The sequence below is a fragment of the Bos mutus genome, chromosome 24 (genome assembly GCF_027580195.1).
Source record: "Bos mutus isolate GX-2022 chromosome 24, NWIPB_WYAK_1.1, whole genome shotgun sequence".
NCBI classification, from domain to species: Eukaryota; Metazoa; Chordata; class Mammalia; order Artiodactyla; family Bovidae; genus Bos; species Bos mutus.
In genome coordinates this window covers 50,568,208-50,700,695 of record NC_091640.1, presented here as the reverse complement: position 1 = coordinate 50,700,695, position 132,488 = coordinate 50,568,208, and the positions used below count along the sequence as shown (strand labels likewise).

Below are 132,488 nucleotides of genomic sequence, written 5' to 3'. Positions count from 1 at the left end.
ATGTAATTTGTTTTGTCCTAGAAAGAAAATTTTTAAAAATGGGAGAGAGGTCTCATCTATTTCACTACTGTGTGATGCCTTTTTTTTTTTTTTCCTGGACCACATTTCAATGCCCAGTTGCTTTCCCTTTCTGACCCTCTAATTTTTACTGCTTTTTCACAATTTTCAGCTTCCCAAAAAGCTATTTGAATCAGTCCACTGAGTTTTAATTCTGAATCCAGTTTCTCTGACTTAACCCTGTGAGTGTTAACCACTAAAAGTGTCCTAATTGAGAAGAGGGTTCCATTTTCAGGGATGTGTTCAAGAGATTTCATCTGCTGCCAAATCCGAGACTTGGGGGACCCATTTGCTTCCCCGACTCCACTCGTCTGAGTGGGCTAGCCTCAGCTTCACCCTTTACATCAGGGGCTTTCAACCTCAGCACTGTTGATATTTGGGGCTGGGTAACTGGGACCAGGGGGTGGGGGTGGGGGTGCTGTCCTGTGTGTTGTTGAGTAGCAGCCCTGCCCCCCGCCAGTCAGATGTCAGTTGTACACACACACACACACACACACACACACACAGAGTTGTGACAATCCAAAATGCAGTCACACATTGCCAGTGGTACTCTGGGGTGCAAAATTGCCCCTGATTGAGAACCACTGCTTTTTGTTGTTGTTGTTGATAATTTCGTTCTATTGGAGTACAGTTGATTTACAACACTGAGTTAGTTTCAGGAGTACAGCAAAGTGAGAACCACTACTTTAGGAAAATATTTGAGTTTATTAAACATTCAACCAAGCCCTCATCTAGCCAGTCAACTTGAGCATGACATTCTATGGGCAAGTGACGAAAAAAACATTTTTAAATGGCTAAAATACCCACTGAGTTCCATAGGGTAAGCGTGCTACCAAATGTCCCAGGCCAGAATACTAGAGTGGGTAGCCATGCCCTCCTCCAGGGGACCTTCCCAACCCAGGGATTGAACCCAGATCTCCTGCACTGCAGGCGGATTCATTACTGTCTGAGCCACCAGGGAAGCCCCATTTTGTATACAGTCACATTTAATCCTTATACTCTGTCGGGGAAGAAACACCCTCCCCCTTACAGAGAAGACCACCTCAGATGGATGTACTTGCCAAGATCACACGGCGAGGGCCAGAACCGGCATTTGGCCCAGGTTGGTGGGACTCTGACGCCCGCGGTCTTCACCCCTCTCTGTTCTGCACCCTTGCTGACATTCTAATTGAGACGCCACAGTTGGCCAGCCTTCCTGAGCCTCAGGCCCCCTTCTTACAGGGCTGTCTCCCCCTTTCCCAGTCCTCTGGAGGCCTCTCTGCAGCCAGGCCCCAGACGACTATTCCCTAAGGGCTGGCTTGAGAGCTAACCAGGTCGGCCCTGGACCGCCCTCACCACCGAGCACACGCTGACCATCAACCTGGCAGCTTTGTCAGAAAACTGCCTCAGAAATCTGATGAAAGACACTATATTCTTTGTGGAACGAACAATGAAGAGCTAAGCTGCCTACCTAAGAATCCATGTTCTGGGTGCCAAGAATTTTTTTTGAAAACTTAGGACCTGCACCTCTCTGGAAAATCTCATTTTTCTGTGGTTTTTCCATCTATCCCTGGTCCCGTGAAGGAAGCATCACCTCCAGGCCTCAGTGGGGGACGTAGGGGGGGACTTTGGGAGATGCTGTCTTACCTTTCTTTACCAGGGTTTTGAGAGGTATCCTTAGATCACTCGCTCCCCATTATCGAAAGATGGAAAAAGCCACCCAGGCGTGAGCCCTGGGTCCTCTTCGGCAGACCTGTACCCAGCGTCTTGGGCATGCTGTGCAGCTTCGAGGCCATCTGGAGCTGACCCCGCAGGACATCCTCACCCTCAAGGGTGTGATGTTCACACCGCTTTGATCCGGCAAAGCTTCCCAGTAGACTTGTCAGTGTATCACTGAGATCTTGAAGAAATCACTAGCTCGTCTGCAAAGAGACCAGAAACTACCACTGAGGGAGTACCTTCCAGACCTTTCCATCGAAGAACAAACACCCTTGAGCTGGCATTGCTAATTCTATCTGAACCTTAAAGCCACCTGAGAGCCCTTTTAGACACACCTCCCCCTTAAGGTCCCGATTCAGTGGCTATGGGGTGGGCCAGGTGAGGCTGCATGGAGGCGACGGAGTCGGGTTTTCCCCAGGGGTGGGGGTGTTCCACATACTCTCCCATGCCAGCCTTGTTAAACCGCAAGTCCGAAACCTCCCTGAAGCTTTGTTCACAGATCAAGCTTTACTCTTGATCTGTGAACAATCTGCATTTTACAAACATCTTTATTTGATAACTGAGGCTCAGTTGCTCAGTTATGTCCGACTCTTTGCGACCCCATGGACTGTAGCCCCACCAGGCTCCTCTGACCACGGGATTTTCCACGCAAGAATACAGGAGTGGGTTGCCATTTCCTTCTCCAGATATTTGATATTAAAATATCTTAAATTACTAAACTTCATGCATACACTTCCAAGAGTAAAATCGATGAGCCTGGAAGCTGTTTTATCGCGTATCACATACCTTCCTCTGAGGCAGATGGGATCCAGGTCTTTACGATCCCTTCACGCTCTTACCATGTGAGAAGTTGCATCATGAGATAAGTGAATGACTGTTGGCCCCCTTCCTTGGGCCTCTGGGAACCCCTTTCCTCATTTGAACCAGTGCCTGGACTTCCCCAGGGCCAGGTTCTTGATTCTTGAGGGCTTCTGAGGCTGCACAGGTAAAAGAGGAACAAGAAGTTCTGCTTGGGTGACAAAAAACATATTTTGACCAAGAAAGATGACACAGATGGGGAAAACCCTGACCGTACAGCAAGGGACACTGAGCCCCAAACCAGGGAGAGAGGCTTCCTGCTCCATAGTCCACACACGCGAGCTTCTAGCACCTCATTCAATGCCTCACTTTCCATTCATTCCAGAACGAGTTCCTTATATATTATCTCTGACCCTTCTGCCGGTCCCAGAGGCAGGGTGGAGACCCGGTTCTGCAGAGAAGGAAATGAGACTCAGCGAAGCTTCCAGAACTGGAGAGCTGGAGGCTCCGAGGCCAGAAGCAAAGCTTGGGGAAGCCAAGACCAGGCTGTACATTTGGTTGGAACAACCTCGCATGATGCCAACCCAGAGCCTCCCTCTCCTCCGGACATTTGCAGTGTCCAAACACTCTCTGGATTCACAGCTTATATTAATTATGGTAAAACAGAGCCCCTGGGTGGGAAATGTTTTCTTCATTAAAAAAAAATACCTGTCTGTTCTTCAGTGTTCATAGCAATAGACTCTCCTGGACATCCGGACATCCAGACATCGTCACTCCGTGTCACTGAGCCCTGCAGGGACGGGGCGTGTCACACAGGACAGGACGGTCTGTCACCTGCTGGGTTGGGCTGGCTCCCTGGGCAGGTTCAAGCACTAGAGGAGACCCAGGTTTGATCCCTGGGTGGGGAAGAGCCCCTGGAGAAGGAAATGGAGGCTCAGGGCAGACTCCATTCTACACCACAGCCTTCCCACCAGCCCCACGAGAGACCCTGTGCTTTTTGACATCCTGGAGGGCCCGGTGGGGACCCCCCTGTCCTGCCTAGATGCAGTACTGTTCAGAGCTGGGAGGCAGGCTGGGCAGGGTCCTCTGCCCCCAAAATGAAGTGGTGCAGGGGGCTGGGCACGTGGAGCTGTCAGCGCACAGGGAGCTTGGCCAGCCCAAGCCCTGTGTGAGTGCAGAGCGGGACTCACACACCATTTCACAAAAGGGGGAGGCCATGAGGAGAGGAAAAATGTATCCATTCTGAGACCCCCCAGGCAGAGACGTCAGAGAAAAAGCCGACCTTCAGCGCCACAGTCCAGTTACTTGATGGAAAGAAAGTGCAACTGTTACATGCACCCCAGTGTTCATCACAGCACTGTTTACAATAGCCAGGACATGGAAGCAACCTAGATGTCCATCATGATGGACATCTAGGTTGATGAATGGATGAATGGATATGAAAGACGAATGGATAAGAAAGCTGTGGTACATATACACAATGGAATATTACTCAGCCATTAAAAAAAATGCATTTGAATCAGTTCTAATGAGGTGGATGAAACTGGAGCCTATTATACAGAGTAAAGTAAGTCAGAAAGAAAAACACCAATACAGTATATTAACACATATGTATGGAATTTAGAAAGATGGTAACGATGACCTATATGTGAGACAGCAAAAGAGACACAGATGTAAAGAACAGACTTTTGGACTCTGTGGGAGAAGGCAAGAGTGGGATGATTTGCAAGAATAGCATTGAAACATGTATATTACCATATGTGAAATAGATCACCAGTCCAAGTTCGATGCATGAAACCAAGCACTCAAAGCCGGTGCACTGGGACAACCCTGAGGGATGGGAAGGGAGGGAGGTGGGAGGGGGGTTCAGGATGGAGACACATGTACACCCGTGGCTGATTCATGTCAATGGGCAAAAACCACTACAATATTGTAAAGTAATTAGCCTCCAATTAAACTAATAAATTAGACTTCCCTGGTGGCTCAGATGGTAAAGCATCTGCCTACAATGCAGGAGACCTGGGTTCAATCCCCGGGTCGGGAAGATCTCCTGGAGAAGGAAATGGCAACCCACTCCAGTATTCTTGCCTGGAAAATCCCATGGACAGAGGAGCCTGGTATACTGCAGTCCATGGGGTCGCAAGGAGTCAGACATGACTGAGCAACTTCACCTTCACCTTCAAACTAATAAATTAATTTTTTAAAAAAAGAAAGTGCAAGTGTTAGTCACTTCAGTCCTGTCCGACTCTTTGCAACACTATGGCCCGTAGCCCGCCAGGCTCCTCTGTCCATGGGATTCTCTGGGCAAGAATACTGGAGTGGGTTGCCATTTCCTTCTCCAGGGGATCTTCCCCACCCAGGGATCGAACCTGGGTCTCCTCTATTGCAGGCAGATTCTTTACCATCTGAGCCACCAGGGATCTTGATGGAGGGTCAGATAAAGAGAGCAGCTCAGTTCAATCAGGTTGACCCGGGCTGGGGGGTTCTGGTTAGGGGAGGGGATGACAGGTCCCACCTGCAGCCATGCTCTCAGGGCCCATTGGACAAGGCCAGGCAGATGGACAGGGCTGTGCAGGTGGCAACTGAGAACTCTGGGCAGGATGAGTCCTCAGGAAGAATGCCTCCACCCCCTCCCCGTGCCCACGGCCCTCCCACTAATGTGTGTCAGCTGGGCCTGGCCTTTGGCCTGGGTGAAAGTCACAGAAAACAAACCGTGTCCTACTAGCTGGGTCTTCTCCTCCCGCTCAGGTCTCCCCTAGAATTCAGGAAACAGGACTTCAGTGCATTCTTCTGATGCTGATTGAATTCCTTCCTTCCGGGCAGCTTGGTGCCCTCTTGGCACAACGGGAAAAGGAGTAGGAAGGCTTCAAAATAGCACACAACTCGCCAACGGGCCCTGCCAACATGGGCTAACTATTCCAAACCAAAAAATCCAGGTGATACAATTTGTTGCAACTGTCTCTGGCACAGACTCAGGTGAGGCCTGCATTTTTAAGAGCGCACATGTTCACCGGGTAGAATGGAAAGAAACCAGTGCAAATGCTGCTACAGGCTCTGGGGTCATCGCAGCGTGTGGTTTCAAGTCAGACTGCAACCCCCTTTGGTGTCCAAGGAAAATGTGGCTGTCACCCACTCCTGGCCTCAGGTCCCCTCAGGTGACGTGTGGTCATCGGGTACCATTGGAATCAGCTGTTTCTGGGAACTGGAAACTATGACAGCCATAAAAGGAAGCCTCTTCCTGGGGCTGTTCTTCAAGGCGTGTTGGGCAGCTTCTAGAGATGGCTGTCACAGGCCAGTCTCCTGGTTGCAAACAGTGTACTGGAGACACATGTTCCTCATGAATAATCTCTCCTGAGACTTTTGAGAGGGCCAGTGTCATGAATACAGAACACTTATTTACAAAGAACAGTTTTTAATCACTTTATTAGTTACTCTGTCTGTTATAACAAGAGAATAGTGAGCCATCCTGGACTAGGTTGCCGGACCGTCCACTAGATTCACTCCATAGCAAGTGAGTAACTCAGATCTGTGCCCCTGCAAAATGGCAAATACACCAGTTGAGGACCAGTTGAGGACCTTCCAGGAATGGCTACAAGGCCAGCTGTACAAATGCCAAGGATCTACAACAGTCTTGTCATCAAACCAAGGGTCTCAATCTGGGATGAGAATAGTGTGGCTACATCTGCACACAATCTGCCTGCAATGCAGGAGGCGCGGGTGCAATCCCTGGGTCAGGAAGATGCCCCTGGAGGAGGAAACGGCAACCCGTTCAGTATTTTTGTCTGGGAAATATCATGGATGGAGGAGCTTGGTGGGCTATAACTCAAAGGGCTGCAAAAGAATCGGACCTGACTTAGCAACTTAACAACACCTGCACACACCTTCGCTCCCCTTGCCTTGGAGGGAAGCAATGTACCTTCTCAGGATGCACCGGAATTGGCCAATCTTCGTATTTGAGTGACGCCCTCGAAACATTTCACAGCTATTACCTTCCTGCGTGAGGTGGAGAGGGCAGATCTTGGATGGATGAGAAAAGCACCAGAACGTGAAAAGCCTTTTTGCTCAAAATCACATAATTAGGAGTTAGCTGGAGCTGGAATTAGAAGTTCCAGTCTGCTGTCTGACACCCTGCTGCCTCTGCCTTTGTGTTGTGTGGAAGTGTTAGTCTCCCAGTCGTGTCTGACTCTCTGCACCTGGCTCTAATCCCCTGACACACCCTCCCCTGGAAAGTTCAGCCACAGGAAGCCACCTGTCAGAGAGATGCCTAAATTCCATCATTAGCGCTTCATTTCTTTTGCTTAAGGCATGAGTGTGAATTAAAGTGCAAATGCTCCCGGAAGGAAGGGGTCTCAGGTATCATCAAACACTTTCTGTGAAAGGGCCAGAGTATAAATATTTTAGGTTTTGCAAGCCACACAGTCTTGGTCACAACTTTTCCACTCTGCCACAGCAGCACAGAAAGTGGCTGCAGACTACAGAACAAATGAACAAATTACTATTTATGGACACTGATGTTTGAATTTCATAGGATTATCACATGTCAGAGGACGTTATTCTTCTTTTGAGAAGCATTTTACACTGTTTAAAAATGTGAAAACCATTCTTAGCTCACAAGCATGCAAAAAATAGAGCCAGACCTTTGGTCTAAGGTGTCCCCCAGTCAGGGCTGTGCTTTGTGGGTCAAGGTTCTGCAGAAAGGATTGAGGGCTAGGGGGGCGGGTAGTGAGCAGGAGACCCCCGAGTGCCTCAGGCAGGGAAGGGGGAGGTGTGGACAGGCCGCCGCCGTCTGCAGTCCTGGTGCAGCCCCTGGGCCCATCTAGAAGGAGGCGGCTGCCCACCAGGCTGGCTGAGCAAGCCCTGCATCTTGATCACCGCTGAAGCTGCGGGCAGCTGACGAGAGTGGTGGTTTTGATGCTGGGGTTGGCTGGCCACCGAGGGGGAGCTGGCTGTTCCTGTCTCTGGCGCACAGCTGCACAGATACTTGGGTTTTTTTCCCTCTCCCCACATCCACCTGTAGGATCCGTGCCCCACCACGAGGAGGCTGAAAGGTCAGATTGCTTCATGGTACTGTTACATTTGAGGGCTTTTGTTACTGATTAAAAAATAATAATAATACAGAAGTCCATCGGAGATCACTGCTGTGGGCTGACACTCTGTCCTGCCACCTGGTAGACATTAACTATGAGATGCCATCGTCCTGCAAGCGCTTCCTCTTACAATCCCATCTGGTTCTCCTAAGTGGAACGAACAACGAGATGTAATTACCACCATTTTACAGATGGAAACGCTGAGGCCCAGAGCTCTAAACTGACGTTCCCCAGGCAGAGCAGGGGCGCATGGTTTGCATCCAGGTCTGAGTCCAAAGCCCTGACCCAGTTTCCAGGATGACTTGAGGAGGGATTCGTGCAGACCGGCAGCCTCACCCTGACCCAGAGCAAGGAGGTGCCATTCCAGCCTCCTTGAGTACAGCCTCCAGCCTCGGCCTGCCTCTCACTTGGGCCCCTCTGTGGTTCTTCTGTGGCCTGGGCGCTTCCATCCACCTAGAGGGCCCGCTGCCTGCCTCGACCCCACCCCACCCCACCCAGCACCACAGTCTCCAGGGAGGCCCACGAGAGCCCCAAGACCTGTCTGCCATAGATCCCTTTCACTGCATTTTCTTCTTATATGTTTACTATTTTATTGCCTGACATGCAACCAGCGCTCAATATTGATTTGTGCATGGAGGAGTGAATGAGTTAATACCTCTTACCTTCAGATACCCCAGGAACACCAGGATAAGATTCTCCATGATTAGCTCTCAGTGGAATGATCCACAGGAATTTTCTTTAATTTACTTATTTTGGATCAGCACATAATAAGTATTCAAGGGAGCGGTAGAAAGACCCGGCACTTCACACACATTCGCTTCATCCCCATGGCCATCCGCACTATGCACCCTCATCACCCCACTTCACAGATCAAGGAACTGAGGCTCAGCGTGGGGCCCGAGGGTCTAGACCCTGGTCTCACTGTCTGTCTCCACACTGGTGATTCTGGGCACCAAGCGTGTAGGTTAAGGAGGTTCCATAATCCACCCTGAAGTTCAGGCCCCAAGAGGAAGAGGGCTGGGGAAGGGAGGATCCCGGGGTCCCCATGACCCCATTCCTCTCAGCCCCCCTACCCCCTCACCCAAGCAGGGCAGCACCTGCACAGGTGTGCCAGGGCTGGGCAGGAGCCCAGGGCAGCCTGTTCCCTTCCTTACAGCCTGGGTACCTGAGGCTGGGATGTTAACACTTCTCACTGGCAGCCCATGTAGATGGGTGCAGAAAAGTGACAGCACAGTGAGCTTCCCTCACAAGCAAATGGCATGACTGGGGTCCAGTGTCAAAGACCCTGACTCCTGACTGCCCAGCCTGTGCTAGAAATCCTGCCCTGGGTGTGTGACTGCTTCCGACTTCCAAGCATAGAGAAATGGTGTGGGGGAAAAAAATGTGGGGGAGAAAAAAGAAAAGAAAGCTGGATGTGAGTATGAGCGGGAGGGGGCAGGTGCTGGGCAGAGGGCTGGGAGGGCTCCACCTTGGGCCGGCCATGGCCGCGGGTGCAGGACCAGCCTCCTGTCCCTGACCCTAGTGCTAACTAAGGGTGTGCAGGGGACACGGAGCAGCGAGTGGCCCGCCCCCCGGCCCCCGGCCCCAGCCCCCAGGCCCCCTTCTCCCCGCTCCCCCACACTGTCGGGCGCTCCCTCCTCCCGTCCCCCACTCCCTGCCGCCTCCGCCCTGGCCCCTGCCCCGGCCCCCTCCTCATGGGTCAGCTCAGCCCCTCGGGACTCACCAGCCCCCTCCTCACAGGTCAGCTTGGCTCATCGAGACCCGCCGGCCCCTCCTCACGGGTCACCTCAGCCCCTCGGGACTCACCAGCCCCCTCCTCACAGGTCAGCTTGGCTCATCGAGACCCGCCGGCCCCTCCTCACGGGTCACCTCAGCCCCTCGGGACTCACCAGCCCCCTCCTCACAGGTCAGCTCGGCCCATCGAGCCTTCAGCCAGCGAGACCCACCGTTCTGAGAAGGCAGCCGCAGAAGGAGGTAGGTAGGATGTTTGGGTCCTGTGAAGATCTGAGGTCAAAAGCTAGTGCGAGGCCTCACGGAACCCATCACGTCTCTCTGACAGCAAAGCCCCCAGGCCGGGTCCTCAGGATGAGGCCAGTAGGTGGGCTACAGGGCCCTGCTCCCCCAGGGCCCCAGGCAGCCAGGCGGTCCTCCCCCACTGTTCTTGCCCAGGTCCTCCCCTCCTAGGGTGTGCTCAGTTGCTCAGTTGTGTCCAACTCTCTGCGACCCCATGGACTGTAGCCCGCCAGGCTCCTCTGTCCATGGGGATTCTCCAGGCAAGAATACTGGAGTGGGTTGCCATTTCCTTTCTCCAGGAGAACTCCCTGACCCAGGGATTGAACCCGCATCTCCTGCATTGGCAGAATTATTTACCGTGGCACCCCCTGGAAAGCCCTTTCTAGAGGCAGCTCCAAAACCTCAGGCGAGGGGATTCTCCTCTGAGGGGGACGTCTGGGCAGTCGGGGGTGTGGCGGGGGAACGGGGGTGTCACTGGTCTTCGGTGGGCCTTCAGAATGTGTCCCGTCAGGTGGTGGTCATTTCTACAGAACAGAGGGCCCCAGGCCAGGGGCATCATGTGGGAACCTGTAAATTCTCACATCCCACCCCAGACCTCCCCAACCAGACCTTCTGGGGTCTGTGTCTTTTCAAGCCACCCTGTGACTCTGAGGCTCGTGAAGTCTGAGGTCAGCTGTCCTCAAACTCCTGTGTGACCCACTCTTCCCTGGGGGCAAAAAGCTGTTTACAAGTTCTGATTGCCTTATTTTATCAATGATGGTGAGGTACTGTTCTATCATATTATGTACAAAGTTAAGCATCCAAAAAAGACTATGAAGGATGAGTGTGCTCAGTTGAAATTACAGCTGAAATTAACAGAATCTCGTGATGCAATATACACTGCAGGCAACATTCTCCATGAACCGTTACGGATGTAAAGTCTTTTAGTCTTCTGGATAATTTCAGTTTTGTCCAGCTGTTGGTCAGATCTGCTTAAAGCACGTGGCTGACCATGAACTCCTCCAGGGCTTGGGGATGGGTCAGCTCAACTCTGCCCCCCGGAGCTGTTCCCTGTGATTTCCATGTTAGTGTCAGCTCCAGTCCAAGGTTCCTTTCAACAATGTTTAAAAGGGCTTAGCCACTCAGTCGTGTCTGACTCTTTGCGACCCCATGGACTATAGCTCCTCTGTCCATGGGGATTCTCCAGGCCAGAATACTGGAGTGGGTCGCCATGCCCTCCTCCAGGGGATCTTCCCAACCCAGGGATCGAACCCGGGTCTCTGGCATTGCAGGCAGATTCTTTACCATCTAAGCCACCAGGGAAGCCCCAGAATACTGGAGTGGGTAGCCTATCCCTTCTCCAGGGGAACTTTCCGACCCAGGAATCAAACTGGGGTCTCCTGCATTACAGGCGGGTTCTTCATCAGCTGAGCTGCCCGGAAAGAGGCCACATGTTATTTTCATGAGAGTTTGTTTACTCCAAAAGAAATAACAGGATCTCTCAGTTCCCCTTGGTGGACACATGTAAGTTACAATGTGCTGAGTTACCCCCTTCCCACACAGGGCCCCCTCCTCCCTCCTCCAGGACCTCCTCCCTGCCCCCAATGACAACCCAGGAGGCCACAGTTCATCAGCACTCAGCCTTCCTACTGTTGCCAAACTTTCTCTTTCGCTTTTGACGTAAACCATCAGTCCAAATAAGAGGGACCGTTCTTTTCTTTCCTCCACCCCATAAATCATTTTCCACGCCCTCTGGAGTGCATGTACCCCACTTTGGAGACCCCAGACTGAATATACCAGTCTCCACTTCCCCCCAAAGACTGTGGATGCCCCTAACGAGGCATCGTCTGTCAAGAGAGCCTGCCAGGAGCTGCCCAGGCCCCCAAGGGCAGGTCGGTCGGGTGGTCTCAGGGCCACACACCCCCTTCCCTCCAGCACCCTGTTACCCTCCCGGAGCCGGGAGTCTCCCCGGGACCAGCCTGGCTAGACCGGTTGCTGGCCAGCCTGGTTGGGCACCGCTTTCCCCAGAGGGACTACCGCCCAAAGCAGGGGAGACACAAAGGAGGGGCCGCTGCCCCCGCCCACCACGGCCCCGCTGTGGCATTTCTGAAATCTCATTTCCTGTCACAACTCGGAGGCAGGTGTTTCTGTTTTTAAATCCTTCTCCAGTTGCTATTCTGGTCTGTGTGAGTCGCTCGTTTTTGGTTTTGTTTTTTTTCAGGGACCGAAGTGCTACTTTTTCCCCCTGGGGGAGGCACAGTGAGCAGCCAGCCCCCCACCTTCAACCACCCACCCCCCGGCAGGGTCAGTTGTGTGGAGAAAGCCTCTCCCAGGGACCTGAGGACCCTCCAGGGAGTGCTGGGGGCCCAGCGGAGCGGAGCGGGAGCCAGTCCGACCGGGGTGGTTAAGAGCCATTTGCGTTTTGGTTGAATTTCAGATGTGCAAGCCGTCTGGCTCCAGCCAGGGAAGGCAAAACAAAAACAAGCCGGGCCTGCACCTTAGGGGGAAGCTGGGTCCCACAGGACTCGAGAGTAGCTGGGGACAGTGGCAAGAGAGCTTCTCACATGACATCCAGATCCTCAAATCCAGGAGTTTTCAAACTGGGGTCTGCAAACGACCCGAGAAGCACCCGCCCCATTCAGGGGTTTCCATGACCCCCACTATGAGAATTTTGACTTTCATCTGGATGAAAATCTTAAAAATTAATGTCAACATGTTCCATGTCACATGAAAGATGATTTCATGGCTAAATATTTCTGGAGACTTCAGGACCAATTACTATTTCTAAAAAGAACAGAGAGGCTTTTCCTCATGAACATCATGGCATCCTACCCAAGGGAAAGGTGTGTGGTGAAGACTTCACCTTCCAATGCAGGGGGTAACAGGTTCGATCCCTGGTCGGGAAGCTAAGATCCCAAGGCCCAAAAACCAACACTTAAAACAGAAGTAATACTGTTACAAATTCAATAAAGACTTCAAAAAAAAAAGTGAGCTAAGAGGAATTTCAGCGGCAGCCTCATAGGGACTTTCTGTATTTCATTTGCATGCTGGCTTGGGTTTGAGAGTCATGTAAGAGCTCTTAAGCATACAGAGTTTAAATAATTCTGTGTCCACACTTATTTAAGTAATATTATAAGCAAAATCATTTAAATCAGCCCTGGGGGAGCGTAAGACTTTTGGTTTCATTTGTTTGAAAGAAGTTTGTACCTGACTCAGAATTTAAAATCACCACTTTGGCGTTCGAATCAGATATCCAGAATTACCTAAAGCAAGGGTTTATGCTGGGAGAATTCCGGAACAGTCTCTTAGGGTTTAGGACCGACCAAGAAAATGAGCCTGCAGGAGGTATGTGATCACCTGTGCGTTTCCTGGGTTTAAGCAGGAGCTGTTTATTGCCATCATCGTTACTCAAGCCTGAAATCTTAGTTTCTAGCGCTTTGTGGTTAATGAGTAAAGAGTGAATTTTGTGTGTATGTTGTTGCCAAATGAAGCATGTGCAATGCGATTTGAACACTCACAAATCTCTGGAGAGCAGTTGCAGGCAGGTGAGGTCACCACCCAGGGGTGAAGCCAGCGCCTTGCCTCCGCCCTGGGAACTGAAACCTCAAGGGCTCCCTCCGCCTTCTCCACTGCTGGGTCGAGGGTTACCAGGTCAGGTCTGGTTGTCAGGGCCAGGAGAGCCAGGGCCACAGCTTGGTTCGGTTCATTCTCAGACTTCCCAAGGGTCCCGGGGTTCACAAGAGCAAAACGAGAAATGCAGCTGTGCAGGGGGTGCTCACGAAGGAGCCCACGAGGCAGCGTGTCACCCCCACTGCGGTGTGGCAACCCCAAGGGCGTCCAACCAGCGGCCCTGCTGGTGCTCCCCACACAGCCAGGATCTCAGATCCCAGGTCCCCTGGGGTCGGAAACTCCAGCGATCGGGGCTCTTGGCCCCTGAGACAAGAACTTGATAGAATCTCCTCACTGGGAAGCGGGTGGTTGGTAAAGGAAGATGAAATAAGTAGAGGGAAGGAAGCCCAGGACCGCAGGACCAGGTAGGGGTGGGGTGTTTCCCAGGAGGACAGAGGTTCTCAGCATCACCTTCCCATCAACCAAGAGAGGCTGTGACCCCAAGAATATTTGTTGGCTAAGGCCGCCATATCAAAGACCCACAGCCTGGGGGCTTGTTAGGAATTTGTTCCCAGTCCTGGGGGCTGGAAGTCCAAGATCGAGGCGTGGGCAGGTTTGGGTCTGAGGCCCCTCCCCTTGGCTTGCAGGTGGCTGTCAGCTTGCCTTTCCTCTGTGCATCTGCATCTCTGCTGTCTCTCCACCTTCTCATACGGACCCCAGTCCTACTGGATGAGGGACCACCCATCTGACCCCGTTCACTTAATTACACCTTATCTCCAAATATAATCGCATTCTCGGGTATTGGAGTTCAGACTTCAACATACAAACTTTGGGGGGACACCATTCAGTTCGTGGGCTTCCCAGATGGTGCTAGTAGTAAAGAACCCTCCTGACAAGGCAGGAGATGTAAGAGACACAGCTTCGATCCCTGGGTTGGGAAGATGCCCTGGAGGAGGGCATGGCAACCCGCTCCAGTATTCTTGCCTGGGAAATCCCACGGACAGTGGAGCCTGGCGGGCTTCAGTCCATAGGGTCGCAAAGCTTTGGACACGATTCAAGTGACTTAGCATGGACAGATTCAGTTCACACCACCAGGAAATGGCTTTGTGTGAGGTGTGGAGTCAGACCCGAGCTGTGCCCTTGCCAGCAAGAGTCCTGCAGAGCGCCCAGCTTCATTCAGTCCCGAGAAGATGATGCCAGAGCTCCAGGAATGGCCAGTCCCTCACCTTGCCTCAGCCCCGGCAAGGACGGCCTGACTCTCACCCTCGGCCCAGGTCTTTTAACATGCGCTGAGCGCTCGCTGTTTCCATCTTTGTGAAAGTGGAACAAAGAGTCTATTTTCGTAGTGACCTGTAGAGGCCAGGGAGGCCCCCGTGGCACCGGGCCCTGGGCTCTGAGCCCAAATCTGCTCAGGAGCGCGCCGGCCACCTCGGGTGCCCTTTTGGATTGTGTTTATTCAGGGAGATAAGCATTACGTGCAGCTCCCAGGACCAGCAGACACACACCCCCGCCCCGGAACAGCGTCCCCTGCTGGGCCTGTGAGTCACCTTTCCCAGACACCACAGGTGTCTAAAGCTGCTCTGCAGCCAGTGTGCTGTGTGCTTAGTCAATCAGTCATGTCCGACTCTTGTGACCCCCATGGACTTTAGCCCCGCCAGCCTCCTCTGACCATGGGATTCGCCCAGGCAAGAATCCTGGGGTGGACTGCCATGCCCTCCTCTCTATAGGCAACAGATGCCCTCATACTTGCCCAGTGGGTCTTCCTTGAGTACAGTATACTTAACAGCACCACCTCCATGGCCGTGAAGGACAAAACATGTAAATCAGACCAGTTGTTTCATCAAGGACAACTAGAAAAGCAGGATTAGATATAAAAATCAATGAAGGCATCAGAGAGCTAACATGAGAGTGAAAAATTACTGGGCCAAGAGCTCACGGAGACCAGAAACTCCCTGGGTGAGAGGCGTCCAGAGCCTGGGTGCATCTGCTGATCCACAGAGAGCAGATGAGAGACTGAACAAAGCTTTTCAAAACGTATAGGCTGTTGGGTGGGCCACCCTGGTGGCTCAGACAGTAAAGAAACTGCCTGTAGTGCAGGAGACCCAGGCTCAATCCCTGTGCCGGGGGATCCCCTGGAGGAGGGCATGGCAACCCACTCCAGGATTCTTGCCTGGAGAATCCCATGGACAGAGGAATGTGGTGGGCTACAGTCCATGGGGTCACACAGAGTGGGACAGGACTGGAGCGACTTGAACAGCACAGAACAAACTGAAGAGCAGGGATCCATAAAAATAGTGAGTCTCAGAAACGGAATAACTGGAATTAAGGTTTTTCTAAGGTGTTTATATTGTCTAAAAAAGGTAAAAGTACTAATTTCTTTTAGAATTTGATAACGCAAAAAAGGTATTGTAATCTCTAAGTTTGACCACTAAAAACCATGTATTATTTTAAAGAACTATACCAAACTAAGAAACGAACAAAAAAATAATAATTTATAAAAAACTAAAGAAGGCAAGAAAGTCAAAGGAAACAGAGACTAACTGGGACAAAGCAAGAGCAAATAATAACATTTAAGCCCAAGTGAATTAGTAATTATATTAAATGGAAATGGACTAAATGCTCCAATTAAAAGGTAGTCTGACTTGATAAAAACAAAACCCAGTTAAAAGCTGCTAATAAGAAGCACACCTAAAATAAAAAATACAGAAAGGTTAAAAGTTAAAGTACTATAAAAGATAGAGCAATCAAAAAACCTAAAGAAAGTCAGAGTACCCATATTAATATCGGAAAAAACAGATTTAAAATCAAGTGACCCAGTGTTTCATAATAATAAAAATGCTGACTCACCAGAAAGATCTATCAGTAACAAATCTAAATTTGTATGTATATGATAAAATAGCCTCACAATGTAGAAAGAAAATTTGACAAGTTAAAAAAAAAAAAAAAGGCAAATCCAAAATTGTAACTACAGTTAGGAGATGGTAACATATTTCTCCCAAAAATTTTGGAGAAGTCTGAAAGGAATTAAAAGGATAACCACTTAAGTGACCCCAAAAAACCAATACCAAGACATATTCTAGTAAAATATTGGACTTTAAAAGTAGAAAGGAGAAAATAAAAGGAGTATAATATGTATTAACTATTTGTCGTTGTTGTTCAGTTGCTAAGTTGTGTCCAACTGTTTGCTACCCCATAGATGGTAACACACCAGGCTCCTCTGTCCTCCACTGTCTCCCAGAGTTTGCTCAAATTCATGTCTATTGAGTCAGGCCAATGATGCTATCTTGTCATATGGGATGGAAAAGAAGCTACAAAGACTCAGGAGCTTAGTAGAATTCCAAATGGCCAAATATAGGACAATGTGAGCATTCAGGATAATTAATGGATGAAACACATCAACTAGATTTTATTCTCTGAATAGCACTAATCTGATTTATACCTAAATGGTCTAGTGGTTTTCCCTACTTTCTTCCATTTAAGTCTGAATTTGGTAATCAGGAGTTCATGATCTGAGCCACAGTCAGCTCCCGGTCTTGTTTTTGTTGACTGTATAGAGCTTCTCCATCTTTGGCTGCAAAGAATGTAATCAATCTGATTTCGGTGTTGACCATCTGGTGATGTCCATGTGTAGAGTCTTCTCTTGTGTTGTTGGAAGAGGGTGTTTGCTATGACCAGTGCATTCTCTTGGCAAAACTCTATTAGTCTGTGCCCCGCTTCATTCCGTATTCCAAGGCCAAATTTGCCTGTTACTCCAGGTGTTTCTTGATTTCCTACTTTTGCATTCCAGTCCCCTATAATGAAAAGGACATCTTTGTTGGGTGTTCGTTCTAAAAGGTCTTGTAGGTCTTCATAGAACCATTCAACTTCAGCTTCTTCAGCGTTACTGGTTGGGGCATAGACTTGGATTACTGTGATATTGAATGGTTTGCCTTGGAAACGAACAGAGATCATTCTGTTGTTTTTGAGATTGCATCCAAGTACTGCATTTCGGACTCTTTTGTTAGAAATGCAAAAAAGCAAAATGGCTGTCTGGGGAGGCCTTACAAATAGCTGTGAAAAGAAGAGAAGCGAAAAGCAAAGGAGAAAAGGAAAGATATAAGCATCTGAATGCAGAGTTCCAAAGAATAGCAAGAAGAAATAAGAAAGCCTTCCTCAGTGATCAATGCAAAGAAATAGAGGAAAACAACAGAATGGGAAAGACTAGAGATCTCTTCAAGAAAATTAGAGATACCAAGGGAACATTTCATGCAAAGATGGGCTCGATAAAGGACAGAAATGGTATGGACCTAACAGAAGCAGAAGATATTAAGAAGAGGTGGCAAGAATACACAGAAGAATTATACAAAAAAAGATCTTCACGACCCAGATAATCATGATGGTGTGATCACTGACTTAGAGCCAGACATCCTGGAATGTGAAGTCAAGTGGGCCTTAGGAAGCATCACTATGAACAAAGCTAGTAGAGGTGATGGAATTCCAGTTGAAAGATGATGCTGTGAAAGTGCTGCACTCAATATGCCAGCAAATTTGGAAAACTCAGCAGTGGCCACAGGACTGGAAAAGGTCAGTTTTCATTCCAATCCCAAGAAAAGGCAATGCCAAAGAATGCTCAAACTACCACACAATTGCACTCATCTCACATGCTAGTAAAGTAATGCTCAAAATTCTCCAAGCCAGGCTTCAGCAATATGTGAACCGTGAACTTCCAGAAGTTCAAGCTGGTTTTAGAAAAGGCAGAGGAACCAGAGACCAAATTGCCAACATCTGCTGGATCATGGAAAAAGTAAGAGAGTTCCAGAAAAACATCTATTTCTGCTTTATTGACTATGCCAAAGCCTTTGTGTGGATCACAATAAACTGTGGAAAATTCTGAAAGAGATGGGAATACCAGACCACCTGACCTGCCTCTTGAGAAATCTGTATGCAGGTCAGGAAGCAACAGTTAGAACTGGACATGGAACAACAGACTGGTTCCAAATCAAGAAAGGAGTACGTCAAGGCTGTATATTGTCACCCTGCTTATTTAACTTCTATGCAGAGTACATCATGAGAAACACTGGACTGGAAGAAGCACAAGCTGGAATCAAGATTGCCAGGAGAAATATCAATAACCTCAGATATGCAGATGACACCACCCTTATGGCAGTAAGTGAAGAAGAACTAAAAGCCTCTTGATGAAAGTGAAAGTGGAGAGTGAAAAAGTTGGCTTAAAGTTCAGCATTCAGAAAACGAAGATCATGGCATCCGGTCCCATCATTTCATGGGAAATTGATGGAGAAACAGTGGAAACAGTGTCAGACTTTATTTTGGGGGGCTCCAAAATCACTGCAGATGGTGACTGCAGCCATGAGATTAAAAGACGCTTACTCCTTGGAAGGAAAGTTATGACCAACCTAGATAGCATATTCAAAAGCAGAGACATTACTTTGCCAACAAAGGTCCGTCTAGTCAAGGGTCTGGTTTTTCCTGTGGTCATGTATGGATGTGAGAGTTGGACTGTGAAGAAGGCTGAGTGCCGAAGAATTGATGCTTTTGAACTGTGGTGTTGGAGAAGACTCCTGAGAGTCCCTTGGACTGCAAGGAGATCCAACCAGTCCATTCTGAAGGAGATCAGCCCTGGGATTTCTTTGGAGGGAATGATGCTGAAGCTGAAACTCCAGTACTTTGGCCACCTCATGCGAAGAGTTGACTCATTGGAAAAGACTCTGATGCTGGGAGGGATTGGGGGCAGGAGGAGAAGGGGCCGACAGAGGATGAGATGGCTGGATGGCATCTCTGACTTGATGGACGTGAGTCTGGGTGAACTCTGGGAGTTGGTGATGGACAGAGAGGCCTGGCGTGCTGCGATTCATGGGGTTGCAAAGAGTCAGACACAACTGAGTGACTGAACTGAACTGAGCACTAATTTATATACACAAATGAGCAACCCCAATATGTGGGGAGCTCTTAATGAGCAAGTCCACATGAGGCACCAGTGAGAAGGAGTTTTTGGAAACGGAAACCTTAGCCTAGACCCCTCCCTAACTGTTAGGGGAGGAGTGGGTGCAAGGGAGTAGCAGGAATTAGGAGATTTAAGGAAAAGGTCCTGCCCAGGGACAAGATATACTTTCTGGTTTGGGGGGCTCTGCCTGCTCGCCATGTTCTATTAGTTTGTTTGTTTTATAATATGTTGAGCTGATTCAAAGGGCTCTGAGTTCAGCTGGGGATTATGTTTGTGAATAACGATCTAACAATTCCTCACTGACAGGTGAATCTTAAACAGACACTACTGGCAGTAGAATTAGAGAGGATGGGTGACTGGAGTGGAAAGACTCTGGACTCAGACAATTCAGGTTCACATCCTGCTCTGTGGGACCTCGGAGAAGTGCATTCCTCTCTTCTGCATCATCAGCAGGTTGGCAAAGCAAGACTTGGAGGTTTGCATTGAAGGTCCAGGTGAACAGGAAAGCAGGCCCCTGAGAGAGGACTGCCAAGTTTCCAAGAAGCTGGCAGCGGGCAGGGGAAGGCCAGAGGCCATGGGGACCCAGCAGAGGAGGAGAAGAAAGGCCAAAGAACCAAAAGCTCCAAGAAACAAGAAAGCAGCAGATAGGGCTTCCTGCCTCTCGAAAGGGGGCGTCTCTTTGCCCCGGGCTCCCACTGGGAGCCAAGATAATCTTGTGGCTGGCAAGTCACAAGCCCTCCCCACTCCACCCAACTCCCCACTCCACCTACTTCCCCACTTTGATCTTCCTCAGCCTCTAAAGAAGGAGGCCGCAATGAATTCTGTGTTCCTGTGATGGATCTAAGTATTCCAAGAAAATTCCAATTTAATTAGCTCTAAATTATCATCCAGCTGGGCATTGTCTGCCTTTATTGAAATCTGGACCTGGAAGCCTGCTCATCCAGATGGATGCTTGCACAGTCCGATGAATCCAGCTCTCACGCTGGCTTCATTCTCCAAAGTGAGTGACAATAAAGAGTTTTGTGTACTCATCGGCAAGAAGGCCTGGGAGGAGAGGGAAGGTGTATGCTTGACCAGAAACCCTGAAGACACACAGGGCGGTTGTACACAATCCCTTCAGTCTGGCATCTCCTTTCCCATTCCTTTTTCTTCTTTTTTAAACTGGAAAGTCTGATTTTGAATTTGTGGTTTGAGTCCTGGCTATGCTGCCAGGCAGGAACTCTGGCCACCACAGGCTTCTGCTTCCTAATCTCTCTAGAGGGTCTGAAAGGCTGTATCATGGAGGAGAGAGGCAAGACAGTGTTAGAAAGCATTTTGTAAACTCAAAAAGTGTTAGACATTCTTAGTTCACATATCAGACTTTACGTTATTGGCCTCCAAAATCACTGAACGGTGACTGAAGCCATGAAATTAAAAGCCAAGTGCCCCTTGGAAGAAAAGCTATGACAAACCTAGACAGCATCACTTTGCCAACAAAGGTCCCCATAGTCGAAGCTACGGTTTTTCCAGTAGTTACGTACGGCTGTGAGAGTTGGTCCATAAAGAAAGCTGATTGCTAAAGAATTGATGCTTTTGAACTGTAGTATGCTGGAGAAGATGCTTGAGAATTTCTTGAACAGCAAGTAGATCAAACCAGTTAATCCGAAAGGAAATCAACCTTGAATATTTACTGGAAGGACTGAGGCTGAAGTTGAAGCTCCAGTACTTTGGCCACCTGATGCGAAGAGCGATTCACTGGAAAAGACCCTCATGCTGGGAAAATTGAAGGTGAAAGGAGAAGGGGACGACAGAGGATGAGATGGCTGGATGGCATCACCGACTCAGTGGACATGAGTTTGAGCAAACTCCGGGAGATAGTCAACGACAGGGAAGCCTGGCATGCTGCAGTCCATGGGGTCACAAAGAGTCAGACAGGACTCAGTGACTGAACAACAACAAAGCTCATGTCTCTGATGGACTCTGCAGGGCCACCGAAGGAAAGGTTTGCTAAGCCAACGAAGGGTGTGGCCTCATGGGCCGGGAGGAGAGACGGGTTACACAGAAAAACATCCTCTCCCACTTTGAAAGATATGACCTCATCACAAGTCATTCTTACTTAGGGCTTCCCTGGAGGTCCAGTGGTTAAAAAATCCACCTGCCAAAAATCCCACATGCTACGGGGCAACTAAGCCCACACGCAACAATTGCTGAGCTGGAGCTCCCTGGGGTCCAGGCTCCACAGCAAAAGAAGCCACTGCTACACTCCTACTATAGAGAAGGGCACATGCAGCAACGAAGAGCTGGCACAGCCAGAAATACAGAACCAATTTTAAAAAGCAATTAATTAATCCTTAATCAATTCTTCTCCCAGGTCACCCAAGAATCCCTGATTGGCAGGGGTCACACGTCACCGGACATGTATTGGAATGTCCTGTAAGAAACGCCCTGCGACTAAACTCTTCCACAACCTCAGCTGGGAGCCTCACCCCAGAGTCTTCCCACGCATCCGGCACTTTTTGGTTTGTCTGTGTAATGAGCCTGGTTTCCTGACGCTCCCTGGAAGGCGGGCTTCCACAGTGGTTGCTGGGCTGTGTGGTCACAACTCACTCCCTTTTTGTCCTGGGACAAGTCACTCACCAGAAACCTCTGGGCGCTCCTATTTGTCATCTATGCAGCGTGCGTGCATGCAAAGTCACTTCAGTCGTGTCTGACTCTTTCTGACCCCAGGGACTGTAGCCAGCCCGGCTCCTCTATCCATGCGATTCTCCAGGCAAGGATCCTGGAGTGGGTTGCCATGCCCTCCTCCAGGGGATCTTCCCGACCCGGGGATCAAACCCGAGGTTTTCACATCTCCTGCATTGGCAGGTGGGTTCTTTACCACTAGTGCTGCCTGGGAAGCAGGGAAATGATAATCCCCTCCTCACAGTGTTCCTCTGCAGATGAAATAATTCACACAAAGCATTGGACAAGGCCTAACACTCAGGATGTCTTCATAAAGTATTAGCTATAACATTCAGGAACAAAAGTCAAACGCTAAGTAAATGGCTTCCTTCTCAGAGAGGCGGAGAAGTCCACAGAGGCCCAGGCTTTGGGTTTCAGGGACAGGGGCTCCAAACGGAGGGACCTTTGTGTACCAGGCTGCTCACTTTACACGCATTTAGACATTTTCTCAAGTGTTCCAGAGCACTTCAGCTGACCTCTAGCCACCACCTCCCTGCTCCAGGCGTGATTCGGTGTTTGAGCTTATTTATGGGAGAGCGTTGAGTTCATTTCAAAATGTCAAATGCTCCCTGGTGACTAATGGTCCCTGCTGTGCTCAATATCTTCACAGGGGTTGTCCTTCCGTGACCCAAGGGCCTCTGCACTTCAGGAACATCCATCTGAGTGTCTGCCACAGGAACTACTGTGTCACAAAACCATCCAAAATATTGGGGAGCCCAGGCCAGCTGGGGTGAGCACTCGGGGAGTCAGCCAGAAGGCACAACCTCAGGAGTGGGGATGGTTGGAGGGCGAGGACCTATAAATTCCACCAGCCCACTGGACAAGTGGATCTCATGAGATGTGCCCAGAAAACAATTTTATTATTTTACAATTCTGGCTCATGTTTTTCACCCATTGAAACCTGCTCTGATCCGACTCCATTAAGTGAGTCTCCAGTAGATTCTGTGCCTATCCTGTTCATTCCCAATTTCAAAAAGTCCTCTGATCACCTCTAAAAATTTATATTATGGAGGGACTCCCCTGGTGGCCCAGTGATTGAGAATCTGCCTTGCAAGGCAGGGGACTCGGGTTCGATCACGGCTCAGGGAACTAAGATCCCACATGCTTCAGGGCAATGACGCCCAAGTGTGGCAAGTCCAGAGTCTGTGAGTCACAATGAAAGGATCCCTCATTAGCGCAACTAAGACCCGATACAACCAAATAAATAAATACTTTTTAAAAAATTGTATTTTGGAAATTTTCACACACCTCCCAAACTAAGGAAAATGGTCTTACGAATCCCCATAAACCCAATCACCCTGCTTCAACAATTATCAACAGTCCTACTTGCTTTATCAATCCCCATTTCCCTACCCCTCCCCTCCCACTGCCAACACACACACTTTGTCTTTGCTGAAATATTTAAAGCAAATCCTCTGATTACTTTCAGAAACAAAAGTAGCCTTAATTCAGGAAAGAGTACCCCGTGCAGTGGAACAATCAAGGACTTCAAAACTCCATTTCAATTTCAAGCTCACTCTCCTATCCAGTCAATCCTAAGGGAATATCAGTCCTGAATATTCATTGGAAAGACTGACGCTGAAGCTGAAACTCCAATACTTTGGCCACCTGATGCGAAGAACTGACTCCTTGGAAAAGACCCTGATGCTGGGAAAGATTGAAGGCAGGAGGAGAAGGGGATGACAGAGGATAAGATGGTTGGATGGCATCACCGACTTGATGGACATGAGTTTGAGCAAGCTCTGGGAGTTGGTGATGGACAGGGAGGCCTGGTGTGCTACAGTCCGTGGGGTCGCAAAGAGTCAGACACAACTGAGCGATTGAATTGAACTGAACTGAACTCCCATCCAGGGTTGCTGCTGGCTGGGAGACTGGTTTTGGGAAGTAGGTGTGGTGGGGGTCTCCTCTGTTCCCCATCTCAAGTTTCTTCTCCTCCCACTCGGAGCTGCCTCTGGCTCCTTCAGGGTTCACATTGGTGGGGTAAGGGCTGGGGGAGAGGTTCCCAGTGGCTCTCAAGGCTAGAGGCAGTGGAAGGCTAAACACCCTGAAGTGGACACTCTCCTCTGCAGGGCTTGCCTTCCCAGAACTAGTCCCAGAGCTGATGGACAGATGGTGGAAACAGACCCCTGCCTGGGTTGCAAAGAACTGCATGCTGGGTAGACTGAACATAGTGTGTCTGCCCGGCACTGTGGAGACTGTTTTTTATTGGGAAGGAAAAATCTTGTCAGAGGAGGGGAGGGTATGCACTGTCTTCCCCCTCCCTTAGGTGACCTGGCATCTCACTTGGGAATGGGGATGAATACTTGGCATGTCTTGCCTCAAAGCCTCGCTGTCCAGTATGGCAGCCACTGGTCACGTGTGGCTACCGGGCACATGAGATGTGCCCTAAGCATGAAACACGTACTGGCTCTCCACGACTCAGTATGAAAAAGAATGCAAAATATCTCATTAACAATGTAAAATGACAAAAAATATCTTATTTTCTATATTAATTACATGTTGAACTGATAATATTTTTATATTGCATTAAGTAAAATGTATTATTAAAATTGATTTCAACTCTTTCTTTTCATTTTTTAATGTGGTTATTCAGTTCAGTTCACTCAGTCATGTCTGACTCTTTGTGACCCCATGGGCTACAGCCCGCCAGGCTTCCCTATCCATTACCAACTCCAGGAGTTTACTCAAATTCAAGTCCATTGAGTCAGTGATGCTATTAGAAAATGTTAAATTATATCCATGGTTCACCTTATATTTCTGTTAGACGTAGCAGCCTCAAGGACTCAGCTAAAACCGTGAGTGAGATTTGTTGCATTTTAATTTTGTTACTAAAACTCCTACTCCTCCCCCGCCGCACCAAAAAAATTGGTCCTAAAGCGCACAGAGAGGTTTGATCTGGATAAGTCTCTAGGTGAGGGTCTGTCCTTCATTCTGCAGATGGTGAGACTGGGGCCTAGAGGGAGAGACAGGCCTAGCTTGAGGTCACCAAGTGTCACTGCAGAGCACATCCGCCATTTCAAGCGGCTCCTGTGAAACCGTGGGAAAGACAGGCACCAGCCTTCCAGAAAATCCTTTAAACATGTGTGCCTCAAAGGGCTTTCCCCAATGACTCAGCAGGGAAGAGTCTGCCTCCCATGCAGGGGACACAGGAGACTCGGGCTCGATCCCTGGGTTGGGAAGATCCCCTGGAGGAGAGCATGGCAGCCCACTCCAGAATCCTTGCCTGAAAAATCCCATGGACAGAGGAGCCCAGCGGGCTATAGTCTACAGGGTCGCAAAGAGTTGGACACAGCTGAAGTCACTTAGCACACACGCCTCAGAATGGAGTGTTTCATAAGTCAGACTGAGAAGCACAAACCCTGGGTGATAGTATTTATATGTGGAATCTAAAAATACAACAATTTGGGAATATAACAAATATAACCAAAAAAAAGAGGCAGACTCACAGATACGGAGAATTAATGGTTACCTGCAGGGAGACGGAAGTGGGGAGGGGCAATGCAGTGGTCGGGGATTGAGCAGTACAAACTGTCAGGTGTAACATAAGCCACAGGGAATATTGCCAATACTTTATAATAACTATAAATGGAGCATAGCCTTTAAAAAGTACGAATCACTGTGAAGACCTCACTGTATTGTACACCTGTAGCTTATATAATACTGTACAGCAGCTAGACTTCAACAAAAGTAAATAAATTTTTTTAATAGTAATAAATAAATAAAATGCAATATTTCAGTGTCTCATAGCTCAGAGTGGGGAGCACTAGGCCGCGGACCTTTGCCCACTGCTGGGGGGAGAAGGCTGGGTTCCTGCCCATAGACACGCAGAGCCTGAAGAGGTCTGGGTCTGAGGTCGATGAACTGGCGGCCTGAGGCCTAAATCTGGCCCTCTGACCTGTTTTGATTGGCCTGCAATTTTTGACAATTTTTTAAATCATTTGCCAACGTTCCAACTTTAGGAAACATTAACAGAAATGTGGGTTCCAACGTCACCTAAAAACTTAGATCTGGCGACAGTGGGCTCGTGGTCCTGCTTAGCAGCCGCCTGCCAGCCCCGTAGCCGCGGCCCCTTCGGTTGTGGGGTCATACGCTCCGTTCCCCATGGTCTTCGTGCCCCCCGGAGGCCCAGCTGTAATCACTGTGACCTCTACTTTCCTGAGGGCAGAGGTAAGAGGCAAGTGGGGCTCCCCAGTAAAGGACTGGCCTGCCAATCCAGGAGACCTAAGAACTGCGGGTTCGATCCCTGGGTTGGGAAGATTCCCTGGAGAAGGGAGTGGCAATCCATGCCAGTATTCTTGCCTGGAGAATCCCATGAACAGAGGAGCCTGATGGGCTCCCGTCCATGGAGTCACACGGAGCCTCACACAACTGAAATGACTTAGCACACCCGCACACAAGACGAAAGTGCTGTGCTGTGCTTAGTCACTCAGTCACGTCCGACTCTTTGTGACCCCATGGACTATAGACCTCCAGGCTCCTCTGTCCATGGGATTCTCCAGACAAGAATACTGGAGTGGGTTGCCATGCCTTCCTCCAGGAAATCTCCCCCAACCCAGAGATCAAACCCAGGTCTCCTACTCTGCAGGTGGATTCTTTACCATCTGAGCCACAGAGGAAGAAATAAAAGCCAGGTCAAGACGGCGTCATGTTTCAGAGGGGAAAATATCTTTTTTTACGGGCTGTTGCCCCATTTGCATCACCTCCCTCCTCAGCGGGAACACATGAGTTTGCCGTCTGATCTGATCTACTTCTGCTGCGCCCCAGGACAAAAGGGAAGGCGGCTGTTTCACCCACTTTCCAGGAGGAAACAGAGGAACCATCCACTGGATACGAGGAGCTGGCTGCAGAGCCCAGCCCCTGAGGGGCTTCTTTCCAGCTCGCCAGCATTCCGAGGCCAAGTTATCCGGGTCTACAGCCCCGGGCCGCAGGTGCCTCCTGTCCTGAGAACATATAATGTACCTCTAGGGGCAAATTCTGTATAGTCAGCCTCCCCAGGGCTCCTCCCCAGAGCCAGATCCCGGCACAGGAAAGAGAAAGACACAGTGGAGCTGAGGTCGGGAAACAACAGAGAGGCTGTCCCTGCTGGCATTTCTGCTGCTTTTGGGCAGCAGTATTCTTGCCCGGAGAATCCCCATAGACAGAGGAGCCTGGAGGGCTACAATCCGAGGGGTCGCAAAGAGTCGGACACGATTGAGCGACTAACACCATTCCTGGTATCAGGCCGCCTCCCTCCATTCCTGATGGCATCCTGCCGTAGGCATCGTGGAGCCCACACCTGTCCCAGGGTGTGGGACCAGCCACGCCCAGACTCCCCCAGCGTTCAGAACCTAGATCCAGACAAGGCTTGCGCTGGGGGGGTTGGCACCCTGACCGGAACGGGGCGGCCAGGGGTGCCTCTCAGCTTCCCCACCAAAGGGCTTGGAAGCCCTTACCTGTCCCAGGAGACCGATGGATGGGGATCATTTCCTTACCATGGGCACAGGCAGGAGGGGGCAGGCTGCCTTGGTAGGAGAGGAGAAGCGGGGGAGAAGGGGGTACTAGCTGTAATTAAGGCCGCTTTTGTGGTTCAAAATTTGGGGGGATGGGGGCAAGACAGTAATGACAAGACCACAGCAGAGAGATGCCCCGGCAGCTGGCAGAAACCCATTCACGTCTGTCCCCAAACCTCACAAACCAACATGGCCACAGTACCTGCCCAGCTCTGTGGACTGGGGCCCAAACCTCCAGGTAAATGGGAGAGAATGGGAGTCCTTCGTTTCCCTAGGAAAGGAGGGGGAGAAAGATGGGGAGTGGAGGGAGGTGGCCTGGACTCTGCCAACCAAGGCGGCCCCTAAGGGCCTGATCCAAGTCTGCTTGCTGTGTTAGCAGTCACAGCAGTGACACTTGTATGCTTGTTTGGGTTTTCCCCTTTGTTCGTTTGTTTGTTTTGAAAAAAAGGTAACATGCAGGGATTCAGAAAGATTGCTAAGTGGAAAAAAAAAAAAAAACAGAAACAATTGATTTAGCTCCATTTCTACAGCAGACGGTAGAAAAATAAGACTCTTCCTCAGGCTTGCTTGGACTGACCCCAGGAAAACATGCAAGGAGACACTAGAAGCAGACAAAAGTGGCTACTGGGGGGGAGGTGCAAGGAATATATCTCAAATCGTATGTTTAGAAAATAAAATGAAATTTAAAATGAATACCACCACAAACAACTTCAGAGTTTAAAAAGCAGATGAAGGACGCGTGCCCTTAATTCACTGCCATCAAAGCACAGATGCATGCGTTCATTTGTGCCTGTCTCCTTCCTGCTGTTATCCACATGCTTTTACGTTTTACATAAAAGACACAACCACAAGATCCAGAAATTTGTCTCCTAATTATCTCATTGTCCATCATCAGTGTTTTCCAGGTTGCTGGGTAGGATTCATTTGGGTTGGACACGGAAAATTCCATCACCTTAGGACTTCCCTGGCAGTTCAGAGGTTAAGACTCAGGCTTCCACTGGAAGGGGCTTGGGTTTGATCCCTGGTTGGGGAACTAAGAGCCCACACACCTAGTGGTGTGGCAAAAAAAAATATTTTTATTAAAAAAAAAGAAAATTCCATCACCATTCTTGCTTCTAAAGACCCACAGTGTCTATTTCTCTATTTCTAAAGTTCACCAGGTTGATTAGCTGAAGTTCATCACCCGGCACAATTATGGCTGCAAGTAATGGAGCTAGTGGTGAAGAACCCGTCTTCCAATGCAGGAGACATAAAAGACGTAGGTTCGATCCTTGAGTCAGGAGGGTCCCTTGGAGGAGGGCATGTCAACCCTCTCCAATATTCTTGCCTGGAGAATCCCATGGACAGAGGGGTCTGGCAGGCTATAGTCCACATGGTAGCAAAGAGTCAGAAACAACTAAAGCGACAGCATATAATGTTGATGGGAGAGCAAAACAGACACTTTCTTCTCCCAGGACACAGGCAGGAAAACACAGCCAGGACCCATGCCTCCCCCTCAAGGCAACGATGACTGTTCATTGACTTAACACCGGAGGCCCCACAAAGACTGCTTTTGTCCTCTCAAAGCAAAGAGCTCTTTAAGATCTGCTTACTCTTTATTTTGAAATAATTACAGACTCACAGGAAGCTGGAAAAATAAGACAGAGAGGTCCCAGGTACACTTCACCCAGTTCCCCCCCAATGGTGATGTCTTACATAACTACGTGCTAAGTCGCTTCAGTCCTTTCTGACTCTTTGCTACCCAATGGACCATAGCCCACCAGGCTTCACTGTCCATGGGATTCTCCAGGCAAGAATACTGGAGTGGGTTGCCATTTCCTTCTCCAGTGGATCTTCCCAACCCAGGCATTGAACCTGCATCTCTTATGTCTCCTGCATTGGCAGGCGGGTTCTTTACTATGAGCGCCACCTGGGAAGCCCTATACATATCCATACATAGCTATCAGTCAGTTCACTTCAGTTCAGTCGCTCAGTCGTGTCTGACTCTTTTCGACCCCATGGACTGCAGCACGCCAGGCTTCCCTGTCCATCACCAACTCCCAGAGCTTGCTTAAACTCATGTCCATCGAGTCAGTGATGCCATCCAACCATCTCATCCTCTGTCATCCCCTTCTCCTCCTGCCTTCAAACTTTCCCAGCATCAGGGTCTTTTCCAAGGAGTCAGTTCTTCATATCAGGTGGCCAAAGTATTGGAGTTTCAGCTTCCACATCAGTCTTTCCAATGAATATTCAGGACTGATTTCCTTTAGGATGGACTGGTTGGATCTCCTTGCAGTCCAAAGGACTCTCAACAGTCTTCTCCAACACCACAGTTCAAAAGCATCAATTCTTCGGTGCTCAGCTTTCTTTATAGTCCAACTCTCATGTCCATACATGTCTGCAGGAAAAGTCATAGCTTTGACTAGGTGGACATTTGTCAGCAAAGGTAATGTCTCTGCTTTTTAATATGTTGTCTAGGTTGGTTATAGCTTTTCTTCCAATGAACAAACATCTTTAAATTTCATGGCTGCAGTCACCATGTGCAGTGATTTCGGAGCCCAAGAAAATAAAGTCTGTGCTATAGCTATAGTAGACCAAAGCATAGCTACAGAAGATCAAATACATCAACGCCAGGAAACTGACATTGAGACAACTATTCCGTTCACCATGTGGACTGGTTCCCATAACCACCACCCCATCAAGATAACGACTCCAGCATCACTGAGGTTTCCCTCGTGGTACCACTCCCACCCACCTTCATCCTAACCCCAGGCAACCAGCAATCTCTTCTCTATCTCCCTAATTTTCTCATCCAAGAATGTTGTATAAATTGAACAGTCTGTATTTGAGACTGGCTTTTGGGGACTATTCCAAATAAACTGTTGTGAATATTCATGTACAGGTTTGTGTGTGGGCATACACCTTCATTTCTCTAGGATAAATGTCCCTTTGCTGGGTCATAGGCTAAGTGCTTGCTTACATGCGTGCTCAGTCATGTCCAACTCTTTGTGACCCCATGGAGCCTGCCAGGCTCTTCTGTCCATGGGATTCTCCAGGCAAGAATTCTAGAATGGGTTGCCATTTACTTCTCCAGGGGATCTTCCCAAACCAGGGTTTGAACCCACGGTTCTTACATCTCCTGCATTGGCAGGCAGATTCTTTACCATTGAACCAACCTGGGAAGCTTAAGTGCTTAGTGTTTTGAGAAATTGCCAAACCATTTTCAGAGCTTCTGTACTATTTTGTATTCCCATCAAGAAAGAATGAGAAACCCAGGTTTTCCATGTCCTTCCCATGCTGTGGGTCTAAGCGCATCACAAGAGTGGGCCAATCAGAAACCCTCCCAGATGCCAGTCAATGATGTTGAGAGAGGCAAGTCCTTTGTGGGGCGGCTAGCTGTCAGCTGTACTCATTAGTTTTTTTTCCTTAACTTTTCATATTTCTGATGCTTTGACATCCGGGGCCTTGCTGACCCTGACATGACTGCCTCTCCCAGGGCTAGCCAGTTCCAAGAGATGGTAAACCGGTGTGCCTTTCATATGCAAATTAACCAGAGCCCACCCCACCCCCACCTCCTTCACTGGCTCTCACACTCCGGGCGGGCCTTGTGGTCCCTCTTTTAATCATCCCAAGGAGAGGCATCAGACACCAGGGGCAGCCCCTCTGAAGTTATTCAAACTAGCCAGTGCTTGCTTAGCCCGCTCACCCCAGTTACCCATTCGTTCCCACAGACACCAGAATACAGGCTCTTGTTCTCACGTTCGTTTTCCGGCTACAAACAGGGTAGACACTGCACAGGTGTCTTCCTGACCCACCGTGATTCTTCCCAGGTGGTCCTATATGGCGCAGGAAGCTCCTCTCGGGAGCTGTGAGAAACAGCGTATCTTTTCAACGGTGATTGTGGCGGGATCTGTTGCCTCCCCATATCCAATAATAAATCCTACATAAATCCTATTAAATCCTAAATAAAAATCCTTTATTTTTCTTATTGGCGTATATCTGCTCTACAATGTTGTGTTAGCTTCTGCTGTACACTGAAGTGAATCAGCTCTGTGTATACATACACCCTTCCTCCCACGCATACCGCCCTCTCCAGCCCTCTAGGTCACCGCAGAGCATCGAGCTGAGCTTCCTGGGCTTTATGGCAGGTTCCCACTAGCTAGCTATTTTATACACAGGAGTGTATATGTTCAGTCCTAATATCCCAATCCGTCCCACCCTCCCCCACGTCCATGGGTCTGTTGTCTAAAGCTGCATCTCTGTTCCTGCAAATACCTTCATCTGTTCCATTCTTCTAGATTCCACATATATGTGTTAATAGACATGAATGGACCCAGAGTCTGTCATACAGAGTGAAGTAAGTCAGAAAGAAAAAAACAAAGCCTACCTTTTAAACGCAAGGACAATGTGAGCTTAGAGTTGCAGGTGGTCCCCCATACATCCCACATGGAGAGCCCCCCTGAGGAGGAAACCCCCCTGAGGAGGAAGCCCCCCTACAGAAACACAAAGGAGAGACAGCGGCCGATGGGATCTCTTCACACCTGGATCCCCCTGTGCCTGAAAGGTACCTCAGACTCCTTGGTACAGGAGCAATCATTTCTTTTTCTTTTTTTCCTTAACCTATTTTGAGTTGGATTGTCCATCCCAAGTCTTCCCAGCTGGCTCTAGTGGTAAAGAACCTGCCTGCCAATGCAGGAGATATAAGAGACTCTTGATTTGAAAACTGGATCAGGAAGACCCCCTAGAGGGGGAAATGGCAACCCACTCCAGTATTCTTGCCTGGAGAATCCCATGGACAGGGTGTCCATCATAAGCAACGTGACTGATTCACAGCAGGCCACGGTGACCCTGCCCAGGTGCTGCGTTTCAGCAAGACCCAGTCCCCCAGAGTGCTGTGGAGGCGAACCTAGCGGTTCAGCAAAGAAGGAGCTGGTGGTGGGCGTGAGGCTGGAGCATCCACACAGGGGCCGTGGGGAGAGCAGCTCTCTGGGCTCAGATTGCTCACCTGTAGAAGAGATGGTTAGGCTCGGAGTCTCTGTGGCCACTCTGTTCATGTTCCCTAATTCTCTAAGTTTTCATTCCAAAGGAAAGATAACACTAGATAGTGCTCACAGAGCCCTCAGCACAAGTCAGGCACTGCTCGGCGATTCACACACATGAACTCATTTCATCCTTGTAACAGCTCTCCAAGGGGTATGACCATCCCCAGATGAAGAAACTGAGGCACAGATGCTTGAAGGCCAAGCTTATAAGTGCAAGAGCTGGGATGAGACCTGGGTTTCCCTGATGGCTCAAGAGGTAAAGAATCTGCCCTCAATGCAAGAGACTCAGGAGACTCGGGTTCGATACCTGGAAGATGTCCTGGAGGAGGAATTGGCAACCCACTCCAGTATTCTTGCCTGGGAAATCCCATGGACAGAGGAGCTTAAAAAAAAGTAAAATAGTGGCAAAATATACATAAAATTTAGGGACTTCCCTGGTTGTCCAGGGCTTCCAGGTGGCACTAGTGGTAAAGAACCCACTTGCCAATGCTGGAGACCTAAGAGATGCAGGTTCTATCCCCGTATGGGGAAAATCCCCTGGAGGCAGGCACAGCAACCCACTCTAGTATTCTTGACTGTAGCTTGGCGGGGGCTACAGTCCATAGGGTCACAGAGTCAGACAGGACTGAAGTGACTTAGCACGCACGCACTGGTGGTCCAGTGGTTAAAAGACTTCACCTTAAAAAAATGGTCCACATCAAAATACATATTAAAAAAAAAAAAAGCTGGGATGAGATCCAAGCAGTCTGGCTGCAGAGCTCTTGCTGATGACCACTGCCGAGCGCCTTGACCCCCTCCTCTGATGCTTCGATTCACAGGAAATTCTCCTGTGTCTGACTTGATCTCTCAGTCTCTTTCTTCAGTTCTTCCTAGTCTTTTCCTCCCCAGTCTTAACTGTCTGACTTTTTTTAGATTTCCATCAACTATATGAGCTGTCATTACTTTAAAATCTTCTTTTCCCTCTAAATTGCCTCCCACGCGGCCCCCTGTGTAAATCCCATACAGCTGAGGGCCTTTGTTCTGGAACCAGGTCAGGCGGAGGCCTGCGGCAATGGGGTATCACAGAGTGTTTCCAAGACCAAAAGCCCTGCAGGGGAGGGGGCTGTTAGGGGGCAGAATCCGAAATCCTGCGGGAGACACCATCCCTGAAGACTCGGACACTTGGATTGCCCCCATCTCCTGTTTGCAAAATCCCACCATGGGTGTTCATTTCATCTTCTCAACGTTCCGTTAGACAGTTTTCATTGCCCCCCATCACCACTGCCACTATTTATAGATGAGGAAACTTGCTCTGATATTCTAGCTGATAAACAGTAAGATTTACAATCACATCTGACTTCAAAGCTCACGCTCTTTCGACTAGGTTACAAATAGACATTTTCAAATACCACCCAGTGCTGGACACTGCACGGCTGATGACTAGCTTCGAGGGTGGGAACTGGCCCCAAACAAGGCAGCTTCTTTGGGCACAAGCTGAAGTCAACATGTGGTGGGTGAGAACCATACCAGGTGGTCTGAATAGAGATTCCCCAACCATTAGGGCAGCAGCATGAGACGGGACCCCTGTGCCCCGGAGCTGGCAATCATACTAGGGGGCCTGCTCTTCTGTAACAACAGCCTTGAATGTCCCTTCATCCTACCACGGGGATACGTCAGTCTCGAGGGCAAGTGCTTGTTGTTTAGTCGTCCGGTTGTGTCCAACTCTTTGTGACCCCATGGACTGCAGCATGCCAGCCCTCCCTGTCCCTCACCATCTCCCGAAGTTTGCCCAAGTTCATGTCCATTGCATTTGTGATGCTGTCCGGTCATCTCACCCTCTGATGCCCTCTTCTCCTTCTGCCCTCAATCTTTCCCGGTAAGTGGACCCAACAGCTCTTTGACAGGGGTGTGAGGACTCCTGAAACAATGCTCCCACGGCCACACCCAAGGCAGGAGCTGGGGAGCGTTTGAGCTCTCACTACAGAGGCAGCTCTGAAACAGGTCAGCACCCCTCTCTGGCTGTCCCAGGGGTCCCCCCAGCCGCACCCTAGAAGGTATCCAATGAGCTCATCCCTCCTGGGGCATTAGATGCCCTCTCTGGGGAAGCAGGGCTCTGGGCCTGCGAGGCAGTTTCTGGGAGGCAAGCCTTGTCTCAGCACCGGGAAGAATTTTCTAGGTTCAAAGGGGGGCAAAATTGGGACCCAGCCTTGTGCCACCTCCAGGGCTGGAGCTTCTGACAGCATTAGCAGCTCTGGGACGGCTGTGGAGCTTCAAGCCGCTGCTTACCACCCCTTCCAGGTCCACCTCTGCAGGGACATGGCCTCTGCCACATGGTTCACACGCCACAAATAAGGGGCCCAGTCCTCCGTTCAGCCCCGAGCTGGTTGTCTGTAGCTGCTCCCTCTCAATGGGCCATCAGTCAGCACGGTGACTCAGTGACCGTCCCCTCCAGCTTCACGTCAGCCTGCCCTTTGTCCACACCGGGAGGCTCTCACACTCGGGGCAAAACTGGTTACTTCCATCAACATCCCCTCAAGGGCCGACCTCCAAGGAACCTTGTCAAGGTGGTGGCCTTGCCCGCCTTTTTCACCAGGTGGTTGCCTTAAGAGAAAAATTCAGGGGCGGCTCATTTCCAAGCCGTTTCTCCTCTGGGTCCTTCAGCAATTTTTCTAGCCCCGTTGTCCCCCAGCAGCGCATTCAGAAAACACATTCTCCTGGTCTCACCCCTACACTTTGCCACTTACCATGGATTGGCTGCTATTTCAGTAAAAATAATTGATGACTAACCTGGTGGACCACTTTGTTTCATAAGTGTTGAAGTTTCAGGAAACTGAGACCCAGAGAGATTGAAGATTCAGGGCCTCACTTTCCCCATCTGTAAACCAGTGATGATACTCCCTTGGAAAATGCTTGTCAGGATGAAATGAGTAACTGCAGGTAAGGAGCTCAGAACTTTGCCTGGCATGTAGTAAGTGCTGACTCAGTGTCATTAGCTATTATTATTATTACTGTTGCTGTTATGTTCATGCCTCTGGGGCCTGGCCCTAGAATTTCCTCTTTGGCTCCCTGGGCTGGGGGCAGGGTGGCGGGGGGGCGGGGGGGCGGTGCGGGTGGTGGTGGTTGTGGCGGTCCCTAACCTTTCAGTAACGGGAACGTTTTGGGGGGTGGCGAGTACCAACTTTCCTTCCGATGTCCAAGAGTCCAGCAAGCCATCAGCATGGGGGATGGTGGGGGGTGGGCTCCATTCGGGAAGGGACCGGGGAAGGGAAGGGGCTCAGCCCTCCAAGGTGGCCCGTGCCCTGCGCGCTCAGACCGCAGCTTCCCAGCGAACCAGGGCCTGGTCCAAGCAAGCCCAGCAAGACCAAGGCTCCGGCGGAGGAAAACGAGAGCCATCCCACGCTGGCTCCCACGCTGGCTCCCGGAGTCCCTGCGCCATCGAATTAAAGATTCCTAATACCCGAAACCTAGGGGCGGGCGCGCCGGGGTTCGTCCGGTTCCCGGCTCCGTCGTCGGGCTCGGGTATCGGGCGAGCGGCTCGGGACTGGGACGGGCGCGTCCTCCCCGCGTTCCGCCCAGGAGGAGCCGGGAGGAGCCGGGGCGCTGCGCGGGGCGATGGCGGCCCCTGGCGGTGTCCGAGGGAGGCGGCCTCCCGGCCTCGGGCCCCGGTCCCCGGGTCCCCGCGGCTCCGGCCCGCCTCGGCCCCGCCTTCCCCGAGAATGCGCGCCCCTCCCGGGCCCGGTCCGGACGGCCCGCGGGCCAGGACTCACCGCACCGGGACGCCAGTCCTCCCCCGGGACGCCTGTCCCCGGCCACCTGCCGGCCTCCTGGTGCGCGCGGCTTCTGGTGGCCGTTCTGGGCACGCGGCGCGGGACTGATGGAGAGCCTCCCAGGGGGACCAAAGTGTCCTCGGCCCCACGTCGTCGCCTGGCTTCTGCGGACCCGAAATTCTGCCTCCCCAGACTGTGAACCCCACTGAGGCCGGAGCAGGGTCACTCCCGGGGCACCCCTCGAAATGGCAGGGCATGCGCGGGGGAGGACGGGAGCCCCCCAGGGCCGAATGACGACCCCCAACAGCCCACCTCCCGCGGCACGTTGATAGAGCCGCGCATTTCAATGGTGAGGGGCAGCCCCCAGACACAGGTTTTGCGTCAAGGCTCTGATGATGGTGATGGTCATGGCTAAGCTCCAGCAACCCCTTCCTGGCAGCGGGCGCTCTGTTAAGTACTTCACATGAGTTTTCTCAATGTATCCTCACATCAAACCTAAGACCCTCACTATGCTTGTCAGTGTTTTACCGATAAAGAGACTGACGCTTAAGTTAGAGAAGTTGCCAAAGGTGCGATGGTGAGTAACCGCGGGCCTGATGACGCCAAAGACCCTCGAAGCACCACCTCCCGGCCTGCGGGTGTCCGCCAGCCACGAGTGCACCGAGTACCGGGTACCGCTGCCGGAGTGTTCTCACCCTCGGCGGGAGATTGGCACGTCCTCCACTCCTGTCTGAGTGCTCCTCTTTGAGGGTCCTCCTCGTACCAAGGAAAGGCGCCTCCAGGACCCCAGGCGGCGATCAGCAGCCCGCCCGCCCCCAGCCCTAACCCTGAACTGGGAGATGCGCAGATGTGCTCTCGTTCAGAGTTTGCCTCTCAGCCTTTGTCCTCCAGACTGAGTCTCCGGTTCTCAGAGGGCCCCCCTAGGGACACCGCTACCTGTCCTGGACTGGCCTGAGGTGACTCCTCCCTGGAGAATCCACTCGTCCTGCGCTGCCCCATCTCACCCATCCGAGAGCCCTGAGGCCCCCCAGCACGGGTCCGTGAGTGGATACTTGTTACCTGTTTCAAGAACCTAGAAATGAATGTTGCCTTGATTTCCTGGACCTGCTCTAATGAAGTGCCACAAACCAAGTGGCTTAAAACAGCAGAAACTTCTCTCGCGGCTCTGGGGGCTGGAAGTTTAAAATCCAGGTGTGGGCACAGCCATGCTCCCACCTCCCAAGGAAGAGGGTCCTTCCCCACCTCTTCCAGCTTCTGGTGGTGGAGGGGCAGTCGGGGTGACCCTTGGCTGGTCTCTGCAGATCACCACCCCCTACCTCACCTTAAATGCCCTATTTCCAAATTAGGTCACGTCTACAGGTAAGGGGATTAGAACTTCAGCATATCTTTATGGAAGACACAGTTCAGTTCAGTTCCGTTCAGTTGCTCAGTCGTGTCCGACTCTTTGCGACCCCATGAATCACAGCACGCCAGGCCTCCCTGTCCATCACCAACTCCCGGAGTTCACCCAGACTCACGTCCATCGAGTCAGTGATGCCATCCAGCCATCTCATCCTCTGTCGGCCCCTTCTCCTCCTGCCCCCCCCTTCTCCTCCTGCCCCCAATCCCTCCCAGCATCAGAGTCTTTTCCAATGAGTCAACTCTTCGCGTGAGGTGGCCAGAGTACTGGAGTTTCAGCTTTAGCATCATTCCTTCCAAAGAAATCCCAGGGCTGATCTCCTTCAGAATGGACTGGTTGGATCTCCTTGCAGTCCAAGGGACTCTCAAGAGTCTTCTCCAACACCACAGTTCAAAAGCATCAATTCTTCGGTGCTCAGCTTTCTTCACAGTCCAACTCTCACATCCGTACATGACCACTGGAAAAACCATAGCCTTGACTAGACGAACCTTTGTTGGCAAAGTAATGTCTCTGGTTTTGAATATGCTGCAACCCCAAACAACTGTGAAGGGCAATTTTCTTGTGGTCTGATTTTCCAGGAAAACTAGAGCTCTTGGGGTTTGGCTTGCCACAGCCAGTAAGAGGCCACCAGTGTCCGTGAGCGGGTGCTGCCTTGCACACTGCCGAGAGGCACTTGTTTCACGCGTGATTCCTTTCCCTTTTGTATTAGTCCGTCTGCGATGCTTTTGTGGTCAAGTGTGACTGTGGTGGGGCTTCCCTGGTGGCTCAGACGGTAAAGAACCCGCCTGCAATGTGGGAGACCTCGGTTCGATCCCTGGGTTGGGAAGATCCCCTGCAGGAGGGCATGGCAACCCACTCCAGTATTCTTGCCTGGAGAATCCCAGGGACAGAGGAGCCTGGCGGGCCACAGTCCATGGGGTCACAAAAGAGTCAGACACGACTGAGCGACTAAACACACGGCACAGTGACTGTGTTTACTCCAGGCTTAAATGCCTGTTTCACCTTCACGTTAGGTGTTACAATGGAATACTAATTTAGAATATAGCCTCTCCCTCCCCAGCCGTGGCAAGAAGCATTCTGATGTCCAAATAGGTCAGGCTGACCTCAGGCACTCACTGAAGTCCAGAGGCCTCTGCTGGTCCTTAAGGCTCTGTGCAGTCCAGCCCCAGCTCCCCTTTGATGGAGCTCCCTGCACATGGCTGCTCGCCCTTCCCAGAAATGCCTCTCGGGCCTCCACATCCATGGCTTTGCTGTCCTTCCCAGAATCCCCTTCCCATATCCAGCTTTTATGTTGACATTCCCCCGGTCTCTCTTTTATTTAATATTTATTCTTATTTATTTATTTGGCTGCACCAGGTCTTAATTGCAGCATGCAGAATCTTTTTTCAGTTGTGGCAGGTGGGAGCTAGTTCCCTGACCAGGGATTGAACCAGGGCACCCTGCATTGGAAAACAAAGTCTTAGCCAGTGGACCATCAGGGAAGTCCCCTTCCCCCTGGCCTTAAAGGCCAAGTTCAAAGGCGACCTCCTCCAGGAAGCTTTCTTGACCTTCCAGCTCCTCCTCAGTTGGCCTTCAGTTAAGGCACTGCTTTGAAGCAAATTTATGTCTTTCCTTCACTCCCCCTACTTCTACTAAGCAGTCATGGAGAGGCGTCTAGAGATCATTTCATACAAGGAGTAAACTGAAGTTGTTGTTTTCCTTGGAAAAGAGTAGACTTCCCTGGATCATGTGCCCCAAGTTTCTTTCAGCTGCTAAGATTCTATCAGACCATGAGATCCTTGTAGAACCTATACCTGGACTTCTTCAGAGGTCCTTTACACACACACACACACACACACACACACACACACACACCTGTGTCCAGCACAGACCAGTGCTCAAATATAACCTCCTACCCAATATAAAAGGTCTCTCTTTTGTGTCCCCCTTTTTTGGGCTTCCCTTGTGGCTCAGCTGGTAAAGAACCTGCCTGCAATGTGGGAGACATGGGTTTGATCCCTGGGTTGGGAGGATCCCCTGGAGGGGGGAAAGGCTACCCACTCCAGTATTCCGGCCTGGAGAATTCCATGGACTGTATAGTCCATGGGGTTGCAAAGAGCTGGACGTGATTGAGCGACTTTCACTTTAAGTGGTGTGGTAAGCAGAGTTCTAAGATGGCCCCCAAGATTTCCTGCACCCCAGGAAATGCCTGCACTGAATATCCACAGGGCTGTGACATGCCACTTCCACTCCTGTGATGAGGCTGTGTTCTATGGCACAGTTGACCTTAAAATAGGGAAGTTATCTGGGTGGAGGCAGCCCTCATCACATGAGTCCTTTAAACACAGAGTCTTCCTCAGCTGGTCACACAACAAGAAGTCCGAGAGCTCTCAAAGTGTGAGAGTGATTTGACTTGAGACCAGAGGGGCCCCATGGCAGTGAGCTGAGAGCAGCCTCTGGGGGCCGAGAGCCGTCCACACCAACCGCTAGCAAGACGGGGGGAGCCTCAGTCCTACAGCCACGAGGGAGTTAGTTCTTTGGAAGCTGGGAAGCCGCTCGTTCCCGCGTGGAGCCTGCAGATGTGGATGCAGCTGGTGAGGCCCTGGTCTCAGCCTCAGAGACCCCAAGCAGAGGGCCAGCTAAAATGTGCTGGACCCGTGGGAACTGGGAGCCAATGAAAGTGTCCTCTGTTCTGGTGAGGTCATCTGTCGCACGGCAGTGGAAAACTGATCCGACCCCTGGGCCCCTCCCAGGGCAGAGCTTCTCGACTCCGCTGCAGGTAGGGAGCGCTAGTGGCTGGAGGCACTTTCTCCTCACAACAACAACAAAAAAAAATGCAATCAGGAGAAATTTTGCCCTATGAGGTATTTAAAGTATATTTTAAAGCCAGAAGAATCAAAATTGCCTGGCGCTGGGCTCGGGGATAGGGGTAGATTAATCCAATCGTGCAATACAATGGACCCAGAACTAAATATGAAATCTTTTGTTCTTGATAAAAGAGGCATATCAAGAACTAAATTAGTGAATAAATAATGTTTAATTAATGCTGTTGGACCACTGATGTATCCACTGAACTAAATTAGCAAATAAATAATATTTAATTAATGGTGTTGGATCACTGATGTATCCACTGAACTAAATTAGCGAATAAATAATATTTAATTAATGGTGTTGGATCACTGATGTATCCACTGAACCAAGTTAGTGAATAAATAATGTTTAATTAATGGTGTTGGACCACTAAGGTATCCATTTGGAAAAATTAAGTTAGATCCTTCAACCACAGATGACATAATTTAAAACTGGATTAAATGACTAAAATAAAGAATTTAACAACCATACAACCTGTAAAATACTACAGTGTTACAAAACTGTAGAAGAATATTTTTATAATCTTTGAGTAAGGAAGGCTTTCCTATGCAAAACATAAAACACAGAAGCTGTAAAGGAAATATCTGAAAAATTTAACTACATCAATTCAAACCCTCATGTAGACTCTGGGACCAATAATGCAACTAAAAGCAAGAATCAGGCTGAAAGAAATTGTTTCTACATACATAACAAAGTAGGGCTTCCCAGCTGGCTCTGTGGTAAAGAATCTGCCTGCCAATGCAGGAGATGCAGGAGACAGAGGTTTGATCCCTGCGTTGGGAAGATTTCTTGGAAGAGGAAATGGCGACCCACTGCAGTACTCTTGCCTGGACAGTCACACGGACAGAGGAGCTTGGTGGGCTACTGTCCATGAGGTCGCAAAGAATTGGACACAACTGAGTGACTGACCACGCATGCAACAAAGGATAAATATCTAGGTCCAGAATATATAAAAGCTTACACTGATAAATTTAAAAAATTGCAATTCACCAAGGAAGTAAATAAGTCATAAACATATGAAAAGCTTCTAAACTTACTAGTTATCAGGAAAAGCCAAACTTAAATAACAGTGAGACATCACTCTTGACTCAGTGAGACTGGCACGATTTCTAAGTTGATAATATCCAAAGTGGGCAAGGGTGAGGGAATACAGATACGCTAATGCTCATTTGTTGGGACTACAAAATGATAAGGCCGTCTAGGGGACAATTTACAAATTTAAATGGGCAAATTCTTTAATCCAACAATTCTACTCCAAATGTCTATCCTAGAGAAATATTTTAAAAGGCATTTTTATTTATTGTAGTATTTTCATAATATCCAGAAAAGTCAAATATCCAATAATAGAACAGTGGCTGGATAAATTGTGGGACATCCACATGGTGGAATCCTGCAGTTATTATGTTAAAATAAGGCAGGTCTATGCAGACTAACATAAAAAGATGTGTATATATCAGTAGATGAAAGCAGGGACTTTCAGAATACCGACATATATTTTCTATTGTTTCTGAGGCCCACATTTTATCACGTTTCAACATCTCTGAAAATGAGAAGTCGCCTCATGATCCACGGCATGTGCAGTGTTACTGACCCAGCGCCTATGCGCCTGAGTACACGTGAGCTCTCAGAGTTTCAGTCACATCATTAAAGGGCCGTTGGGGGAAGAAACAAAAATCGTGTCTGTTGTCTGAAAACTTTGTTAAACATCTCATAAGATTAAGAGAATGACAGCTTCAAAAACTGCAGAATGGGTGTCAACAACTTAGAAGAAACTCCCTGAGACAGTAGTGAGGTGGTCTTTTAAGAAATGCTGCATTTCTTAAAGAAATCAAGAAGACTCTTGATGGTGTAAAGAGGACACAGTATATGTATTGATAGTCATGGGCCATTCAGGTCAGAAGAGATTCCAAAGAGTCAGATTCTGAACATACAGAAATTTTAGCAGACACCTGAACCGACTTATTTATATTTAAAATATGTATTTCAGGTAAAATATGTATTTCAGGTATTAACATGAAATACAATACCAAAAAAAAAACACCTTTGTGTAAATAAGTCTAAGATTCTTCCAATAAATGTAAAAGAAAAATTATAAAATGACAAGAAAGCATGTGGTAAAATTTTTGTTTAGATTTACAAAAGGTTTGTGAAGTTAGTTCAAAGAGCTCCCATGTACTCCACCCCAGTTTGCTTTATTATTCAGTCACTCAGTCGTGTCTGACTCTTTGCAACCCCATGGACTGCAGCACACCAGGGCTCCCTGTCCATCACCAACTCCCAGAGCTTGCTCAAATTCACGTCCATCGCGTCGGTGATGCCATCCAACCATCCCACCCTCCGTCGTCCCCCTCTCCTTTATTATTAGCATCTTATATTAGAATGGTACATTTGTTGCAATTAATGATACTGATGTTATTATTAACTAAAGCCCATACTTGATTCAGATTTCCTTTTTTAAAGGTATTTATTTCGGCTGTGCTGGGTCTTCGCTGCTCACGTGGGCTTGCTAAGCAGGGGCTGCTCTGTGGTTGCCGTGCACAGGCTTCTTGCTGCAGTGGCTTTTCTTGTTGCGGGGCATGGACTCCAGGGCACGCTGGCTTCAGTAGTTGTGGCCCACGGGCTCAGTTGCTCCAAGGCATGTGGGATCTTCCGGGACCAGGGATTGAACCAGAGTCCCCTGCATCGCAAGGCAGACTGCCAACCACTGGGCTACCAGGGAAAGTGAAATTGCTCAGTCGTGTCCAACTCTTTGTGACCCCATGGGCTATACAGTCCCTGGAATCCTCCAGACCAGAATACTGGAGTGGGTAGCCCTTCCCTTCTCCAGGGGATCTTCCCAACCCAGGGATTAAACCCAGGTCTCCCGCATTGCAAGCGGATTCTTCACCAGCTGAGCCATCAGGGAAGTCCTATTCAAATCTCCTTGGTTTTTATCCAATGTCCCTTTTCTGTCCCAGGAGCACACCCAGGCTCCCACCCAGGATCCCACATTCTATTTACTTGTGATGTATCCTTAGGCTCCTCTTGGCTGTGACTTTTTACAGACTTTTCTTGGTTTTGGTGACCTTCGCAGTTTTGCAGAGTACTGGTATTTTGTAGAATGTCCCTCAACTGAGATTTTTGATGTTTTTCTCTTAACAAGACTAGGAAGATCAAAGGTGTAAAGTCCCATTTTCATCACGTTACATCAAGGGCACATGATTTTATCAATATTTATGTGAACTTTGATCATATGGCTGAGGTAAATTTTGTCGAGTTTCTCTATTGTAAAAGTCAATTAATTTTTTACAAAGATGTCAAAATAATTTAATGGGTGAAACAGAAAGACTTTTCAATAAATGGTGCTTGGACAGTTGGATATTCTTATAAGAAAAAACTTTGACCCTTACCTCACAGCACACATAAAAATCAATTTGAAATGGATCCTATACCTTAATGTAAAAACTGCAACTATGACACTTCTGTAAGAAAACACAGGAGAAAATCTTCATGACAAGGTAGGCAAAGAATTCTTAGGACACAAAGAGCATAAATAATAAATGAAAAACTTGATACATTTGACTTAATCAGAATTTTAAAATGCTCTTTGAAAGATACTAGTAAGGACATGGTGGGCTTCCCTGGTGACTCAGTGGTAAAGGATCCACCTGCCAATGCAGGAGACACCAGCTCAGTCCCTGATCCCAGAAGATCCCACATGCCATGGATCAACAAACCCCGTGTGCCACAACTGTTGAGCCTGTGCTCTAGATCCTGAGCCAAAACTACTGAAGCCCATGTGCCCTACAACCCATGCTCTGCAACAAGAAAACCATCACGAGAAGCCCGAACATGGCAACTAGAGAGTAAGCCCTGCTTGCCGCAACTAGAGAAAAAGCCCGATACAGCAACAAAGACAAACAGCCAAAAATAAATAAATAGATCACATCATTTAAAAAAATACATTCCCTTTGGGAAAAAAGAACACGAAAAGGCAAGTCACAGGTTGAGAGAAAATCGTCACCATATGTATATCTGATCTAGATCTTTCTATAGAATGTATTTTAAAATATTATAGTTCAGTCTGAAGGCAAACAATCTGAAGATTTAAACAGACTCATCAAAAAAAAAAAAATATATATATATATAAATGGCCAATAAGCACATGAAAAGATGTTCAACATCATTAGTCATCAAGCAAATGCAAACTAAAACCACAATGAGATACCACCCCATACTCACTAGCATGGGTAAAATGAAAAAGACTCACAATACCAAATGTTGATGAGGATGTGAAGCAACTGGAATTTTCATACTTTTCTGGTAGGAAAGTAAAATGATGCAATCACTTTCAAAAAGAGTTTGGTACTTTCTAAAACTATGTATATGGTTGTTGTGGTGGTTCAGTTGCTAAGTCGTGTCCAACTCTTTGCATCTCCATGGACTGCAGCACGCCAGGCTTCCCTGTTCTCCACCATCTCCCGGAGTTTGCTCAGATTCATTTCCACTGAGTCGGTGATGCCATGCAACCATCTCATCCTCTGCTGCCCTCTCCTCCTTTTGCCTTCGATCTTTCCCAGCATCAGTGTTTTTTCCAATGAGTTGGCTCTTCCCATCAGGGTTTTCTGGTGTTTTTTTTGGTTTGTTTGTTTTTCTTTTTATAGTACAAAAAGGCAACAAAAAATTATGTATATACAAGCAATCAATTTCACTCTGAGGTGTTCACTTGAGAGAAATAAAAGCAGATATCCATTCAAAAACTTGTACATCAATGGTCGTAGCAGCTGATGCGTAATAGTGAAAAACTAAGACAATCTTGATACTATGCCAAAATATTAGGCTTCTAACATTCTTAAATACCTCCCGGTGGGCTGGTTTAATTAAGTCAAAAACCATGAATAGTGACAAATGCCATGCTCCCTCTATTACTTTAGGACTCATTCCTGGGCAAGGGTTTAGTTGAGTCCTGCCCTGATCACAAGTTGGGAACAACCTACTGACTACATATGACAGGTACCATTCTAGGCACAAAGCAGTGCGAGGTAGGGTCCCTGTCTTAGCCTCTAAACGCTCTATCTAGTCTTGGGGAACTCCCACCTGCCAGGCAGAGCCCACCTCCCACTATCGAGTCAGAACCTGACAAATACTTGCTCTCCCAGCTTCTCCTGCAGCCAAGACATGGACACAGTGATCTAGGCTCTCCAACCATGTGATCTCGATGCAGACTTGGTGGGCCACCCACAGTAGACGTGGGAAAGGTGCAGGATCCATGCCGGCGAGGAGGGCTGTGGCAGGGGCAGATTGCTCCAGGATCCAGGGCCAGCGACGTTAGAGGCCAGCGTGTGCAGTACAGGCAAAGCTTGCTGCCCTTTCAGGACCCAGCGACCAGATCTGCCATGTGACACGGGCAGTGCCTGGCTCCGTGGGCTCCAAGCTCGCATCTCCTGCTCTAGTGCTAAGTCACTTCTGTCGTGTCCGACTCCTTGCGACCCCATGGACTGTAGCCCGCCAGGTTCCTCTGCCCATGGGACTTCCCTGGCAATAATACTAAAGAGGGTTGCCATTCCCTGCTCCAGGGGATCTTCCCAACCCAGGCATCCAGGTCTCCCGCATTGCAGCAGATTCTTTATGGATCTGAGCCACCAGGGAAGCCTTCTCTAGCTAGGATTCTACTTACTAAGCCACATCTTTTTAATACATTCATTTTCTACTCAGCCAGAGTTGGTTTATTTGCTTGCTAGATAAACCAGGTCCTTAAGAATTTCACGCTCTAGACAAGACGTTTACACAGTCTTCCTGAAACAAGAGGGAACAAAGACAGTGAAACAAAGACAGTATTACACAAGTGTTAAACTGAGTAGAATAAGCTAGAAGCTCAGAGCCAGGGCGATTGCTCAGGGATTGGGAAGGGCATGGATGACGGCATAGAAGAGCCACCATAATGTGGGAAGTGAGGGGTGCCCTGCCCCAGGGCCTCAGGGCTGTGAGACCTGCGGGTTCCGGAATGCTCTGTTCCCCAGGATTGTTTCCAGTCTGGAGGGATGGATCAGAGCACCCCTTTCTCTTAGAGCCAGACCCCTGGGCAGCACAGTGATGAGCTGGGGTTGACTTCAAGAGCGTTTCTCTGGGCTCACTCCCGAGTAGTCCTAGGGTGTCCTGGAGAACCCGCTGACGACATCATCTGGGGAGAACAGCCCAATGGGAGCAAGTCCTAGCTCCTAGAGATCAGCCTCCACTGTAAGCGGCACAGAGCAGACGGGGACGTGGCTGGTTTCCAGTCCTCCCATCGGCACATCGGATTGAGCATCTAAAACAAGAGATTTCGTGTGCGGAACCCAGCATAAGCTGTGAGGACCTGGAGAGACTGCCGGCTCGCAGGACAACAGTCTCCTCTAGCAGATGGGAGGGCTGAAGGGCCCCTCCCAGCCTACGTGGGCTCCCCTGAGCTGTATCCTACGGGAACCCCAGAGGGGACAGTGGTGCTCACAGGTGTCCTGGCCCCTCTCACCCTGTGTTTCTGTGACCCATGCTGTCTCGGGTGGCAGCTGTGTGCCACAGCCGTTCTGCGGGGTTGTCTCAATGAAGAAAGGTTTCCCCCAAGGTCCCAGCAGCTCTGGGCGTTCAAACCCACGTGAGACGTGTAAAAGGTTGTTCCTGCCACAAGTGTGCTGGTTCTGAAGGGGGGGAGTGAGTTTGTGGGTGTTCATTTTCTCATAATCCATACATCCTGTGTATTATGGTCATTTATTTTCATTGGGTTTAATTTGGTTAAAAGTTTTACAGGCAAACACTATAGCAAATAGAGCTTCCCACGCAGCCCTGGTGGTAAAGGATCCACCTGCTAATGCAGGAGATGTGGCTTCAATCCCCGGGAGAAGGAAGTGGCAACCCACTCCAGTATTCTTGCCTGCCAAGTCCCATGGACAGAGGAGCGTGGGACAGTCCATCAGGTTGCAAAGAGTCGGACATGACTGAAGCAACTTAGCACACACGCACTAGAGCAAATGGGATGTCTGCAAAGTTCTAAGGTATCTTGGGACACACACGAGTCGCAGGCACTGGACAGTGTGCTCTTGACTCCTGGAGAGATTCCCCAACAGTAACATCTTGCTAAATGATACGGCAATTCCACACCAAGTTGTCCACATTAATACAGCTGACCGTTGAGCAACACAGGTTGACCTGTGCTGGTCCACTTATATGCAGTTGATTGAAACCACAGATGTGGAACCCAGGGGAACAATAATGTGATACACAAATCTTCTACTGCTCAAGGGTCGTAACCCCTCACCCCCGGGTTGTTCAAGGTCCACTGTACAGTCAGCGTACGCATTTCCATCACTACAAGGATCCCTCTGTTACCTTCGACTTTCTACTCCTTAACCTCCCACCTTGGCCTCTGGAAACCACTCCTCTGCTCTCCATTTCTGTAATTTTGTCATTTCAGGAATGTTCTACAATTGGAATAATTTGTAATTTGGGGGAATTGTCTTTTTTCACTCAGCAGCATGCTCTGGAGTTTCCCCCAGATGTGCATGTATCAACTGTTTGCTCCCTTTTATGGCTGAGTTGGGGCTTCCCAGGTGGCGCTAGCGGTAAAGAACCCGCCTGCCACTGCAGGAGACATAAGAGATATGGGTTCCATCCCTGGGGCAGAAAGACCCCCTGGAGGAGGACACAGCAATACACTCCAGAATTCACGCCTAGAAAATCCCATGGACAGAGGAGCCTAGCAGGCTGCAGTCCATAGGGTCACACAGAGTTGGACACAACTGAAGCGACTTAGCACGCACGCACAGTATTCCATGATGTAGCTACATCCGTTTGCTTAACCTGTTCGTCTGTTGAAGGACATCTGGGTTGTTTCCAGTTTTCATCTATTACAAATAAAGCTGCTATAAACGTTCAGGTACAACAGGTTTTGTGTGTGAACATAAGTTTTCAGTTCTCTGAGATAAATCCCCAGGAGTGCAGTTGGTGAGCTGTGATCAGTTCATATTTTTTGTTTGTTTAAGAAACTGCCCAAGTGTTTTTCAGAGCCAGCCGTAACATTTTACATCCCCACCAGCAATGTATGCGTGGCCGTTCTCTGCATTCCCTTAGCATGTGATGTCACTGTTTTTATTTTACCATTACAGGTATATAATGAGATCTCATTGTGGTTTTAATTTAGATCTAGTGATATTGAATATGTTTTCATGTATTAATACTTAAATGCCACCTTTAATGGCATTCTTTAGTGAAATGTCTCTTCATGTCTTATGCCCATTTTCTAATGGGATTATTTGTGGGTTTTTTTTTTTTTACTCTTTTGAGACTTCTTTATTCTAGATATTGTCATTTCATTCTCTTAACAGGGTCTTTCAAAGAGCAAATATTTTTAATTTTGACAGAATCAAATGTATCAAATTTTCCACTTATGGATCTTGATTTTGGTGCCAAGTCTAAGAACTTCTTTTAGGGGAAAAAAAAACTTTAGGATTTAAGAACTTCTTGCTTGATCTTAAATCCTAAATTTTCTTTCCTAAAAGTTTTATAACTTAAGGTTCCACATGTAAGTCTATGATTCATCTTAATTTATGTGTAAAGGGTAAAACTTAGGTCAAAGTTTCTTTCTTTGTGTGTATCAAACTTCTCCATCACCACGTGGTAAAAAACTATCATTTCTCCATTGAATGGCTTTTGCACCTTCATCAAAAGTCAGTTGCGCATATTTCTGTGGGTCTATCTCGGGGTTCTTTGCATGTGTACTATGTTACTTCAGTCATGTCCAACTCTGTGCGACCCTATGGACTGCAGCCCACCAGGCTCCTCCGTCCACGGGATTCTCCAGGCAAGAACACTTGCCTGCAGCCGGTTGCCATGCCCGCCTCCAGGGATCTTTCCGACCTAGGGACCGAACTCGTGTCTCTTACGTCTACCTGCATTGACAGGCAGGTTCTTAACCGCTAGTGCTACCTGGAAATCCCCATCCATCATATTGATTTGTGTGTCTGTCCTCCAATACCACAGTCTCGATTACAGTAATCATGTCCGACTCTTTGTGACCCCATAGACTGTAGCCCGTCAGGCTCCTCCATCCATGGAATTCTTCAGGCAACAGTACTAGAGTGGGTGGCCATTTCCTTCTACAGGGGATCTTCCCGGCCCAGAGATGGAACCGAGGGCTCCTGTATTGCAGGTAGATTCTTTACCACCTGAGCCAGCAGGGAAGCCCTCTCTCTCTGTGTCTCTCTCTATACACACACACACACACACACACACACACACACACCAGGGAAGCCCTCTCTCTATATATACACACACACACATTCAGTACACACACACACATATATATGCTATGTTTATATTATCTTGATTTGAGTAAACTAACTCTTCCTACTTCTTTGTCAAAACTGTCTTACCTTCTGTTTGCCTTCCCATGTACATTTTAGAATAATCTTGTCTATACATACAAAAAACAATCTTGCTTGGATTTTGACAGGATGTGTATTAAATCTCTACCAGTCTAGGGAGAATTGACATGTTTACTATGTACAGCGTTCCAATCCATGAACACACAGCATGTTTTTCCATTTATTAATATTTAGATGTTCTTCGATTTATTTCATCAGCATTTGTAGTTTTCACCATACAAGTCCTTTACATGTTTTGTTAGATTATATCTGTGTTTCTTTTTCAAGTGATTGTAAATAGTATTGCATTTTAAATTCAGTGTCAACATGTTCATTGTTTATGATAAAACTACAGTTGACTTTTGCGTGTAAGTCTTATATTCAGTGACCTCACTGGACTCACTTATTAGTTGTGAGAATTTTTAAATACATCCCTTGGGAAATCTCTACATAGACAATCATGTCATTTACATATAAGGACTGTTTTACTCCCTCCTTTCCAGTCTGTAGGGCTTCCCTGATAGCTCAGTTGGTACAGAATCCGCCTGCAATGCCGGAGACCCCTGTTCGGTTTCTGGGTCAGGAAGATCTGCGGGAAAAGGGATAGGCTACCCACTCCAGAATACTTGAGCTTCTCTTGTGGCTCAGGTGGTAAAGAAACTGCCTGCAATGCAGGAGACCTGGTTCAATCCCTGGGTTGGGAAGATCCTCTGGAGAAGGGAAAGGCTACCCACTCCACATTTCACGGAATGTATAGTCCATGGGGTCACAAAGAGTCGGACACGACTGAATGACTTTCACTTTCACTTTTCCAATCTGTATGCCTTTTATTTCCTTTTCTTGCTTTATTACACTGGCAAAAACTTTCAGCACTCTATTGAATAAGTAGTGAGAGTAGACATCCTTGACTTGTTCCTGATCTAAGATGGACAGCATTCATTTTTTCACCATTAAATATTGTTAGTTGTAGGTTTTCTATAGATGTGCTTTATTGCATTGAGGAATTTCCCCTCTATGCTTATTTTCTGAGTTTACTGTGAATGGGTGTAGAATTTTGTCACATGCTTTGTCTGCATCAATTGCTAGAACAATGAGACTTTTTTCCCTTTAGTCTGATAATGTGGCAGTTGGACTAATTGACTTTCAAATACTGAACCAGTCTGGAATTCCTAGAAAAAACTCTCCTTGGTTGTGTATAATTTTTTGTATATTTCTGAATTCTATTTGCTAATATTTTGTTAAGGATTATTGTATATCTATTCATGAAGGTTATTGGTCTATTATTTTCTTTTTCTTTTGGTATTGTCTTTGGTTTTGTATCAGGGTAATACTTGCTTCATAAGATGAATTAGAAAGCGTTCTATTTTCTGGATAAGACTGTGTAATTGGTATTAATTCTTCTGTAGTAGAATCTTCAGTGAAACTCTGGGGATTGGAGATTTCTTTTCAGGGATTTTAAAATTAATCTTATTTCCTTAATAGCTGTCAAATAACCTATCTCATATTGGGTGAGTTCTAATAATTTGTGACTTCAGCAAATTGGTCAGTTTCATCTAAGTTGTCGAACTTATAAGTGTAAAGTTGTTTGCAGTATTCACTTGTTATCCTTTTGATGTCTATAGTGGCTGCAGTAATATCCCATTTTATTCCCTAAAAAAGAGCTTTCGAACTGTGGTGTTGGAGAAGACTCTTGAGACTCCCTTGGACAGCAAGGAGATCAAACCAGTCAATCCTAAAGGAAATCAACCTGAATATTCATTGGAAGGACTGATGCTGAGGCTCTAATGCTTTGGCCACCTGACTCGAAGAGCCAATTCACTGGAAAAGACCCTGATGCTGGGAAAGACTGAAGGCAGGAGAACGGGAAGACAGAGGACGAGATGGTTGGATGGCATCACCAACACAATGGACATGAGTTTGAGCAAACCCCGGGAAATGGTGAAGGACAGGGAAGCTTGGCATGCTGCAGTCCATGGGGTTGAAAAGAGTCGGACACGACTGAGTGATTGAACAACAATTCCCTATATTGGTAATTTGTGTCTTGTCTTTTTCTGTCAGTCTTGCTAGAGGTTTGTTGATTTTACTGACTTTTCCAAAGAATCAGCTTTTGTTTCATTGATTTTTCTCTGTTGGTTTTGTTTCAATTTTATTGATTCCTGCTCTAACTTTATTTTCTTCCTCTGCTTGCTTTGAGTTTTTCTAGGTGTTTGATGTGGAAGCTTTAGAGTACTGAGATTTTTTTCCTCTTCTTCTCTAATGTTTGCGTTTAGTGCTATAAATTTCCCCTTCAGTACTGCTTTAGCTGAATCCTACAGACATAAACATTCTAGTTTCATTTCTCATTCAGTTCAGTGTTGTTGGTGAGTCACTAAGTCATGTCCAACTCTTTGCAACCCCATGAATTGCAGCACACCAGGCTTCCCTGTCCTTCACTATCTCCTGGAGTTTGCTCAAACTCATGTCCATTGAGTCGGTGATGCCGTCCAACTATTTCATCCTCTGTTGTCCCCTTCTCCTCCTGCCTTCAATCTTTCCCAGCATCAGGGTCTTTTCCAATGAGTTGGTTCTTCACATGAGATGGCCAAAGTATTGGAGTTTCAGCATCAGTCATTCCAATGAACACTCAGGACTGATTTCCTTTAGGATTGCCTGGTTTCATCTCCTTGCTGTCCACAGGACTCTCAAGAGTCTTCTCCAACACCACAGTTCAAAGTATCAATTCTTCAGTGCTCAGCTTTCTTTATAGTCCAACTCTCACATCCATACATGACTACTGGAAAAACCACAGCTTTGACTATATAGACCTTTGTTGGCAAAGTGATGTCTCTTAATAGGTTGTCTGGGTTTGTAATAGCTTTTCTTCCAAAGAGCAAGCATCTTTTAACTTCATGGCTGCAGTCACCATCCACAGTGATTTTGGAGCCGAAGAAAATAAAATCTGTCACTGCTTCTACTTTTTCCCCTTCTATTTACATGAAGTGATGGGACCGTATACCACAATCTTAGTTTTTTGAATGTTGAGTTTTAAGCCAGTTTTTTCCCCCTCTCCTCTTTCACCCTCATCAAGATGTTCTTTAGTTCCTCTTTGCTTTCTGCCATTAGAGTGGTATCACCTGCATATCTGAGGTTGGTATTTCTTCCAGCAATCCTGATTCCAGCTTTTGATTCATCCAGCCTGGCATTTTGCATAATATCCTCTGCATAGAAGTTAAGTAAGCAAGGTGACAATACAGCTTTTATGTACTCCTTTCCCAATTTTGAACTAGTCTGTTATTTCATGTTTGGTTCTGTTGCTTCTTGACCTGCATACAGGTTTCTCAGGAGACAAGGTGGTCTGGTATTCCCATCTCTTAAAGAATTTTCCACAATTTGTTGTGATCCACACAGTCAAAGACTTCCACATAGCCAACAAAGTAGAAGTAGATGGTTTTTTGGAATTCCCTTGCTTTCTTTATGATCCAGTGGATGTTGGCGATTTGATCTCTGGATTCTCTGCCTTTTCTAAATCCAGCTTGGACTTCTGGAATTTCTCAAGCCTAGCTTAAAGCATATTGAGCATTACCTTGTTAACATGTAAAATGAGCACAAGTGTACGGTAGTTTGAGCATACTTTGGCATTGCCTTTCTTTGGGATTGGCATGAAAACTGATCTTTTCCAGTCCTGTGACCACTGCTGTGTTTTCCAAATTTGCTGGCATATTGAGAGCAGCACGTTAATAGTATCATCTTTTGGATTTGCAAGATCTCAGCTGGAATTTCATCACCTCCACTAACTCTGTTCGTAATAATGCTGCCTAAGGCCCTCTTGCAGAGAAGGCAATGGCATCCCACTCCAGTACTCTTGCCTGGAAAATCCCATGGACGGAGGAGCCTGGTGGGCTGCAGTCCATGGGGTCGAGAAGAGTCGGACATGACTGAGTGACTTCACTTTCACTTTTCACTTTCCTGCATTGGAGAAGGAAATGGCAACCCACTCTAGTGTTCTTGCCTGGAGAATCCCAGGGACGGCAGAGCCTGGTGGGCTACCGTCTATGGGGTTGCACAGAGTTGGACACGACTGAAGTGACTTAGCAGCAGCAGCAGCAGCAGCAAGACCCTCTTGACTTCACACTCTAGCATGTCTGGCTCTAGGTGAGTGACCACACTATCGTGGTTATCTGGGTCATTAAGATCTTTTTCGTACAGTTCTGTGTACCCTGCCACCTCTTCGTAATCTCTTCTGCTTCTGTTAGGTCTTTGCTGTTTCTGTCCTTTATTGTGGAGAAGGCAATGGCACCCCACTCCAGTACTCTTGCCTGAAAAATCCCATGGACAGAGGAGCCTGGTAGGCTGCAGTCCATGGGGTCGCTAAGAGTCGGACACAACTGAGCGACTTCGGCTTTTCACTTTCATGCACTGGAGAGAAAATGGCAACCCGCTCCAGTGTTCTTGCCTGGAGAATCCCAGGGACAGGGGAGCCTGGTGGGCTGCCGTCTATGGGGTCGCACGGAGTCGGACACGACTGAAGCGACTTAGCAGCAGCAGCAGTCCTTTATTGCGCTCATCTTTGCATGAAATGTTTCCTTGGTATCTCCAATTTTCTTGAAGCGATCTATAGTCTTTCCCATTTTATTGTCTCCCTCTATTTCTTTGCGTTGTTCACTTAAGAAGGCTTTCCTATTTCTCCTTGCTATTCTCTGGAACTCTGCACTCAGTTGGGTTTATTTTTCCCTTTCTCCTTTGCCTTTCGCTTCTCTTTTCTCAGCTATTTGTAAGGCCACCTCAGACAACCACTGTTTTGTTCAGTTCAGTGCCTTATTTTTAATTTCCCTCAGGACTTGCTCTTAATCCCATGGTTTAGAAATATTTTGTTTAGTTTATAAGGGCTTGGAGATTTTCCTGTTATCTTTCTACTATTGATTTCCAGTTTGATTCCCTTGTGGTTGGAGAACATTCATGATTTAATTTTTGCTGGGCTTTGAGTCCATCCAGGATATGGTTTGTGTATGTTGTCTGCATTAAAAAAGCAAAATAGTATATTTGGGTACTATGTTGTTGGATGACTTGTTCTATAAATCATATTGGTTGATGGTGGTGCTCACTTCTTCTGTACCCTCGATGATTTTATGTTTGGCTGTTCTATCAATTGTTTAAAAAGCTGTGTTGAAGTCCCCAACTATGGTAGTGGCTGTATTTCTCCATTCAATTCTTTAAAATTTGCTTCTCATATCTTCCTCACACTTAGGGTTAACTGTCTTGATGAATCAAACTCTTTTTATCATTATATAATGTCCCTATCTCTGGTATTTTTCTTTGCTCTGATATCTCCTTTATCTGATATTAATATAGCCATTCCTGCTTTTGTTTACCTAATATGTATTTTCCTATAAACTTTCTTTCAGATTTTGTTTCAGATATTATATTTGAAGTTTCTTGTAGATACATAGTTTGGTCATGTTTCTCAATACATGCTACTAATATCTGCCTTTTAATTGGTGTATGTAGACCATTTATTAATATGTTAGAGCTTGTCTGATTTTTTAAAAAGTATTTCTTTGTTCTGTTTTTGCTTGTTTTATTCCACCTGACCACCCCCTTCACCTGCCTCATTGTGAGTTACCTGAACATACTTTAGAGTTCCATCTTGATTTATCTATTAGTACTCTGAGTTCATCTGTTTCATTTTTTCAGCAGTTTTAAATATTTACTCTGTATACATTTAGAATCACCTTAGGTAGTGTTACAATTTTGCTTCAACTATCAAACTCAAGATTTACACATTTTTCCTTACTGTATGTATTTTTTTGCTACCATATTTTAAATTTCTTCTTTCATAATTTCCTGTTTAAAGAAACTCTTTTGCCATTCTTTTAGGGTAGATCTGCTGATGAAAATTCCCTGAACCCATTCTGTGCATCTGTCTGAGCCTGAGCAATGGCCCAAAAGGACCACATCAAAATCCCATCCCCATAGCAGGGCCAGAACAAAAAGAATTGCTCATTTTGAACAGAAAGGGCTGAGGGGTAAAGAGCACTACAATTCATCACAGAAGATGGAGTGAGAAGGGTTTGAGAGGAGCTGGGACTTTTCAGGTTGTCATTTTTGGGGAGCCGTGGTAAGGAATAAAGCACAAAGAGTCAAGGGTCAAAAGCACGGGGCAGAAAGAGACAAATACATAAAACTGCCCTTTCTCCTGAAGTATTCCACAGAGAAAGGCTTTTCTTGCCCTCAAGAGAATGCCAACTGACAACCCTCTTCAAGTTCTGGCTTAAAATACTATGAACTTTAGGTCAGGTGAGGACAAGTCTCTTGCCCTGATAAATACCTCTAGAACTTACATCAGCAAGATCAGAAAGAAAATCCTGATTTGGTCATTTTTTTTTTTTTACAAGTCACTGCCAAAGGATCACCTTACCTGACCACCCCCTGCCCCACACGGACCCTTCATTTCATAGAGGAGGCAGCTAGAGGGGAATAGCTTTCCTTGCCTTTAGATAGGCAATGATAGGGTTCCCAATTTCCGTCTCTCCTTTAAGCATCTTGGGTTTCCCTTGTGGCTCAGCTGGAAAAGAATCCACCTGCGATGCAGGAGACCGTTGGGAAGATCCCCTGGAGAAGGGAAAGGCTACCCACTCCAGTATTCTGGCCTGGAGAATTCCATGGACTATAGCCCATGGGGTCACAAAGAGTCACACACAGCTGAGCGACTTTCACTTTAAGCATCTTGGTTCTAATTCCCTAGCAGCCACCTCTTCAAGCACCACCACTTCACTCTCTCCTTTTAGAAATAAGAATGGGGTTTCTTCTCCCATGGTCTTATTTGAAATGCTTCAGTTTCCATTTCAATGGTCACAAAGTAATAAAGCAAAATGTTGTCCTCAAGTCTAAGAATTCACTCAGTGATTAGGAATTATTTTTAGATCTAAAACACCCACAAACTTAAGAAAAAGAATGAGCACATAATGATTTAATTGGCTTTCTCTTTTAATCAAAAACATACTTTGTTACAGAGTTCTCAGGAAAGGTTCAACTGTTTTTTAGCCACAGACTTCAACCAGGCAAAAGCATACAGAAAGCCACAAAGGACCTACCAGAGCCCTTAGCTGATCAGTTTTCCCCAAAGCAGAAGCTAAGTGTGGCTCGTCTCTTGAGTTACGGCATGGCTCCTCTGACTTCAGGAGAGGAGACAGAATTGGCAGATACTACCGCCAAATCTGTCCCCAACCCCTAGTCGCCTCTTCCAAATGGTTCTGCAGCCCACCAGGTTTTCATCATCTACAAGCTTTCACACTTTTCCCTTAAATCACACGTCCAAGGCATTGGCCAGAACCCAATACTTGGAAGAAGTTTGTTGAATCCACGTTTAGCCTTTTAACTGATCCAAGCCCTGAGTCCTTCTATCAATGACAAGCAGCCATAGCAACAGCAGCTGGTTTCATCCCTTCCTTTCCAGCTACCACTGAGCTGGCCTCTACCAGGACTCCCCAACCCCCCTACCCTTGACCCACCCCCAAAGAAGGCTTGATCCTTGAAAAAGCCAAGTCCATTAATTATACTAATCCAAGGATGGGCTGGAAGAGAACTCTGAAAGGAATGCTCCAGCCAAGTTTTCTGATCAAAATGGACCTAACAAGAGCCAAAAATAAAGTGAATAATCATCCACTGGTATTGTTTTCTTGAGTCATATAAACCATTTTAATTGATACAGTTTAAGGGAATTTCCCTATTTTGAGAGGAGTTAAGAAACCAAAGACCCAAAGCAATGACCTCTAATATCACTAGGCATTTACAGTAAGTTTTCAACTCATTTTAGTTTTAAAAATTTTTACCAGCACACAGCACTAAGATGATGGTGTCACAAACATACCCAAAAGGTAAAAATATCATGACTCAAAAGAAGCCTTAATACACCATGAAAACAGATGATGGGAAAATAAAATGAAGGCTTTTCTCCCTCTTTTTTAAGTATTTATTGCAGCCCCCAAGGTGGTGCTAGGCCTTTGGTTGAATTTAAGTCTTAAGGACATATTATGTAACTTCTTGTCCACAGAACAGTAATAAAATATCAAGCCTAGTCTCATTTGAATAACATGGAAATAAGTAAAAAGCCCCCTCAAACAGCAGACCAAAGTAAGGAAGAACTCCCAAACTGCTGCAAGGTAGGCAAGGTCACTTAAACTTCAGAGCTGGAAGAACTCATCTAGTCCAACTCCCTCATTTTACAGATGAGGCAACTGAGGCCCAAGGAAGGGAAATGACTTGCCCAAGGTCATATACATCAAGTTTCAGTGGCAGAGCGCAAACTAGAGGGTGCAGCTTCTGGCCCCAGCCCAGAGCCACCAGTTTCAGGCTGAGCAAGAACACTGGTTCTGAGACCTATTTGAGAAAGCATCTGAGATAAACTGAAAATTATCCACATCAGTAGAGAGAAATGATTGTCTTCACCAGTTTTCTCCTTAGTTCTTCCTACATTAAAAAAAAAAAATGATGAAAGGGGAAGAAAAAAGGTTCATTCACTCATTCAAGGCTGATGTTAAAATCCCTGAAAACATCAGCAATCACTTTAGCTACTCCTTGGGGCAGGTTATCAGACCCTCAATTCTCATAAAGGCACCTAAAGGTCAAAAATATCTGTGAGGAGGAAGGCCAGAAGATAGGACTCAAAAAGGGACACCAAAACAAAACAAAAATAACCCTCTCATTTTCCAAGCTTTTGTTTTTTGCTGTTTTTTTTTTTTTTTTTTTGCTGGTGTCCTCTAGGCAGTGATGCTGCCTTTGACTATTGATGCTCATTTCATAACCAACCAACACTTGTAACCCCAGTTTTTGTTTTGAGCAGCACTCAAGTGGAAGCAACAAAACCTGTCAAAGGGGAAAAAATATATGAATATGACTCACTTCTCTCTATTCTCAACTACCTGAAACTCAGCAAGGATCAGGAAGCACACTCAGTGTCAAACTGATATCAAATGCCAAAGCCCTGAAGTCCTTTCAGCACTTTACAGGAAAGTTTCTTGGGTCCTGTCCCAGTTGCCCGTGTTTTAAAGAAAGTTCTAATAAGTATGGTTATCGGGTTTTCTTGCCTAAGCAGTCCGGAAAATCAATCAGAAAGGGGAGAAGGAAGAAAGGGGAGGTATACTGACAACACACAGGAAGTGGCTGCTGTCATTAACTGGCGGGAGGAAGGGGTCTGTGTATAACAAAACCAAACACTCCAAACCACAGCAGCCTGTGACCATTTAGTGAAGGTAAAACTGTCCCACATGTCTCAGCAGCCCCTCAAGTCTACAAGCCAGGAGGCACAAGAGAAACACCGTATCCAATATGTTCTCTGACACACATATCAAATAACTCCACCCCAGAAAATGAGCACAGTAAAAAAAGTTTTACTGCTTAAACAAGGTAAATTTGGATTATGCAAAAATTTCCATTCTGTGGTGATAGCAGAAGAGTAAGATAAACACTCTGGCAACACTGGGGCAAGTGCTTAGGGACAAGGCTGGGCTTGAGGATGCTACGAATAAGGTCACTAGCTTTTTATGTCCTTCCTAATGTATCTTAGGAGAAAAGAAATTACCTAGTTGTCCAAAGGAAAAAATGGAAAGGTTGCACACAAGGTTCTCATATCCCATTTTCTATCATATTGCAAAGGAGGGTTTAGGCAATTATTTTACAGATAGCTATCTGCAACAAGAGGGGTCCTGCCTTTAGGAAGGAAAAAAAGCATTTCTTCCATCTGCAAGTCTTAGCCAAGCCCATCCACAGGAGTTGTTAACTGACTTTACAGGTAATTACTTTCATATACTCATCTACCCCAGTAACTTAAACACTCCATTTTCCCAATCTGCTGTCATTAAACACAAAGCCAGTAAAATGACTCAGTGATGGTGAGAACCTTTAGAAACTATCAACAAAAAGGATTCTGCCTTACTCAGAATACCACTGTTTCTTCCAAAAGGCTCTCAAAAAGGTTCAAAACTAATCTGATTTTGTATAATCGCTAGTAACTATTAACTAGTTAATACCAAATCAAGAATAGAAATACTTCACCATATATTCTTTAACCTTCACAGATACTTAAGGAGCACCATGGGAAAAATGCAAAATTTCCCTTCTTTAGGTGGGCATCGTCAAGAAGACAACTGCAATTAAGCTTTTAAAATCAGATATTTCTCATCTGGAAGACAGGACATTTTATTCTGCCGTCAAATGTTCTATCACAAATACCCGTTCTTTACACTACACCCTTCCTCATGAAAGCGGATTTTTGACTTTGAAATGCAACACAACTAATACGTGTTCAGTTTATCTGGATATTTTGAGTATGGTTCTCCTTAAGCCAGGTCACCTAAACTGTAAACCTACAATGTTTACAAGAGGAATGGGATAGGCAACCTATTTAGTGGTTAGGTCAATACAAATGAGCCATGCTTCTAGAAAAACAAGGTTATATGGCAGTGATTTACTATCATTATCTTTGTATAACAGGGGTAGTATACTATAAAAAATGAGATAAGACTATATCCCACAAAAGAACCTACCCCCTGGAAAATAAAGGCAACAACACCATTTTGGATTTAAGGATTTCCTTTTGATAATGCACTGAAAGGCACTAGACAAAGTGGAAGGGGCCTCGTACTGGATTATAAAGGTACATACTTGGTTCAACTCTCACTCAGTTCTCACCGAAACTCAACATTCTGAGCATTTTTGAGATATGAACTAGCTAGAGAAAACCCACCCAGAACCCTATCCTCATAACAATCAGATTCCAAGAAATGTGGAAACTATTCTACTCTTAAAATAGCCATAAAATCTTAAACCTAGTGGTTCTTTTAGTCTTACTCATCAAAGATGACTACCTCTAAGAAATGTAAATACTGTTCAACAACTAAGACCTCAGAAATAACTGTTTATAATATACTAAATGTTTTCTTAAAAGCATGTGACTGAACCTAGGCACAAATATAAAGCAATTAATAACTAGAAGTACTTCTATGTACTTGTAGGATTTTTATGGCTCTTTGCAAAAAGCAATCAAGGTGGGTGGCCTGGCCTCAAAGACAGACTGCTGCTGCTGCTGCTAAGTCGCTTCAGTCATGTCTGACTCTGTGCGACCCCATGGACGGCAGCCCACCAGGCTCCCCCGTCCCTGGGATTCTCCAGGCAAGAACACTGGAGTGGGTTGCCAGTTCCTTCTCCAATGCATGAAAGTGAAAAGTGAAAGTGAAGTCACTCAGTCATGTCTGACTCTTAGCGACCCCATGGACTGCAGCCCACCAGACCCTCCGTCCATGGGATTTTCCAGGCAAGAGTACTGGAGTGGGGTGCCATTGCCTTCTCCGCAAAGACAGACTACTTAGCAAATATTTTCCACAATACTTCCCCCAGATGATTAAACACGCAAACTTTCTTTAAAGTAGAAAAGGAGACAATGTATTATATCATAGCATGCTTATAGTTCTAATCAAATAAACTGTTTTTAAAATCTGTTACTCTAAAACTCTCTCCTCTCGCTCCTACTCTTCATTCACAGTAAAACAGACCTAAAGTCAAAAATTCCTAGAGAATGAAGATACCTTTCTAGACAATCTGCCAATAAAGCATAAAATCACCACATTTTTACAGCTCAGAACTAGGTCTTCAACAGAAGTGTTTGTAAGAACTCAAGAATATAAATGAGTTGGTAGAAATGTTATTTTGAAAAAGCAAAAGACATGTAGCTTGGATCAAGATATGTTTAAATCACAGAAATAAGCAAACTCAGTGGTTTCTAGGATGGTCTTATTAAGAAGACCTAAGCAAGGAAGTAGAAGATTTGTTGATTTAAGCTGATATAAGGATGACTATCATGCGTAAGTATTTCTCAAGTCTCAAACTTATAACACACCTGAAATAATCTTATTACACTAAGAAAGGCCCTCCACGAAAAAAGCAAAAACACCTGAAAGATCATCTTTGATTTCACACTATTTATCCTGCAGATAACCTATTTATCTTATAGACAATCAGGGCTAGCTTTGCTACAGTAAAATAAAAGTGAAAAAAATAACCAACCCTACACTTGATACGTAACGTCCGTGGGGAGTCCTAGTAGAGTGGAGAAGAAAGCCAGAGCTGCCCGAGAGCACCAGCTGTTGCCTGTCATTTAGTAGAAGGTGTCTCACCACTAAGGCTGGACTCAAAAGTGCAAAAGAAAAAAAAATTAAAAATCAAACCTAGAATTCAACTTTGCATGTTGAGATTCAGTTTTATTTATGCTACTAGCTAAGTAAAAAGCATACATATTGTGTCTGTGGTACAGTCAATACATTTGCAACTTTTCTACTTAAATTCTCTATACAAAGTCACTGCCAATTGATATGATCATTGATGGCAAAGGGCTTAGAATAACCAAAAGGTATAAAAAAGTTTGCAGTCTTGCCCCAAGATACAAAAACTGAATTTTAAACATTGGCATAACATACATGATTTAAACAGTATACGAAAAAAAAAAGTCACACATCAAATCAAGTACAAAAATATCCAAACTACCTATCAATGAATGGTAATGTTTCTATTATTCTGCACAGTACTTAACACAGAATTTAGCAGTTTCCAAAATACTCATTATTTAGCTTAGCATTGCCACCTGTGCAGAACGGTAAGATATTAGATGGAGTGACACTGCTTTTAGTGTTTTTAAAAATATAAAATCTTTCCCTATGTTAAGGAAGGAAAGAAATTCCTCTTCTAGGCTCCTTAGTAACCAACCCTGTGCCTAGAAATACAGAATACATCTACTGTTTAACAGGGCAAAAGTATATTTATTGATAAATAGTTATCCAACAAAAATAACAAATGTAATTTTAAACGATACTCCTTTGTCTGGTAATTTTAAGGAATTCTCAATATACACAGATTAGTGTTTTGCCTTGGCAAAAGAAAAATTGGGTCGCAAGACAATCTGAGTTAAAATCATCTTCACTAGTTTAACTTGAAAAAAAGATATTTTGGATAAAAGGTTATAATACATTACTATCTTTTTTAAACACAGAGTAAAGTTGCTCTTGGTAAAATTAACTCACCCACATGGCACAATATTTCGGAGTAAAGTATGTTCAACAGTAACAACTCACACACAAGATAACATAGGTGAATTAACTTTGAGAACTTCTCTGCCTTTAAAATCAGCAATATTAAATTTATTCTGTAGAGTAACACACATATTGATGTTCTGCATATAAAAGGCTCTAAAACATTTCAAAGGGCTAAATTTTCCAGCATTGGAATGATTCCTTCAAACAAAACTGGTGAAGATTTAATAAGAATGTATTTGTCCCAATCTTCAAGCTCTGAGCCATGCCTGAAAAGTTCTAAGTAGGAAAAAGAAAATTATTTTAATCCAGTTTCTGTCTGCTAGGAGCAAGGCAGCAAACACATTTTCCAACCCTTTATGAAAAGATAAAGCAGAACAAAAGTGAAATATATCTTCAGATTATAAACAGGATTGCATTTTATAGTCCACCATCCTGATAATGGTAAGGGCCCCAACGTTAAGTTAAAAGACCTCAGTCTAAAGGCTGTGGGTCGGCAATAGGCATGGTGTGAAGGACTTCATCGAGGAGCTGGAGGGCCCGGTGTAAGTGAATCTCAATCCAACAAGGTGTTTCCTTGATGCTCTGTCTTGGGTAATCAGGTCCCCAGCCTTTCACAAAACTCATCCTGAGTATGCACAAACGACGGAGGTCATCCACACCGATCCCGGCGGCAGCCGACAAACCTATCGGAAAAGATTTGGAAGACGTCAGCGGGACAGGCTGACCCCTTCCATCCCCCCTAAATCTTACATTAACAAGGTGACCAGCTTTCTTTACTGCATTCTCCCCAGCACAAGACTTCTCTGCCAAAGTGCCAAAAAGTAAGCATAGATCTATACTTTGTCAACAGGGACTGAAAACTTTTGGTTAAGACAATGTATATTCCACATGGGTCTTCTAGCTACCATCAATTATAAATTACCACAATCCACCAACACCCCATCTGTTTTTTCTCTTTAGAAGTGGAGGTGAAGGGATAAGAAATAACTTGTTTTTAAGAGGCAGTGCATGTCTACACGTTGGTTCTAAGAACTTTACTCTCTGTCTAAACTATCTAGTTCAAGGTAAAACATGACTAACAATGAGACAGAAAATAGTCCTGGTTCCACTAAGACTTCTTGGATGACCTAGACGATGTCTGTCTCTCAGTTTCACAATGTAACAGAGATAGTATGTAATTACTCGATGGGGTGGGGATGGGCAGTAGACGAGGAGAAATTTAGTAACAGCTCTGGATTCTTCAGTAAAAGCATATTTGTAACATCAAAACTAGCAAATTAATGGTTTAGATGCCCAAATTTAAAAAAAAAAATCAAATTCTATAAATGAGTATGCCTTATCTACCTCGAAATTGTAAACTCCTGAGCATAAGTCACAACGGAGACTCTGCATCTAATTCTCCAGTCAGAACATACAGTCATATAGTCAATCTGCATTCATCAATATTACAATGAAACTAATGGGAGGAATTTGCATGTACTGTAGAGAAACCTGCAGGGCCACTGCAGTTTTCTTAGCCAGTGTGATTTGCTTACCACACTGAAGAGGTTAAGAACAGGGGTTGAATGAATCACTAGTTATGCCTTCAGACGTGGAAGATGGGTGCCACGTGTTTCCATCATAAAAGTCTATAGTCAGGAGTTTAACTCTGCAGTAAAAAATTCCCCATCAGTGTGAAACCTGGCACACAGTTCAATTTTACCCCAAAATTAAACACAAGTCTACACGCTATCCAAACGCCACCCTCGCTTGGTTTTCTCTCCATGCTCAGTACACTTAAAAAAAAGTTGGAGAGACGTCTAATTCTGAAATTGAAATATGCTTTCCTTCTAGAATGAAGCAAAGCACACTGGTGATTACAACCCACCCTAGCTGGTGAAGCAAGAATTAAAAGCATCAACAAAAATAGGGGAGACTGATCAATATAATAATAACAACCCCCTTTCTTCTTTATCCCACAGTCCCTTTTTTGATACAAAAAGAATGAACACAGGGCCATAAACAAAGGGCAACTATTATAGATGAACAGGCTTTTTTTTTTTTTTTGGTACAAATTCAAAAATGTTATTATCCCAGTAAAAAGAACTTCACTTTCTATTACTGGTTAAAGTAACTAATTAACTGAGTCAATCAAGATAAAGCACCAACTACTACACTTGAAAAAACAAAAAAAATCAAAAGCATACTTACTGATGGCTGGGGCTATTCCACCTACTGACCCTGGGCCGGGGATGTTTCCTGCCACGGCCGCTGCCTGGGCAGCTGCTGCAGCTTGTGCCGTGGCTGCCTGCTGCTGCATCTGACGGTGACACTGACGCAAATCAAAGACCTTAAAGAAAAAATTAAGTGTAAGTTTCATGCCGTGAGTCCAGCAGAAATATTCCGTATGTCAAAAACCAATGCACAATCTACTTAAAACTCACAGCTTGACTTAGCTCTCAGGATTAAAGAATTAATTCAGTTGTTTAATTTTTTTATGTAGGTGGTAAGTTCTTAGGAAAGCTGGCTTGAATGAAGCTCACCAAAGAGGCACAGCTCACTATTAGGACAGTTTTGGTTGCCACTGGCCTCTGTATCCTTCATCTGAGTTCAGTGTGGGTCAGCCATTAGTGCCTTTGTGAAAAACCACACCACTGTGTGAAACGAAGTTAAGAAATCATCCCACCCTTTCATAACTAAATGAAGAGTTTTCTGTAGGTTGAATTGACGGCCTAGGTCACACGGTCAGCTTCTTTTCTTTATCATTCTAACTACTTGGAGGAATGAATAAAAGGCATTGTCACTATGTGACGAAACAAGGGCATATCTCAGAGCTGCACAGAAGCATCTAACAGGATATTTAGGTCTTGTTTAAATAGAAACAAAGGAAAAAGAACTGATCACGTAAATGTAAAACCTTAACTACTGAATCTCAGTGATGGATACATGGGATTCCATTAACTAGTTTCTCATCAATTTAAGAAATGTTCATGATTTTTAAAAAATTGCTTAGCTTTGAATCCTATCATTGATATCTGCTACTTACATGGGTTAAATTTCTTAACCTTTCTGAAGCCTCAACTTTCGTATCTATAAAACGGGAATGCTAAGTATGCAATGCTTTTTCATATTGTTGTAAACTTGGCATAGTATATAGGAAGCTCTCAATAAACGTCATTTATTCTTTTTTATTTTGTTTTGGTCTCCCAGGTAGCCACCAACCTTGCAAGATGAGTTAAGGAGCTTATAAGTAATTTCAATGCTCTTTACCAACCATGCCAAGGGCTGGCATTTTTTAAAGCATTGGAAGGTTACACAAGCAGAGTGGTCACCTTGAGAAGTTAGTTGTAGGAAAGGAAGACAAGGACAGAGTAGAAGCTCAAGACTGCTCAACGCACATTTTAAACAGCATTTTAATTTCTGAACCATGTGACTATACTCCTTCAACAAAAGTAAAGTACAATTTAAAACAATCCAAGTATGCACAAAACCCAAATATGAGTGAGGATAATTATCTTTAACAATAAAAGAAATAGAAGAATGCGTAACACAGAACTTTATCAGATAAAGAACAGGTTTGAAACCCATGCCAGTAATTTTCAGATTCCTGAAAAAATTCTGATTGTCTTTAGTCACAGTCTTTACATGAACCATAAGAGCATACAACAATAATAAACAAAAGAATCCTCTCCAAATGGCAAACCAAATTCCTATTTATTATTTTTCTACTCAGTGCCTATCCTCTAGCATCAACAATGGACAAAACTTAGACTACCTAGGTCTCTGGATCGAAGTTTGTCAAATATGGATATACTTATTACCTAACGAAGCTACTGGTCCTAAAAGGGACAGGAAGCATGATGAAGGTCTGGAAATCAGAAATCCCACAACACCCAGAACAAAAACCGCTGTTTTTTCAAGAGTCCATTAGATTCTGAATTTTTCCACTGTGCTCTGACCTCTCAGAATGCCTTACCCAGCACAGCACAAAATAAGGATGCAAACATCTGAAAAGCCAATTAGCTCCACAATGACTTTTTTTTTTAAAGAAGGAAACTGACAAACTTTATCTTTTAGAGGAGTTTTAGGTTCCTGATAAAATTAAGCAAAAAAGTAAAGAGTTCTCTATTTCTACCCAGATACAGCCTCTCCCACTGCCACATCCCACACCACAGAAGCACACCTATTATCAATGAGCCTACACTGACACAACATTATCATCAAAAGTCACAGTTTACATTAGGGTCTCACTCTTGGTTTTATGATTCTATGGGTTTAGACAAATGTATAGTGATATGTGGGCTTCTCTGGTGGCTCAGATGGTAAAGAAGCTGCTTGCAATGCAGGAGAGTCAGGTTTGAACCTTGCGTCAGGAAGATCCCTTGGAGAAGAGAATGGCAACCTGCTCCCGTATTCTTGCCTGGAGAATTCCATGGACAGATGAACCTGGTGGGCTACAGCCATGGGGCTGTAAAGTAGACACAACTGAGTGGCACACCCACACCCACACACCCACCCACCCACCCACCACAGTGATATAGTATTTTCGCTGCCCTAAAAATCCTCTGAAAACTACCTATCCATCCATTTTTTCCCTCCTCTCTATGCCTGTAAACAACTCATCTTCTGTGCCCATAGTTTTACCTCTTTCAGAATGTCAGTTAGAATCATATAGAATATATGTAGCCTTTTCAGATTGGCTTCTTCCACTTAGAAATATGCATTTAAGGTTGCTCGGTGTCTTTTCATGACTTAATAGTTCATTTCTTTTCAGTGCTGAGTAACATTCCACTCTGTGATGTGTTGGTTGCTTCTAAGTTTTTGGCAGCTGTGAATAAAGCTGCTATAAACATCCAGGTGCAGGTTTTTCTGTGGACATAAACTTTCAGATCATTTGGGTAAATGTTAAGGAGTGTTGACGGATGGATCGTATGGTTAGAAAATGTTTGGGAATATAAGAAACTACCAAACTGTCTTCCAAAGTGTCCCACCAGTAACGAATCAGTGTCTGATGCTCCCCACCCTGGCCAGCACCTGGTGGTGTCAGTTTTCTGGATTTGGGCCATTCTTCAAGTATGCAGTGGTGTCCCAGTGCTGTTTTAATTCACAATTCCATAATGGCATATAAAGCTGAAAGTCTATTCATATGCTTACTTGCTATCATTATATCCTCTTTCCTGAAGCACCGATTTGGGTCTTTTGCCCCTTTTAAAATTAGGTTTGTTTGTTTTCTTATTGCTAAATTTAAGTATTTTCTATACTTTTGATAACAGTCCTTTATCAGATGTGTCTTTTGCAAATATATTCTCCCAGTCTGTGGCTAATCTTCTCATTCTCTTGACACCATCTTTCATGGAGCAGACAGTTTAAATCTTAATGAAGTCTAGTCTATCAACTGTTTCTTTCATGGATTCTGCCTTTGATGTTATGTCTCAGAAGTCATTGCCATACCCCAGGTCATGTACATTTTCTCCTATATTATCCTCTAGGAGTTTTACATTTTACATTTTACATTTACATTTTACAACCACTTAAAAAAAAATTTTTTTAACCATCATTAACCTGTTGCTGTTGCTGTTAAGTCACTTTAGTCGTGTCCAACTGTGTGTGACCCCATAGAAAGCAGCCCACCAGGCTTCCTCGTCCCTGGGATTCTCCAGGCAAGAACACTGGAATGGGCTGCCATTTCCTTCTCCAATGCATGAAAGTGAAAAGTGAAAGTGAAGTTGCTCAGTCGTGTCCGACTCTGTCTGACCCCATGGACTACAGCCTACCAGGCTCCTCCGTCCATGGGATTTTCCACGCAAGAGTACTGGAGTGGGGTGCCATTGCCTTCTCCATCATTAACCTAGTATGGACCATATATAATCTTATATCCTCTGGGAGGAGGGAATACAACTTATAATTTCCTGGGTTCAAATATGTTCTCAACATACCCCCAACTCCACCAAGAGTAATTAAAAATTAACCAAGGGTTCTTTACAATATGTTATAAACAATCGTAATTATGATGGTCTTTAGATCTATGCTAACACCAGGAGCACATATCACAGATAACCACAAAGATGAAACTTTAAAACACTGCGACTCTTATCTACAGACGTAGTAAACACGATTCATTAAACACCTCAGCAAATCTCCTTTCCACATGGATTATTTATGTAATTACAGCACTCACACCAAAAGACTTAACTGTTGACTATACTGCTAAACTGAAACCCAGGCTGCCTCCTCACTGTGCACTGTCTACACCATAACAGGTTTCATCTGTTATACTGGATGATAAAATTAAGGCTTCCACTGAAAAGGAAACATCTTCCTTTCAGAATCTGAGCTGTTGATAAAGACAATTCAAAGTAACCAAAGGTTTTAAATATTCTTTTTGTCTCAGATCCAAATGATACTCCTGATCTCCATCCCTGGGTTAATCAACAATTTACCTCTGATTTCATCTGTTTAAACATATTTCCTTACTCTCTTCTAAGTTTATTACAAACCCATTACTTAACAAAGGTGTCTTATAAAGATCACTGTCAACACCTTCAGGATATTCTCTTTCAACCAGTAGTCAAATTTTGGCATTCTTTTTTCATAAGGCTCAATTTATAGTACACTGCTTATATCAACACCAAGAAACAGTAATCCAGGAAGAGAAACAGGTCACTGTGTTGATGGTATATTGGACATTTGAACAGAAGACTGCACTAAAGACCTGCTAAGTTATCTGACCTGGGGATGTAAGACACATAATATCTAGTGACTGGGAATAAATTTAAGTGGATCATCAGATCACATCAGTCCCTCAGTCGTGTCCGACTCTGACCCCATGAATCACAGCACGCCAGGCCTCCCTGTCCATCACCAACTCCCGGAGTTCACTCAGACTCACGTCCATCAAGTCAGTGATGCCATCTAGCCATCTCATCCTCTGTCATCCCCTTCTCCTCCTGTCCCCAACCCCTCCCAGCATCAGAGTCTCTTCCAATGAGTCAACTCTTCGCATGAGGTGGCCAAACTACTGCTGTGATTTAGAAGCCCTGCCTGCCCGTCCCTTACATATATGTGTGCAACAACAAACCTGACACAGCGTCAGAGAATACAAATCAAAACCCACCATAAATGAGATCCCACGTCACATGCCCTTAGGAAGGCTAACATGGAAAAGACAGATAATAATAAATATTCATGAGACTGTAAAGAAATCAGAAATTTCATACACTGCTGCTGGAAATATCAAATGGTACAGCCACTTTGGAAAACAGTTTGGCGGTCTCTTAAAAAGTTACACATAGTTACATTATGATCCAGAAATTCCACTCCTTGGTATTTGTAAGAGAAATGAAGATGTACATTCACACAAAAATCTGTACATGAATGTTCACAGTGGTATTATTCGTAATACAGCCAAAATTCAGATGTCCATCAACTGATGAACGAATAAACAAAATGCAATGCTTGGAATGTTATTCAGCCCTAAAAAGAATGAAGTACAGATATATGCTACATGAATGAAGCTTGAAAACATGAGGCTTAGTGAAAGAAGTCACAGAAGACCAAATTGGATGATTCCATTTACAAAAACTGTTCTGAGTAGGCAAATCCATAAAGAGAAAAAGTAGATTAGTAGCTGGCTAGGGCTGGAGGGTACAGGGGGTTGGGAGGTAGCACATAACGGGTGCAAGATTTCTTTCTAGGGTAATGAAAATGTTCTAAAACTGACTGTGGTGATGGCTGTAGCTCTGTGAATATACTAAAAATCACTGTACTGTACACGTCTAACGGGAGAATTATATGGTATGTGAATTATTTCTGTATCTCAATAAAGCTCTTAACCTGAGTGTCCAGTGCTTAAGCAACACAAAGGAACAGATCTTACTTTTGAAAGCAAAAGAGCAATGACACTTGAAAAGAATTCAAACATCTGCTCCATTTAAAGCTTGTAAAATGCTATTTTATTACATCAAATTTTCATAAATATAAGGTGACTGCTATATCATGAGAGAAGTAGGGGAAAAAATCAGTATCATAGAAGAAAAAAAATGCAATTTAGTCCTAGCTTCTTAAGTTTATAAAATGAAAGAATGGCTCTCCAAATCTATGTTTTCCTCATTTTAACTGAAAAGAGAAAAAATATGTTTGTGTATATGTGTGTGATTGGGCCTGGGCTGGATTCCCCCATGTAAAGGCACTCTTTCCACAGGTTCATATATATGCACTCACCCCAGTAACATCACCTCTGGTAAAAGTCTATGTGACAATCTAAAACACTAAAATACACATCCTTTAGGTTACTGCTACTGCTACTGCTGCTGCTGCTAAGTCACTTTAGTCGTGTCCGACTCTGTGCGACCCCATGGATGGCAGCCCACCAGGCTCCCCCGTCCCTGGGATTCTCCAGACAAGAACACTGGAGTGGGTTGCCATTTCCTTCTCCAATGCATGAAAGTGAAAAGTGAAAATGAAGTCGCTCAGTCGTGTCCGACTCTAGCAACCCCACGGACTGCAGCCTACCAGGCTCCTCCGTCCAAGGGATTTTCCAGGCAAGAGTACTGGAGTGGGGTGCCATTGCCTTCTCCGCTTTAGGTTACTGGTGCCCCCTAAATTAGTAAGTGAAGAAAATGCCAAGGGCCAGATTTAGGATATACTTGAATCTCCTTCTGGCTAATAAGACTCTTCTAAAGAATAATATACTTAATAAACAGTAAATTAAAAATAATTATTTCAAAATCTTAGTTAAGAAAACAAAATTGGGATTTCTTTTACGCCACGAAAATATTCCAGAAGATAATTTATTGTTCAAGGCAAAAGTCTGAGTTTTCTATTAAAATCTATCCACGATATAGTGGTTTATCAAGTGATGACAAGTCTCATATTTGGGGGACTTTTCAAGCACCATTTGTACCAGAATAGAGATATTACATCATTTGACAATCCTAAAAATTAAATTATACAAGATACCACATTTTTAAAGCTTAAATGTTTTAAATACTACCTCATATCTGATAAGTTCATAATTACTGTCTGGCACAAAGTATATATTCAACACTGTAGCCCTCTGTCCATCGACTTCTAATTGTACAAATAATCTAGAGACTTCTAGTCAAGATGGATACACAGGTACAAACACGTTAAAAGGCTAAAAAAAACTATTAAAAATAAGTATCTTCCAAACCAATCATAAAATTCACATGGAAATCCAAGGGGATGGCAATAGCCAAAAGAATCCTGAAAAGTAACAAAGCTGGAGGGCTAACACTCACCAATTTCAAAACTCCCTACAAAGCTACAGCAATCAAGACAGGGTAGTGCTATCCCAAGGACAGATATACAGATCAATGAAATAAACAGAAATAAATCTTTACCATTTAAGGTCAACTGAATTTTCAACAAGGGTGTCAAAATAATTCAGTAAGGGGAAAAAAACAGTCTTTTAGATAAATGGTTACTCAAACAACTGGTTCTCATGACAAAAAACAGAGTGGGATCCTTTCCTCATAGCACACACAAAAATGCACTCAAAATGGATCACAGACCTAAATGCAAAACCTAAAACTATACAATGCTTAGAAGAAAAAAAAATAATAAAATAAAATGCTTAGAAGAAAACACAGGTGTAAATCTTCATAACCTTGGATTAGGCAACAGTTTCTTAGACATGACACAAAAAACACAAGCAACCAAAGAACAGACTACAACAAAATTTAAAACTTTTGTGCTGCAGTATCTGATATAGGACTGATACCCAGAATATACAAAGAACTCTCACAACAATAATAAAAAGACAAAAAAATCCAATTAAAAAATGGGAAAAGATGGGAACAGACCTTCTCCAAAGAAGACACACAAATGGCCAAAAAAGAAGTGCAATGTTATTAGCCACTGGGGAAATGCAAATCAAAACCACAATGAGGTAGATACCACTTCACATCCAATAGGATGGCTAAAATAAAAAAGACATGAGAACAAGTGTTGACGAGTATATAGAGAAACTGAAGCCCTCCGTGTACATTGCTGGTGGAAAGGTAAAACGGCACTGCCATTTACAAACAAGTCTGGCAGTCCCTCAAGTAGACAGACGTAGAGTCATCTTTTGATTCAGGAATTCCACTCCTAGGTATACATTCACGAAGATAGAAACATACATCTACCTAAAAACTTATGAATATTCACAGCTGCATTATTCATAATAGCCAAAAAAAGTAGAGCAACAACCCGTGGATCCCTTAACTGATGATGGACAAACACAATCCCCAGGGGACAGCAGGGTCTAAAGACAGAAGCTACTTAAGGTACCAGCACCAAACAGAAGGTGTACAGGACAGGAAGTGACATGGAAAGAGAAAACAGGCAGGCTCTATGAGGGCTGCACTGGATACCTGACCATGAATCAAGTGCTGGTGAAACAGTCTGACTGTTAATTCAGAAATGAATCCAGGAATAAAATTCTTGTCCATGGCACGGGTAAGCATCAGAGAAATCTATCCAACAGGATTTAGCCCTGAGCATACCTGGGGATTTTAACTCAATTTTCTCAAGGGACAAAATCCCTCTACCTTGTAAATATAAGAATTGGTTCTGAGATGTGTATCTCAATGCGTGCCAGACTAAGGCAGAACTGCCCTACAGGGAGAAACAATGACAAGGAGGAAAAAACAAAACCTCTTGAGACAAACTTGCCAACAAATACTAAATAGATTACAAAGTATATGAGGAAATCCAGCACCAGTTAAAAATAACAACAAAGCACAAATAACTAAAATTCCTTGTGGAAAAATTAGAAAATGCAAATAAAGATAATTTTATTTGTGTGCTAAGCAATTTCCTAAGGACTAAGTAGTGAGAGTTAAATCTACTAACTTACAACTGCTTTTTAACTAACCTTAAAGACACTTTAGGACTTTAAAAAAATGTGAAAAATCTAAATTAGAAATATAGGACTTCCCTAGTGGCCCAGGGGTTAAGAATCCACCATGTAATGAGAGAACACTGGTTGGATCCCTGGTCCAGGAAGTTCCCACATGCCATGGGACAACAAAGCCTGTGTGCCACAGCTACTGAACCTGTGCTCAGAGCCCGGGGAGCCGGACCCCCTCAGCCTATGTGCTATAACAACCGAAGCCCGCCCGTCTAGAGTCCGCGCTCCGCAACGAGAGAAGCCGCCACAATGAGAAGCCCGCACACTGCGACTGGAGAGCAGCCCCCACTCCCCACAACGAGAAAGCCAGCGCGCAGCAACAAAGACCCAGCACGGTCAAATACATACATGAAGTTTTTTATTGAAAAGCAAAGAAAATGTTTTTGTTTTCTTTAAAGAAATATATTTAGGCTATCTAATTACAACTATCTTTCTCTTTCAAAAACAGTGTATGTTATAAATTCAAACCGAAATGGGTTGAACATGAAACAAGTAATGAAAACTACCTCAGGTTTAATTTGCAAAATGATATTGCAAATAAAACTCATTCAAAGAACAAAATAACTAACCTTTAAAAAAACATAGTTTTGAAGAATTTTTCATTTCTCAGTTCTTAAGTCAAAAAGCTTTTACTTTTAGAATTTTATTCCATAAAATCCTGAAGATTGGCTAAGATGAAATTTCAGAGGCTGATTTTTACATATTTTAAACATCAAAGAAACACAAATTTGGAGGTTTCACTCAGTATTTCCAAGAACTTGTGTATTTCTCTAAAACATTTAACAAATTTTCTAATAGAAACATAATTTCTTTAATACATAAGACATTTTTACATCTCTCCCACATCCATCTCAATTCCTTAAATAACAAATAGAGCTTTCCAAATCTAAAATGTTTGGGTAAAATTACAACTAACCTTTATATATGCACTTGGGTAGATCTTATGAACAGCATCTCCAGGTGCACGCCCAGCTTCTCTGTCTAAGTAGTAGCTCTGTACAAAGACTGCGTGGTCACTAAGGCACCTGACCCAAACATCACCTTCACCTTTACATTCCAACTGCACACCTTTGCCTATGTGCAACCTTAGGAAGAAAAAGTGAGTCATATTTCATTTTGATAGGTATTTAAAAATAAATTTTAGTTCAGACTATACAGCATACCCAATACTGAAAATTTTTAAAGAATAAAGGACATTTTATTTTGGTTATAAACCATAGCCAAAAGATAGACAGCCACTGTTAACATTTTTGTTTCTTTTTTTAGTATCCTAGTCACATGTAATAATGATGAGCATTCACATAATGCTTATTATGTGTCAGAAACATTTAATATAAATTCTCATTTAACCTTCACATTCAATTAAAATTAATTTTACAATCCAGTTCATCATATGAACCAAATGCTCAATAGCTATGTGTGGCCAGTAGTTACTATACTGGACAATACAGGTAAACCACTTCCTTTGTCACAGAAAATTCTACTCGACAGCACTGGCTTGGAGAGTAGACAATTTGCCAAAGGCACACAAATAGTGACAGAGTCAAGACTGTCTGCTCACACACACACATTTCCTTAAAGAGTTGAGATCACACAATACTTAAAATTGTGTAAGTTTTCCTGTAATATTTCATAAGGATTTGATTATATAAATTTTTAATATTTTAATGACTGCACAAAAACAAAGGTTTATTAACATTTACTTAAGCGTTTTTCTTTTTTTATCAGTCTTTCATTATAAATAACACTTGCAGAAACATGTCTTCATTTTATGTTATTTCCTCTCCGTAAATTTGTAGAAATACTATACAATCAGAGGAAATAAAAACTAGTTTTCAAACTGGGTTCCATAGGGTCCAGTTACTATTCAAAACATAGAAACCTCATGAACTTTTAAAAAGAGACTGCATTTTATCAAATAACAAACATCTACGCTTAAAATGAAATGCTTACAAGTTCTAAATGTTTAAAATTATCTTTATTCCTTTATATTCAAAAACATAATTTACACTGAAAAATATAGCTTCAAATAGAAGTTCAGTTTTTAATTTTTTTTTTCTTTTTTTTAAATAGGGGAAAGCGCAAACGTAGTCCCCTACCACCACAAATTATGCAGTCGGGTTTCCCACATCTGGGGAAATTGCAGGGGTCAGCACATCTGGAGTGCAACGGATAAGCCTCACCCTGGGAAAACCACCTTCGTGATCATGGTATCTCCCCTGCCAGTTAAGTATTAGAAGTTCAGTATTTAAAATGAACTAACTATACTGCAATACCTTGCTCTCTCAATGGCTTCTGTCCTGTGGACATTGGAGAGTTGACCCAAGCAAAAGCGATCTCCTCCAGAAGGGTCTACATATCCATCAACAGTAACAATAGGACAGCTTGAAGGAACTTTAAATGTCTCTCCTACTTGAACATCCATCTCAAAGTAAGCAATGGAACACCAATACTCAGGAGCTACAGGAGACAAATGGGAGAAGACAGTCACTCATGTGAGAAAGGTACAAGGCTCTCACTTTCACTCCATATGACAAAGCTTTTCTTAAAGGCTAAAGGAAGGGGAGAGCATCCAGGAGAACTGACAATGCATTACAAAGTAAGCACAGCCAGGTCTTCTATTTTTCAGCTTATTACCTAGCATTCTTAAAGTTAAAAAAATATATCATTTTTAAAATCCTTAATTTTGTTCTTACTTCAAAGTACTCAATCAACAGGGAATTTAAAGAATGGAAACAATTAGAATCATAAAATTTTTCCCATGATGTTTCATCTGACTGCACATAATATTTTCTATGTAGTCTGAACTTTAAAAAAAACAAACAACACACAGATTCTAATACGTATTTCAAAGAAGTGTTCTTGAGTAACATCAGTCAATGGTATATATTTATAGATCCCTAAATGAGAGAAAGTACATAACCAAGTTAGACATTCAACGCTACAGAGTCAAAGTTAATTACACTCCAACTACATAGCTTCTGTGAGCACGAATTTTCAACCGTCTCTGGGATGAAAGGTCATTTGTCCCATCTGTATTTTTGGTGAAGTCCATTTATAACTACTACAATTTTACCTTTGAGAATGTGTGTAGTGTATTCATTTAACAACAATAAATGATTTTAAATAATTTTAAATGATTGGGGGGAAAGAAAGCCACTATCTAGTTTGGTATGTAAATATAGCTAACCAAGTATTTCTAATTTTTGTTAGAATACAATTATTACATAGAGCCCACATATATGGAAATTATTTGATTTTCCTTTTTGAAATAACAAGTATTTATGGGGTACATGGGAATTTTTGTAGGCACTACATATACAGCAGTGAACAAGGCAGCTACTGTTAGCTACTGTCCTTATTTTCATGGAGGTGCAGCAGACAAATAAGTGAATAAATTAGCAAGATAACTCAGGTAATGACAAACACTATGAAGGAAATTTAAAAGGGTATGGGACAGAAGAGTGGGAAGGTCCTTCAAACTAGACGGCAGGGCTGCACCCTATCTGAAGAAGTCAGACCTGGAAGGCCATGTGTGTATGTGGAGACTGCAAATGTAACTCTCAGGAGGAAAGCCAAAGTCTAGAGAGTAGAAAGGAGTCTGACACAGGCGGGAAAAGGCCAGTGCCACCAACGAGAGGATTAACGTTTTCTATGATGAACCAATTATTTATCTGCATATTACTGTGCCATTTATGAACTTTGGCTAAACTAGAATATGAATAAAACTTTCAACAAGATGAAAAGATACTCAGTATGACCAAAAAAAAAAAAAACCCATTTTAAAACCTCCCAAAAGATCTAAAAATGAAATATGATAAATGCTTAAAATGTATTAAAAACAAAGTTCTTATCAAGTCTATAAGTATCTAATTGCTTTTCAAAATGCTGTCAAGGAAAAAAAGGACTTCCCAATGAAGTATTAATAAAAAAGACCATATGAAAACTGGGTGATTCAAAACCTGAATAATGCAAATGTTCTGCCATACAGAAGAACCAACTAGTCACAAACACTCCTTTAATTATTTTTTATTATAATAAGATGAAAACTAGCAATATATTAAAGTGTCTTCTTAAAAGCTAGTTTTGAAATATTTATAAAGTTGAAACTTTATAAATATTTATATAGTAAAACTTTATAAATATTTATATAGTAAATATTTACTGATGTATAGAACAGTCTTTTGGACTCAGTGGGAGAGGGAGAGGGTGGGATGATTTGGGAGAATGGCATTGAAACATGTATAATATCATATATGAAACGAGTCGCCAGTCCAGGTTCGATGCACGATACTGGATGCTTGGAGTTGGTGCATTGGGACGACCCAGAGGGATGGTATGGGGAGGGAGGAGGGAGGAGGGTTCAGGATGAGGAACACACGTATACCTGTGGCAGATTCATTTTGATATATGGCAAAACCAATGCAATATTGTAAAGTTAAAAAATAAAATTAAATTTAAAAAAAACGATTAAAAGCATTATATTATGCTCTAGACAAAGAAGCTTCATCAAACATAACAGGTGATATATTGGTTGAAGCTAAAACTAAAGAGGTAGTCTAAGACAACATAAAAATTACCCAATGTTTTGGCAGCAAAAAATGGTAATAGCACTTAAAAAAGATCTTTAAATAATCAGCTCAAAGAGTAAATTTTGTTACAAATAATATCCTGAAGTCAAGAATGTTTTCAATGGTACTTAAAAAAATGAGATCCAAGAATATGCATTTCCTAGTTCATACTAAAGAACACTATTTCAAGGAAAGTGCCATAGCAAGCAGTCTTTTTTCCATGAGAGCCAACTGAGGGGGAAAAAGAGAGTTGTATTATCTTCATGTTTAAATAAGAAAAATATACTTTCATCATCATAAATTACAACATTTGCAACTACACTTAAACCTTACTTTACTATTTCCAAGTCACCAAAGGGATTTTTGTTTGCTTAATATTTCACAACACACATTTCCCAGTGGCTCAGCAGTAAAGAACCTGCCTGCCAACGCAGGAGACATGGGTTTGATCCCTGGGTTGGGAAGATCCCCTGGAGAAGGGCATGGCAACCCACTCTAGTATTCTTGCCTGTAGAATCCCATGAGCCTGGTGGGCTATGGTCCGCGGGGTCGCAAATAGATGGACAAAACTGAAGCGACCGAGCTCAACACAACAATGACACCATACAATAAAGCTGCATTTTGGTGGTTGTGAGGATCAAATGAAACTGACATCAGAGTTGTACCATAGACCAGGGATAAAAACAACCATCTAATTAACAGGATTATTAAGGCCCAGGAAAGCAAGAGCAAAGGGGTTATCTGTGAGGAGGGAGGGTGCTAGAGGTAACCTAAAAGGCAATCCAGAGAATTTGGTGGTGTGGGGATATAAAATACCATGTGAAAACATTTTCTAGTCCACTTAAACCTACTATACAACTAGGAGGGAACATTCTTATTTTTAAAACAGGAGAAGGTAATAGGAAACACGCATTCAGCCTTTCTGGATCTCTCTGTGCTCTTTTGCTCCAAGAACCAAATGCCATATAGGTGATAAGCCTGCAGCCTCTCAAAGCTAACAGCAATTGCAAGACAGAATTTAATCAACTCCAAGAGAGCATTCTTAATGTCCCAACTCACCTAAAAGGGAGAGAGACTGTTAGTATCTGCTGACATAGCTATTTTTAGTTTCTTGTTCCTTAAATTAGTGAGGCTGAACTGGTCTCGTGAAGTCTACGGGCTGCTCATCACTGACCAGGGGAAAGGTTTTGAAAGACTGACTTAACAACATGAATTTCTTTAACACTATATTAAAAACTCAGCTAAGTATTTTTTTGTAATGGGGAAATGTATTACAAAGCACAGCTTTATCAAAAAAATGTTGTTCAATTATAATAGAAAATATAAGTCTCCAAGGCATTATCTTTAATTTCTTAAACAAAAGTTTAAGAATTCTCTTATTTCTCTTTATTCTCTTGAATAAAGAGAAAGTTAATCATTTGGTTAAAGAACCTACGTGGCTCATTATGAATTACTCTTTTTGTTATTTAGATCTGAATGAGATGTCCTGTGAGAATCTTTTATGAACACATAAAATCACTCTCTTAAATGGTAGTTCCAGAGTACTAGAATACAATCTGGATTTGCAAATCTGTGAATTCTGTATCCATGTATCAATGACTAAGACCACCTCAAGACACTGAGGAAAACTCTTCACTTTAATTTGCAATCAATATTTAATGAGTATTATCTCAGTTTCATAAAAAAGGAAAAGAGCATCAGTCAAAAGAAATTAGAAATGAAAGATCAGCTTTTTCCAAAAATATTCTTCAACTTAGCCATCAAAGTCAAAGCACATAACTCACCAAGCAGATGTCCTGTTTGAAACCCTTTACACCAAGGTAAAGACCAATACTAATTGGTCATTTCCCATTCTACTCATAAAATAGAAGCTTTAATGCCAGTGCATGGCACTACAGATGCGTATCCTAGTAACTAATGAATGTTATTCCCTAATCATCAGGAGGTGTTAAGTCTCAACATCAGTTCTACAATGAGAAAAATGAAGTAAATCCATCAAGAGGCCAAAGCAATTGATGAATCCAAAATTGAACCCAAATAACTAGCTCCATGCCACCATTCCCAGCTCCCTGCCACTGCTCCTCCAGGGTAGGCTCTGTTCAGGGCCCTCGTTACCCTTCCCCCTGCAGACCGCCGGTCACCAAGCCCTGAGAACACTGAGACCCCCCAAGCTGCTGGGGCCAGGACTGACTCTGTGATGCTGCCTGAAACCAGCAACATTCTCATTCTTAAGCCTCTAGATTTTCCTGGCTTCTCACAATATATTTATTAACATGAAGTAAGATTCTGATACAATGATTCCATTTATGTAATTTCAAAAAGTGGTAAAATCAAACTACTAAACTGGATTGTCTAGGGATGCATTCATCGTAAATGAAATACAAGTCCATAAAAAGCAAGACAGCAGTTACCTCCAGAGGAGGGGAGAAGAAGCCTTTGGCTGAGGCAACGGGTAGGGCAGGGAGGCTTCTGGTAGTGCTGCAGTGCGTTAATTTTCAGTCTGGGTGCTGGTGACACAGGTGCTGGCTTCCACACTATTCACTAGACTGTATGTGTACTGGTTTTATGTGCTTCTGTTTATTACATTTCTTAATTAAATGTTTATAGAAAGGCAAGACCCCTTGACTCACAAAAATGTGAAAATAAGATTAGAAATCCACTAAAAAGGATAATTCAGTAAATATATATGGTTAAAAAATGTATACATGTAACTACTAAATCAGTGCTGTTGTTCAGTCACTATCTGTGACTGACTGTTTGTGACCCCATGGACTACAGCACGCCAAGCTCCCCTGTCCTCCACCATCTCCTGGAGTTTGCTCAACTAGTAAATACGTATGTTTAAAAAATACTTCTGTCCCGCCAGCAGCGTTCTTCTCCTTATCAAAACAAACATTTGCCTCTCAAATCAGTAAAAGTTAATGAAAGTATCACATCTACTATTGGTGAGCATCGTAAAATGGTTCTCATACTCTGATGTGATCACTAAAGCAACGTGACCTTTTGAGATAGAAATTCTTTAAATCTCCTAAACTGAAATATGAGACTAATTAAAGAATAAAGAGCCTACCCTCAATGCTTTTTTTTAACAGCTAGAAGTCAGAACCAACAAAAAAATAGATAACTGAACACTATTTAAGAAAATAATGTAGATTTATTTGAGGAACTATGAGTTATCCTTTAATTTGATCTTATGGTTACTGTAGTTATATTTTTAAAAAACCTTCACTGAAAATAAATATGGAAATATTTATGTATCAAATGATTATATAGGATTTCTACCCTAATAACAGGTAAGGGTATGAAAAGTAGGTGAGGGTATGAAAGAAACAAGACTGGCCAGTAGTTAATAACAGCTGAAACTGAGGAATGAGAATTTTCTATACTGGTATTTGGTATATGTTGAAATTCTTCATAATTAAACAAACTGGGGAAAAACTAAGGTGATGAAATTATGTATCTGCATCTTTCTAAGCAAAGAAAAACAGATACAATAGGACGGAGGAAGAAAAACAAATCAAAATCCTATGTTTATGTTAAGAAGCCTTCAGTATTTTATTTCCAAACTTTCTGTTTTATTATGTTTATAGTTGAAATCTACTGAGCTATTTAATCTACTATTTTGAACATAATTTAATGCAAATAGTTTCTAAATTCCAATTAAGAAGAGATTCCTGAACCTACCTAAGACAGATACAGTGAATTATTTTTCTGTTCAGCATCTACTTAAGAGTCTTCCTGGCTTTTTAAGCTACAGTGTTACAGATGTTCTATTTTGAAACCTGGTTTCTTCCACTGCACATTTATGTATCAAATGTTTGTCTTAAAAGCAGAATTTTGGTACTTTATATTTTAGCCAAAAACAGGAATCTTGTCATTTCTTTCAGACAGTTAAAAAAAATCAAATGTGAACAGTTTATGTGTGATTATATCTGTTACTCATAAACTGTTAATTAACTAATGCCATAATGAATATCATACTTATCTGAAAAGTTATTCTGCAGTTATATTAAAATCTGTGTGCATATATGTCTCATTGTCATTAAGAAAAACTAAATGTAGGTAATTTATTCTGAAATACACTTACCAGGATGATTAGAAATAGGAGGCTGGAATGCAAGCTCATTGTGAACTGGTGGCCCTAAAGAAAAGACAGTAAAAAAAAAAATCCCATTTTTATTTATTAAAAGTTTTCCAGTGCCAAAACTTTTAATAAACCTTTAAATATAACTATTATACCTTAGGAATTGTTTAGATCAAGTTTATACAATGTCTAAGAACTTAAAAACTTGATTTTAAAATTATAGTATGCAAATACTCTTGAATCACTTTTTTCTTGAATTGCTTTTGTAGACATTAATAGCCAACATTTTAATGCCATATGCCAACTATTAATTTATAATACCTATACATGCAGTTTAAATATATGCAAACTTCAATGCAAATTATTAAGTAAATTATTCATGTAACATGTAATACAGTATATTTCATACTGTAAGATATAATTATAATCCAAACCGTTAGATCCATTTTAAAATAAGTGTTTATGATTTATTAAATAAAGAATATTTACAAACTGGCAATAACTGTGAGATCATTATGTGTTAAGACATTGTGTTAAATGAATCACATGAATTAATACATTTACTTCTTACAGCGTCCCTTGAGACATATACTACTGTTAATACCCTTAAGGCTTAGGGAGGTTAAATAACTTGCCAATGGTCACACAGGTAGTTAAGCATCCACACTCAGCACCCTTAACAACTATGCTGGCCACGCAGCCAGTAAAAGTTACACTCTCATAAGACAGGGAAACATAGTAACATAACTGTAAAAAAGCAAGGTACAGTAACATATTCACAGTCTGATAGCCTCCTCCCCCCAAATTAACACATATACCAATTATATGACTGGAAAGAAAAATGTGACAAAATATTAGGAGTAGATATCTCTGGGTAGTAGAATTCTGGGTAATTTTTATTTTCTTATTCACTCCTCTGTGTTATTTTCCAAGTTTCCTTTGGTACTACTGCTCTTATAATTGAGGAAAAGGGTTTAATATATATGAAAGATTTATACTCTTGATTTTATTAAGCCAAATGAACAATGTTCCTATTCTGCCTGAAACTACAAGCTACGGTTGGTTATCAGTAGGGTACCCCAATCAAGCCTGCACAGAATAATGACAGATTTAACATCCGTGTGTCTACGGTATGCTGAACTCCACAGTGAGAGAAACCTTGAGACCGTGACTCTCAAGGAGTTTCAGTCCACTTAGGATGGATATACAAATACACATGAGATCTAAGAACATATACAAAACAAACAAATGAATGGCAATCAATGTGGTGTTAATGAAACATCAGCAAGGAAGAAATAAAAGTGTTTTGTAAATATCAATCCTCTAAAACAAAGGTATGATAACATAACTATGAAAAACTGAAAAGCACTAATCATTTAATGAAACTAAATTGTAAGATGAATAAAAGATGTAAAAACATTTTTTAAAAAACAGAAAGAAAACAAACTTCAAAAAAGAAAAGGCCCTTACAACAAAAACAAGAGCTTACAGTAATGTCCGGGATGGGGCGGCATAGGCGGGTGGTGCTGGAGATGGCCGTTTTGGTGGTGAGGCAAATTAGGTGTGTATGGTGCAGTCCTACTTCCCGTCCAGGTGGTAGTGCTGTCTAAAAATTAAGGCCCATATGGATTAATTTGCTTTTATATAAAGTCTGCCTATTTTTTCTCAACTACTTAAAAGATTTTAAAAAGCATGTACATACTATGATGATAAGTAGCTGGCTGACCAGTAAATCCATTCTGCTGCTGTCCTGGCTGAGGCCCTGAAGCTATCTGCAACAATCCTTCACTATGGCTGCCTGCCAGTATACTGGCGGGCTGACCTAGAGGAACAAGAAGACATTAATATGGTACATTTATAGATGCAATCCTATGGCTTATACAGTAAATGAAGGATTAATTACACCTGAAAGTCACAACTATAAAGATGAGCAAAGAGTGGAACTCGCCCATGGCCTATCAAATAAAAACCCTACAGTCATCCATAAAGGCAAATCTTCACTTGAAGAAGTTCAAAATTATTCTAATATCTAGCTGATTTTAGTGGCCCACTCTTCACAAATATTCTCCAAATGCCAGCAAAACCCCAGTACAGGTCCAGCCTATCTTAATAACTTCTTCAGAAGTACATTAGTTCACCCACAGCCACTCCATCTAGCTTTTGCATCTTTCTGTTAGGATTCCAAAAGTCCAGGCTCAAGGAAATGTTGAAAATTGGAAAGTTCATTAGTATCAGCAATGGTACTAGTAATGGCAGAATGCTAAAGTTCAATAAAAAAGGAGAGCAGGCAAGTATTTTAAATGGAATGTAATGGGTAAGGTGAGAAAGTTAAAAGGAAAAAAGGTAAGCTCCACTGTCCAGTCAACGCAGCATTTGCAAGTTTTAATAAATAAAACAAACCAAAAAAAAAAAAATTCAGTCTATTTTGAAATTTTCTCATGTACTTTTAAAAATCAAGAATTGCCTCTAAGAACACTATCATATTCCTGGATTTACAGGAAATTAGTTGCCCTCTTATATGTAATGAAACAGGAAAACTATTCTTATTCTATTCAAAACCATTCTATGAAATTGCTTACATTTTTAAGGCTTTATCTTTCGTGTGGAAAAAGCTAAATTTCTTCAAGCAAGTATTAAGTCAACTGTGCATCTCACTTGGAAAGCACTAAAATTCCATAATTATTGTTACTGGCATTACCTCAATCTTTTCTCATCCATATGGGAGTATAATCAGATAGAAGAGAGTAAATGACACCATTGCCCAAATATGCAACAAACAGCTCAAAGTATGAAGAAAAAGAAAATTTTTCTTCCTGCTACAAATCAGATTTCTGTAAGGCTAAGGTTATAAAATTAAAAGCTAAAGAGACTATTTCAATACTCCCTAAACTATTAATTTTTTAAAGATGATGTTTTCAGCAACCTCCCTTCCTACTCATCCCCCTCAAATTTTTACAGATTATCTTTAAAGGTTAATTACATATTTGCTCTTATTTTTAACAACTGTACATGTTATATACTCTTAGCTATCTTATAAAAATTGTCACTACACAGGAGAAATTGAACTGTTTTAATTTAGAAAGAATCCCTGAAGATATTCAGGTTCCAACTGAACCTAACGCCCACTACAGTTATCTATACTGAATACGTTCATTACACAATTCCAAGTATAGAAAATGAAATTAAACAACTCATGAAGTCTTTCAATTCCTCTATTTTAGTCATTTCTTTTCCTTTTTCTAATTTTATCAGTATACTTTTTAAGATCTAAGGAAACATTCTGCAACAAATTCTAAAACTTACAGTTAATTACTACTCATTGTGAAAATACATCCAAAAAACACCAAGACAAAATTACCCATATTTCATTCATACCACTTTTTCTGATCTTGACTAGGACTTGGTCCCAGGGAACATTAATGGTTAAAATGAAGTTGCATGAGCAATCATCAACAAAGGCATGCCAATTCAATCCTCAGATAGGATCAACAGAGGTAAGTGGCACTCATCTATGCTCAAGTGGCTATAATGTACCTTCTTTTATTTTCTTTCCTTACCCACTCGTTTATCAACTATATTCCCAAACTGGTTAATACAGAGATAACAGAAGCACCAAGTGATTAAAGGTTCAGGCTCTAAAGTATGTGTTTAACCTATATGGTCCAATCTATTTGGAATATACTGTCTGTATGAAGACTGTCATCTTGTGTAGGAAATACAAAGGATATTATTTGAAAAGGTAAAATAAATTAAACCAGGGGAAATTTGGTATACTCTATCTGAAATTCAACTGTAGAAATAAATCCTCCATTTGTTCCAAAGATCAAATTTCTATGTTGAACTTGATCTGATACTAAAATAAACAGAATGTGCTTTCTTTGATATCAATGTACAAAGTATCAGTCCAGATGCATCAACAATTCACTGTGGTTGTGGGCTGAGACACAATCTCCTTAGCACCGACGTACAAATAACACAGTAATACAAATGCCAAGACCCTGTTCTGTGATTAATTAAAAAAAGGAACGATGCGGGGTGGGGACAAATTGGGAGACTGGGACTAACACACATGCACTACAATGTATAAAACTGAGAACCAGTGAGAACCTACTGTGCAGCACAGGGACCTCCGCTCAGTGCTCTGCGGTGACTTCAATGGGAAGCAAATCCAAGGAAGAGGAGACAGACATACATACGGCTGACTCACTCTGCTACACAGCAGAAACTGACGCAGCGGCGTAAAGCAACTATACCCCCATTTTTTTTTTTTTTTAAAAAGGCCACTCCACTTGCCAAGCTGAAAACTGTCCAACATAAGGTCATTATTGCCTTGACCAGGCCCCAAGAAAAGCTGAACCTAATAGCCCTCTGCTTCCATGACACGGCAGAGAAGGCAGTACCTCTAAACTGGAAACAATCTTTTTAAAATACACTTCTTGTTAGGAAAAAAAAAGATACATATAATTTAGCTTTATTCCAAAATTGACCAGAACACTTAACATCTATCTTGAGGGTCCTATGTTACAAACAAATTTGTCAAGATCCTTTTTTCTAATAAGCTTGTACAACTGGAGACTGAGATGACAATTATAAAGTAATCTGCCAGATAAAGCAAAACAAAACACTGATTAGAGGAAAGTTTGCAATTCCATTAATACAGATTTCTATAAACATCTTGGTTCAAAACTATTTGTTCTCTACTTAAACATTTCTCTAAAATTTATGTGAAAGCTCAAAAGACTTCTTCTGCATGTAATAAAGTACAAATTAGACCACTAATTTAAAGCATTACTTAAATTCCAAGGGACTATACATCAACATAAGACGGTTTATGTCCTGTTACATTAATATAAATTTAAATTTTTTTAAATTACAAATATCTTTTTTTTTCCAGGACAACTCAAAAACCTATCTGATGCTTGTTAACCCATGAAAGATAACCACAGTACTTTTAATATTCACTTACTCGGAGGTCCCCTCCAAGTGACTACCTATAAATATTCAATGGTTAGGAAAATTCATGTTGCTGACTACATCTGACTCTACAACTCACTTGTGGAAGCCACAGGAATGTTGGGAAAATTGGTGGTGCTGGTAGCATTAGACTCAGATGGAGCTAAGAGAGCTGGGGTGCTGTATGTCTCCGTCGATGCACGATTACTTGGTGGATGCTGGATGGTTTGAATTGAATGCCCTTCAGTGGATAATGATGGCTGTCCCTCAAAGTCATGAACATATTCATCCTTCACCAACATACTTGGTGGAGCTACACAGAAAAACAAACATATTTTAAAATCTTATAAGCTTTTATTCCCAGGAAAAAAAAATTTTGTAAGTAACATTAACAACACCTAAAATCAACTAGAGTGTAACTCAGAATTTTCTTATACAACTTTAAAAGCATTCTACTTTATCAGCGAAAGCTATTTATTTAGAGATAGTGGCATCAGATCAATCTGATTAATGCCTTGAAATTTGAAGGCTACTAAATTCCAACAACCTCCAGCTATGGTCCTGAAAAGGTATTTCTGAGCTTCCCAATTAATAATCTAAACGTAATTATCACCTTAAATATATAACATAGGCAAAAATCAAGTGGCTGGAGAAAGTGTTTACCTCATTAAGAAGACCAAATTTGAGATCGAGTAATTAACTTTTTCATCTTTTTGCTAATTTCACAGTGTAAAAATATGAGTGGGATCTGACAGCTATCCAATGCCAGGATCCAGCATTATTAAGTAATGTATTCTTTGAAAGTGAAGTATACTAAATGTCCCCTAAAAAATTAGAAGGAGCAGAAAAATCTCAAATGGTAAGTCAAACTGAAATTTCCTTCTAGAAACCCAACCCAAATTATGATGCTTTATAAATATGTAGTGTGGAAACTCAACAACATCTCTCTCCTACATAGTTACACCTTAATGTAACCCTGTAAACTGACCCTACTTGATAACAACATCTTTTTCTTGAACAAACCAGGAATAGTTAGTCGGCTTTACTGTGAGGAAAAAAAGAAAACTGAAATTGCATTTATAGTATCAGTGGCTCTGCCCAGAACTTCCCACTTCTTTTTAGGTAATAGTTTTGGGGTTTGCTTTTTATCTTTAGCAAGCAACCCTTTACTGCACCTGAACACTACCCTAGAATTTTACAATCTACTGAACTCTTAACACTAGGTTCTGTTCCTAGAGCAGTCAACAGTCCACAAACAGCCATTCTCTTTTCCATTAAGAATCAGCATGTAATGCTCCTTATCTTTCTCTATGTCAATCTTTGATAAAATCTATTACACATAAATACTAATTCATTACAACGTGGCTATTTTTATTAAATTAGAACATTTCAAAGAGGTAAGAATAATCTATTGTTCAAATGTTGACATATAATCTCTTAAAGGACTTTGTCAGGCATCATAATGAAGACATTGATATTTTTAAGACCCATAAATTCCACTCCAAAGGGTTTCTGTTTAGAAAATTCTATGGAAACAAAAAGACAACCAAAAGGAGCTTAACATATCATTGTATGTCAGTTAAAAAAAAAAAGAGTGGATCTAACCATTCATCACTAATGTTGGCTAAATTATAAAAATGCAAAGAAAAAACCATGTGGATATGACTGTATTTATTCAATTTTTTAAAAATTACACTTGTCAACAAAGTCCTGTAATTTTCTCCATAAGATCCTAATATCTCTATTTAATTTTTGGAAATTTTAGGGCTTTTGTTGTTTATAGTGACTGGAATCTTTTTATCAAGATATTGTTATTGCTAGTACCTAAGGAGAAAGTTACTAATTTGAAGATACAGCTGGTTAACTTGATATTCATCGCTTCTACTTTCCAACTGACACTTTGGCTTACTGTGTAATTTTAACACTTGAATTACGGGAATTCCCTGATGGTCCACTGGTTGGGACTAGGTGCTCTCACTGCCATAGCCCAGGTTCAATTCCTGGTTGGGGAACTAAGAGCCTGCAAGCCACAAAGCGCAGCCAAAAAAAAAAAGATATGAAAATAATTGAATTCTGCTTTTAAAAAGTTACGTCTCATAACTTCTTCTTGCCTAACACATTGACTAAACCTTTCCAAGTGTAAGTTTGGAACTTCTACCAGTCTACAAGACTCTTTAATCAAGTAATTTAAAACAAGTTTCTTAGGTAAAACCGGGGTATCAACAAGGAGCGATGTCTGTAAGACATTTTTTCAAAGAGCAAAAAAGTTGGTTAAAAAACACTACTGTACACTATAATCATACTTACGTTTCAAAAAATCATATACTCTAAGTAAAAAAGCAAGGTCCAGAAAAGTGCACAATATGTTTTTGTGTAAGAAAGGAGGGAAATAAAACATGTATTTTTGCGCAAAGAAACCCTGGAAGGAAACACCAGAAACTAATAAAAGTGATTACCTGAGGTAGGGGGGAATGGGGACAGGGGTGGGAGCACTTCTTTTCACTGTATACCTTTTTATAGTATTTTGATTTTATGGACCATGTATTGCCTATTCAAAAAAAAATTAAAAAAACATATAGTATATATTTTTAAAGTCCAGGAAACAGACATCAAACTATTAAGTATTTCTCTTTATGGACTAGCAGTCAACAAATTAATTCATTGAAAAAAATATTTACTGAGCACCTATGTTCCAGGTACTGTTCTAATACTTGGGATACATTAATAAACAAAAGAAAGCTCACTGCCTTAGCAGGGCTTACAGTCTTTTATGACACTTAGGTATTTAAACAATAGTGAGCCCCTCCCAGCTGCCTTAATCTTGGGCAAGTTCCCTGACCTCTCCAGGAACCAGTTTCTTCGTATCTGATAAATGTGGATAATGCCACCTACCATGTAGGAGTATTATGACAATGATGACACAATATCTGTAGATCATTTTGACACAGAATAAGTACCTAGCAAGTGTTAGCTATTATGATTTAACCGTATTTTTAGAGCAGTCATACACGTATATAGATTGTAAAATGCTCTGTGAGGAGTAAAGAACTCACAGCGGACAGAAGAGCTGAAGACACTGAGCTCATCCTAGGCCTCTGCTCTTTAACACCACTAGCAAGCAGGGCACAGCCTGTCTGATGGAACTGCCACTGTCTTATTTACCTTTTCTTTCCTCCATTAGACTATGTGCTTCCTCGAGTGGAAAAAACATACCTATTTATCCTATCGTCCCTGGAACCTAACACAGTACCAGGCAATACATGCTCATTAAATATTTGTTAAAATCAATACACAAGTGGATGTGGTCATGGAAAGTTTCATATAAGAGATGAGACAGGCTGGAAATAATTACCACCAAGATCCCAACTCAAAAGTGAAGGAATTATCCCATTTGCTTAACTTTTAGCTACATGGCCTTATAAACTTTGTCCAAATCTAAAAGGACCTTGTGAGAAACACCTGTCGTTTTCTGAGGAAGTCACTGAGGCCAGCCTTTTTTTATAGACAGCCACCACTAGGGGGATCCATAAGGCTGATTACAGGGCTAGAGCACCTGAAAAGGGGCTATCGACCCACACAAGTCCATCAATGACAAGGACTCATAACAGCAATAGTTTAGGACAGGAAGCAGTGTAATGAGTCTTCAGAATTAGATCGCATCACAACCGCTCCCTAGGGGGATTCTAATACAGTTATCACCGCTAACACCCACTGAGTTAAAAGCTTTCATTCTCCAAAAATGCAGACAGAGAATAGTGAATATCTAAAGGGTGTTTACTTTCAAAAAGAGGTGACATGATATCAATGCCTGGGTGATGAATAAGCTGGGCTTTACCCAATTAATCTTAAAGCTACCCTTTCAGACCACAACAGCTTCCATTATTAACCCACTGTTCTCAGAAACCAACTAACCCTTAACAAATACCAAAAGGCACTAGTCTTCCTTTATTATTATTGACATGGAAGAGAAGTGGAGAATAAAAACAAGTAGGCTTTCATGCTCTTCCCAAATTTTAAGGTCAGGTGATACTTCTGACACATTTCTAGGATTCTGTAGCAAAAGTACTGCTGAATCACTAATTCCACTTCAGAACAACAGCACACCTTTCTACGGTGATAGTACTGGTTTAGTTGCTCAGTCTTGTCTGACTCTTTGCGACCCCAGACTGTAGCCCACCAGGCTCCTCTGTCCATGGGATTTTCCAGGCAAGAACACTGGAGTGGTTTGCCATTTCCTCCTCCAGGGGATCTTCCTGACCCAGGGGGTTCAAACCCAGGTCTCCCATATTCCAGACAGATTCTTTACCATTTGAGTCACCAGGGAAGCCTTCTAAGGTGATGGTGGCTTTTTATCAGTTGCTGTTCAATGTAACTAGTTCTTACAGAAATTTTAGCTCCTTAACATGTTCCAAGAAACAGAGCTAAAGTTTTAACAGATCTCTGTTCTCAAATACTACACAAAAAATAAAAAACACCCTCTTATTTGTTTCATTTTCCTATCTCAAAACTTTCTCCTTTTAAAAATAGGCTTAGAACATCTGTGATTGCCATATACTTTAAAGTAGCCTTGTTTTATTTACTCAAAATATAACAAGACTGAAAAAAATTTAATACAGTATACAGTTTTAAGTCACTCACAAAATTATCAATCATAAAAATAAGTTCGGCTGAAATGAAGAAAAATGAGAATTTGGGTGTTTTTAAACTATGTTACACATGATTCTAAATTATCAAACACATTATTTATACCCACTGAAACTGGTTCTGTGAGACTTACTTCTAAAATAGCCAGTTTTTACCAATTCAAAACTTACTCTTTCTGTGTATGTTTTATGTTCCCCATCACATTTTTTAGACTACCTGCAGTCATAAATAGCAGTTCAAATTCAAAGAGTCAACAGCCTACTAAATCCAGTTTTAAATCCTGATGCATGCCCCCCACCCCTGCAAAATGTACATTTTCAAAGCAGTAAGTACTTTTCTTGTAAATGTTACCAGCACTCACCCATACAGACTAGTTCTAGGTCAATAAAAATTAAAGGGGATGGAATAAAAGAAGAGAGAAAGTTAAAAGAAAGGGATTACCTACCATTACTCTGCAGTGTTAATCCTGAGAGATCTTAAATTTTTAAAGGGGGAAAAAAATAAAATATTAATCATTATCATGAAAATAATTTCCATCATATTTAAAATTACAGAATATAAATTTAAGCCAGGGATTCAAAACTTCCATGAACCATTTCAATTCAAGCATAGTAATATAAATGCTATCTAACAATGCAAAAGTGCTTTCCATCTTATTTTTCAAGAACAGTGTTCTAAGCAGGCAAAATACCAAGTATGTACACTTAGTTTTAGTAGTCAAAATATAAGCTTGCTCAGAATTCAAATTTAAATAAACATATTTCATTAAAAATGTCTGACTTTTAACATTAGTTGAAATCCTGGGCTATCTCCAAATTTACAATTTAACTTAGAAAAATTAAAACACTATTGATATCTTTTCCCTTTATTTTATGCTTCTAAGCATAAAAGTCAAGTTTACTTACCAATTCCAGGTGATACAACTCGTTCATAGTGATATGGATTCACACAGACACTATCACATTTTAAGTCAAATGCATACTGACAATATTTAACATGTTTTAGTTCATTTTTGTGAAGGTCAGGCCACCTCCAGAGACGGGCATAGATCACATGAGGAAATCCCTTGCGACCAGCCACCTAAGAAAAGTAAACGACCATTTAATGAGCATCACACATTATGCAAGTCACTTGATACATTCTCATTTAATCCTTGCAATACTACAAAGTCAGTACTATAATTCCTATTTCTTAAACGAGAAAACTAAAGTTCAAAATAACTTAATTGGACAAGGTCACAAAGTAGTAAACTTAAGCATGATTTCAAGGCTTAGGCTCAGGTTTTAAAAATAAACAAAAAAGTATGCATTTAATGAAGAAACAATACCCAAAATCTAGCAATAAAAAATTTTAAACATAGCAATATGTTTTCTATGTGTTTCTTTAAAAATATCAAACACATGAAATTATGTAATTCTACATGAAAAATCTGATCCCTGAAAACAAAAGGTAAAGACTTGTAAATTTAAGTTAACTCCATAAGTTTTCAAAATATTGTTGAATTCTTCTGGATTGTTTTTCACATAAAAGTACCAGACATACAATATCAGATTTCTAAATTACAAAAAAAAAAAAAGAAAAAAAAAAAGCTGAGTTGTACATATAATACCAAAAAAGAAAAAAAAGGCTACAAGGAGGAATACCAAAGGGCTAAAGATGTAGGTTTTCTTCTGATTTTTATTTTCCAAATTTTCTATACTGAACATTTTTTTTAGTCAAAACATTTAAAAAAATTTTTAAGCTATACCTCTACTGTAAAGAAGATACATTCTTCCATTTATTTCCACATAGTGTATCAGTACAGGATCCTGTATTGATAATATCTGTGCTATAGGATGTACTACAGTATCTAAAGAGACGCAGCAAGCATCAAATTTCCGTAGTAACTTGAGAGGAAACAAGAATCTGTAGAAATCTGCCACTACAGAGTACAGAAGAGACCCTGGAACAAGACTAACCTGAAGCCTTCCATCCAATGTTCTCTGTATGGTAACACACTTGCTAGGGTGAGCTCCATTTGTAGTTATAGCTGTTATTAAAGAATCCAATTCATCTTTTTTCTCCTTCAGCTTTTTAACTAAACTTTCAATTGCTCTTTTGGCGAATGTTTCACTCTCTCCACCTTGTCTATGGCACATCAAACTATGTACAATGCTCAGACAGGCATCATTACTTGTTGGTGTATTCGTAATAGACATATTGTCCATTTGTTAAAGTTATTTCTTTTAAATCAAATATGTCTCCAATTTCCGGAGCAATTTTGATCTTTCGGAGGCAGCGAAAAACAACAGTTAACGTTGCAAGGAAAATTGTTAGACATGTAGTATTCAGGATAATCTAAAAAAAAAAAAAGAGAGAGAGACAGATATCAGAACACATTTCATAAAGCAGATTCAATTACTTTGGAAAAGATGGAATTGCTTCAGTTGAGTCAAAGACTCAATGCACATAATTAAACGTGGTGCTTAGAGTTTTAAATGACTTAATTAAAATGTTGCCATTTTTGACATTCCCAAAATATTAAAGTTAGACCTTATTATTATAGAGGCATGTTCAATCAAGTCTTGTTGACTGTACTAGTCACCCTAAAGTAAAATCTTAACAGAACTTTCAAAATGGATTACTTCTGAAGAGCAGCACTTTAAAACATTCTTGATTAACAACTAGCTAAAGCTAAAAGTCAACCACTAATACACATGAAAAATTCGCCATCACCTGGCACCAAACGCTGTTTATCCATCAGCAACAGCCATCTGTGTTATGAGCCCACCGACAACAACAAAGAGATGAATAATTTTTAAATGGGCAAAGGATTCTAATACTCATTTCTCCAAAGAAGAATGGCCAATAAGCACATGAAAGATACTCAATATCATTCATCATTACTGAACTGCAAATCAAAACTACAAAGAGATACCACTTAACATTCATTAGGCTGGATAACTCTAAAGAATAGACAAAAAGCATTCATGAGAAAATGGAACCCTCATACACTGCCCGTGGGATTGCAAAATGGTACAGCCACCTTGGAAAAGGACTCTGACCATTCCTCAAAATGTTAAACACAAAGTTACCATATAATCCAGCAATCATACCCTCAGCAATTCCATCCAAAATTACCAAAAACCTATGTCCACACAAAAATATGTACATAAATGTTCATAGCAGTATCATTTCTAATAGCCAAAACAACTCAAATGCCCATCAACTGATGAATGTATAAATACATACAATGTAATATTATCTAGTCATAAAAAAGAATGAAGTACTGGTACATGCTTCAACATGGATGAACCTGGAAAACATGCTAAGCGAAAGTCACAGAAGGCCACTTGCTATATAACCCCATTTATATGAAACATCCAGAACAGGCAAAGCACCAAAAAAAAAAAAGTGGATTAGTGGTTGCCAAAGGTTTAGGGGGGGAGAGTGAGGAGTGATTGCTAATATGTATGGGGCTTCCTTTGTGTCAGTCGCTCAGCCCTGACTCTCTTCGACTCCATGAACTATATAGCATGCCAGGCTCCTCTGTCCATGGAATTCTCCAGCAAGAATACTGGAGTGAGTAACCATGTCCTTCTCCAGATCTTCCGAACCCAGGGATCGAACCCACATCTCCGGTGTCTCCTACACTGCAGGCAGATTCTTTACCACTGAGCCACTAGTCTTTTAGGAGTAATGAAAATGTTCTAAAATTGATACTTGTGGTGGCTGCATAACTCTGTCACTACAGGGAAAACCATCAAATCATACACCTTAAAAGGGAGACTTTTATAGTATGTGAATTAACACATCAACAAAGTTATTATTAAAAGAGACACCACTAAACTCCTCAGAAGATTTTACCCATAAAAGCAACAAGGTAAATTCCTTTCAAAAGAAATTAAAATATAGGAAATTAATATTCATTAAAAATTCATTCAACATCTATAACACAAACTAACTTATCTAACCTCAAAATCTCACGTGAAATAAGAAAAGGCCATCAGCCTAAGAACAAAGGCAACGAAGCAGGAGCAGAGGCTGTTCTCATGCCGGGTTGTTCTGCACGCGTTTGCTAATGTTGCTGTGTCCCATGCTTGTTTTACTTTTATTTTCTTTGGCTGTTTACTTGAATTTTAAAAACTCATTCTCCACTACCAAATTAATAAAACTAACTCATCAGTCTGCCAAAATCGATTCCTCTTCTGACAACCTTTACTTGCACAGCTTGCTGATGTGCTCAGTCATGGCCGACTCTGCGATCCCCTGGACTGTAGCCTGCCAGGTTCCTCTGTCCGTGCAATTTTCCAGGCAAGAATACAGGAGTGGGTTGCCATTTCCTTCTCCATGTACAGCTTGACCACCACTCAATTACCCAGCTCTGGAAAGCCTGGTAAATCATCTCTGACCTATCTGTCTCTGACCTCCCCTACATTCTCTCATAAAGTTACATGATTCTTTACCTTGGTCATTTCCACCAATTCCTATTCTATCAGACACTGATATAATTCTGGGCTTCCTTTAAATTTATATTACTTGATATTTAATACATACTCCCTCTTTTTGTTATCTATTTTATATAAACACCTAACCCAGGCAAACAGAAACACATTTTTCATGTATCTTTGATTACTAAGCTACTTGCCCACATTCAATAAATACATGCTGAAGGTGTACTTTTCAGATAACCAGAGATTACCTGCCTGGTGGGTTCTGAAGTTGAGAGATATGGATTAGAATCCCAAGTCTTACACTAAATAGTGGGACAGATTAAGTTACTTCAACTCTCTCTCCGAACCTGGATTAAAAGGAGAATATACAGAGCTCAAAGTGGAAAAATCTATATAAAGGTGTCTAGCACGTAACGCTGAGTAAAAAGGAGAACTTTCTGAATACCAAAATGTTTAATTGTTTTAAAGAGATTTTCCTACATTACGCATTTTTCTGCATTTTCTCTTATTAAAATTTGTCCAAGAAAATTTAGTAGGGCAGGAACAGCAGTAAACCACCCATCCAGGACTCATAACACAAAGGCATACAGGAGTCAGGCAAATTATATAAATGAATACAATGTGGCAGGTGTAAAGAAAAGTACTAGGCAAGCAAGTGCAAGTCCATCTAAAGTGAGCAGCCAATACTCCCAGCAGAAGTAGCATTTGAGTTGCCACATTTTCAAAGCCCATCTGTATGTCAAAAATAAGTACTGGCAACTTACTTGCAGGGAAAGGGGAGGAAGGAATGAGAAAGAGAAACTACTGTGGATGCCAAACCAAACACACCTTCAACTCAAATCTGTCCCAAGAGAACCATCAGTTTGAAAACTCAGAAAACCAACCTCATAACAATTTTAATTTCTAGACTGAAAGCTCTCAGGGACAGGGAGTAATACTTATCTTACTAATCATTATGTGCCCACAGGACATATAAGTGCTTCTTCTTATTAAACGAATGCAGTCATGTCCAGGCTATTTCTTTTGCCTAACAGTCCCATATCCAGTCCCACTTTATCTACTCGGTAAATTCCTAGCCACCTTTCAAAGTGCAGTGTAAATGTCTCAATGCCTCCAAGAGTTTCCCCTAACACACTGTCTCCTCTCACCGCAATCCTGAAGGAGAACTACTTCCCTGGTATGTTTACTGTGTGCCCTATTATATCACTTCACACCACTCTCAAAACCACACCCCAATTACAACTCAACACATTATATTGTAGTTATATGATTATGTATTTGCTTCACACCGTGTTGCCCAAGTTTAGAAAATGGCAGTACTTTCTCATCTTAGAAATTCCCAGTACAATGCCCTGTTCCTTTCATATACTAGGTAAATGCTTACAAGCTGACTATAGTTTAATTCAGTATCATTACCTTGCAACAAATTTGGAAGAATGCAAACACTTATGTCGCTGAATTCATTCTGACATTACATCCAAAAGACTTGTTCCACCTTATAATGTAATTAAGGATAAATTAAATTCAGATGACCATCATATCTACTACTGTGGGCAAGAATCCCTTAGAAGAAATGGAATAGCCCTCAGTCAACAAAAGTCCAAAATGCAGTGTGTGCATCTTGTGTGCGATCTCAAAAACGACAGAATGATCTCGATTCATTTCCAAGGCAAACCATTCAACATCACAGTAATCCAAGTCTATGCCTCAATCACTTATGCCAAAGAATCTGAAGTTGAAAGATCCTACGAAGACCTACAAGACATTTCGCAACCAACACCAAAAAAAAGTTGTTCTTTTCATCACACTGGAGTGCAAAAGTAGGAAGTCAAGAGACACCTGGAGTAGCAGGCAAGTTTGGCCTTGGAGTACAGAGTGAAGCAGGGCAAAGGATAACAGAGCTTTGCCAAGAGAACACACTGGTCATAGCAAACACCCTCTTTCAACAACACAAGAGAAAACTCTACACATGGACATCACCAGATGGTCAATATCAAAATCAGACTGATTATATTCTTTTCAGCCAAAGATGGAGAAGCTCTACACAGTAAGGAAAAAACAAGACCTGGAGTTGACTACGGCTCAGATCATGAGCTCCTTATTGCAAAATTCAGACCTAAACTGAAGAAAGTGGAGAAAACCACTAGGCCATTCAGGTATGATGTAAATCAAATCCCTGATAATTACAGTGGAGGTTGACCAACAGATTCAAGGGATTAGATCCGGTAGACAGAGTGCCTAAAGAACTATGGGTGGAGGTTTGTAACACTGTACAGGAGGTGATGACCAAAACCACCCCAAAGAAAAAGAAATGAAAGAAGGCAAAGTGGCTGTCTGACAAGACTTTACAAACAGTTGAGAAAAGAACAGAGGTGAAAGGCAGAGGACAAAGGGAAAGATATACCCAACTGATTGCAGAGTTTCAGAGAACAGCAAGGAAAGATCAGAAAGTCTTAAGTGAACAATGCAAAGAAATAGAGGGAAACAATAGAATGGGAAAGACAAGAGATCTCAAGAAAACTGGAGATACCAAGGGAACATTTCATGCAAAGATGGGCACAATAAAGGACAGAAACAGCAAAGACCTAACAAAAGCAGAAGAGATTAAGAAGACGTAGCAAGAATACACAGAAAAACTATACAAAAAAGATCTTAATGACCCAGATAACCACAATAGTGTGGTCAATCACCTAGAGTCAAACATTCTGGAGTGTGAAGTCAAGTGGGCCCTTCTAAGAAGTATTACTACAAATAAAGCTAGTGCAGGTGATGAAATGGCAGCTGAGCTATTTCAAATTCTAAAAGATGATGCTGTTAAAATGCTACACTCAATATGTCAGCAAATTTGGAAAACTCAGCCTTGGCCACAGGACTGGAAAAGGTCCGTGTTCATTCCAATCCTAAAGAACATTCTAACTATCATACAATTGCACTCATTTCACATGCTATGAAGGTAATTCTCCAAATCCTTTAAGCTAGGCTTCAGCAGCACATGAACTGAGAACTTACAGATGCACAAGCTGGATTTAGAAAAGACAGAGGAACCAGAGATCAAATTGCTAACATCTGTCGGATCATAGAAAGAGGAAGGGAATTCCAGAAAAATATCTACTACTGCTTCATTGACTATGCTGAAGTCTTTGACTATGTGGATCACAACAAACTGTGGAAAAATTCTTAAAGAGGTGAGAATATCACACCACTTTATCTGTCTCCAGAGAAACCTGAATTGAGGTCAAGAAGCAACAATTAGAACTGGACATGGAACAACAGACCAGTTCAAAATTGGGAAAGGAGTACATCAAGGATATACAATGTCACCCTGCTTATTTAACTTATATGCAGAGTACATCATGCAAAATGCCGAGCTGGATGAAGCACAAGCTGGAATCAAGACTGCCGGGAGAAATATCAATAACCTCAGATATGCAGATGATACCACTCTAACGGTAGGAAGTGAAGGGGAACTAAAGAGTCCCTTGATGAGAGTGAAAGAGGAGTAAAAAGCTGGCTTAAAATTCAACACTCAAAAACTAAGATCATAGCATCTGGTCCCATCAGTTCAGTTCAGTCGCTCAGTCGTGTCCGACTCTCTGCGACCCCATGAATCGCAGCACACCAGGCCTCCCTGTCCATCACCAACTCCCGGAGTTCACTGAGATTCACGTCCATCGAGTCAGTGATGCCATCCAGCCATCTCATCCTCTGTCATCCCCTTCTCCTCCTGCTCCCAATCCCTGCCAGCATCAGTCTTTTCCAATGAGTCAACTCTTCCCATGAAGTGGCCTAAGTACTGGAGTTTCAGCTTTAGCATCATTCCTTCCAAAGAACACCCAGGGCTAATCTCCTTTAGAATGGACTGGTTGGATTTCCTTGCAGTCCAAGGGACTCTCAAGAGTCTTCTCCAACAGCAAATAGATGGGGGAAAGTGAAAACAGTGACAGATTTTATTTTCTCAGGCTCCAAAATCACTGTGGACAGTGACTGCAGCCATGAAATTAAAAGATGCATGTTTCTTAGTGGGGGGGTGGGGCGAGGGGTGGTGTTAGCTATGATAAACCTAGACAGTGGATTAAAAAGCAGAGACATCACTTTGCCAAGAAAGGTCTGTATAGTCAAAGCTACGGTTTTTCCAGCAGTCATGTACAGATGTGAGAGCTGGACCATAAAGAAGGCTGAGCGCCAAGAATTGATGTTTTTGAACTGTGGTGCTGGAGAAAACACTTGAGAGTCCCTTGGACTGCAAGGAGACCAAACCAGTCAACCCTAAAGGAAATCAACCCCTAGTAGTCACTGCAAGGACAGATGCTAAAACTGAAGCACTAATAATCTGGCCACCTGATGTGAAGAATGGACTCACTGGAAAAGACCCTGATGCTGGGAAGATTGAGGGCAGGAGGAGAAGGAACAGAGAATGACATGGTTGGATGGCATGACTGACTCAATGGACATGAATTTGAGCAAATTCAGGGATATAGTGAACAACACGGAAGTGATCAACCTGGTGTGATGCAGTCAATGGGGCAGCAGCGTCAGATACGCTGAAAAACAACAACCAAGCACCTGAGTGCAACTATTTCATCACAATCTCACTATCAGATGTAACCACCTCTAAAATTTAAGCTATTTTTGGCCCTAACAGTATCTCAGAAAACGTTTTAATTGCACATTTCTCTGAAAAGTAGTAGAAATATTCCTATGACCACAAGTGTCTGAAACATAATAGGGGCATACAGGTGTTTTCCTAAATTAAACAGTTCTAGATTACAATTTTTTAAAGAGTGATATGGAATGACAGTAGACAAGAGCATTTAAGTGGTATAAACAAATGCACAGATTTTAACCAAAGTTCTAGTAGCATGACTGTAAGTTAACATCTCTCTAAATTCTCTAGTCTATAAAATGGAAACAGTATCTGCCTTGCCAAGTTTACAGACTGGCTATGGTAATCAAATGCAACAGTGTATACATCAAAGCAACCTGGGGACCATAAATTGGCCAATTCAACAAACACTGTATCCCCTCTGAACAAAGCACTTACAGATTCAGAAACAAGTAACAGGTAGTCAGAAAATGGTGCTCTACAAGAACATCCCATTTTTGTAACAATTTATATCACCTCATTAGCTATCCTGAAACAAATTTCTAACCTACTTAGGATTTTTAAAATAAACAATACCCTAATATAAAGGGGGGAAAAGATTAATATGTAATGCAGTATATATTTCAGTAAAAATGCTCAAGCATATCAACAAAATTAGAAAGTATAATCAAGAGGTTAGATGCTAGGACATATATGGTAAATCACCATAAACATGACAGCTATGAATTTAGACCTTCCAAGACAGGTATGTTGTTTTGACACAACGGCATTGTAGTCAGTGACATGGATTTTCCAAAATGTTAACTGCTGATAAAGTTCCAACAACTTCAGTTAAGAAACTGAATTAACAGGACTGACAGGTATACACTACTTTATATAAAATAGATAACTAGTAAGAACTGACTGTTCAGCACAGGGAACTCTATACAACACTCTGTAATGATCTATATGGGAAAAGAATCTAAAATAGAGTGTACATATGTACAACTGATTCACTTTGCTCTATAGCAGAAACATGACATTGTAAACCAACAATACTCCAATAAAAAGTAAACAAAAACAGAGAAACTTAATTCCCCAAAACTGAATATATATTAAGATGGAGCTAGGGTCCAGACTAATTGTTTTCCTTCTGCATGAATATTCTGGGCATTTGAAAGCACTGTGGAAAGCAAAGGATTCTTTACAGTCTCCCCATGCAGGATGCCATGCTCATTCCCCATGCACCAAAGTCCCTCCCACTAACTTCCACAACATCTCCTAAACAACAGTTGTTGTTGTTCAGTCCTTCAGTCGTGTCCAACTCTTTGTGACCCCATGGACTGCAGCACACCAGGCTTCCCTGTCCTTCACCATCTCCCAGAGTTTGCTCAAACTCATGTCCATGGAGTCAGTGATGCCATCCAACGATGTCATCTTCTGTCACCCCCTTCTCCTCCTGCCCTCAATCTTTCTCAACATCAGGGTCTTTTAAAATGAGTCAGCTCTTTGCATCAGGTGGCCAAAGTGTTGGAGTTTCAACATTTATTCCACTGAGAACCACTGACTGAGACAATCCAAACATATCATTATACTAAGTAACAGATGCCTAAAAGAGGTAGAAATTAAAGTGATCCGGAAATAGGAAAGCATGGAAAATCCACAAGTTAGCTAAGTCTTAGCATGATGTATCAGTCAAGCGAGGCTAGTCTATGTCACAGTGACACAGACTCCCCAAAATCAGCAGCCTAAAACAAAGCTTTGTTTTCTGCATAAACTAAACGTCAATCACAAATATATGCCCAGAATAGCAATGTTCATCTCTCACAGATTAGGCTAAGAAAGCTCCATTTCTACATGTCCTTAAATGACAGGGGGAAAGATCAGTTCAGTTCAGTTCGGTCGCTCAGTTGTGTCCAACTCTTTGCAACCCCATGGAGTGCAGCACGCCAGGCCTCCCTGTCCATCATCAACTCCCAGAGTTTACCCAAACTCATGTCCATTGAGTCGGTGATGCCATCCAACCATCTCATCCTCTGTTGTCCCCCTCTCCTCCCAACTTCAATCTTTCCCAGCATCAGGGTCTTTTTCAATGAGTCGGTTCTTCACGTCAGGTGGCCAAAGTATTGGAGTTTCAGCTTCAGCATCAGTCCTTCCAATGAACATTCAGGACTGATTTCCTTTAGGATGGACTGACTGATTGGATATCCTTGCAGTCCAAGGGACTCTCAAGAGTCTTCTCCAACAACACAGTTCAAAAGCATCAATTCTTCGGCGCTCAGCTTTCTTTATAGTCCAACTCTCACATCCATACATGACTACTGGAAAGACCACAGCCTTGACTAGATGGACCTTTGTTGGCAAAGTAATGTCTCTGCTTTTTAATATGCTGTCTAGGTTGTTCATAACTTTTCCTCCAAGGAGTAAGCGTCTTTTAATTTCAAGGCTGCAGTCACCATCTGCAGTGATTTTTGGAGCCCAAAAGAATAAAGTCAGTCACTGTTTCCCCATCTATTTCCCATGAAGTGATGGGACCAGATGCCATGATCTTTGTTTTCTGAATGTTGAGCTTTAAGCCAACTTTTTCACTCTCCTCTTTCACTTTCATCAAGAGGCTCTTTAGTTCTTCACTTTCTGCCATAAGGGTGGTGTGTCACCTGCATACCTGAGGTTACTGATATTTCTCCCGGCAATCTTGATTCCAGCTTGCACTTCATCCAGCCCAGCGTTTCTCATGATGTACTCTTCATATTAAGTTAAATAAGCAGGAGGAAAGATAGTATAACTCATACTCTGGCTTTTATTTTTTTTTTTTTTATACTCTGGCTTTTAAGGGCTGACTATTGCTTCTGCTCACACTTGATGGGCAATCATATGGCCGTGCCAGTGCTTCTCAACCAGAGCAACTCTGTCCTTCTAGGAACATTTGGAAATGTCTAGAGACATTTTTGACTGCCACAACTGGAATGGGGGAGATGGGGGCAGTGGCGGTGGTGGAGGGCAGAGTACTACTGGGTATCTAGTGGGTCGAGACCAGGGCTACTGCTAAACATCGTGCAATGCACAGTACAGCACCCCGTAAGAAAAATTTACCAAGCCCAAAATGTCAATAGGGCTGACAAACCCAGGCTGACAAACCCAGGACCAAGGCTAATTTCAAGGTCGGGGAGGGAGATAAAGAGAAATACAATATTACCAGGCACCAGAAGAGCCATGAGAATATTGATGAAATAGTACTACCACATGTGAGTAAGAATTTGCCAAGCTGAAGGAAAACCATAGGAAAAAGCAGAGGGACAGGAGTGTAGATGTTTCACCTTGAGCAGGTTTACAGTAGGAAGGGTAGGGGGAGGAGAAACAGCATTGGATCTGCATTAAAGAAAACCTTCGTGGCAGCAAGAAGATAGCTTTGCAAAGAGGAAAAGAAAACCAGTTAGGAGACAGTGATGAGTGGGCCTAGACTAGGGGCATGGGCAATGAAAACCAACAGGACACTTCTAGGCAGAACAAACGAGAATTTTTTTAGTCAGCTGCATACAAGGAGTGAAAAGAAAACAGTCAAAAGATGGCCCATTTCCTAGATAGGTTTACTGAAAGATGAATAAAAGATTTGAAAGTGGTTAAGTAACAAAATCAGCTTTAAATATGCTGTATTAACAGCCCATTAAAGATGTTAAGCCTATGTGAAAGTCTCTAACACACAGATATTAGATAGAGTCACTGTAATAGAACAACAATCCCATTGCAATGGGGTAATTAATGGGAAGCAGGAAGTCAGCAAATGGGACAGAGGTATGTTCTTACATCTACCTACTTTCTGTTTTGTCCGTAGCCTTGCTATTAAACATAAGGTGCCACCTGAAGTTGACCATAGATCTAGAAGCAACTCCATGAAGTATAAACCCACAATAATTAAAATACTCAGTAAAATCAAACAGGCTGAGTGCTGCCTGGAGAGGCTCTCATGGAGATTCATGAACTGTGATTAATGAATGCTGCCATTTTTTAATTTCTCAGAAGTCTGTTTACTTTTGGATGATTACATTTGTAAAACAAACACAGAGGCATATTTTCTAGAAGTTATACATATCTTAGTCAAGGATCAAGTATGGGAATATTTGAGAAACTGCTTAAGTTTAACAAGAAAAAAAAAACAGCCTAGCCTGGTGAAGTATCATTAGAAAGAATTCTAAACAAGCGTGCACCAGGGGTGGAGCGGGAGAGGGCGCAAGCTTAATTCAATTACCTGAAGACCCAAGTTACCTGAAGCACAAGTTACAGCCTAGACTGAGCCTCATCAAAATGAGGGCAGCTGGAGGAAAACCTCCAAGAGTACAAGGACTTATATGCACAGTATTAATTGGCTCAGAAGGTAAAGAATCTGCCCGCAATGCAGGAGACCCAGGTTCAATCCCTGCATCCGGAAGATCCCCTGGAAAAGGGCATGACAACCCACTCCATTCTTGCCTGGAAAATCCCATGGACAGAGGAACCTGGCAGGCTACAGTCCATGGGTCACCAAGTGTTGGACACAACTGAGTGACTAACACTTTTCAATGATTATAAAGATTTAAGATAAGAATAATACAAAGAAACAAAAAGAACATTTTTGTGATAACTTTTAAGATGAACTACAAGGGACAAATTTTAAAATGTTTGCTGTTCACCCTCTGGGCTTAGGTTTAAATGTCATACTGGTATACCAATTTCCTAAATAATTTAATAATTAATAATCTTATTGTAAAATTAAGTTTTCTGAATGAATATATTAAAAGTTGCTAAAAGAAGTATCAATAAAGTCCTCTAGTTGACATGTTTTTTGTCTGCCAGCATATATTTTCCTTTCTGTAACAGTACTCTGATTTCCCAAGGAGAATCTACCTGGGAAGGTAGGATAATCCCACTTGTGCCTAACCAGAGTCACCTCCATGGCATATCAGCCGTTTCAAAAATGGGAGAGGACCCAAGTCAGGCTAACGACAGCTCTAGGACTTCTGTTGGAACTACAGAAAAAATTTAAAAAGGCCTTTCTTTGCTGGACCTGAACTTGAAGCTGGGAGTAGTCAGTCTGGAGCCTGCCTGCCTGCTAAGTCACTGCAGTCGTGTCTGACTCTTTGAAACCACAAGGACTGTAACCCACCAGGCTCCTCTGTCCTTGGGATTCTCCAGGCAAGAATACTGGAGTGGGTTTCCATTTCCTACTCCAGGGGATCTTCTTGATCCAGGGATCAAACCCACTTTTTTTATGTCTCCTGCACTGGCTGATGGATTCCTTACCACTAGCACCACCTGGGACCCTGCCTGAGACTTAAACTAACCGAAAGGGAAGCACAACCAGAAGACAGAATCCTGATGACACTGGCTCCTTGTGATCCCAGATCCAGCACTCGGAGCCCAGCTCTGATTCAGACCAAATCAATGAATTCCCTTTTCACTTGACTGCAACATATTTCCCAAATTAACTGAACAAAAATTGACTTGAGGACCTACTGTATAGCACAGAAAACTATACTCAATATTTTATGATAATTTATAAGTAAAAAAGACCTGAAAAAAAAATATGTATCTGAATCACTGCACTGTCCACTTGAAACTAACACGATATTGTAAATCAACTCTATGCTTCAATTTTTTTTTAAACTGAGTTAATAACATTCTCAGAGATAAGAGTAATATAATACAAACCACATATATCAACAATAATAACCAATAATTTTGTCAGTAACACAGATAACGAGTTACTTTAAAATAGCAGTTGCCAAACTGGTCTCCAGTCCACTTACTTACATGCTTAATTATTGAGAATTCCAAACAACCTTTGTTTACATGAGTTACACCTATTAATATTTACCATATCACAAATTAAAAATGTTTACTCTATCCAATTAACTGAATAAACCCATTACATATTAATATAAATGTTATGAAAAATAAGTATTTTCTTAAACAAAAAACTCAATATTCAGAATGACATCATTTTTGTTTTGGCAAATTTCTTTAATGTCTAGCTTAAGAGAAGACAGCTGGATTCTCATAAGTGCTGCTGCATTCAATCTATTGTGATGTTTAATGTTTATGAAGAAAATACACCTTACACAGATAAGTAAGTAATTGGAAAAGACAGGAATATTTTAATGGCCCTTTTATATAATGATGGCTGTTCATCTTTTATTCAACGCAAAATGCAACAAATGGCAATTCCTAAAAGTTAGTTGCAATGTGGAATCTGAAACTATCAGTGAATTTCTTGGCTCTGTTACACAAAAATCCACTGGTCCATATTACCCTTTGAATGGCTCTCCTACCCACACATGATTTGTAACATCATGCATTGGTCATCCAGAAAATACTGGTTCAATGAGTTATACAGACCTTCCCAGGGTTGACACATTTCTTATAGAATATATTTTTTAAAATCACATTCTTAAATATCACCACCAATCTCATCAGAAAAATCTTTTAAGTATGGGGAAGCTGGCAAGCCCACGGTGACAGGTACACGTTTTCCAGAAATCTAATTTTCACTTAAAAGACTAGATTCTTATCACTGGTAGCAACCAGTTATTATCCTTGAATGGCAGGCTCATTTCACTCACTTTCAAGGAAAATGCCTGCCAAATATCCAAGTCTAAGTACTGACAGTTTATTATTTTTTTAAGTAAAAATAAAAGTGGTGTTCCATTTAAAAAGTGGCGAGTGGTTTTCCTAGAGATGAACTTTGTACATAGATGTGCAGAAAAACTTTATGCACACCTCAATTTTTTAAATATTTATTTATTGTTGTTGTTTAGTGGCTAAATTATGTCCGACTGTTTGCGACCCCATGGACTGTAGCCCCACCAGGCTCCTGTGTCCGTGGGATTTCTCCAACAAGAATACTGGAGTGGGTTGCCATTTCCTTCTCCTGGGGATCTTGCCCACCCAGGGATTGAATTCTATAGTCTCCTACATTGGAAGGCGGATTCTTTATCACTGACCCACCAGGGAAGCTCAATTTATTAACTTATTTAACATTTATGTGGCTGTGTTGGGTCTTAGTTGCGTCATGCAGGATCTGCTGCAGTGAACAGACTTGTGGTGCGTGGGCTCAGCAGCCACAGCAGGTGGGTTTTACTTGCTCTGTGCACAGCACGCAGCACGGTGGATTTTAGTTTCCTCTCCAGGGAATCGAACCCGTGTCCCCTGCAGTGCAAGGCAGATTTTTAACCAGTGAACCACCAGGGAAGTCTCCACACATTTATTTAATCATACTGAAAAGACATGCACTCCACGGTAGAGATTTTAAAAATTAAAACATTTTACTGCTTTACCAAGGAAATTTTTAAGTGAAATTGGCATTTTTTTTTCAAATGCTTAACATGTGTTTGGTACCACTGCCTTGATTCAAACTAAGGTGCCAGAAGTTTACCCACCACCGCTTCCTCATGATCAGTGCAAATGCCAACACAGCAACAGTGCACATAATGTCTGTTTTATTATAAGAATGATTTTGGTTTCATGAGCCCCTAGAAGGGACATGGAGATCCCCGGGAGTCTGTCAATCACACTTTGGAAAACACTGTTTTAAAAGATTGTAAAGTAGGGTGGATTTTAATAACTGGAAACTGAAAAATACATTTCATAAAACCTCATAATTGAAGACTATCAAGTCATCAAGCTTATTCTTTCAAACAGGGGCTATATCAGAATTCCCGCAGGTCACACCAGCCCTACTAAATCTATACTGAGTGGGGCCCTAACTTTAAAAGCACCCAGAGTCTGAGGTGCTATCAATTTCACAAAGCACTGATGTCGTCTGTACTAGTCTACATGCTTCACTTTACAAATTACCAGAAAGACAGTGGAACAAACTGCAATGTCACGGATATATGAAACTAGTAAAAAGACTAATTACATAGAAATTGTGCCATTTTTCTTATTATTAGCCAGCTGCTTGATTTCAACATCTGTACACATAAAATTCTTCCTTCATCTAGTTTTGGTAGACCTGTATGACATAGATGCACTGAGTGTTACTTTAAACAATAATTCCTCTTTATCTCATCACATTAAGCACTACTTTCAGTTGTCCTCTCATCAGATGATTCAATTATTACAAAGACTGGCCACCTACTGATATCAGATGCTCCAGAATTCACTAGTGAATACCACAGATAAACAACCTTAACCCAGTCTTACATTGAGAAATACATTTTGAAAAATGTAAAAGATCTGAATTACACACATTCATCTACATTAAGATTTAAAAAAATTATACCTTACTCATACCAAAGACAAATATTCAGCAGAAGTCCTTTTTTTTTTTTTTAACATCATAAAGAAGATTGGGGTTTGATGAATTTTAAGTAAATTACTCCAGTGCATCAAGGACTGCAAAACAAAGCTTATACTGCATCAAAACAGATGAAGCAACGAAGATAAGCATACTAACATATCCAAACACTTTAAAATCAAGAGGTTCTTTTATTTATTTTTTAAACAATATAGACTCCCATGCCTCCTCCACTCCATTCTCATCCTGAATCCGTGTGTTTGGGGGATGGGACGTACAGCAGGGACAGAGAATATCCTGTTTTATTTTTTTAAATAGCTCGTCCAGATGCAACTACTGGCAAACCAGCACTTGTGAACTACTTCAGGTAATGTAAATGGAGAACTGATCATGCTCTCCTGGATGATCTCTAAAAAACTGCTAATGGGGCTTCCCTGATGGCCCAGTAGTTAAATAAGAATCCGCCTTGCAATGCAGGGAACACTGGTTTGACCCCTGATCCAGGAAGATCCCACAAGCTGCAGGGCAACTAAGCCCATGTGCCGCTGCTACTGAAGCCCAGGCCTAGAGCCTGAGCTCAGCCACAAGAGGAGCCCCGGCCACGAGAAGCCCTTGCACTACAACCAGAGAAGGCCTGGGCCCCGCAACAAAGACCCAGCGCAGCCAAAACTAAATAATTCATTTTTTTAAAAGAAGAACTCACTAGTTGGGCTTGTTGAACAACCGTCTCATAGTGTGTAAGTTAACCTCTGACAGTAAAATCTAAATCAATGCAACTCCCTCCTCAGGAACCAATGAAGTGACCAGTTAATTGTTGCCTACAAAATACAATGGTTTCCAAGCAGATCAACCCCCTATGAAGACCAAATTCCCACTGGGAGTTTAGATGCAAAGTTCAGCACCTAACCCAAGTCATTAGTCTTTAAAAGGAGCCCAAGTAAGCATTTTAGAATATGTTAAAATATCAACTTCCTATTTAGGATAGCAATGATAAACCAACTTCTCAGCAGGGGAAATAAATACAGCTTCCTAAAACTTGCTACCAGACAAATCAAATGAATTGAAAAATGAAGAAAGGTTCAAACAGGAGACAGAGGGACAGACTTGGAAGCAAAAGAAATACGGCAATACCTTCAAGGAACCATGTGAATGTGTATATCCCTGTATTAAAGAATGTAAAGCTGACACAGTGAAACAGTTAAAAAATTTAAAAAAGAAGTCAGAGGACCCTGTAGCTCAACCATTTTGGAACTCTGATCTGGCTGCAACCCAAGCCAACTGAGTCACAATTTCTGGAAGTGCGATCCAGCCATCAGTATTTTGCAAAACTCCCCAAGAGACATCAAAACACAACCAAGGTTGAGAATCACTGCCTTAAACCTTAAGAGTAAAAACAACAACAACAACAACAACAAGATGAACGACACACAGTAACAAGTTTTCCAAAATGCAAACAATTCTCATTTAAAATGTAAATAATGAAGTATAGACTTTAAATTTAAAGGTATTTAGAATTATCACCAACTTTAAATTAAGATGTAAAAACAGACTCTTTACAGTATGTAGTAGCTATCTGACCTATGATATAATTCACAATAGTAAATAATCAAAACTTAAGTTTTAAGATTCTAATGAGCTACCATCTCAGTTCTACATAGGTAAGTGCTACCCTAGTTTTTATCCACTCTCACGGTTAAAACAAATTTTCCTGGATGCCAAGTACACCATGTAATAGTGTCAAGGTGACACAACCTAAAATACTTTGTTCCTGAGAAGCTGGAATTTAGCCACATTTCCTATCACCAAAATTACACATTTTAGGATGAGGGGGAAAAAAATCCAAAAACTCTAAATATGACTCATTACTAAGCATATGTTTTGGCATATTATCTGTGCTAACAGTACTGAAAGTTGCTCAAATGAATAATATCTAGACATATTTGTCAACTGCTTGAATTTCTCTTTTCTTTTTTGATGTTTTTTTAATTTCTCTTTTTAAAACAATTAAATCTTCATCAACTGTGGAGCAAAAAATCCAAAATTTAATAATTTAACAAAATGGTATTAAATTCTGGTTTAGGTTTATCTAACTCCTTTAACTTTGGTGTAGAAAACAATGAAATCAATTGAAACCATTTCCATCAGATTAGTTTTACACATAATAGTCACTTTTAATCATCACTAAAGCAAAACAAAAATTTCTGCCTAACTACACAATCTTGTAGGGTACAAAAATAAAGGAAATCCAAACATGTACAAAGAGCACTGAAATGACTAACATATTCACTGAATGAAAAAAACTGGGGGAAAAAAAAGAAAGAAGCATAAGCTAGAGGGGGACACAATAGAACTAAGTTTACACATAAGAAAAATAATGTATGTTCTCACCAAAATGGACAAAATTTTAGATGAGACTAAATATGCATTTTACATATAATGAGGCAGATCCTGTAGGGTTAACTGCCCTAGTAGAGGCTTCAGCAATTCACGGCTCAATTAGAACAGTGTCTAATGATGTTACTATAACACCAGCTCAATCAGAAAAAAAAACAACTTCCAAGCCAGAGAGCTGGAGTGTGACTGGACAGCATAAATTAGTTTAACACTTGGGCAAGGGGTGGGGGGTGGAGGGGAGGATCTGAAGGGGAATGCAGAAAAATAAATTAACACACAAATAGTGAAACAGCTCAACTAAAATGTAGCTAAAGAAAGTGAAGCACAGGTTTTTATAAGCAAATAAGACTTGCTGCTTCCCAGTATAAGCAGAATTGCTTCGAACAGCAAAGCCACCGAAAAAGGTCAATGATGCACGTAAAACTTATTTCAAAAAACTTCACAGTGACTTTCTCAGCACAGGTTTTCATTAAATCTGAAACCGCCTTGCAGTTTTTTCTAAGCTTAAGATATACAACCAAGGAACTTAACTAAACAAAGAAGTTTCTACACAGGCATTTAATTAAAAAATTAAGATGCAATATCTCTTTAAAGCAAGTTCCCCCCAAACCTGGAAAGCAAAGAAAAAGCCACTTCTATTAACAGATTCACAAAATGTTATATCAATTTTCTCTATAAAGGGTTTTAGTTTTAACTCCAACAACTTAAACCTACATAATTCATCACCACCCTTAGACCTAAACAGACTCCAAATTTTAAACACCTGGCCTACCTTTATTATATTTGTACTGTAACAAACCCAAAGTAAAACCGTAAAATTAAGGAAGAAACATTAATTTAAAAAATCATACTTTAAGATGATAATGGTATCAATCATTTACAACTTGAAATGTCAAATACTACTCATATCCGAACTTTCCAAAAGAGAAAATAAATCCTTTAGCAGAAAAAGAAAAGCTGCACACTAGCACTCCCCAAGCTGAAATAAATTTGGTCTAAGCACAACACAGCAAAGACAACGTGTGAAAACTGCAATAAAAATTACTGAAATGCAATTGACTAAATCTAGTAAAGTTCGTAAAGGTATTTATTTCTGTATTTTCTATTAGGACTAAATAGTTTCTACCAGAAAAAAAGTACTGAACCTTCTTTTTAAGCACTCTGAAACTGAAAGGATGCTAAGTCTTGCAAAAGTCAAAGGTTGTTAAAATCAGCCAAGACAACGTGCTTTTAGAAAGTCAATTCAGACTAATTAAAATGACTCCCCATTATATTTACTATTCCTAAATAAACTAGCAGTTTCACCTTTAAACTACAGCCTAAAAACTAAAGGCATCAAAAAACTAAATTCAAAATAAACTATTTGGAAACAGGCACATATACTTATTTTCAAAAATTTTACTACGGTTTTCTAGGGGGAAATATTAATAATCATCAATTTTCAGTAGAGTTTTATTTTTTTAAACCTCTCTATATTGCACCCCCACCCCCCCAAAAAAATCTTTCAAGTTAACGAAACACACCCACTTCTTCGAAAATCTCAAACTCAGCTTGAGAAATCACAAGAGCAGTTTGGGGCTTGAGATGGAGCCACCGCCCTACACAGCCTACACCGATTTCACGCTCGGTACTTGCAGTCGGAGCCATAAAATAAGTTGGCTCTTATTCTTCATTACGAGTGCGGGGCGGGGGGGTGGAAGCGGGCTGGTCAGTTAGGTGCTAATAATGTTTCCTGCACGCCGCCATCACCCACGGTACTCAAAAAAGTAAAGTCAACAAACCAAAGCCAGAAACACGAACTGGAGTGACACAACCAGGAAGAGAAAATAAGGGACAAAGAAAAAAAAAACAACTGCTCGAGAAAAGAAATGAAGAGAGACCATTCACAACTTTCATTCAGACCGAAGGCAGCCCGCTCCCGCCGGGGCCGACACGCTCCGCCGTGAGGGACGGGGGAACTACCTCAGAACAACAAAGAGCGGCGACGGCCGCGGCAGCACGCCCAGCGCGGGCTCCACTCGGTTCCGCCGCGGACCCCGCGGGCAGCTCGGGGCCGCAGGACCGACTCCGGAGCCCGAGAGATGCGAGGCGCCGCGGCCCGGCTCGGCCCGGCCCGGCCCGTCAGGCGGCCGCGCCGGCTCTCCGGGCCGGGCCCGCCGGCTTCCCGCGCGCGCTCCCCGCCGCCGCCGGGAGCCCGCCGCGGGGCGGGGAAGCCGCGGGCGGGGGCGCGCGGGCCCAGCCCGGGAGAAGAGGAGGGGGACATGGCGCGTTACCTGGGCCCGGGCGACGGCGAGGGGCTTCCGCTCTCCCGCCGCGGCTCGTCCCTCCGCCCGGCGGGCTCCGGCGCGCTCCTCGCCCCGCGCCCCGAGGCGTCCGGGCCAGGCCGCCCGCTCCTCGGCGCCGCGCCCCTGCCCGCGCGGGCCGGGCCGCCTCCGAGCTCCCGGGCCGCCCCGCGGCAGGGCCGGGGCAGGGGGATTGCCCCTCTCTCGGGGCGCCCGGCTCCCCTCACCCGCTCCCGCGCCTTTGGGCGGCCGCGGAGCCGAGGGGAGGGCGGGAAGGGAGCCTCCGGAGGACAGCGGGCGCCTACGAACGCGGGCTCCGCCACTCGAGCCGCTCCGTTACCGCGGCGGTGGCGGCGGCGACGACGACCAGGGCCGTGTTGTTGCTGCCAACTTGTCGGGAGGACACTGAGCATGCGCGCGCGGAGACCACATCCGGGTAATTTCAGGGTTTGGCCCTCTTCTCCCCCCGCTCCCCGCCTCCCCGCGCTGCTTTCCTTTCTCTTCGCTGCCCCCGCCCCGCACCCCTCGCCGGAGTGTCGGGAGGGTCGCTCTGCGCAGGCGCCCGCTGGCCAGTGCCGGCGGCCGGGAGCTCCGAATCCCGGCCTGGTCCTGGGCCCCGGCGGGGTGCGCTGCCCGCAAAGATCGCGGGAGCGGCTGCGCCCTGGGCGTCCCTTTGCCACAAAGTACCCAAACAGCGCGGGAGAGCTCGGCGTGTTAGTGGGTTTCTAGTAAGTTTATAAACAACGATCAGGAGGGCCTCGTTTTTTTGTTTTGTTTTTGTTTTGTTTTTTTTGAGGACCTGCGTGGCCGCAAAAAAATGAGACTTTTTAACAGCTTTGCTTTGGGGAGAACGTAGCTGTAGCGGGTTATTTGGGAAAGAAACTGGAGTGACCGTACCTTCCCTCTCCGCCATTCCTGGGTCCCTGGATCCAGAGGTGTTTAAACTCACGAGATGCCTTCTTCGGTTGAGGAGGACAAATCATGGAACCACAGATTTGAGAACCTGAACAGGTATTGAAATTCCTGAATGGTTCCTGTTGGAAGAGGTATAGGCGAAACCTCGGAGTTGGATGGGACTTTCGGGCCCTACAGCACACCTGTTAAGTAGGTTACCTGCTGGGTAAAGGAAAGATGTAAACTCCACTTCTGACCTTATACTTGTGCTTTTTGAAAAGTTTACAAGATGAATGCATTTACTCGATGTTTTTAAAGTTTCAGAAAACACATACTATTTACATATATATTTTTTTCTCACCAACCAGGAAATATTTCTGTTGAGGGTCCCACCAAGATTACTATCGGAAAGGAAGTCTTGTCGCTCAGAATCTGTCTTCTCCCCCAACCAAGTTTTACTCCCAGGCCCCTAACCCCATCCTGTGCTCTTTCCTTTTCTGCCCAACAGCCTCTAAAACTGTCGTCTTCAAACTGGTGTTCCCTGGGCTTTATGAAGACTTTCCAAGACTAGTTTTAAGGTGTTCATTTCCAGACGCCTCACTAGCGTGTGTTCTATGGTCTAAAACTGCTCAGTTTGGGACTTTCCTGGCCATCCAGTGGTTAAGCCTCCAGGACACAGGTTCAATTCCTGGTGAGGGAACTAAGATCCTGCATGCGACCAGATTTTTTTTTATTATTAATTGTTCAGCTTAAGAAAGCATCTGAAGACACAGCATCCCCTTTCAAAACTGTTCAACTCCCACCATACAAACCCAAGTAAAAACTCACCCATTACTCAGACGCATAGATGCAAGATGTAGAAAACCTCTAGGACAATTCAGAGGAACGTTCAGAAAAATTTGTGTCCTGCTGAAAAGTGACTCAGAACAAATGGGTTATAAGTTGTACAAGTCAGGTGGCTTCCAGTTCTTTGCTATCAACAGCACTGAAGGAAAGTTTACGTGACTTGATAACAGATCACCGTGTGACTCTTGGGCAGTATACTTGGAAGAACTTAGAGAACGAGTAATATTGCTAAATCTAAACTTCTTCTTTTCCTATCTCTAGTAGTTATCTGTACACATGCATCTTGTCACCTTTGCCGTACTCTATTGGAAGCAAATCACCAGTCCCACCCCCATCCAAGGGAAAGAGACCACACCGGCATGTATTCCTGGAGGCCAGATCCTGTGGGGCCACATTAGAGTCTGTCTGTTCACTCATGCAAGGGACAGTTCCTATAAGCTCAACCTCCCCAGAATTTCTTCGGATTCCTTTCAGGTCCTGGTTTAAGGAAAACCTGACTTCCCTGGGGCACCATTTCCCCTTCCCCCTCAATAGTAGGTCCTGTTTTTTCACCCGTGAGCCTCCTAGACTGGCCTTGGAGGTGAGGTAAGCATCCTGCTTGCACTGGCACCGTGTTTCTAGACCATCCTCTCTCTTCCCGATTCACCTGCAGCTTTAAGTCTTGTCATCCAGTGTCCCTCATCCTTGCTCACATTCCCCCTCATTTTTTTCATCATTTGCTCTCATCAGGCCCTCCAACACCATTTCAGTCCTAATCCCAGGCAGTTATCCTATAGCATGTATACTCCGACGATCATCCACCTTCCCTAACCTCTCAGTTCCTTGACCTCTCCTCCGAGGATCTAGTCCTACCCTCACTGTGCCTCTCGTTCCCTTGGCATAATCACGGGAGCCTCGTCAAACTTGGCAACTTTCTTCATCATCACAATTTCAAACACCTCTCTCTGAACACTACCTCCCGTTTCCATATTTCCCTGTAGTACTCTAACCCCAATAGTTCTGCAACCCACTTACCACTCTTTCCCATCCTTAAAAGTGAGTCGCTCAGTCACTCGCTCACTCTTTGAGACCCCATGGACTATACAGTCCATGGAATTCTCCAGGCCAGAATAGTGGAGTGGGTAGCCATTCCCTTCTTCAGGGGGTCTTCCCAACCCAGGGATTGAACCCAGGTCTCCCGCATTGCAGGCAGACTCTTTACCAGCTGAGCCAGTCCCGTCCTTGACCAACTTAAATCCTGGCCAGTCATCCCACAGTCGCTCTCTTGCACACACTCTCAACCCTCTCCCCTCTTCCCACCTCATCGTGCTTACTGGGCAAAACCACAGCCCTGAATCAAGCCCGCTCTCCATCTGTTTCATGTCGGCCCTGTGCATCTGACTGTGGCTAAAGAACACAGTCACTAACCGGCTTCACTTTGATTTCATCACCGTGAACTGCACATGGGCCTTTAGTGCTTGCTGCCCAGGAATCCTCCTTCCCTCCTCCGTTCTTCTAGATGTCAGACCTTCTCTGTCCTCCAATCTGTACCCTCTTCCCTCCCATCCTCACTGATTCACGACCTTGCTTCCTATTCCACTGAGAACGTTGAACCAATGACACAAAAACTTCCACAGAATCTCGCTGTCTCATCTACCCATAAACCTCATGCTAGCCTCTGTAACCTCTTCTCCACCCTCCCTTCCATTATACAGGTGAATTTTCCATGCTCCGAACTAAAGCTAGTGCCCTCGCTAAAGGCAGGAGACCTCAATATTTGTCTTGTTTGATCAAGATTATCACCATGACTCCACCATTGTCCCCCCTCCTCTTTTATCAGTGTTTCCCTCTCTACTGGCTGATTCCCATAAGCTTATAAACAGCTCTTATTTCTCCAGTCCTACAAAATCTTCTATTTGATTCACTTCCACTAGCAATAACCTTCCCATTTTTCTGCTTCCTTTACAACAAAACTCCTAAGAGTTTCCTGTGCTTTCTCTTGTTCTTCTCCCACTCTAGAGCAATATAACATATACCATATGGTACAATTAGTATAAAGATCAAAAGCATGCCAAATATAATGTGTATGTTACGACTGTACACATGTGTAATAGATTCACATCAACACACATGAGATTACATATGTGTGTATTTTATGTTTTGAGCCAAGAGGGTCTCCCACACGCTCTTAAACCCCCTCCATTCATGCTTTCATCCTTATCACCGTATCAAAACTGTTCTTATTGAGGTCAACAGTGAACTTCACATTGCCTAAGTCCAATGACCTGTTCTCAACTATCATCTTAAATTGACCTGTCTGTAACAGCTGACACACCTAACCACTTGATTCACCTTTAAAAAAAAAAAAAACAAAACCTGCCCCCTCTTGCTTCTCCTCATCACTTCATCAGAACCTTCATTCCCTGACTTCTTTCTTTTTTGTTGATTCTGTCTCTTCTCCCAGACCTCATAATGGCCCAGGGCTCATTCTTTGGATTTCTTTTGTTTTATCTACTCACATTTCCCTGGTGATCTAATCGGGTCTCCTGACTTGCAGTACCCTGTAAGATATATGGTATCATCATATAGGATGACAACTCCCAAATTTATACCTTTATCTCCAACTCCTCATCTGAACTCCAGATGATGATACCAGCAGCCTGCTACAGGTCTTCTCCCTCAGATCTCTTCAGCCCAACAACTTCCCTATCTCTGCTGATGACACGTCCATCCTTGAAGTTGCTTAGACCAAAAGCCCTGGAGTCATGCTAGACGTCCCTCTTTCTTATCCATCCCATGTCCAGTCCAGAGCCAAAGTATCCCTTACCACCTCCACTGGCCCCTGGTCTGTTCCACCATCACCTGATGCTACAGTTAGTCTTCTCAAAGTTCTCCCTGCTCTCATGCTTGCCCCTTAGAGTCTATTCTCAGCATAACAGCCAGAGTGATCCTCCTAAAATATACGTCTGCTTAAATCCCTTCTGTGGATCCTCATTTTGTTCAGCCTAAAAGTCTATATCCTGTACCACGGCCACGCTTCTGATCCTTACCTCTCTGATCTCATCTTCTGTTCCTCCTCTCCTGGATGACTCTGCTGTGGACTTACTGACCTCCTACCTGACCTCAGAAGACACCAGCCAAGCTCTCAAGATAGGACCTCTGCATTAACTGTCCCCTCTTCTTGCCACCCACTTCCCCAGATATCTGCACTGCTAACTCTCTCACCTACTTTAGTCAAATGCCATCTTCTCCCTGAGGCCCACCCTGACCTTTTTAAAATCACAACCTATTCTGAACCCTCATCCTAAACCCCAGGTCCCCCTTCCCCTGCTCTGTCCCCCCATAGCTCTTATCTTCTCACAGACTGTACTGTCTACTTATGTGTTCCATGTACTGCTTATTGTCATTTCCCCTGGAATGTAGGCTCCACAAGAGCAGAGATTTGTCTGTAGTGTTTACTAGTTTATCCCAAGTGCCTAGAATTCCTATTGCCATGTAGGAGGCGCTCAGTAAAAATTTGTTGAATGAATGAACAAAATGTTTCATGCTTCTATCCTTACAAGTGTGAACTAGAAATAGAGTTGACTCTGAACCCTATTTTATTCCAGCAAAAATATTTTACACTTTAACAGTTGTTTTTTTTTTTAATTGGAGGATAATTGCTTTACAAAGTTGGGTTCCTTTCTGCTGTGATTTTAACAGTTGATCAAAATTCATGATATATAATTTAGGTAAATTAGATATTCAAAATTGAACCAAAAATAACAAAATTGTATTGGTAATACGATCAAGATAAATGTTTTAAACTTAGGGACTCAGAGCTTTTTTCAATTTTTTATAAGGAAACACAATAGGCTGATCAATAAAAGACTGTGCAGCCTAAAATATCACATTAAAACGTTCAGGGGCAAGTGGAATAGAAATACAAGATAAGGAGAAAAAGAATTGTGTTAAATTTCTCTTAAAGAATTGCTTGTTCATGTTTTTTTAAATGGACGCTAGATGCATCATGGTATTTAGAGTCCCTTGGATACATTTAAAGAATGATGTAACAATCTTATTTTTAATGGCAATACCTGTAATATGCCAGAAATTATTTAAACTTAAGATGAAACATTTTACATATGACCTTTAAAAATACAAGAAGAAACATAATTTGTCAAATTTCTTTTAGGAGGTAAGTAAGAAATTTTGAAGACCACAGCCGCAGAGGAGCTAAGCTGCCACCTTTCCTAAAACCTCCCTGAATGAAACGTCTCATTTCCCAGATCCATCCTATCCTGGGCAGGCAAAGGCTTGAAAGCTTTCTTCCTCTTTTGTCTTTTTTGATGGCTCCACCTCCTGTGAAATGGAACTTCCCCAAAGACCCTGATGGTGGGAAAGATTGAAGGTAGGAGGAGAAGGGGGCGACAGAGGACAAGATGGTCGGTTGGCATCACTGACTCAACGGACAGGAGTTTGAGCAAACTCTGGGAGATGGTGAAGGACAGGGAACCCTGGCATACTGCAGTCCACGGGGTACCAAAGAGTCAGACACAACTTAACATCTGAACAACAACAGGGTAAGGAGAATCCAGAGCTTTAACCTTTTCATCCCAGAAGTAGAGACAGAGAGCTCTCACCTCTTGCACTGCCCACCTAGGAAGGAATAGGATAATACAGTATTCCTCTGGAAATGGCCTAGCAGTTAACAGTTCACAGTTCCAGGCAAGAGTTAGTACATAGAGATTTTAGAGTTAACCCAGCATTTTGTTTTATTTTTACAGTTATCCAAGTTGCTTTTGCAAAATCACTTGACTTTGATTAACCTGAATACTATAAGTGATTCCCACATTCCTAAAAGCACTATAGTAAACCCTGTCATCTCCTTTGACTTAAAGTATGACTGACGTGCATTTTACTTTTCAAGTGATTTGTTCTTTTAGCTTTGTTTTGTTTAGTCACTAAGTCGAGTCTGACTCTTTTGTGACCCCTGGGCTGAAGCCCACCAGGCTCCTCTGTCCTTGGAGATTTTCCAGGTAAGAATATTGGAGCGGGTTGCCATTTCCTTCTTTGGGGTCTCTTCCCAGCCCAGGGATCGAACCTGTGTCTCCTGCATTGCAGGCAAATTCTTTACACTGAGCCACCAGGGAAGCCCTCTTAGCTTTCTAGGTGGCCAAAGCCAGGCTCAATGAGGAAGAGAGTAGACGGATGGAGCCAAGGCTCCATTCCCTTCCTTCCTCTGTCCCTCTCTCTCTTTTTTCTTTCCTTAGTAAATGCCTGTAAGAGCCAGATCCATCAAGGGCCACAAGAGCAGCTGTGAACAGAAGCTGACTGAATCCCAGAGTGGAGCATGGGGATGGGGTGGGGAGGGGAATGTGAATGGAGCATGAATCCATAGTCTCTGTTCAAAAGATTTAATTGAAACTTGAAATTCAGAGTGACTAGAATGTATCTTCTTCTTTGTCTCCTTTAAGACTCAGTGATCCTCTAGGATCCCTGGTGTTTTTCTGGGTTGGGCACCCTTTCTGCTCCTAGACTGAACTGTGAGTTCCCTGAGGACAGAGGTTCTCTTTTCTGGCCCTCTGCAGAATGTCTAACACTGGGCCATTCATGGAATGTTTGAATGTTTGTTGAGTGAATGCGCGGAGGGGAGAGGTGGGAGCTAAGACGGGAAGATAGGTTTGGAGCCAGGCTGTGAAGGAAGACATGCTCATGAGTTGAACTCCATCGGAAGACAGATTTGGGTTTTGTTTACAGTTTTATTGAGGTATAATCTGCATTAGACTATAATCTACATTAACTTTTTTTAAGTAGAGAGTGAATTTAGGTAAATGTATACATCGTGCAATTACCATGATGACCCAGTTTTAGAACACTCCCATCACTCCAGAATGTTCCCTTCTACCCCTCTGCAGTAAGTCCTCACCTCCATACTCCAGACCACAGGTAACCACTGACATGCCTCCTGTTGCTAAGGTTTTGGTTTTTCTAGAATTTCACATAAATAAAATCTTACAGTATGTGGTTTTTTGTAACTGGGTTCTTTCACTCAGCATGTTGTTTTTGAGATCCAAAATATTGTTGTATGTATCAGTACCTAGTTCCTTTTTATTGTTGAGTAGTAGTATATTATGCTTTCGTTGTTTAGTTGCTAAGTTGTGTCCTACTCTTTTGCAACCCCATGTACTATAGCTCGCCAGGCTCCTTTGTCCATGGGATTCTCCAGGCAAGAATACTGGAGTGGGTTGCCATTGCCTTCTCCAGGGGATCTTCCCAACCCAGGGATTGAGCTCACATCTAAATTGGCAAGCGGATTCTTCAAAATGTTAATGATCAGTGAATAGGGATAAAGGCTATATGGAAGTTCTTTGTACTACTCTTGCAAGTTTTCTGTAAGATTAAAATTTTTTAAGCCACTTGCCCACGTGATAAATTTCCTTCAGCAGTACCACTGGAATTTGAACCCTCTGTAGCCTCCAGCCCTCCACACACTGCTTTGTGGAGCTGCCCAGTGACCCTAATAGCTGTTTGCTGAAGCCAGGCCCCAACAGGGCCTCCTGACCTGATGCCTCAGGAAAGAGGGGGCCCAGGTGCCTTGGAGCAGTGTTTCTCCAACTTCGAACATGCACACAAATCACTCGGAGGTCTTGTTACAATGCAGAATCTCCTTCAGTGGATCCAAGGTGGAGATGGAGTGTCTGTGTTTCTAACAAGTTTCCAGAAGAGGCAGATACTGCTGGTCCCTGGATCAGAGTTCCAAAGGCAAGGTCCAGAACTCTAGGGCCTAAAATGCAAAATTTATGGGGGAGGGGAGGAATAGAAAGGAACGTTTAGGAGATGGTCCACGGTTGTGATTCTATGTACTTTAAATGCTCTTCAACCAAAAGCTTTCATTTTTCAAACATTCTGTCATTCAATAAAGACACAGAGTGAGCCTAATGGGGTGCCATACTTTAGAGTAAGGAACTGAATGCTGATTAACATTAACTGAAAGAGTTATAATTTATCCAGTCTTTCCTTGTCCTAGGAGACTCCAAATCAGCCTTAAATCTAGACAGCTTTTAGCCCAACAAGTGAACTTGTCATCCAACAGTCTCACTTCACCTCACAGGCACAAGAGAGAACTTTGCAGGCAGGGAGCCCTGTAAATGATGATTTCGTCAAAAGCAGAAACAAAACATTTAAAAAACAGTTGGCATTTGTGCTGTGGCATCATTTTAGTGACATAATAATTTTATAATGAGTGTTTGTACAAAGGACTTTTAGCTTTCAGCCCTGAGGGGGAAGGTATCTTACCTTAACATCACCAACATCTTTTATTATTTTTAAAGCATTTTTATTGGGAGACAACCTTGAAGGAAACAATTGACCTTACCTAGGACCAAAATTACAGTTACTACCTTTTCAGAGGTTTGAGGATAATCAAGTGCCACCTTTTAGGGAAGAGGCATTTGAAGAAGGATCTTCCCTAGTGGCTCAGTGGTAAAGAATCCACCTGCCAATTTAGGAGCCATAATGCGGGTTTGATCCCTGGGTTGCGAAGATCCTCTGGAGGAGGAAATGGCAACTCCAGTACTCTTGCCTGGGAAATCCCATGGACAGAGGAGTCTGGCGGGCTACAGTTCATGGGGTCACAAAGTGGCGGACTCAACTTAGCGACTAAACAACAGTTTGAAGAAGAAGGATGCTGTGAGCATTTGAGCAGCATACACCTCACATCTACCTCTCAGGAAGGAGCCCTGAAAAGGATAAGGATACCTGGTTCCAAGACTCAGCCTTTCAGTCCCCTTCTTCCAGGAAAACCTTTGGCCAGGGACCTCCCTGGCGGTCCAGTGTTTGGGAATGTGCCTGACAATGCAGGGGATACAGGTTCGATCCCTGGTGCAGGAAGATTCTGCTTGCTGTGGGGCAACTGAGCCCATGCACACAACTGCTCTAAAGCCCGCTGCACCCCAGAACCCGTGCTCTGCAGCAAGAGAAGCCGCCGCAATGAGGAGCCTGTGGACTGCAACTGAAGCATGGCTCATGCTCTGCAACTAGAGAAAAGCCCGCACCCAGCAACGAAGACCCAGGGTAGCCAATAGATAATTACAATTAAAATTAAAAAAAAGAAGTGGCCAGCAGGACCCTCACTCTCTGAGGCTCCCAGAACACTTTGAGCCCACTCAGAGTTTTCTTTCCCTTTTTCCCGGTGGTGGCTGATGCCTCTCTGCTTTTGCTTCTTCCCTTTTCCTTTGCCTGGCTGACTTTCACTTCCCAGTCACAGCTGATAAGCTGCCCCCAGCTGCTGCCTTTGAACTGTCCCTACACGCTTCCTGCCCTCTGCTCTCTCCTTGCCTTGGTTATCCAGAACTGGCTGGAGCCTGGCCCACAAGGTGACCCCTGTGAGGAAGCGTGGCAGGAGCCACGGTCTACTCCTAAGACGTCCGGGGGCCACAGCCCTCTCCCAGGCCAAGCGAGCCTCCTCCATCGCTGGAAATGAGAAGGCCCTGGACGCCACTTGTGGTCAAAGCTGTTTCCTCACCCTCATCCTTTCTGGGGGAGGCTGATTATCAGGTCAGCTCCTACCCGGTTCAACAGTAACCCCTATCTTCTCTAAATAAGACACCCTGGGACTTCCCTGGTGGCCCCATGGTTAAGAATCTGCATGCCAATGCAGGGGACACAGGTTGGATCCCTGAGCTGGAAATATTCCATATGCTGCAGGACAACTAAGCCCATGGGCCACAACTACTGAGCTGGTGCGCCATAGCTGCTGAAGCCCTTACAGCTGGAGCCTGTGCTCCACAAGAGAAGCTGCTGCAATGAGAAGTCCATGCCCCGCAACCAGAGAGTAGCCCCGCTCACTGCCACTAGAGAAAGCTCGCATGGAGCAACAAGGACCCAGCACAGCCAAAAATAATAAATGAATAAATAAAAGCTCTGGCTCAGAAGCCCCCTCCAGCCTGGATGTCCGCCCCCCGCCCCTCAACTGCTCTCCCCAACACAGATAATCGGCTTCAAAGGGGAGTTTAGACTTGGTCTGAACTTAACCCGAGGCTGCACTTGTTAGAATTCGCATCTGTTCCTCCCTCCTAACCACAGTCCACAAGGCTCCTTGGTAAGGGTTCTTTGTTGAAGTGTTTGACCCAAAGGCCCTGGAGGGCAGGCTCATGCCCTTCTCCCCTACAGCCTACCCTCTACCCTCCCTGCTCCCCCAGGGAGCAAATCAGAACCGATTCTTCAGCCAAGGACAAGGCTACGGTGAGCAATCATGGACCAAGCCAGGGATTTGCCCTCACTCCCGTCCCTACCTTTCCAACTCTCAGTCATCCAAAGCGCCCAGCCCTCTGCTGAGCAATGACTTCATCCCAGCTGATCTCATCGGAAAAACCACAAGCCCCCAGCTCGCACTTGATTCCCTGCAGTCTTGTGTGTTTGCATCTCCCTCATTAGGAGACAGTAACACGGTGGTGGGGATTATGGATGGGCTGTGGAATCAAAGGGACCTACGTTCACATCCTGCTCCATCGCTGTGTTCCTGCAAGTTACTGAAACTTCTCAGCTTTATTTTTGGAGAAGGCAATGGCAACCCACTCCAGTACTCTTGCCTGGAAAATCCCATGGATGGAGGAGTCTGGTGGGCTGCAGTCCATGGGGTCACAAAGAGTCAGACACGACTAAAGCGACTTAGCAGCAGCAGCAGCTTTATTTACTTCATCCAAAAAAATAGGTACCCTCACACTTCTTTAAAGCTTTTTCCTTGAGAATTGACTGAAAATTCTCTCAACAAAAATTTAGTGAGTGTCTACTCTTTGCCAGGCACTGCCCTGCTGCTGCTGCTGCTAAGTTGCTTCAGTCGTGTCCGACTCTGTGCGACCCCATAGACGGCAGCCCACCAGGCTCCCCCGTCCCTGGGATTCTCCAGGCAAGAACACTGGAGTGGGTTGCCATTTCCTTCTCCAATGCATGAAAGTGAAAAAGTGAAGTCAGAACTTACATTCTAGAGACAATAAGCATGTAGCCAAACAAATAATGTAATATTACTTAAAAAAAAAAATTACCACAGAGAATGACTAGATTGGGAGAGAGGGTAGTGTTTTAAATAGGATGATTAGGGAAGGTTGTCTGAAGATATGCCATCCAAGCAGACCTGAAGTGTAAAGGAGTGAGCTATGAAAAGTCGGGGGAGAGCAGGTATAAAGATCCTGAAGCAGAAATGAGCTTGGTAAACGCAACAACAGTAGGATCAGTGCAGAGAGAACAGAGTCAGAGGGAAGGGGAAGGTTGGAGATGAGATCAGAGAGGGGATATGTGTGGGAAAGATTTCACAGATAGTAAGTGTTCCATCAATTATTCTTAAAGGGATCTTATTTCCCTAACAAGGCTGTATGTTCTTTGAGGGCATTCATACTGAACAAATATTTACTGAGTGCCTACTAAATGTCAGGTACAGTGCTACAACATAGGAATATAATAATGAACAAGACTGTTGTGGGAGAGAAAAATGATGAGAAAATGAGCAGGGTACAGTGCAGGATCAGAGACAGCTGAGGCTACCTGTTGCAACTTGAGGAGCTGAACTTGGACTCGGGGGCATCCTGATGTTTATTGTATGACACTGCCAAAGAGAGTGCCCAGTGAATCATTATTCGAATATTAAGAGATGGAAAAAGAGATACAGGATAAATATGAATCAAAAGAAACCATTTAATATCACTCAAAATAGGCATTAAAGTAGAAACCTTCATAAGGGACAAAGAGGACTTCATAGGCAGTACAAGACTGAGAAGCTATAAAGATAACAAACTATATGCACCCAACAATATCCCCTCAAAAAATAGAAAGCAACGACTGATAGAAGAATCAACAAGCAGAATTGGACACTTAATATAGAGATCTTCTTTGACTTACGAAGGAGTTTTATCTTGCAAACACTTGAAAACATTGAAATGTTAAAACACTGAAAACATTTAATACACTTAATCTACTAATCATGGCTTAGCCTAGCCTACCTTAAACATGCTCAGAATACTTACATTAGCCAACAGTTGGGTAAGATTATCTAACTCAAAGCCTCTTTTATAATAAAGTGTTGACTATTTCACGTAATTTATTAAATACTGTGTGCTGTATGCTAAGTTGCTTCAGTTGTGTCCGACTCTTTGCGACCCTGTGGACTGTAGCCCACCAGGCTCCTCTGTCCATGGGGTTCTCCAGGCAAGAATACTGGAGTGGGTTGCCATGCCCTCCTCCAGGGGATCTTCCCAACCCAGGGATTGAACCCACATCTCTTATGTCTCCTGCGTTGGCAGCCGGGTTCTTTACCACTAGCGCCATCTTGGAAACCTTGAATACTGTACTGAAAGTGAAAAGCAAAGCAGTTGTTTGGGTACAGCATGGTTGTAAATGCATCAGTTGTGCACCCTGGTGATCTTGTGACTGACTAGGAACTGTGGCTCACTGCACAGCCCAGCATCAGGAGAGAATACTGTACTGAATACTGATAGCCCAGGAAAAGATCAAAGATCAAAATTCAAGGTACAGTTTCTACTGAAAGTGTATCACTTTCCCATCACCATATAGCTGAGTAATCTCAAGTTGAACCATCATAAGTCGGGAACTGTGTATATGGACTTAGAAGCTGATAGACTGAATAGTTTATATTTAAAAAGTGAAGATAAAATATATTTTAATAACTCAGTCAGTTCACTCTAATAGAGAGCTTTATACTCAACCAATAAAGGATACATATTCTTTCCAAGGAATATAAGGAATAGTCACAAAGATCAGTCATGTACTGGCCATGCCCTTCAATAAATTCCAGAGAATTAACATCATGTAGGCCATGCTCTCTGACCATAATGCAATAAATTTAGAAATCAATAATAAAAGAGTAGCTTAAAATTCCTAAAAATCTGAAAATGTAAAAAATACTATTACATACTAGAATAGAGAAATTGTAATAAAGGAAACTGCAAAATACAATGACAACACCAAGTGTCAAAGTGTGTGTAAGATAGTACTTAAAAGGAATTTATAGCACCACACACATTTATTTGACAAACAAGATATATTGAAACCAAAGAGCTAAGTGTTCAATGCAAAAGATAAGAGAAAAAATCAATGATATTTGATGATGGTGGGCGAGAAGGAAGAAAAGCAATAAATATGAATAACAATGAAAAACAATTTGTTGAAAAGACTAGATGATTCTGTAGTAAGACCAAGAAAAAGTAGAAAGATATACATGTAAACAATGCAAAAAATAATGAAATAATTTACAGTCAAAATAGTTTTAGAAAGATTATGAACTACTGCATGCTAATAAATTGGAAAATCTAGATGAAAGGAATTCAAAGCTGGAAAAACATAAAATACTTAATGACACAAGGAGAAACAAGTTTGAATAGAAAAATAATCATTAAAAATTGTGAAATCATAATGTGATTCCCTCCATCAGATACAAACATATATACATATTTGCTTATATTTAAAAATAATGGGAGACTAAATCATAAAAAAGCTGCCTGTGAGGAAGAGCCAATAATAGAGAAGCTAGGATTCTCTAAATATATCTGTTCTGCAGATTTTATTGTAGAACTATGTAAACATTTAACATAATAAAATTCAATTTATATTAAAAGGGAATCCCTAAAAAATGAAAACAAATTGAAACAAATAAAACCTAACTGTGCATCAAGTTGATTACTCACAGGGAGCTGCTATTCCAAGTGACTTTAAAACAAATAATTGGACTCTACATGCCTGGTGGGATATACCCAAAGGATGAAAGAATGGTAACACGTGCGCGCGCGTGTGACACACACACACACACACACACAAACACATACACACATAAGGTCAAACATTTCCAAGAAATTTTACTTATTTTACCTTATTAACTTATTGACCATACCACAGGGCATGTGGCATCTTAGTTCCTCAACCAGGGATGGAACACACTCCCCCTTCGTTGGAAGCACAGCTTTAACCATTGGACCACCAAGTAAGTCCTTAAAATTTTCTTTGGAATCACATTGGTGGTGGAGTTTTGGTTTTATTATCATTCTGAGACTGTTAGTGTGTATTGCAAGATAAAGGAAATAAGTGTATTGGTGTTACTGAGAACTGAGATTTTGACATGCAGAAAAGAGATAATGGTGGAAGATGGAAGAAGTTAGGTAGTCCTGAATTTGAACTGAAAGTATGTGGTAGGCAGAATTCTAAGATGATTCCCATTGGGACAAGCCTTTGTATAATTGCTTTCTCTTAAGCGTGGGCAGGACCTGTGACTTGACGAGATGCAATTCTTGTGACTAGGTTTTATTATAGCTAAGGGATAGGATAGGAAAGGATTTGACAGATACAATTAAAGTTCCTAATCAGTTGACTTTAAATAAATCAAGAGTGATTATCCTATGTGAGTCTGACCTAATCAAGCAGCTCTTTTTAAAAGAGGATCTAGAAGTCAGAGACTATACACAGTGAGCCCTTAGATTGATCTCTTTTAATTCAGAAAGAAAACAGAGGAATCCGCTACCACCACTGCCGTTTATCATAGCTGCTGCTGCTAAGTCGCTTCAGTCGTGTCCGACTCTGTGCGACCCCATAGATGGCAGCCCTCCAGGCTCCCCTGTCCCTGGGATTCTCCAGGCAAGAACACCGGAGTGGGTTGCCATTTCCTTCTCCAATGCATGAAAGTGAAAAGTAAAAGTGAAGTCGCTCAGTCATGTCCAACTCCTAGCAACCCCATGGACTGCAGCCCACCAGACTCCTCCATCCATGGGATTTTCCAGGCAAGAGTACTGGAGTGGGGTGCCATTGCCTTCTCTGGTTTATAATAGAGGACTACCAATATATTGCCATGCGAAAGAGAGACTAAGAACTGGAGGAAAAGGGAGAAGTTGTTTTTGACATTTAAATGTCATTTCCATTTATCTGGAAAACCAAGAGAATTAACAAATTATTAGGTCTAAATAAAGTTCACTTTCACTCATAGCTCAAATCAGTAAAGAATATGCCTGAAGTGCAGGAGACCCTGGTTCAATCTCTGGGTCAGGAAGATCCCCTGGAGAAGGATATGGGAACTCACTCCAGTATTCTTGCCTGGAAGATCCTATGGACAGTGGAACTTGGTCCACTACAGTCCATGGGATCGCAAGAGTCAGACACAACTCAGTAACTAAACCACCACCAAAGTTTAGGAAGGTTGCTAGATAGCAAGGTAATATACAAAAATCAGTAGTATTCCCATATACCTTCAAAACCCAGTAAATAAGATGCTACATTTAATAGCCATGAAACTATAGCATATGTTGAAATTAAACATACTTTGACCTGGAGAAGGAAATGGCAACCCACTCCAATATCCTTGCCTGAAAAAGTCCATGGACAGAGGAGCCTGGCGGGCTGCAGTCCATGGGGTTACACGACTGAGCCTGCATGCAAGAGGGTGGAGGGAGATGGGTTGGTAGCAATAAACTAGTAGAACTAAAAAAAAAAAAAAATGTTGAATGCCCATGAAATATGGGTTCCACATCCTCTGATTCAACCAACTCTGGATCAAAAATACTTGGGGAAAAAAGTCCAGAAAGATCCAAAATACAAAACTTGAATTTGCCACATGCTGGCAACTATTTACATAACTTTGACATGGTATTAGGTATTGTAAGTAATTTAGAAAGAATTAAAAGTATACAGGAGGATGCACATAAGTTATATGCAAATACTATGCCATTTGATATAAGACACTTGAGCAGCTGCAGTTTTGCTATCTGAGGGGCTTCTGAAATCAGTCTCCCATGAATACTGAAGGATGACTATATCTGAATTAAAAATGTAAAAGCCTATTAAAATGCATAAAAGAAAACCTGAATAATCGAGAGCGCATTTTATGTTCGTTGGTAGAAGGGCTTAACATCGTAAAAATAGTAATTCTCACAATAATTAATCTACAAATTAAATGTAATTGCATCAAAATCCTAGTTGAAGAGACTCTGATTCTAAACTACATGTGGGAAAAGCACATCTATCGATAGTTAAGACACTTCTCAAAAGAAGGGCAGAAGGGGTATGTGCCCTTCCACATAAAGGGATGTACTGCAAAGCTAGAACCATCAGGACAGTACTGACGCAAGAACAGCAAGTGGAGCAGTGAACCAAAGGAGGTCAGAAGCAAAACCTTGCTAACAAAGGGGACGGAGACATCACTCCTCAGCGGGAAGTCAGTGAATTGTTCAGTGCACAGTTGGGAGAGTTGCCTCACTTTAAGGAGAAAAATCAAGTTCAATCTCACAACATAGGTATAAGAAACAACCTCAAGGAGATTAAAGTCCTAACTTTGAAAAGCAATAACACCAGGAGAAGGAAATGTAGAAGAATATTACTGGAAATTTTGGAGTAGGAACATTTTCTCTAAAAAGGGGGTTATTGTATGTAATAGATCCTTTACGTTGTCTGGCTTTCTCTTCACCCATTTCCACGTCTCACTTCAAATGCTCTGCACCGGTCTACGCCAGTTTGATCTTCACTGCGTCATGAGATCTTTTGTTGTGGTGCACAGACTCTCTGGTTGTGACTCATGGGCTTAGTTACTCCTAGGCATATGGAATCTTAGTTCCCCAACCAGGGATAAAACCCGCATCCACTGCATTGCAAGGCAGATTCTTAACCACTGGACCACCAGGGAAGTCCCTCTTTCTACTTCTAACCGTGCTGCCTCCCATCTATTTCAGTTCAGTTCATTTCCGTTGCTCAGTCATGTCTGACTCTTTGCGACCCCATGAATCACAGCACGCCAGGCCTCCCTGTCCATCACCAACTCCCGGAGTTCACCCAGACTCACGTCCATCGAGTCAGTGATGCCATCCAGCCATCTCATCCTCTGTCATCCCCTTCTCCTCCTGCCCCCAATCCCTCCCAGCATCAGAGTCTTTTCCAATGAGTCAACTCTTCGCATGAGGTGGCCAAAGTACTGGAGTTTCAGCTTCAGCATCATTCCTTCCAAAGAAATCCCAGGGCTGATCTCCTTCAGAATGGACTGGTTGGATCTCCTTGCAGTCCAAGGGACTCTCAAGAGTCTTCTCCAACACCACAGTTCAAAAGCATCAATTCTTCGGCGCTCAGCCTTCTTCACAGTCCAACTCTCACATCCATACATGACCACAGGAAAAACCATAGCCTTGACTAGACAGACCTTTGTTGGCAAAGTAATGTCTCTGCTTTTGAATATGCTGTCTAGGTTGGTCATAACTTTCCTTCCAAGGAGAAAGCATCTTTTAATTTCATGGCTGCAGTCACCATCTGTAGTGATTTTGGAGCCCAGAAAAATAAAGTCTGACACTGTTTCCACTGTTTCCCCATCTATTTCCCATGAAGTGATGGGACCAGATGCCATGATCTTCGTTTTCTGAATGTTGAGCTTTAAGCCAACTTTTTCACTCTCCACTTTCACTTTCATCAAGAGGCTTTTCAGTTCCTCTTCACTTTCTGCCATAAGGGTGGTGTCATCTGCATATCTGAGGTTATTGATATTTCTCCCGGCAATCTTGATTCCAGCTTGTGCTTCTTCCAGCCCAGCGTTTCTCATGATGTACTCTGCATATAAGTTAAATAAGCAGGGTGATAATATACAGCCTTGACGTACTCCTTTTCCTATTTGGAACCAGTCTGTTGTTCCATGTCCAGTTCTAACTGTTGCTTCCTGACCTGCATACAGGTTTCTCAAGAGGCAGGTCAGGTGGTCTGGTATTCCCATCTCTTTCATAATTTTCCACAGTTTATTGTGACCCATCTATTTAGTGACAAAAAAATTCTACTGTGGTGGCTCTCTCTTTTAATGAAAACAGACTCTACAAAACTATTATTGCTTTTGTTCA

At 43.0% G+C, this 132,488-nt stretch overlaps 1 protein-coding gene and 2 non-coding genes across 3 annotated transcripts; 1 reads left to right on the top strand and 2 right to left on the bottom strand.

Annotated features, from left to right (window-relative positions):
• The first annotated feature begins 4,525 nt into the window (after positions 1-4,525).
• On the top strand, positions 4,526-4,597 carry TRNAC-ACA (transfer RNA cysteine (anticodon ACA)). Its single transcript has one exon. It is a non-coding gene; the product is annotated as a tRNA-Cys (tRNA).
• A 52,105-nt stretch (positions 4,598-56,702) lies between these two features.
• Positions 56,703-114,337, bottom strand: SMAD4 (SMAD family member 4). The gene is made up of 12 exons (XM_070361833.1): positions 113,920-114,337; positions 93,924-94,302; positions 92,871-93,045; positions 92,411-92,440; positions 87,422-87,634; positions 84,071-84,190; positions 83,858-83,974; positions 82,372-82,425; positions 75,990-76,173; positions 74,630-74,798; positions 65,010-65,148; positions 56,703-63,502 (listed from the first exon to the last, which is right to left on the bottom strand). Exons 2-12 carry the CDS (start codon positions 94,170-94,172, stop codon positions 63,291-63,293), a joined length of 1,662 nt encoding a protein of 553 aa, XP_070217934.1. The 5' UTR covers positions 94,173-94,302; positions 113,920-114,337; the 3' UTR covers positions 56,703-63,290.
• LOC138985455 (U1 spliceosomal RNA) lies at positions 75,784-75,947 on the bottom strand. The gene has a single exon (XR_011462526.1). It is a non-coding gene; the product is annotated as a U1 spliceosomal RNA (small nuclear RNA).
• Positions 114,338-132,488: the final 18,151 nt, after the last annotated feature.

Coding starts and splice junctions, on each gene's coding strand:
- SMAD4 (XM_070361833.1), bottom strand. CDS start 94,172: ATGGACAATATGTCTATTACGAATACACCAACAAGTAATGATGCCTGT. Junction 93,046..93,923: donor CATTGGATGGAAGGCTTCAG/GTTAGTCTTGTT, acceptor TACTTTTCTTAG/GTGGCTGGTCGCAAGGGATT. Junction 76,174..82,371: donor TCCTATTTCTAATCATCCTG/GTAAGTGTATTT, acceptor TGTCTCCTGTAG/CTCCTGAGTATTGGTGTTCC.